The sequence below is a fragment of the Ovis canadensis genome, chromosome 24 (genome assembly GCF_042477335.2).
Source record: "Ovis canadensis isolate MfBH-ARS-UI-01 breed Bighorn chromosome 24, ARS-UI_OviCan_v2, whole genome shotgun sequence".
Classification (NCBI taxonomy): domain Eukaryota; kingdom Metazoa; phylum Chordata; class Mammalia; order Artiodactyla; family Bovidae; genus Ovis; species Ovis canadensis.
In genome coordinates, this window is record NC_091268.1 from 51,535,361 (window position 1) to 51,651,785 (window position 116,425).

At 48.2% G+C, this 116,425-nt stretch overlaps 8 protein-coding genes and 3 long non-coding RNA genes across 29 annotated transcripts; 5 read left to right on the top strand and 6 right to left on the bottom strand.

Annotated features, from left to right (window-relative positions):
• Nucleotides 1–11,012: 11,012 nt before the first annotated feature.
• Nucleotides 11,013–12,099, bottom strand: MBLAC1 (metallo-beta-lactamase domain containing 1). Its single transcript, XM_069571139.1, has one exon. It carries the CDS (start codon nucleotides 12,097–12,099, stop codon nucleotides 11,308–11,310), a length of 792 nt encoding a protein of 263 aa, XP_069427240.1. The 3' UTR covers nucleotides 11,013–11,307.
• Nucleotides 11,013–17,129, bottom strand: CNPY4 (canopy FGF signaling regulator 4). The gene is made up of 6 exons (XM_069571140.1): nucleotides 16,826–17,129; nucleotides 14,776–14,902; nucleotides 14,581–14,677; nucleotides 14,222–14,344; nucleotides 13,602–13,719; nucleotides 11,013–13,509 (listed from the first exon to the last, which is right to left on the bottom strand). The coding sequence occupies exons 1-6, from the start codon at nucleotides 16,938–16,940 to the stop codon at nucleotides 13,364–13,366; spliced, it is 726 nt and encodes a 241-aa protein (XP_069427241.1). The 5' UTR covers nucleotides 16,941–17,129; the 3' UTR covers nucleotides 11,013–13,363.
• Nucleotides 17,130–17,262: 133 nt separating this feature from the next.
• TAF6 (TATA-box binding protein associated factor 6) lies at nucleotides 17,263–24,721 on the top strand. 3 transcript variants are annotated; one of them, XM_069571148.1, is made up of 15 exons: nucleotides 17,263–17,379; nucleotides 19,952–20,167; nucleotides 20,265–20,351; nucleotides 20,472–20,625; nucleotides 20,819–20,875; nucleotides 20,953–21,072; nucleotides 21,292–21,437; nucleotides 21,523–21,600; nucleotides 21,710–21,811; nucleotides 21,892–22,074; nucleotides 22,564–22,638; nucleotides 22,766–22,891; nucleotides 23,490–23,663; nucleotides 23,884–24,081; nucleotides 24,196–24,721. In XM_069571148.1, the coding sequence occupies exons 2-15, from the start codon at nucleotides 20,012–20,014 to the stop codon at nucleotides 24,574–24,576; spliced, it is 2,037 nt and encodes a 678-aa protein (XP_069427249.1). In that variant the 5' UTR covers nucleotides 17,263–17,379; nucleotides 19,952–20,011; the 3' UTR covers nucleotides 24,577–24,721. The 3 variants fall into 3 exon arrangements, with proteins under 3 accessions (XP_069427249.1, XP_069427246.1, XP_069427248.1); XM_069571145.1 differs by having other exon boundaries at nucleotides 17,323–17,358; XM_069571147.1 differs by having other exon boundaries at nucleotides 17,333–17,821.
• AP4M1 (adaptor related protein complex 4 subunit mu 1) lies at nucleotides 24,697–29,281 on the bottom strand. Its single transcript, XM_069571149.1, has 15 exons — nucleotides 28,425–29,281; nucleotides 28,234–28,322; nucleotides 27,742–27,848; nucleotides 27,558–27,654; nucleotides 27,347–27,457; nucleotides 27,179–27,259; nucleotides 26,894–26,956; nucleotides 26,747–26,813; nucleotides 26,591–26,644; nucleotides 26,360–26,466; nucleotides 26,164–26,258; nucleotides 25,796–25,840; nucleotides 25,523–25,573; nucleotides 25,289–25,400; nucleotides 24,697–25,130 (listed from the first exon to the last, which is right to left on the bottom strand). The coding sequence occupies exons 1-15, from the start codon at nucleotides 28,480–28,482 to the stop codon at nucleotides 24,909–24,911; spliced, it is 1,359 nt and encodes a 452-aa protein (XP_069427250.1). The 5' UTR covers nucleotides 28,483–29,281; the 3' UTR covers nucleotides 24,697–24,908.
• MCM7 (minichromosome maintenance complex component 7) lies at nucleotides 28,318–36,247 on the top strand. 3 transcript variants are annotated; one of them, XM_069571142.1, is made up of 15 exons: nucleotides 28,318–28,930; nucleotides 30,115–30,194; nucleotides 30,723–30,887; nucleotides 31,058–31,182; nucleotides 31,257–31,437; nucleotides 31,728–31,865; nucleotides 32,168–32,317; nucleotides 32,517–32,631; nucleotides 32,719–32,850; nucleotides 33,043–33,126; nucleotides 33,399–33,792; nucleotides 34,040–34,123; nucleotides 34,701–34,869; nucleotides 35,620–35,729; nucleotides 35,871–36,247. In XM_069571142.1, exons 1-15 carry the CDS (start codon nucleotides 28,900–28,902, stop codon nucleotides 36,070–36,072), a joined length of 2,160 nt encoding a protein of 719 aa, XP_069427243.1. In that variant the 5' UTR covers nucleotides 28,318–28,899; the 3' UTR covers nucleotides 36,073–36,247. The 3 variants fall into 3 exon arrangements, with proteins under 3 accessions (XP_069427243.1, XP_069427245.1, XP_069427244.1); XM_069571144.1 differs by lacking the exon at nucleotides 28,318–28,930 and adding an exon at nucleotides 29,377–29,477; XM_069571143.1 differs by lacking the exon at nucleotides 28,318–28,930 and adding an exon at nucleotides 29,416–29,831.
• Nucleotides 36,248–36,543: 296 nt separating this feature from the next.
• On the bottom strand, nucleotides 36,544–39,441 carry COPS6 (COP9 signalosome subunit 6). The gene is made up of 10 exons (XM_069571150.1): nucleotides 39,306–39,441; nucleotides 38,966–39,091; nucleotides 38,426–38,557; nucleotides 38,010–38,098; nucleotides 37,849–37,911; nucleotides 37,503–37,550; nucleotides 37,312–37,426; nucleotides 37,133–37,225; nucleotides 36,937–37,037; nucleotides 36,544–36,797 (listed from the first exon to the last, which is right to left on the bottom strand). The coding sequence occupies exons 1-10, from the start codon at nucleotides 39,370–39,372 to the stop codon at nucleotides 36,657–36,659; spliced, it is 975 nt and encodes a 324-aa protein (XP_069427251.1). The 5' UTR covers nucleotides 39,373–39,441; the 3' UTR covers nucleotides 36,544–36,656.
• Nucleotides 39,442–47,995: 8,554 nt separating this feature from the next.
• On the top strand, nucleotides 47,996–57,224 carry ZNF3 (zinc finger protein 3). 4 transcript variants are annotated; one of them, XM_069571211.1, is made up of 7 exons: nucleotides 47,996–48,325; nucleotides 49,102–49,203; nucleotides 49,557–49,685; nucleotides 51,658–51,794; nucleotides 52,786–52,877; nucleotides 53,153–53,279; nucleotides 54,988–57,224. In XM_069571211.1, exons 4-7 carry the CDS (start codon nucleotides 51,740–51,742, stop codon nucleotides 56,055–56,057), a joined length of 1,344 nt encoding a protein of 447 aa, XP_069427312.1. In that variant the 5' UTR covers nucleotides 47,996–48,325; nucleotides 49,102–49,203; nucleotides 49,557–49,685; nucleotides 51,658–51,739; the 3' UTR covers nucleotides 56,058–57,224. The 4 variants fall into 4 exon arrangements, with proteins under 4 accessions (XP_069427312.1, XP_069427313.1, XP_069427311.1 ...); XM_069571212.1 differs by having other exon boundaries at nucleotides 48,037–48,325; nucleotides 49,105–49,203; XM_069571210.1 differs by lacking the exon at nucleotides 49,102–49,203 and having other exon boundaries at nucleotides 48,124–48,325.
• Nucleotides 57,225–57,242: 18 nt separating this feature from the next.
• LOC138429564 (uncharacterized) lies at nucleotides 57,243–59,894 on the bottom strand. The gene is made up of 3 exons (XR_011252840.1): nucleotides 59,663–59,894; nucleotides 59,043–59,148; nucleotides 57,243–58,413 (listed from the first exon to the last, which is right to left on the bottom strand). It is a non-coding gene; the product is annotated as an uncharacterized lncRNA (long non-coding RNA).
• Nucleotides 59,895–60,196: 302 nt separating this feature from the next.
• On the top strand, nucleotides 60,197–62,703 carry LOC138429563 (uncharacterized). Its single transcript, XR_011252839.1, has 2 exons — nucleotides 60,197–61,904; nucleotides 62,286–62,703. It is a non-coding gene; the product is annotated as an uncharacterized lncRNA (long non-coding RNA).
• A 4,325-nt stretch (nucleotides 62,704–67,028) lies between these two features.
• On the bottom strand, nucleotides 67,029–98,891 carry ZSCAN21 (zinc finger and SCAN domain containing 21). Of its 12 annotated transcripts, XM_069571198.1 has the most exons (7): nucleotides 98,744–98,891; nucleotides 90,561–91,083; nucleotides 90,158–90,311; nucleotides 88,067–88,158; nucleotides 87,667–87,793; nucleotides 84,882–85,700; nucleotides 67,337–68,034 (listed from the first exon to the last, which is right to left on the bottom strand). In XM_069571198.1, exons 2-7 carry the CDS (start codon nucleotides 90,984–90,986, stop codon nucleotides 67,427–67,429), a joined length of 2,226 nt encoding a protein of 741 aa, XP_069427299.1. In that variant the 5' UTR covers nucleotides 90,987–91,083; nucleotides 98,744–98,891; the 3' UTR covers nucleotides 67,337–67,426. The 12 variants fall into 12 exon arrangements, with proteins under 12 accessions (XP_069427289.1, XP_069427297.1, XP_069427298.1 ...); XM_069571188.1 differs by lacking the exons at nucleotides 84,882–85,700; nucleotides 87,667–87,793; nucleotides 88,067–88,158; ... (1 more) ...; nucleotides 90,561–91,083; nucleotides 98,744–98,891 and adding exons at nucleotides 69,307–69,499; nucleotides 69,790–70,278; nucleotides 74,892–75,077; nucleotides 77,121–77,367 and having other exon boundaries at nucleotides 67,029–68,262; XM_069571196.1 differs by lacking the exons at nucleotides 84,882–85,700; nucleotides 87,667–87,793; nucleotides 88,067–88,158; ... (1 more) ...; nucleotides 90,561–91,083; nucleotides 98,744–98,891 and adding exons at nucleotides 69,307–69,499; nucleotides 69,790–70,278; nucleotides 72,253–72,502; nucleotides 74,833–74,900 and having other exon boundaries at nucleotides 67,029–68,262.
• Nucleotides 98,892–102,637: 3,746 nt separating this feature from the next.
• Nucleotides 102,638–112,125, top strand: LOC138429562 (uncharacterized). The gene is made up of 2 exons (XR_011252838.1): nucleotides 102,638–102,957; nucleotides 110,139–112,125. It is a non-coding gene; the product is annotated as an uncharacterized lncRNA (long non-coding RNA).
• The last annotated feature ends 4,300 nt before the right edge of the window (nucleotides 112,126–116,425 follow it).

Below are 116,425 nucleotides of genomic sequence, written 5' to 3' on the forward strand. Positions count from 1 at the left end.
CAATGCTGAGGGCCTGGGTTTGATCCCTGATTAAGGAACTAGATCCCCCATGAAGCAACTGAGACTTCACATGCCACAACTTGTCAGGAGCCACGTTAGGCATTACTGACAAAATGGAGGCATGGCCCCCAACCCCCTCTCCTTGTCCCACAGGCACAGACCTGGGATGAAGGAGTTAGCTCTTGTGATTCTGACTTGTTTCTTCCTTTCTTTGGTTGAGTTGGCTGGAAAGAATGTTAAGGTGCTTATTGTTTTTGAGAGGAGCATGAGAAAGCACAAAGCCTTCTGTAGTTGTGCCCAGAAAATAATCCATAAAAGTTAACCACTGACATTTGTTCAAGGATCTTTACAAAGAATGTTCCAGGATGAGCATGTAGGCTGCAGCTTGAGGCCATGGGAAGGATTGTTATCTAAGATCTGTTTGTGAGGGGAATGTTTATGGCAAAACAAGTTTGCTGAGCTTAGGGTTTAGGAATAATTAAGAATAGCTAGAAGCCTTTTTAGGAGATAGTGATCTTAAGATGCTAGGGGCAAACAGGATTTTAGAAAGATAAGAAATAAACTGAGGAATGTAGCATGAGTTACAATGTAATCACAAGTTAAGTATAGGACACATAAGATAGTAAAGCCGATTCTGAGAGAACTGCTGAAGCAGGAACTCTGATTGTAGGGCAACAATGATTTCTGGAGACAATAAATCTGGGTAGGGGAAACTAAAAATGTCAAACATCTGACCTAATGCTTTTGTCACAGTATAAACGAAAACCTGAAGCTTGACATAAACATGTAGTCCCGTACTTTGAGTCAGAGGCTACATCACCCCCCACCGACACCGCTCACCCCTTCACGCTGATTCCCTGGCTGCTGGAGCTGGACTCCAGCAACAACTAAAGATCCCACAACCAGCAATGAAGATTAAAGATCCTGCATGCTGCAACTAAGACCCAGCACAGCCAAATAAATAAACATATATTCAAAATAAAAGATCAGTAAGGGAATTTCTTTGTGGTCCAGTGGTTAGAATTCTGAGCTTTCACCCCAGGGGACATGGATTGAGGAACTCAGAGCCCTGAAGCCACAGAGTGTGGCCAAAAAAAAAGATAAGATTGGTAAAATTTTTAAGTCTGATAAATAGCACTGTTTTTTTAAAAGATATTCTTAGTGGGTATTGAAGTATACACTACAAAGGCATAGTACTCTAAACACACAACGTTGTGGTATATATGTAAGTACATGCAGTATATATGTACTGAAACATGTCCAGATTAATAAAATGTTTGGAATTTTCTTCAAAATAACAAATGCTTCCAGACAAAATCTATGCTTCTCAATAAAATCTGATGTCTGGAATTTGCTTTAAAATATTATGAGGGGGAGGTATAAATCAGGAATTTGGGATTAACATATACATACTACTATGTATAAAACAGATGACCATCAAGGACTTCCTGTATAGCACAGGGAACTATACTCAATATTTTATAATAACTTATACGGAAAAAGAATCTGAAAAAGTGTTGGGAGCTGCATTAGGCATTACTGACAAAATGGAGGCATGGCCCCAGCCCCTTCTCCTCATTCCGTGGCACAGACCTGGGATGAAGGAGTTAGGCCTTATAATTCTACTTGTTTTTTCCTCTCCTCCGCTGAGTTGACTGAAAAGGAATATTCAATTCAGTTCAGTTCAGTCGCTCAGTCATGTCCAACTCTTTGCGACCCCATGAATCACAGCACACCAGGCCTCCCTGTTTATCACCAACTCCCAGAGTTCACTCAGACTCATGTCCATAGAGTCTGTGATGCCATCCAGCCATCTCATCCTCTGTTGTCCCCTTCTCCTCCTGCCCCCAATCCCTCCCAGCATCAGAGTCTTTTCCAATGAGTCAACTCTTCGCATGAGGTGGCCAAAGTACTGGATTTTCAGCTTCAGCATCATTCCTTCCAAAGAAATCCCAGGGCTGATCTTCAGAATGGTCTGGTTGGATCTCCTTGCAGTCCAAGGGACTCACAAGAGTCTTCTCCAACACCACAGTTCAAAAGCATCAATTCTTCAGCGCTCAGCCTTCTTCACAGTCCAACTCTCACATGACCACTGGAAAAACCATAGCTTTGACTGGATGGACCTTAGTCAGCAAAGTAATGTCTCTGCTTTTGAATATACTATCTAGGTTGGTCATAACTTTCCTTCCAAGGAGTAAGTGTCTTTTAATTTCATGGCTGCAGTCACCATCTGCAGTGATTTTGGAGCCCCCCAAAATAAAGTCTGACACTGTTTCCACTGTTTCCCCATCTATTTCCCATGAAGTGATGGGACTAGATGCCATGATCTTAGTTTTCTGAATGTTGAGCTTTCAGCCAACTTTTTCACTCTCCTCTTTCACTTTCATCAAGAGGCTTTTTAGTTCCTCTTCACTTTCTGCCATAAGGGTGGTGTCATCTACATATCTGAGATTATTGATATTTCTCCTGGCAATCTTGATTCCAGCTTGTGTTTCTTCCAGTCCAACGTTTCTCATGATGTGCTCTGCATATAAGTTAACTAAGCAGGGTGACAATATACAGCCTTGACGTACTCCTTTTCCTATTTGGAACCAGTCTGTTGTTCCATGTTCAGTTCTAACTGTTGCTTCCTGACCTGCATACAGATTTCTCAAGAGGCAGGTCAGGTGGTCTGGTATTCCTATCTCTTTCAGAATTTTCCACAGTTTATTGTATCCACACAGTCAAAGGAATATTAAGGTGCTTATTGTTCTTGAGAGGAGCATGAGAAGGCACAAAGCCTTCTGCAGCTGTGCTCAAAGAATAATTCATAAAGTTAATCATTGACATTTGTTCAAAGACTTTTACCAAAGAATGTGCCAGGATGAGCACATAGGCCGTAGCTTGAGGCCATAGGAGGGATTGCTATCTGAAGCCTATTTGTGAGGAAAATGTTTATGGCAAAGGAGTTTACTGAATTTAGGGCTTAGAAATAATTAAAATAGTTAGAAGTTGAAGATTTAAAGAATGTTGTAATGTTAGCACATTTTACTATAGCTTATAGATGTTAGGAATTTTAGAGATAGAGCTAGAAGCCTTTTTAAGAGATAGTGAGCCCAGGATGTTAGGGGCAAACAGGATTTAGAAAGATAAGAAATAAACTGAGGAATGTAGCATGAGTTACAATGTAATCACAAGTTAACTATAGGACACTAAGAGGAAGTAGATAATAGATGGTAAAGCTGATTCCAAGAGAATCGCTGAAGCAGGAACTCTGTTTGAAGAGCAACAGTGATTTATGGGGATAATAAATCTGGGTGAGTTGGGACTGAAAATGTCAAACCTCTGACCTAATGTTTTTGTAAAAGTATAAAAGAGAATCTTAAACTTGAAATAAGTAGGCAGTCCAAGAAAACTGAGAGGCTGCCTCATTTTTCTCACTGACACCATTCATCTCTTCAGGTTGAATCCCTGGTGGCTGGAGCTGGACTCCAGCAAAAAAGAACAGACATAGATATATGCATAACTGATCACTTTGCTGCACACCTGAAACTAACCCAATAATGTTTGGTTTACAAGAGACCCACATGAAGCATAGAATACAGAAAGCCTGGAGTGAAAGAAAGAAAAAATATGTCAGGCAAATTGTAACCAAAGAAATCTGGCTTAACTACAGATGTATAAGGAAAAAAACACAAAAAACAAAAAACAGACTTTAAGAAAAAGGAAATTTCTAGGAATCGTGAGTTTACCGTGTAACAGTAAAGATTAATTTACAGAAGATATATTAAAATTCTAAATGAGAATGCATTTAAGTGACTTCCCTGGGGGTCCAGTGGCTAAGACTCCATGCACCCAATGCAGGAGGCCCAGGCTCAATCCCTGGTGAGGGAACTAGATTCCACATGCTGCAACTAAGATTCCGCATGTCAAAACTAGAGATCAAAGATCCCAAGTGCCGCAACTAAGACTTGGCACAGCCAAATAAATATTTTTTTTTAAAGCTATTTTAAACAGAAATACATCAATGATTATCAGGGGGAGGGGAGTACAAAGGATCATGAGGCAAGTTCTGGGGATCATGTAAATGTTTTATATCTTGAGTGCATTTGTGGTTATGCAACTACATGTCTATCAAAATGTACAGTTATGATACTAAAGAGTAAATTTGATTGTATGTAAATTATGCCTCAATAAGTCCACATATTTAGACAAAAAATTAATATCTTTAAATGCACTGATTATTAAAGGAATTCTTAGAGAGCAAAACTAAATGAAACTAGAAACTCGGAGAGTGATACACTGGAGACCGCTTTCCTCTTGAGAGTATTTGCCAAGCTCAAGGAGTCTGAGAGTCGGTGTTCAGAAAACTAAAAGCAGGCAACAAACCCCCAAGGTCTTTGACAACGGGGTGAATCTAACAGGCAATTGTCCACTTGGCATAAAGCCAGAGTCTCAAAGTTCCACATCCTCATACTGTGTGAACTGGAGACCACCACCCCACACTCAAACAGAGGATTTAAAGAATTTTACTGTCTTGGACCATGATCCAGAGCGAATAGAGAAAATTCTGGATAATTTACACCCTCAAGATAGCCCTCAGGGAGATAGATGTGCAGCCAAAACTCACAAAACCAGAGTGGGCTGAAAAATCTCAAGCTGTGTTAATTTAACATGCTCTAGGATGTTACTAGCCTAAATTTTTGGCAAAAGCAAGAATTTTCTTTGGAGAAACCCATGATTGGGTGAGATTCTTCTACACTAATTTGGTAACCTCTGAATTCAACACTAAACTAATAGAAAATCCAATACCAGATTAATGAGCAAGGGATCTTATCTGAGTCATATTTAAGTCAACCATAAGATGCTGCTAGTAATAGGGCTAAAACCCAGAGCCACACATGCTTATGACTTAGATCTATTATCTGTTCTTCATATTCTTTGCGGCCTTCCAGCCCGCTTTCCCTTTTGTTACTTTTGGCTGCTTTCCAGTTTTGTCTTTTCATTTTTCCCTCTTGTTAGCAGCTTTGATTTGAATTTGCCATTCTAACATTAACTGCTTTAAAAAAAAATTTTCCCCAGGTTTACTGAGGTATAACTGACAAAAATTGTAAATATTTAGGTTGGACAGTGTGATTTTTTTAAGGTGCACAACACAATGGTTTAATATAGGTTGCTGCTGCTAAGTCGCTTTAGTCGTGTCCGACCCTGTGCGACCCCAGAGACAGCAGCCCACCAGGCTCCCCTGTTCCCGGGATTCTCCAGGCAAGAACACTGGAGTGGGTTGCCATTTCCTTCTCCAATGCATGAAAGGTGAAAGGTGAAAGTGAAGTCGCTCAGTCAAGTCCAACTCAGCGATCCCATGGACTGCAGCCTACCAGGCTCCTCCATCCACGGGATTTTCCAGGCAAGAGTACTGGAGTGGGGTGCCATTGTGAAATGATTACCACAGTTAAGCTAATTAACACATTCATCACCTCTCATAGTCACCTTTTCCCAATATCAGTACACACCGACTCTCTTTTCTCCACAATCTCACCGTCACCTGTTATCTCTTATCATTTTGATTACGGTCATCCTAACAGGTATAAAGTGATGTATCATTGTGGTCCTGATTTGCATTTCCCTGATGATTAGGAATATTAAACACATTTTCATATTCCTGTTGGCCATTTGCATGTCTTCTCTGGGAAAACATCTATTCATGTCCTTTGCCAATATTTAAATTGAGGTGTTTGTCATTGAGTCATATGAATTCCTTATATATTTTAGGTATTAACCGATTATCAGTATATAGTTTATAAATATTTTCTCCCATTCTGTAGGTTACCTTTTCATTTTGTTTCCTTTGCTGTGAAGACGCTTTTAGCTTGAGGTAGTCCCTTTGTTTTTGCTTTTCTTGCCTTGGCTTATGGTGAAATACCCAGAAAATCACAACCAAGACCAATGTCAAAGGAGTTTTCCCTGTTTTCTTCTATGAGTCTATTGTTTCAGATCTTACATTTAAGTCTGCAATCTGTTCCAAGTTAACTTTTCTGTATGCTATAAGGCAGGCGTCCTCAGCCTCTGGTATCTAATGCCTGATGACCTGAGGTAGAACCGATGTAATAATAATAGAAGTAAAACGCACAATAAATGTAATGCACTTGAATCATCCCCAAACCATCCCCTACTCCACACCGCCACCGGCCACAGAAAAATTGTCTTCCACAAAACTGGTCCCTGGTACCAAAAAAGGTTGGGGACCGCTGGTATAGGGGTCTAATTTTTTCACACGTGGATATCCAATTTTCCTAACACTATATGGTAATTCACAAAATTGAATACTACACATGTGAAAATGAGTGAATAATAGCTATCCACAATAAATAATAATTCTCAGGATAATAATGAGTGAATATGATTTCATTTTATATAAAGTTTAAAAACATGCAAAAACAACCCATGCAAATGCAAATATATATGGTAATATTACAAAAAAATATCATCTAAATGATAAACACTCATTTCAAGGTAGTGATTTCCTCTGAGGGGCCCGGAAAAGGACGGAATTAGAGAAAAACATAAAGAAGACTTTAGAGTAATTATAATGTATTTTTCTTAAACTGGGTGGTGAAGACAGGTGTTTGTTGCATTATTGTTCTCTGTTAACTTTTGAGATATTCTTGTAATTACTTTTTAACCAAGAAAAACCTTTTCTAGACTATTTAGGTACATGAGGAGAAAGAGGAGCCCACAAAGGAGGCTGACAAAGAGTGGGCAGTGAGGTAAGCGGAGAACACCGTGGGGTCCAGGAAGCCAAGGGCGCAGGTCCAGGAAGCCAAGGGCGCACGCAAGTTTCAAGAAGGAATGTCAAGTGCTGCCAGTGGTCAAGTAAAACAAGCACTAAGTGAACTCTGGATTTGGTAATTATGATGTCCATAAGTAGCACTATCCAGAGCCCTTTCAGTGGTGCGCTCAGGGTAGGAGCCAGTCTGAGCAGGGCAGTAAGCAAAAACTGATGAAGAGGAATCAGCAAGGATATGAAGTGTCTGGTGGGGTAGGGAGGGATCACTCCTCTTCTGGAGGTGAGCCTGGGTGCAGATGCAGTTTTCTGATAAGGTGGCTTGAAGCAGAGACAGCAGGGACAATGGTCTTTGCTTTCTCTGTGAAGCAAGTGCTGCCCCCTTCTGGAAGTGAGGACAGAATGATGCAGTGTGACTGACAGCTGCTTTGCACAATCAGTTCAGTTCAACTGTGGTGCAGTCGTGTCCAACTCTTTGCGACCCCATGAACCGCAGCACGCCAGGCCTCCCTGTCCATCACCAACTCCTGGAGTTTACTCAAGCTCATGTCCATTGAGTCGGTGATGCCATCCAACCATCTCATCCTCTGTTGTCCCCTTCTCCTCCCACCTTCAATCTTTCCCAGCATCAGGATCTTTTCAAATGAGTCAGTTCCTCCTATCAGGTGCCCAGAGTATTGGAGTTTCAGCTTCAGCATCAGTCCTGGGAGAAGGCATAAAGGATTGCCTTTATTAATAAGAAGAATGTATATAACAAAACACAGGGATCCTCTGGCGGTCCAGTGATTAAGATGGCAATTTCATTGTTGGAGCTCAGGTTTGATCCCTGGTTGGGGAATTAAGATCTCACAAGCCACATGACACAGCCAAAGGGGGGTGGGTGGGAAACAAACAAACAGAAACAGACTCACAGATATAGAGACCAAAGTAGTGGTTATCAGTGAGGGAGGTGAAGGGGGAAGGGAAAAATAGGGGTATGGGGTTAAGAGAACCAAACTACTAAATATAAAATAAATAAGCAACAAGGATATACTGCACGACACAGATGAATACAGCCATTCTAATAACCTTAAATGGAGTACAACTTATAAAAATATTGAATCATTATGTTGTATACCTGAAACTAATATATTATAAATTAACTATTCAATTTTAAAACTTAAAAAATAAAAATAGAACTAGAATAACCACACACACACACCCTCAAAAGGGGAACTTGCTATCACCAACTAACCTATTGTGATACGTTGTAACAGAAAAAAGGGCCACAAATTCCTTACAGCTGCTTCTATCAAGATGGAGCGACTATTTCCTCATGCCTGAATCTGGGCTGGCCTTATGACGTGCTTTGGTCAACAGAATGTGATGTAAGTGATGTACAATTTCTCAGCCTAGACCTCATGTGGCCTTGCAGCTTCTGCTCCCAAGGGACACAACAAGGAGAGGACATTTCCAGAAATAATGACCAACACCAGGTATTACCTAATGAGAAGGAGATGACAGAGGATGAGATGGCTGGATGGCATCACTGACTCAATGGACATGAGTTTGAGTGAACTTCGGGAGCTGGTGATGGAAAGGGAGGCCTAGCATGCTGCAATTCACGGGGTCGCAAAGAGTCAGACACGACTGTGCGACTAAACTGAACTGAACTGAACTGAACAATACAGAGAAAGCATTGCTAGAGTTTAAGATAAGGTTGGCAAATTCAGGGGAGATTTTCTGCAGGAGATGAAAAAGCTGAGCCTGGGTGTCTGCGATTGGTGGGTGTTTGAGATTGGCGCAAAAGAGCAAGCGGACTGGGGTGGGGGGTGGTGGGTGGGAAGAGAATCAAAGGCCTAGGAGAGGTGGATGTGGGTGTCTGGAAGGCAGCAGGCAGTCAGCCAAACTGGAGCGGAGAGTTGTTCTTGGAGAGAACCAGGCAAGAAAGTTTGGATTATTCTGCAGCCAATGTCTGCCACTGATTTGTGAGCAGAGGCAGTTAATCATATAGGTCAAGTTTTCCTAAGTTTTCACAAAAAAAGTTTGAAAAGAACAGTCACTCTGGGCCCAACCCCCTAATATCTTTAGCACTTTTTCCCTCTACCCTCAGCCCCCTCCCCACACGGTCCTCACTGCCTGTCTCTAAGGGTTCGTTTCCATCAGTGTTTGTATCAAGACTCATCTTGTAAACAACTGAAAACACAGGACAGCTTAGGCAGGAAAGGAGTTGATTAGCCCAGGTGACTGATGAGTTAAGCAGCAGATCTGGCTTCCACTGCTCTCTGTTCACCTAGTCTGTTTCTCTTCACTGCCCACTTCTGCCCCCTACCGTTCAGCTTCATTTTCAATCCCTCTTTGGGGAGCAGTGGGCTCCTCCAAGGAGGCAAGACGACTCATCCTCCCATGTTAGTCTTGCAGGAAAGAACAGGACTTTTCCCTCCTAGATCCAGCAAAACGACTAAGATTACTAAGATTTAGTAGGTGACCCGTCCATCCTGGAGACAATCGACGTGGCCAAAGGGATGTGTTGATCTGGGTGACCAGCCCTGAATCAAGGGCAGGATACCTATGCTCTAGAAAATAATTCAAGACTGGAACTTTTACCTGTAAAACTTGAGCACACAGCTCTAAAAAAAACCCATCCCCTCCTTTCTCATCCTCCCATGCAGCCCTGAAGCTAGTGGAATTACATACCGTGCATCAGATGGGTCCTCCAATAGCCATGGACACCACTCAGGGTATAGTGCTGCACTGGTGTGCACACAGCTGGCCCCTGAGTTCCCTCCACATACCAGCACAACTGGTGGCCCAGGAGACTGGGGATTCGGGCTGCTGTGGCTGCACTGCTGGCCCAGGAGCCCCGCACTCTGGTGGTCATCAGACTGGCCAACACAGAACACAAGTCAGTGTACGGCAGTGACTGGAAAGCCCTCCAGGTGAACTGGTCCTTCTGAGCTGCCTTTGCAGACCATGTGGCCTTTGCGGACACCTAAGAAATGACCTCCAGCCTAACCCTCCCCAACAGCATCCACCCAGGGAGGGTCATCATCCACAGTGAGGTGGACTTTGTCCTTTCCTTCCTCTCCCCAATCTAAACACTTCTGTCCATGTTGGGGCTGTGTGGACAGAGGGCCCTGGTACTGGGACACAGTTATGAGGAGGACCACAGCCACAACAGGGCTTCTGGAATAAGGGCAGGTACCATCAGGTTCAACCACAATGGCTTTCAACCTAGTTGTTGCCCCATTCCAACGCCTTCTCCACTCAGAACGAGTGATTATTTTAAAACATAAATGACACTAGGTCAACAACCTGGTCTTGTGTGTCAGTATAAAGCCAAAGCTTTCAATCTCGGTACAAAATCAAAACCTCTCACCATGGTCACCAAGGCCCTGCAAGATGGTGCTGGCCAACTCTGCAGCCTCATTTTTTTACTGCTCTTCCTCCATGCTCTGTAACACAACCCCAGGGTCTTCTTACTGCTCAAGTAAGTCAAGCTTGCCTGTGTCTGGCAATGTCATCTGTGGCTGGAATGCCCCTCTCCCACATGGCCAGCTTTTTCTCATTCAGTTCTCTCATTAGGCACCACCTCCCAGAGGCTTTTCCTGACTATTCTCCCACCCCAGCACTCTATCCCCTTCTCACCCCGCCATTTGTTCATATCACTAACCAGAACCTGGAATTATTTGGCTTACTACTCTTATTGTTTACCTGTCTCCTTGAGTTTGTCTGCTTGCTCACTGCTATATCCCCGAGCTGGAGCCATGCTTGAGATATTGCAGGTGTGTTAATAAGCATTCGTTGATCAAATGAATGACAACTTAAAGTCACATGACTCCAATGATCTCTCTCTGCCCTGCACCTTCTCACAGCAAACTGCCTCCTCTGAGAAACAGGCAAGGTATTGCCAAAGTGTCCCCTTGTTGCAGTTGTTTGATTATATCTGCATAATAATCACTATGGATGCTTCACTTTTACGTTATGTGTGTGTGTGTGCAGTTGTGTCCAACTTGTTGAGACCCATGGACTCTAGCCTGCCAGTCTGCTGTCCACAGAATTTTCCAGGCAATACTGGAGTGGGCTGCCATTTCCTACTCCAGGGGATCTTCCTGACCCAGGGATCCAATCCAAGTCTCCTGCATCCCCAGCACTGGCAGGTGGATTCTTTACCATTGTGCCACCTGAGGCACTCACATTTACATTAGAGCAGTATGATTTTCTTTCCTTTAAAAAAATCTTTTAATTGGAATATATTTGAAGGGCAGTATGGTTTTCAATGCAGTTTCTACCTTTATTTTGGAAGACTCCCAAGAACATTCTCCTATTTTATTAATGACGGCTTAGAGATGACACACAGCTGAGAAGTCCTTGGTCCTAGTTTGGTCAGAGAAACAATGATACTTGTGCCAGCTGAGGCAAAACACTCTGTCCTCACTGGAGAACTGGCCTCCTAGAAGAGGCTACCCATGACTACTTTGACACGTCATCTTGTCTCTTGGACGTTCAGTTCCTCGGTTGAGGGAAGATGGGATCACCAAAAAGGATCCAGTCAAGACTGGATTTTATCCGTGCACCGTGGGCTCCTCTCCGTCACGAGATCTGGCTGGCTCTGCCTCTGGCGCCAAGGCTTCCCTTATCACCCTAAAGGGGGCTCCGTGACCAGGCACGATCACGTCGGCGGTGCCCAGGACCCGCTTTCGGCTGTGCTTCTGAGCCACTGGGTCTTCGCTCAGTGCCTGCCACGAGCCCTCGTCCCCATCACGTTCAAACACATCGCCCACTACCATGACGGTTCCCAGGGCCGTGCCAGCCACCAGCACGCTCACGTCCCGCTGGCCACCGTGGCCGGGTGTGGCCCACACCTCGAGTCCCGGCCCCAACCGCAAAGGCCGCTCCTCACCCAGTCCGAGGGGTAGGTAACGGCCCCCGGGGAGGCAGAAGTCGTGCGAGACCAGCAGGGCCGCCCCGGGAAACAGCCCCAGGTTCCCGATGTGGTCGGAGTGTCCGTGGGTCCCCACCACCAGAGTCACGTCTCCGGGAGCCACGCCCTGCCCCGCCAGGGCCCCCAGGAGCGCCTCGCGAGCCCAGGGGCCCGCGGTGTCCACGAGGATGGGGCCCCGGGCCGCCTCCTCTAGGGCGGTCTTCGCCTCGTAAGGCTGGGGCTCTCGGTGGCTGGAGGCCGGGCCCCAGGCCCGGGGAAGGACAAGGGTCACGGAGCCGTCGGCTCGCACGGCGTCACCGACCCCCTCGGGCTCCGCGTAGCCTTGCAGCAGCACCACCACAGAGTAGGGGTCGCCGGGCACCAGCAGAGGGGTCTCCCCGGGCAGCGGCTCGGTGCGCACTAGACCGCTCATGGCCCGAGACGGATCAGCTGAGAAGTGGGGCTGTGGGCGACTCCCTTCAGGTTCCCACACTCGCCCGGCCTCCGCCGAATGGTACCTTCCATGTGTCAGTTCCTACCCCCCTCACACGCTTAAATTGGCATCGCCCAATTGAACTTCGGCGCGAACCCGCCAGTCCCTCAGCGACTTCGGCCACCGCCCCGCTCGCGTGTGAGGTTCTCAACTGCAACCCCGGGGGTGTCGTAGTTATTTCCTTCTCTCTAACCTGAGCCGCTCTCCATCTTGGACCGAGCTTTAGCGCCTCTCCTAGGACTTGCCTCACTTCGAGGGAAGAAGTGACAGTGGAAAAGCGAGAGGGAGTTTGTCTTTCTCGAGCTCCCGTAACCCAAATATGGCGGCGCGGGCGGCGCCGCGCACGGAATTTTATTCCTGCGCGTTTTCAGGCATGCGCAGACCAGCTCTAACGCAGCCGCCAGCCTGAAACCGGTCTCAGCCCGCCGATGCCTCCCAACCTCCTAGGCTGCAAAATTACAAAGCACCATTAACTTCTAACAGGCTGGAGGCAGACGGCCCTCTTCACCGGACGCTGCTGTTTATCGGGCAGCTATGATGCGTGCATGGCAGTTGTTTGGAATTTGGGATCCAACTGATATTTAAAAAAAAGTTTACTAGCGTTATAGAAAATTTGGCACCTTTGATGTTACATGGTCATCTCTCGGTGAAATTACTACGAAGTAGAGCAAAGTGTCTACCCCATCTAACTTCATCTAACTTGTCAGTATTGCCCTGTCCCCATCCAGTGCCCCCTTCCCGTTCACAGATTGTTGGCATGTAGCCTCCTAGATGCCAGCAGTGTGTATAGGTTGTTCAGAATGTCCATTCTGGCTTCTCTTTTAAGAATCTAAAAACAGACCTTCGAGGGGCAAAGTGACTCTGCCAAGGTCCACTGCTCCTATGCCCAGCTGACCTCTGGGTCCAGTGGGGAATAGTGGAGATATTCAAATAACTCAATACTGTCACTACACACACCTGAGAAGGGGCTGAATGGCATTTAGAGGACTCATCTGCTGGGGCCAGGCTTCTATCTACTGCTTCCACCTTTCTCTCCATAGCCAGGCCATGCTACACCACCAGGATCCTGCCTGAGACCAGATGGGAGAGAAGAGCTACAAGCTGTAGGGGTCACTCACACATACACACACTCTTAAAGCTGTGGGGCAAGGAGAGCTCAGACTCTCCATGACCCCTGTCCCTCCTGGGGGCTCAAAGGCAAGGGTCAAAGATCCTCTGGGTCACGCTGGGAGTGGACTGGTGTGTTAGTCACCTCCTCCTCCTCCTCCTCCTGATCCTGCTCCTCCTCTTCAGTCTTCTCTTGCCCATTTGTGATCTTCTCCTTTCCAGTCCAAGTTTCCTGTAGACATGCTAGGTTGGGTAATAGAAAATAATTTAGATATTAGTCCTGGGGGACAGAGAGGTTGTAGCCTGGCAAGAAACAGGCCAGCTCCCACACTTACCAGTTTCAGAGGCTGGAAGCACATGACCTTCACAGAGAAAATGCTGTAGGGGCTGCTCCTGATGGTGGAAGTACCAATCTCCCACGACGTCTTCAAACTCCTCCAGCATGGTCTCACACTGGTCAAGTGGAAGGGTCAGAAGGGTATCTGCTCTGCTGTTCTATGCAGACCCTCCTCCCTGCTCTTCATTCCCGGTCTCCCCACCCCACTTTGGAGAGGCAGGGAGCCAGGCAGTTAAACTTGGGTTATTAGATTTGTGGTCCTCTTTCATTCAACAGACATTTATTGGCACCTACCCTGCCAAGTAAGTTATTAAACTCCGAGTCTCAGTTCCTTGCCTGTAAATGGGAAGTGGTAATAATATCTACCACATCAGGTTGTTGTGAGAGTAAAATGAGGCAGCAGCTGGAAAGTATGTGGCCCAAAACCAGGCACACAGTAGGTACTCAATAAATGGCAATATATATTCTTAGCCTCCATTATTACTTCTTGATATGCTCCTGGGCCCACGTCAGTCAATGGCAGAATCCCTGCTTTGCTCAAAGATGGACCTCCCTAGGATTGAGCTCCCCTCTCAGGTTCCCCCTCACCTCCCTGGGCAATGCAGTATCCAGTCCTACCTGCTTCTTGAGGAATGTGACCTCCACACTGGGCTCGTCCCACAGCTCTAGAGGGATCCCCAGATCCACCTTCACCCCCTTCTGCACCAGGCCTTTCAGTGTCGCCATGGTCTGACTCTGCCCCTGAAAGATGGGAATTTGAGCTCAGTCTGGTCCCCTGCTCCACCTCCTCCCCTTTTTGCCAGATCCACTTTGTCATCTACTGGAGACTCTAGTGAGAGCCACAGGGATGAAGAGAGTCTACCATGGGGAGGGGACACTCCAGAGCTGGGAGAAGATGGGCAGACTTCATGAGGACCTCAGGGGAGACAGGTTGTAGCTTCTGAAAGGTGGGATCCTGCCCTAGAGAAGAGTCTGACCTTGGCGTATCTCAATGAACCCCTGCGCTCAGCGTGAACACTGTAATCCAGGATCCGCTCACATAAATTCTCCAAGGCCTCTTCCAGCCTTGTCTCTCTGTGGGAAGAGGGGAAACAAAGACTCCCTGGATGCTGTGGGTGCTCCCACGGCTCCTCAGAGGACTGGAAGGTGGAGGAACATCGAGAAGGACTCACGAAACACTGTAAGGGATGTGTCTCTTCCTCTTGCCTGTGTCCAGCACCTGCCCCAGCTCCAGCACCTCTCGAGATCGGCCAGTACGACTCAGCTCTTCCTGTAGCTCCAGGCTCAGGAGTTTACATACTAGATGTCCAAGGGGATGTGAAAAATAAACAAACATACCAGCACCTCATTCTGTAAATGGCAGCAGAGCCACAGTGGTTATGGGTGCAGGCCCTGGGGCCAGACTGGTAAGGCTGGAATCCTGACTCAGCCACTTAGTAGCTGGGTGACAATCCTGCTGGGTCTTGTTTCTTCACCTCTAAAATGAAGTGCCTCCATCACAGGGCTGTGGTGAGGATTAAATCAATCTATGTAAAGCCCCTAGAATAGTGCCTGGAAGATGGTGAGCACTGCATAACTGTTGGCTGTTTCCTGCAGTTATTTATTGAGCTCCTTCTGGATACACAATAGCAATACAGAGAGCAACAGACCCGTGACCCCTATCTACAGGACAGTGCCAGTGTCACTGGGGACAGATAAAAAGACGATGACAATATTTTGTAATGGACCCTACACTGGGGTGGGGAGGGGACGGAGATAAAACCAAGAGACTTAATCTCACTAGGAAATGCAAAATTCCCTCAATGGTCATTCACTGACTTCCTACTAGCCTGGGATCTCCTCAAGGATGAGCACTGTGTCTCTTCTACCACTGTCTTTCCAGTACCAGTGGGTCCCAAGAAAAGGAGTGGCCTACACAGAAGTGCCAAGCAAACTCACCACAGGGGCAAGTAACAAAAGTATCTCACATATGCCTATGGCACTATGCTAGGACCGGGGAGATATAGGTACTCTCCTTCGCTCCAATACAGTGAGAGGTGACAGATAAGGAAGGAGGCTTCCAAAGGTGGTGACTTAAATTGGATGTTGAAGAACCAAGTACAGAAGAGTGTGGATCATTCCAGGCAAAGGACAAAAACAAAGTGCAATGGCACAGAGGAGCAAGAGGACCAGGCAGGTTCAGTGACCACTGAGAAGTTCAGTGTGGCTGAAGCATGGGCACTTTGGGGATGGGAGATAGGGTATGGAAATGTAGGAAAGATGGAGGCTTGTAAGAAAGAAAGAGACTTGAATGATGTGCCAAAAACGTGGAGTCTAATCACAGCAGGAGGCCTGAAGAGGTGTTAAAGCAAGGAGGGACTCAACTGAGCCTGTGTTTAGAAAGACTTGACAGGTGTAGCAGGTTAAGAGTGAGAACACAAATGAAAGGAAAGGAGCGATTAGGACCATGTCATGAAGAACACTGATACTGAAATGCAGGGTGGAGTAAGGCAAAGGGGAATAGAATCCAGGAAGAAATTAAAGCCAAGAAGGCAACCAACTAGGGAACCAGGGCACTCCGCGGCTCAGCTCTGAAGTGCCCCTCCCAGCTGGTCCCACAGATGCAGCTACAGAAGATGCTGCTCGATGAAAAATCCACACAGTGCAGACGCTCTGCAAAGCCTCACAGTTATGCGGAACCTCTCCCAGTTGTTTGGCCACCTCTGTCTTTTATGAGCTTCAAAGCCTGATTTATTCACTCTCAAACCCCCGCAGGAGGGCGTAGGGCCTGTAATTTGGGAGCGTCTCTGCTGGGGTGGAGCAGAGGATATCTACAAGGTAATGAGCCTGACAGCTCACTCCTGCAGGATCTTCAGATTTAGCTCTGGTCCTTTGGGGGAAACACACGCACACACACAGAGAAGATGCTGACTGGAGTGGGCGATCGGGCCGATAGTCTGAACTACAATTCCCACAAGCCACTGGGGCCCAAACCAGCAAGAAAAAGCAGGCAACCCCCCCACCCCCCTTCTGGATGTCTCATGGGAATTGGAGTGCCATAGTTGGGGGGTAGCGCTATGCGTTCCCTCTGTTGGCCCCATTCGAATTCCACCAGGCTCCATCAGAACCTTCCTCAGGTCCTCAAGGAGGTCGAGTGACCCACCCATCACGTTCCATTTGGTCTGGCCCAGACGAAGGAGGTAGGGCAGAAGGATGCGAATAGGGGCTACTCCCTTTAGATACCTTCGCATTTGCTGGGCAAGCGTTCTGTGTCATCGTCCTCCTCCTTCGGCGTCCCAGCCCAAGCACCGTACACAGTCAAAATGAAAAGCAACGTTCCCAACCGCACAGGTCCCATGACCAAGTGCCGTCCACAGCTAACCACCCCTTGCTTTCAAACCAACTTCGAGCAGGCAGCGGGCCCTTTAAATCGCCAGGCGGTCGGCGGCAACTTTAATCCAGCCTGGCACGGGAGGCGCACGCGCAGTGCCGCCTCGAAAGAGGGCGGGGCCTCGCTGCGCTCTGGGCTTCCCCACCTGGTTTTGTGGCGCCTCCCGCAGGTCCTGGCCGCCGCATAGTGAAAGAATAAACTGAAGTAATTACAGCAAGGGAGTGTGCTCCTTATACGCAAGCATAGAGACACCGTTTTTATATCATTTCAGGCTCTGAGACTAGGGAGCTCACTCCGGCTCGGGGAAGGGGCAAGGGACCCGCTCTCGGTCTCTGCCAGGACCTGCTCCCGGAGGGGGCGGGGCCAATATGGCGCCGAGCGCCGGGTGAGCGGCGCTTTGGCGGCGGTGAGAGGCTTTTCCTGCGCTGGGCGTTCGGCTGGCGGGGGCGGGTCTGAGTGGTACCCGGGTCTAGACTCTGAAGGGCCCGTGTGGGGACCCAGAGGGGGACGGTTGGTTGAGTGTCCGTGTGCGTGGGGGCTCTGTGTGTTTGCACTGGAGGGATGTTGGGGGATGAGGTGGGCTCTGTACGCTTTCTTTCGCGCTGTACCCATTGCCTGGAGAACCTTCGACCCGCTTCCCTGCTGGGGAATGCTACACGGATCTAGATGAAGTTAATCTTCTGTGACGCCTCCTTGCCGCTCCAGTGACCTGAGGTTTCCTGAGGCCGTGGCGTGTTTTGTGAGCCTTTACACTGGCAGAGGGTACCGCGGGCTATCGAAGGATTAGTAGGAGCTCATCAGGGTACTGGGACACGACCGCCTCCTCTTTACTCGGCTCGAGGTCTAGAGTATGTGTTGAATAAATGTGTCCTCTGCAGATAAGATTTATAAAAGTGGGGGAGGAGACCTGGGATGGGTTGAGAAGAACGAAATTGTTTTTCCCTCCCCTCTTCTCGCCCCTCCATCAGGCCCACACCTGCCCCTCACCACCTTGCAGTCGCTCCTAAACACTTTTGACATTAGACTTCCTAATGCCAGGTTCAAGTGAACATTATGGCCAAGCTTGGGCCTATGTCTTGTTCGATAATAATGGTACCGAGTCCTTAGTGAGTTCCTAATCTCTAAGCCTTACAACTCATATATTCAGCAGGTATTTGTTGAGTATCTGTCTGGGGACTCTGCATACATAAGTGAACATAACAAAGCTCTCTGTCCACACATAGAAGGGAAGGGGCGATGTAGTGAGAAGCATAAGAAGTAATACAGTATGTATCAGCAGACGTTAAATTCCATGGGAATTAAAAAAAAAAAAGGCAGAGCCGGGGTGGGGTGCAGTATTAAACAGAGTAATGGGAATAGGCAGCCTGGGGACATCTAGGGAAGGGCATTCCAGGCAGAGGGAACAGAGCAAGACCACAAAGCAAAAACATGCCTGGCATCTTGGAACAGCAAGGAGGACCATGGGGCTGGATCATAGTGGAAGAAGGAAAGGAAAGGTCAGAGACTTGATGGGGAGATAGCAAATCATAAAGGACCCCGAAGACCGAAATAAGGATTTTGTATTCACGCTGTGGCACACTGGGAGCCAGTAGAGGGTTTCGAGCAGAGAAATGACCCAATCTGATTTATATTTTGACAGAATCATTCTGGCTGCTAGGTTGGGAATAGATGTAGGGAGCAAGGACGCAAGCAGGAAGACCTTGTCAGGAGGCTCTTAAGGTTCCCCAGCAGGTGGGTAATGGTGAGCTGGCCACGCAGTGGGAGCAGAGGGATCAAGTCGGATCACCTGATGGGTCTGCGGTGAGGGCTCACATGATGAATAAGCATCTGGGTTAATGGCATTGCTATGAAGATGAGGAAAGCTGAGGCTGGAGCAGGTGGGGAGGGGGATGTCAGGAGTTGAGTTCAGAAGAAATTTTAAGTAGCCAGTTAAATATACAAGTCTGGAGTTGGGAATAAAGTTCTGGGTGGGGGATATAAATTTACCATCCTTAGCCTGTATGCAATACTGAAAGCTGAGAATGGTTGAGGTCATCAAGAGAATATGTATACCTCATAGCTATATGAGGACCAAACGCAGGGCATTCCAGCATCAGGCAGATGAGGAGAAGAGGAAGAACCAGCAAAGGCAATGTAAAGGGGCTAGTGAAGGAGGAGGAAAGCCAAGAGCAGGAGTCAAAATCCTGACTGGGGTAGGTTCAAGAGAAGGAGAGGAGTTGGGGAGGGGCGAGACGAGAACCTCTATAGTAACAGGTAAGACAGAGCATGTGGGTGCCAGAGATGCTCAGCGGGTGGACATAGTGATGGGAGCCTGGGGAAGTCTCTTCTGATGGCCAAAAATCAGGGAGGAGGAGATGACAGGTGGTATGGAACCTGAGTGCACTGAGCTCTGTGACCATCAGCGCAGCATCAAGAGCCCATCTGAAGTTTGTGGCCATGAATTTAAAGTGCAGATTGGTCAACATGGCTGTGTATTTTCTCATCACATTCAATGGTAGGGGCACATAGGCTCAGACAGGGCAAGTTGTATTTAACCAACATTTTATATTTGTCAAGCATGAATAATGATGCAAGAAGGGGCAAGAGACATGAAGGTAGGCATGTCAACCACCTGAGGTAAAAAGGACACTTTGCACATTTTACAGAGAAGAAACCCAAAGCCAGGAGCATTTAAGTAGCTTGCCTAGACAACACTGCTAGGTAGTGCTGGGGCTGGGATTGAAACTAAGAACTGAGATCGTTCTGCTATACCTGACTTGTACTGTGCCTGGCACAGAACCAGAGCTCAATAAATTGCGTCCAGTTGGGTCCAAGTCCTACCTCCTGTTCAGTGAGTGCTGCTCATGTGAGGATGGACAGAAGACATCCCCCAACTCCATCCCCCTCATGCTCCACTGCTCTCCCCTTGTGGTGGCCTCTCCTGACTGGACAGCCCCTCTTTAGGTCTCACTCTCAAGTTTCCTCTCAACCCCTGCCAGGGTCTCCATCTCTCTGCCCTGGGGCATCATCCTTCCGGGGAGGGGAGGAGGGGCTCCAGAATGGCTGAGGAGAAGAAGCTGAAGCTGAGCAACACTGTGCTGCCATCGGAGTCCATGAAGGTGGTGGCCGAGTCCATGGGCATCGCTCAGATTCAGGAGGAGACCTGCCAGCTGCTGACGGATGAGGTCAGCTACCGCATCAAAGAGATCGCACAGGTACCTTGGTCTTCCTGCACTGCACAGAGACTGCTGCCCAGGCCGCCTTCTTCTCCAGGGTCTGTGGCTGACGTCTGTCCTCCTACCCCCCACCCAGGATGCCTTGAAGTTCATGCACATGGGGAAGCGGCAGAAACTCACCACCAGTGACATTGACTACGCACTGAAGCTAAAGAACGTTGAGGTGATGGGGACGCACAGGATGAAGGGGCAGGGTGCCGAAACCTCCCAGTCATTGCATTAACCTCAGCCCAGCCAACTCAGGCTCCCTTCTCATCCAGGGTCTCTCTCCCTCCTGTTGTAGCCACTGTATGGCTTCCATGCTCAGGAATTCATTCCTTTCCGTTTCGCCTCTGGTGGTGGCCGGGAGCTTTACTTCTACGAGGAGAAGGAGGTTGACCTGAGCGACATCATCAACACCCCTCTGCCCCGGGTGCCCCTGGACGTCTGCCTCAAAGGTCGGGGGAGGGGAGAACAGGGGCCAGGGAGGCGGGAAAGGGCCATGTGTGGGTGTGAGGAAGGGCACTGGTGAAGGAGCCCTCCGTGTGAGACCCCTAGTGGGGAACACGAAGGAAAACACATCCCTTCGTGTGGACTGACTTCCTGATGTCCCCGCCCGGTGGTTCACCTGGACACCTTTCTTCCTCGCAGCTCACTGGTTGAGCATCGAAGGCTGCCAGCCCGCGATTCCAGAGAACCCACCCCCAGGTAACCTCCACGCCCAGCATCCACCCCTTTCCCTCCTCCCTCTACATCTCCTCCCGACTGCTTTCCTTTCCCGCCAGCTCCCAAGGAGCAGCAGAAGGCCGAGGCCACAGAACCCCTGAAGTCAGCCAAGCCAGGCCAGGAGGAAGATGGCCCCTTGAAAGGCAAAGGTCAGGGGGCCGCTCCAGCTGACAGCAAAGGTCAGTACTGCTGGGCCAGGCCTCTTGCCCCAAAGCCAGATGGTCATGTGTGTGAGGTGGGTGAGGGCACGGCAGAGGCTGTGAGCTCTGGCCAGTGAGCCCTAGAAACAGCCAAGAAGCCGGTTTCCCTGGGTGTGGGAGGTGAGGCTAGAGGTTTGCCTGGTATCCAGGCCTCCTCAGGAGCTTTCCTGCCTAAACCTGGCTTCCTGACTCACACAGGGAAAGAGAAAAAGGCGCCACCCCTGCTGGAGGGGGCACCTCTGCGACTGAAGCCCCGAAGCATCCACGAGTTGTCAGTGGAGCAGCAGCTGTACTACAAAGAGATCACCGAGGCCTGTGTGGGCTCCTGTGAGGCCAAGAGAGCGGTGAGGCCCCGCCCCGCGTCCTGCCTTCGCCCCTCCTTGGCCCCCCGGGCGGTGCCCCGCTTCACTCGCCCCCCTCCCCCCACAGGAGGCTCTGCAGAGCATCGCCACGGACCCAGGTCTCTACCAAATGCTGCCACGCTTCAGCACCTTCATCTCGGAGGGGGTGAGAGGCCACGGGAGGCTGGAATGGGGTTCCGGGGGGCCGGCGGGCAGGAGAGGAGGCTCACGGAGGGCCCCCCTGCTGCCCCATCCCTGCTCCCTCCCCACCCTAGGTGCGTGTGAATGTGGTGCAGAACAACCTGGCCCTGCTTATCTACCTGATGCGCATGGTCAAGGCGCTGATGGACAACCCTACCCTGTACCTCGAGAAATACGTGAGTGGACCGCCGGCCCGCCTCGCGTCCGGGCTCGGGGACCGGCTGTCACAGCGGGCTGATGCGGGGCTTCTCCCCAGGTGCACGAGTTGATCCCAGCTGTGATGACCTGCATCGTGAGCCGGCAGCTGTGCCTGCGGCCAGATGTGGACAACCACTGGGCGCTGCGGGACTTCGCCGCCCGCCTGGTGGCCCAGATCTGCAAGCACTTCAGCACGACCACGAACAACATCCAGTCCCGCATCACTAAGACCTTCACCAAGGTGAGCCCTTTCCGTCACTGGCTGGCTTGTCACCCGAACAGTGAGTGCCACGCCCACGCCAGTGTGGCTTCAGGAAGTGATGCTGAAAACCAGCGGCAGAGAGGTATGGGCTGGACTTGGGCCAGATCCGCAATGTCTTTTTTTTCCAATTGTAGGATTCCACTTTAAAGTTCAGAAACAAAACCTAATCTCTGCGGGACTTCCCTGGTGGCCCAGTGGTTAAGACTCTGTGCTTCCAATGCAGAGGGCGAGGGTTCAATCCCTGGTCAGGGAACTAAGATCCCACATGCTCCACAGTGCTGCCAAAGAATTAAACTAATCTTTGACAGTAGAGGTCAGAATAGCAGCTACTTTGGGGAGGAGGGAGTGGTCGGGAAGGAGCTGTTGTGTCTTAAATGACTTATAAGGAAGTGAGTATATGAGACTTGAGTCCTTACCAGTTAGCTTTTCACACCCCTTCATTTGGGTTTATTTTCCATCCCCTTACAGAGTTGGGTGGATGAGAAGACCCCATGGACAACGCGCTACGGCTCCATCGCAGGCCTGGCGGAGCTGGGACACGATGTTAGGCCCTGACAGGGGAGCCCTGGGGAGGGGAGGGATTGGGAGGTCAGAGTGGGCAACAGCCTCCCGACCTGGGAGACCCTGTGGTGACCCCCAGACCCCAGCTTTTCCCTTCCTTTTCTAACAGGTGATTAAGACACTGATTCTGCCGCGGCTGCAGCAGGAGGGGGAGCGGATCCGCGGGGTTCTAGATGGCCCGGTGCTGAGCAACATTGACCGCATCGGGGCTGACCATGTGCAGAGCCTCCTCCTGGTGACAGAGCCGCACCCTCCCCCTTCTTCCCACTGATGCCCCCTCTGCCCCCGCCACCCACCCACCCACACACACACACACACACACACACACACACACACGACAGTGTTTAGCAAGCACAGAGCGTTTTCCATTCACTTATCCCCTCTTCATCTCACACACACACACACACACACACACACGACAATGTTTAGCAAGCACAGAGCGTTTTCCATTCACTTATCCCCTCTTCATCTCATATGCAGAGCACAGCTGAGTCCAGTACTGTTAACAGCTGGTGCTGTGTAAGACACTGAGTGAGAAGTAAGGAGTCTGAACTCAGCCTGTGACTTTCAAGCCTGACCTGCCCCGATGCTTCTGCAAGGCACACACCTTGTGGACTGGCTGGCCCTTAGGTGTGACCATGTAATCACTCAGCGAGCTGTCCACTCAGCCAACTGCTGCCTGTGTTCTCTACGAGGAAAAACCTCCGCATTCCTTACACACTGATAAGCCAGCAAGTGCAGCCTGGCCTTCGGCAGGCACGCGCTGAAATAATTGATGACCACCTTTGTCACCCCTTCCTGGTCCGGATCTCATCTTTGCCTTCTCTCTACAGAAACACTGTGCCCCTGTCCTGGCAAAGCTGCGCCCGCCGCCCGACAATCAGGACGCCTATCGGGCAGAATTCGGGTCCCTTGGGCCCCTCCTCTGCTCTCACGTGGTCAAGGCCCGGGCTCAGGCTGCACTGCAGGCTCAGCAGGTCAACAGGACCACCCTGACCATCACTCAGGTCAGTGCAGGCTTGGAGGAAGGGGGAGCAAGTGGAGAAGGAGGGGAGGGTGAAAGGAAGGAAAGCTCGGGGGGTGGTTCCCATCCCAGTGAGGCTCTCAGACACTACACGCTGGGGTGTGCACCCTGACTTCTGTGAAACATGGGGCCCCCCAAGTCAGCCATCTTGGGGGAGCTGGTGAACACAGATAGTGATGTTTTCTTCCTGCTTCTTTCTACAGCCCCGGCCCACGCTGACCCTCTCACAGGCCCCCCAGCCTGGCCCTCGGACCCCCGGCTTGCTGAAGGTCCCTGGCTCCATTGCATTGCCTGTCCAGACGCTGGTGTCTGCGCGAGCTGCTGCCCCCCCACAGCCGTCCCCGCCGCCAACCAAGTTCATCGTCATGTCCTCGTCCTCCAGCGCCTCATCCACCCAGCAGGTACCCCGTGTGGGACCAGGGATGCTGGGGCCCGGGTTGGAGCACGGGAGGCGACCCCTGGCCTGGGGTGTGGGGTGGGTGCAGGCCAGCGGCACTGCCTTCCTTCTGGCCCAGGTCCTGTCCCTCAGCACCTCAGCCCCGGGCTCCGGTTCCACCACGACCTCTCCCGTCACCACCACCGTCCCCAGTGTGCAGCCCATCGTCAAGCTGGTCTCCACCGCCACCACCGCGCCCCCCAGCACTGCCCCCGCTGGTCCTGGCAGTGTCCAGAAGTACATCGTGGTGTCTCTGCCGCCCACGGGGGAGGGCAAAGGAGGCCCCGCCTCCCATCCTTCTCCCGTCCCTACCCCATCCTCAGCCCCCTCCCCACTTGGGGGCAGTGCCCTCTGTGGGGGGAAACCGGAAGCTGGGGAGAGCCCCCCTCCTGCCCCAGGGACTCCAAAGGCTAATGGCTCGCAGCCCCCAGGGACCGGCTCCCCTCCTCCCGCACCCTGATGCTGACCTTCTCCCTGGATTCTCTCTCCCACACACAGACACACACATGCTGGGTGGAAGGAGGTAGTAGCCAGCTTCCCTCCATGTGACTTTCTCTTTAGATATTGTACAGCCAGTTGCTCAGAATAAAAGTTTGATTTTTAAATTGTGATCCACTTCAGTCGCCCCTGGGTCAGGTCCCACAGGAGAGTCTAACTTGTCAAGCTCCCTGGTCTCGAGGACTCAGGACTCTTCCAGCCCCAGCCCCAGGCCAGGACACTAGGAGAGAAAACATCATCCTTCTCCGATGCCCTGACCACCACCTCTGCCTCCCGGGTCCTTGTTTGGGAGCCTCAGATCCGAATGACGTAGGCGTCGCTGTGGCTTAGGTGTCGCACCCATTTGTGGGGGTTGGCGTTGCCGCAGGGTCTGAATGCCAGCCTGAGGAAGCGGACCTGGAGGCCGGAGCACGTGTGCCGGGGCAGTTCAAAGGACAGGCTGGCGGGGCCCAGCCCCAGAGGAGCCGAGGCGGAGGGGCCTTGGCCAGGAGGCCCAGGGAGGCCCGGGACGTCCATCTGTGATGGGGAGAGGCAGGGAGGGGTGCTGAAGGCCCCGAGAGGAGGGAGGGCAAGAGAGCCAAGGGGCCAGGAAGCTGACCACCTTCGTGAGAAGGCATGGGTCAGGGCTGGAGGTGGAGGTGGGAGCAGGGCCTTCGAGAATCAGCAGCTGGTACCTGGAAAAGGCCTGAAAGCTGAGAGCCTCCTTGCACTCGAGGCAGGTCCCAGTGAAGGGCTCCCTCCCCCAGTTCTGCCTTCTGCTCTGGGCTGCTCAGCTCCTGAGACAGGCTGGAATCAGGAGAGGAAAGGCTTGGGCTCAACCCCTGCCCACAGCTCCCACCCCAGTGCTATCTGTTTTCCCGAGAAGCTAGTTCGACTGCCCATGGGCCCTGCAGTGCACATGCGCTTACCTGACCACCCCTCGAGGCAGGGGAAGATGCAGCCTGACGTTCAGAGCCTGGCTGCAAGGGAGAAGGGAGCAGTCAGTCCCAGGAAAGCCGCATCCCATCTTCATTAACGTCACCGCTGGACTTGCGCACAAGCGCCCCCCAACCCCTTCCCAAACTCCAGGCTCTCCCCTGGATTCTGAAGCTGCCGGCCGCACCTAGGGGTGGAAGGAGCAGCTATCTGGGCCTTGCCTCCTACCCTCCATAGCTGGACTGGGCTGGACTACCCCCACTCACCTCTTTGGGGGCAGGTCACAACGTAACTTCAGATAAACCTGGAGCCTGTGTGAGGGGGCAGAAACTGTTACGCAGGCCCTATCCCACTGGCAGGGCCCCCATGTGTGGCTGTGGCTTTTGCCCCAAGAAGGAAAGAGAAGAGCTGAGATCCACCCAGCTCCACGAGCCATTACATGCACGGAGCTGGGTCCGCTTGTCGGGGAGGGTGCACATTCTAACTGGGAGCCAATGTCACCACCACCACCACACTCCTCCAAAATCAACCTGGGAGTTATATACATGCATACAAATATACACGTACACACACACGGACATACATACAGTGGCTTGGGCTCCAGAGAAGTTCTAGAACGGGGAAATGGTCTCACCTGCCTGAGCCTCGGTCCCACTGCACAGAGGGAAAGAGCCGGAAGGGGAGCGGGGAAGGGAGGTCATCTGAGAGTTGGTACCTCATCACAGTCAGCTGAGACCAGAGAGGAACAGAGGTGAGCTTGGTCTCCTTACACCTGAACGGCCTCCCTCCCCCTCAGTAGATGGAATGTGCTAGGCCAGCCCGGTCCTGACCTCACCCTGAGGGGGCTGTAGACGGAGGATCCGATGAGATTCAAACTCATCCAGGTATACCGAACTGTGAAAGGAGACCTCATCCACCCGAATTCCCGGCCCATAGCCTGGAAAGAGAGAAAGACCCCCTCTGCTGACCTGTGTTTTGGGAGGGGGTGGGGATCCGTCTAATTTCCCCAGGTGAAACCTAGGACAGTGACCTCAGAAGAAAAAGACCCGCTTTCTCCTCACCTCTCAGTTCGGACTTCCCCACACAAAACTCCTCGGTCAAGCCGATGCGCATCTCTGTCAGACAAAAGAGTATCAGAAGAAGCCACCGTACCACCATGCCCGCCACCAAGGAGCCAATCCCACACCTCAACCTGGTCCAGCTCGTGTGCTGCTCACCTGAGCCGCTGGGCAGAAAGCTCTTGAGCCGGATCTCTCCCTGCACATCCACCTTAAGCAGCGAGCCCTGAGAGCAGCGGGACGTCAATGCCCAGCGATTCCCAGGTGCCACCATCCTCAGCCGCAGGGCTGGGGGCCCAAACTTACGTTAGAGGCTATCAGTACAGATAATCTCTCGACAACGTCCAAAAACACTTCATTCTTTTGGCTCTAAGGAAAGAAAGGGGGTCTGGTGGTTGGAGGTTGGTCGGTCTGTCTTCTAATGTGGACAGGCAGAAAGGAGAGAACAGTGGAGGCTGGGGCCCCAGGATGGGGGCACAGGGCTAAGGAAAGGGATCCTCCATATCTAGAGAAGGGGGAAAGATATGCCAGGATCTTGCACTCTGGGGACTCAAAAACCAGAGGGTGTGAACCCAACGGCCCCTCCCTCACCTGGTCAGAGCGGCTGGACAGGACTGGCCGGCTGGCTGCACTGCTGGGGGCCACTTTGCTCTGTTGTGTCTCGGCCCCAAACTGAAAGCACCCAAATCAATCAGTCCTCATGGCTGATGCTTCCCACTAACCCTCCTCAATCCTGGCCTCCTCTGTCCCCGGACTGACCAAGCCAACGCTGCTGAGATCAAAGAGGCTGAAGGGTTTGCTGACCACAGCCTCTGTCTGGATGAAGTTCCTCAGCACCTCCGTGGATGTGGTCTGTACGTAGCCATAGTCCTAGGGGACAGCGGAAAGACACTTTTTGGGTAGTCGGTGGGGGAAGGGGTGAAAACGAATACTGTATCTTCAGGGAAGCGGGGACAGGGAGGAACCTCACCAGCACTTCATCCAGGAGTTCGTAGACCAGAGCCACGTTGCGAGAGATGGTCGCCTCCCCTAGGGAGCCACAGTAATCACCCAGAAGAGTGGCCAGCCTGCGAAAACCCAGACAGAGGGTGCATAACTCCTCCTCTCTGACTCCCTGACCCCTGCACCCGGGTGCCCAGCCCTGCCCTCCTCACCGGGAGAGCAGCTCCAGGAGGCTGAAGGGAGAAATGTTTTCTGAAGTAGTGGCCACCAAATAGAGACCGCTGTGTCTGATGTGAATAAAGTGACGATCATCGTGGTGCTGAGGCATAGGCACGGAGAAAAACGTTAGGAAGAAAGCTGCAGTGATTCCTGGCCATGAGACTGAGGCTGGTATCCTGATTTCCCTACTTACTAGCAGCGTGACTTTAGGCCACATACGAAACCTCCCCAAGGCCCAGCTTCCTAATGTGTAAATGAAGTTAGTAATAGTACCTACTCCAAAGTGGCTGAGGATTGAAACGTGTGAAGAGCTGCGCCTGGTGCAGTTAGCGATCAGTAAACCGCCATTAATATTATTTAGAAGAATGTACCCCCTTCCACCCCGCGTATGAGCTCTTAGAGAACGTTCCTGGAGGAGGCGCCTCCCAACCCCAGACCACCAACCGCATACCCACCACCCCACCCCCACTCCCGCCAGTGGTTACCATGACAACCGGAGACTCGTCTCCAGGCAGTCCCGTCAGCTTCCGGTAGAAGAGCTCGGCCACATCCCGGCCGCCGCTGTCTCCGCGGACTGACCGAGTAGAAGGAAAGCTAAGGAGCTGGCGACACTCGCTGGCACTGGGGCCCTAGTCCCACGCAGCCCTTCTCCCCCCGCCCCGCTGGCCAAGGATACAGTCCTTGTAGATGAGCGGGTCCCCCTTGGAGGACAGAATGAAGAACTGGGAAATCATGGCCGTTCTGGAGAATAGACTAGGAGACAGCAAACGTTGGGCCTGCCCCGCCCTGCGGCCCCGGAACAAAAGGACGCGAGTAGCCTGGCCCTTTAAGAGCGATTCTCCTCCGACCGCGGGAAACCCGGCGCGCGCCCCGCCTCGCCCAGGCCTTCCCTCCAAACACCCGCGCCTCTTCCCCGTCACTCAGCCCAGGTTCGCCCGTTGATTGGCCCAGGCTGGGGCCCGCGGCCAGCGGGAGGGACGAAGGGCATCCTCTCCGATTGGCCCGCAAGCGGCGGCGCTGGTCACGTGGGGGGCGACGTTTCGCGCCAATTTCGGTTGGTCGGCCGCAGTCCGCCGCGCGGGCGTTTTTTTGCTGGCCGGGGAGTGAGAGCTCAGAGCCCGCCAATTGCTGCCTTTCGGTCCTCGGCAGCAATGGCACTTAAGGACTACGTGCTCGAGAAAGGTGAGAGTCTGCGAGTGTAGGAGGGGCGTTCTGCGCGGGAAACTTCCTGGGCGACACCTGTTGGTGTGGGCTGGAGTCCCGGGGGGCCGGGCTCTCGGCGCGCGAGGCCGGAGGCAGGGTAGGGAGGTGGCGGAGTAGAGGCGCATGGTGCCTGAGGTGCGCACGGGCCGCCGAGGCCGGGAGAGAGCTGGTGATCGTGTCGAGGAAAAGAGAGAGTCATGGGGAGGGGATGCGGACACCCGAGCTGGAAGCTCCAGAGGGAAGGGTCGCGTCTAGGAAAGAGCAGGCCCTCAGGGGCCTATCTAACCAGCACCCCCCGGTCCCGCTTTTCTCCGCGCGCTTAGGCACTCCCAGCGCCCACGACGCGCCGAAGCCCGGGGTAGGGTGGGGCGGGCGGTCCCGGGCCGCTGCGCGCGGGGATTGGGTCGCATTAGGTCCACCTCCTAGCGGAAGTGGAGGCGGGCGGAAGTTGCGCGACGCTGCTGGAGGGAGTGTCGTGTGTAAACAGTGTCCTTCCGCGCGGTGGCCTCGGAGAGAGCGACCGAGGGTGGGGGCGTGCCTGGAATTGGAGGGGTTTCTGCGGAGGCCGAGGGATGAAGTGGTCGGGTGGGGCAGGGTGGCCCTCGACGAGCCGGCCAATCGCCGGACGGGCTCCCTCCTCGGGCGGAGGAATCCCGGGCTGTGAGGCGGCGGCATCTGGGCCCATGTGCTTCTTTGTTTACTAAGAGCGGAAGCAGTGGCGGGAGAGGGGGTGGGGCGGAGGACGGGCCTGGTGGCGGAGATCCCCGGGAGAGCAACAATTTAAGGGACCGAAAGAAAGGGGGAATAAAGCACGTAAAAGGAAAGCTGAGAACCGTGAGACTTGAGTGTGTTGCCGTGTGTGGAAGGCCCTTAGAAAAGGGTACTGAGATTTCTAATTAAGGCAGAGAGTGGAATTCCCCTGGGGGGAGCGTATTGGGTAATACTCTAAACTGCTAGGGGCCACTTATTCTTCCTTAAGTCAACACAGACTTGGGAAAAGGAGTTTTGCTCTGTTGGGGAGAATTACGTAGGTCTATTTGAATGTTCATTTAATTTGTTTAAAGATTTCACTTTAAACAAAAGTAAGTTTTTTAGATCTCTATCAAGGGTTTGCAGTAAGGTATATGAAAAAAAGTCCGTCCTGACTTTATTTTTCTTTACAGAAAAAGTGAAGAAGTTCCTACAAGAGTTTTACCAGGATGACGAATCTGGCAAGAAGCAGTTCAAGTATGGGAACCAGTTGGTGAGTCTAAGGTTAGGTAGAGGGAAGGGGTGGTGACGAGCTATAAGGCCTGGCTTGTTTTAGCAGGTATGTCTTTCTGGAAGTGGTGAGTTTAGCACCATACCTGATACTTGTGTATCACTGTGCTGCGTCTGTGCTCAGTGTAATTCTTGGCGACCCTATGACTAGCCTACCAGGCTTTTCTGTCCATGGAATTTTCCAGGCAAGAATACTGGAGCAGGTTGCCATATCCTTCCCCAGGGAATCTTCCCGACCCAGGGATTAAAGCCATATCTCTTGTGTCTCCTGCGCTGGTGGGCGAATTCTTGGCCACTGTGCCACCTGGGAGAAAGCAAAGTGAGACTCGACAGGACTCAGTTTCAGCTCCCTCAATCCCTGAAAACACCTTAATTATCGCAAACGTAGTGATACACACCTTTCTCCCTTGTGGAGCCTGGATCCTGTGTGCTGAGCTCGTAATGACCAATTTTTGCTTGTGAACACTGGTAAGATAAACTTGGCTCCGCTGCTTTCTCTTCCCCACCCCAGGTTCAACTGGCTCATCGGGAGCAAGTGGCCATGTACGTAGACCTAGATGACATTGCTGAGGATGACCCTGAGCTGGTGGACTCAATTTGTGAGAACACCAAGCGCTATGCCAGGCTCTTTGCTGATGCTGTTCAAGAGCTGCTGCCTCAATACAAGGAGAGGGAGGTGAGAAAAATGCAGGGCACACAACTTGGGTTTGTGTTGAGAAACTTCCTGGGTACTGATGCTGTCCGAGCTGACCCAAAGGAGTCAGTGGTTTCTGCCTGGCACTCTTACGTTCTTTCCTTTCACCATTCTGCCGCTCACTTTTCCTGTTTTCCTTTCTTTTCCTTTAGGTAGTAAATAAAGACGTCCTGGATGTTTACATTGAGCACCGGCTAATGATGGAGCAGCGGAGCCGCGACCCGGGGGCAGCCCGAAGCCCTCAAAACCAGTACCCTCCTGAGCTCATGCGCAGATTGTGAGTGACCACGGTAGGGACGGGCATGGGGTTCAGGTCCCCAGACCCTTGCTAATGACCACTTTCTCCATTAGTGAGCTGTATTTTCAAGGCCCCAGCAGTAACAAGCCTCGTGTGATCCGGGAAGTACGGGCGGACTCTGTGGGGAAGCTAGTAACAGTGCGTGGAATTGTCACTCGTGTCTCTGAGGTCAAACCAAGAATGGTGGTGGCCACTTACACTTGCGACCAGTGCGGGGCGGAAACCTACCAGCCGGTATGTGTGGAGCAGAGAACGGGAACACACTAAATTCTGTGAGAATGAGTTTTGCCTCCTGGTGTTTATCTGGTGCCTTTTCTGTTTCCTGTGTGGTCACTGTTCGGTTTCTCTCTACGGTGGAGTGGTCTTTCCACCCAGTCTGTTTTCTTTGTGTCTGTTGATGTGTACCTTGCATGGCTTAAGACAGTCCCAAAGGTTTCATCGTCTCTGCCGGAGGAGGGGCGTGGCTCCTGTGACTGAGGGCTCCTTCCTCGTGACTTTCTCTGGTGCTTCCCTTTCCACTCTAGATCCAATCTCCTACCTTCATGCCTCTGATCATGTGCCCGAGCCAGGAGTGCCAGACCAACCGCTCAGGAGGCCGACTGTACCTCCAGACTCGTGGCTCCAAATTCATCAAATTCCAGGAGATGAAGATGCAGGAACACGTGAGTTTAGAGTATGAGTTCCAGGGCCCAGGGAAGTTTGAGGTTGGGAGTTCACTCAACTCCAGTAGAAACTCGTGAAGTAGAGGGAAGAAAGTAGAACAGAGAGAGGAGCTGAGGCAGAGAAGTTGCAGAGAGTAGGAGGCAGGCTTCTCTGGAACTTTCTGACTGAGCTGGGATGTGGTAAAGGAGAGCTCAGCTTCCCTCTGTTGGTTTGTGTGGGGCCAAATAGGCCAGGGAGTGGCAGATGGGTGTGCGCAGGAGGGGAGGTTAGTCCTCCGGCCTCAAGCGCCCTTCTTCCCCAGAGCGACCAAGTGCCCGTGGGAAATATCCCTCGCAGTATCACGGTGCTGGTAGAAGGGGAGAACACAAGGATCGCCCACCCCGGGGACCACGTCAGCGTTACCGGCATCTTCCTGCCAATCCTGCGCACTGGGTTCCGACAGATGTTCCAGGTGAGGAAGGGAGTTTAAGAGGAGGAAGTGGTGGTCTCCTTCCTCCTTACCCCTCCCTTTTACCAGCCCCACAGAAGAAAGTTTCAATAGCAAAACACCAGGCAGAATGGAACAAAAGGGTTTGTCAGGAACTCCAGAGGGCATCGTGTGGTGGGCAAGCAGAGAACTTCATTCATGCCCTGGCGTTTTCCTGCCCAAGGGTTTACTCTCGGAAACTTATCTGGAAGCTCATCGGATTGTGAAGATGAGTAAGAGTGAGGAGGATGAGTCTGGGGCCGGAGAGCTGAGCAGGGAGGAGCTGAGGCAAATCGCAGGTGAGGGGTCTGCAGGAAGATAAATGTGAGTTTATCCCAAGCGCTTCTTTCCCCTGGAAAAACTCTTGAGTCTTGGCTTTCCCGTAGAGGAGGATTTCTATGAGAAGCTGGCGGCCTCCATCGCCCCAGAGATATATGGGCACGAAGACGTGAAGAAGGCACTGCTGCTCCTACTGGTGGGAGGCGTGGACCAGTCTCCTCGAGGCATGAAAATCAGGGGTGAGTGGAGACATCAGGGAAGGGTGCCAGACCAGGGTCGCATCGGTCACAGAATAAAAGCCGGCATCTTGATTTCATGGGCGCAAGGTGGGATTAGAAACAGGGCAGGCAGACCTCAATATCCTTTTCTCTGTGTGCAGACAACCTGCATCGAGGGAACAGTCACTCAGGGGCTTCCTTCCCTTCCTCCAGGCAACATCAATATCTGCCTGATGGGGGACCCTGGTGTGGCAAAGTCACAGCTCCTGTCTTACATTGACCGCCTCGCCCCCCGCAGTGAGTATCAGACCCTAGGAGAGGCAAACTTAGGAGGAGGACCACCAGGCTTCCGTCGTGGGAGGGCCAGGGGATGGAGATGGGTGTTGGTGTCATCACCGCCAGACCTGCCACTGCCACTGCCTCGGGACGGCCCGGCTGGGTCGGTAGAGCAGTTCAGCCCAGGCCTCGCCTCACGGCCCCGTTCCCTCTGCCCTGCCGTTGCTCCCTTACTCTCCTCCATTTTCCTAAACAGGCCTGTGCGTGTCTGCCTTCCTGACCCTTCTGTGCAGGCCAGTACACGACAGGCCGAGGCTCCTCCGGGGTGGGCCTCACGGCGGCTGTGCTGAGAGACTCGGTGAGTGGCGAGCTGACCTTGGAGGGCGGGGCCCTGGTGCTGGCCGACCAGGGAGTGTGCTGCATTGACGAGTTCGACAAGATGGCGGAGGCCGACCGCACAGCCATCCACGAGGTCATGGAGCAGCAGACCATCTCCATTGCCAAGGCGGGCATTCTCACGACGCTCAACGCCCGCTGCTCCATCCTGGCTGCCGCCAACCCTGCCTACGGACGCTACAACCCTCGCCGCAGCCTGGAACAAAATATACAGCTTCCTGCGGCATTGCTTTCCCGATTTGACCTTCTCTGGCTGATCCAGGACCGGCCCGACCGAGACAATGACCTGAGGTGACTGCAGTTCTGCGCTTGGGAGACACCCCCTGTAGCCATCTCTGTGCAGGGAGGAGAAACTGGAAAACCTGTTATTGTCTTAGGGAAACAGCAGGAACCTTCCCCTTAAACAGCAGGGGTTGCTCCACAGTTCTCAGAGGGGGTCAGGGTTGAAGCGCTGACAATCCTTGGCTGACCAGGCTGTGGGGTGGAGCGCTGAGGGGGCACCAAGACACAGCGCTCCTGTTGCCTCCCCTCCTCCCAGGTTGGCCCAGCACATCACCTACGTGCATCAGCACAGCCGGCAGCCCCCTGCCCAGTTTGAGCCTTTGGACATGAAACTGATGAGGTAGGAGAGCCGGACAGGGCTGGTCCACTCCCTGGCGTCTTGGCCTCTGTCTCTCTCTTTTGAAAAGCTTTCCCCCCTTCCCCTCCTCCTGGTGTCCTGGGTCTGAGAACAGGGAGTCTTGGTTCCCCCGGGCTGGCCGTAGAAGACCACGGCAGAGAACCTGCCTTCACACACCTCTACCTGCAGTCTCAGGGTTACTAACCCAGGTGCAGGTTTTGGCAAAGCTGGCTTTTGCTGCCTGGGTGCCTGACAGCACTGCTCTGAGGAGTCCGTCCAGGGACTCCCAGGGGCTCCTAATGTAGTTTTTCCCTTTTAGCTGTTCTCGTGAATTAACAAAATCATCTCTTAAGGCAGGTGGATTTGTCTCAATCACGCAAAGGCCATTTTCGTTTAAAAAAAGAGTTGGGGATAACTTGAAATGTTGATGGACTTTCTAAATGCAGCATATTTAAGCCTAATCATCCACCAATTGCTGTTTCCTACTTTAAAGCGCCCTCCCCTCCAGTTTCTTTACTCCCAGTTTTCCAACTCTTAGTGCAGAGCACACACGCTCTCCACCTCTTCTGCTTTCCCACAGGCGGTACATAGCTATGTGCCGGGAGAAGCAGCCTGCGGTGCCAGAGTCTCTGGCCGACTACATCACAGCGGCGTATGTGGAGATGAGGCGAGAGGCTTGGGCCAGTAAGGACGCCACCTACACTTCGGCCCGGACTCTGCTGGCTATCCTGCGACTGTCCACCGCCCTGGTGAGTGCCATTCTGTGTGCTGGAGGCTGGTCCGTTTGGGCTCTGCTGGGCGGCCTGCCCGCCTGTCCGCGCGCTGCCGCCTCCCTCCTGCTCCGGCCCTGCCGGGGCTAAAGTGCTGACAGTGCAGATAGTGGTCCTGTGTGCTACCGCACTGTGGGTACTTGCTGCTCCAGCAGGGCATACCCAGCGTCCCAGGAGAGAGGCTTCTCCCTGTTTCTCAGATCTTGCTGAGGGGCGGGTGGGTTAACCTCGCTCCGGTGTTGGGAACCTTCATTTCTGTCCTCACGCCTTGGACCATCGTCCTGGGGGCTCCAAAGTGCTGTTCGTGCAGGTAGTGTGATCACCCGACCTACTGCTGAGCCAGCACTTCCCGAGCCCCAGGGACACTACCGCCTGCCAGTCGCCTTCTCGGCCGAGTGCCCCAGGCTCCATCTCTGGTGGTGGGGAGCTCAGTGGAATTCAGAAGGGCCTGGTCTCCCTCACAGGACAGCTGCACACCGGGACTGGCCAGTGTTGAGAGGCGGAGACTTGGGCAATTGCTGGACGCTGCCCCGGGCATTGCACTTGTCTCGGTCTGACAGTGCCGGCCCCACACTGCGGATGCCTGGTGGGTGGGGAGGGGGCCACTACTCCTTTGTGAGTAGGAACACTCAGGTGCCCAGCCTTAAGGCTGGAGCAGGGTGGGGGGGGCCTCCCTGACTTTGTTCCACCCCCTCCTTCTGTGCCCATCTCTCCCTACCTTCCCCTTAGGCACGTCTGCGAATGGTGGACACCGTGGAGAAGGAAGATGTGAATGAAGCCATACGGCTGATGGAGATGTCCAAGGACTCGCTGCTGGGTGACAAGGGGCAGACAGCTAGGTGAGTGGCTTAGCAGAGGGTGGCAGGAGGCACCTTGACCATCTTGAGCAGGAAACTCATCCTGCGGCTTCTGCACCCCTGGGTCTGTGGTGCTGACCTCAAAGTTCTAACCCTGACCACACACCATGCTCGTCTGTCCAGGACCCAGAGACCAGCAGATGTGATATTTGCCACCATCCGTGAGTTGGTCTCTGAGGGCCAAAGCGTCCGGTTTTCCGAGGCGGAGCAGCGCTGCATCTCTCGTGGCTTCACACCTGCTCAGTTCCAGGAGGCCCTGGACGAGTATGAGGAGCTCAACGTCTGGCAGGTCAACACTGCCCGGACACGGATCACTTTTGTGTGAGTCCAGTCACTTGCACACTGACTCTGCTCTGCATATTGTCCTACCCTGCTTCCTTTGATGGTTTGACAGTGCTCTTGAGGGGAAAGGAAGGTCCCCTTTTTTGCCCAAGCTGCACTTGTTTTACTTATTTTTTTTTCCTAATAAAGTGTGTGTCCATTTGCTGCTTCCGTTAAAACAGGATTTTGAGTTTTCTGGATTCTTGTCTTTTCCCTTTATGCTTAGCTTATTCCAGCCATTCAGTAAATCTGAGGGGACTTCCTGCTCTGCCTGCCTAGACACCCATACCCGACCCCACTGGTCTCCTCTCCCACCCGCCTCCAGTTAGTCTCAAAAATATGGACACCAGTACTACTGCCTCCTGAGCTTCGGGCAGGTATTTCATCTTTGTGAGCGCTGGATGCTGCAGTAACAAACCCCTCCCCCTCAGCCATCCACGGTGCCCACAGGAGAGAACAGAGCCACTAGAAGGGGTGCTGGGGGCTGCTCCCCTTTTATTAGTGACAGGTTTCTCTCAAGGGAGTGTAGCACCCCTCCCCTTGACAGCTGTCTGACCCCTGTACGTCAGCCCTTCAAGTACCCTTTCGTCAGAAAAAGAGCCCCCGCATCCGCCTGCCGATGCCTTGTCGGTCATAGAGGACGTTGAACTTGTTCACGAACTGGTTCATGGTGTTGCACGTCTTGGTGATAGTGCCAAGGTAGGCCATGAGCCCCACATCATTGCATTGCTGTGAGGGGACAGAAAAAAAACAAGTTTCCCAGGAGCTCTGGGTCCCCCACCATGTGACCAGGGAACAGGAGCCGGTCATATCCTGCATGCAGAAGACAGCGGGAGCCCCACCTCCCCATCCTGAGCCTTGCACTCACATCGTAGAAGTCTGTCTTGAACTTGTCTGTGCTGAGTACCGGGAGGCAGTGACACAGAGCGTAGGCCTCCCGCAGGATCTCATGGTTAAAGGGGACCTCGCCTGAAGGCACAAGAAGCTGCATCAATGCGGATGCTGTCACTTCCCCAGGAGGGAGAGCAAACGTGCTTCAGGGACCAGGGAGATAACTGTCCTACCTGCCTCAGAGGCCTTGACGTACTCCAAGATGAGCTTGACGCGGCTGTGCAGCATCTTGATGGCGCTGTGCTGTGCGATGAGGTGTTCAGCCACTGGGGGGGTGGTCAGGCTGAAGTTGAGAAGGTGTGTGGCCACACCTTCCCCCCACTTCTAAGGAAGCCCCTGCAGCCACCCTTACCAGTGGAGTTCTCTCCACTGCCTGTTGCTGTCATTCGGGCCACGTGGTCCACCCCAATGCGTTCTGCTTCCTCTGTGGCCAGAGTGTAGGTCAGCTCAGCAAACAGCATGGTGGCCTATGGGGCACACAGAGTCAAAAGCAGCAGACCCCAGGGGCAGGCTGCGTGGGTTGAAGGGTAGGGCATTACCTACCTCTCCATTGATTATATCTATGACTGACTCAAAAACGCTGACCGGAAGCTGTGAAGAAGAGAGAGCACAGCTCTTAACTAAACATCAGACACCTGAACCTACACTAAGCACCAAAACCGGACTGGGCCCTTTTCACATTACATTTCCTCAGCTAATCTTCCCAAGCACCTACTGAAGTGGAACTCATTCCCATTTTCACATGCAGGGAAAATGCAGTTTAAAGGTTAAATGACAAGTCTCACAGATGGTAAACTGCAAAAAGATTCAACAGAGATGTCATACAATAAAAGCAGGGGCAGAGCGACAGGCAGGCAGGACAAAGTGGGCACGGGGTCACTGTACTCACATCTGTGTGCTTGGTCATAGGGTTCAACTTAAGAAACAGAGGGCTCTCAATTATCTCGCACACCTGGAAGAAGGGAGGATGCACATGTGTGTCAGGGTCCATCTTCCTTCCCCTCATTCTCTCGTCTCCACCCCAATATGTACCTGTGTGAACGTGTATACCTGCTTATGGACGTGGATGTCGGAGGGGTCAGGTGGCCCACCTGTGGTGTACCAACCCAGAAACTCCAGCTCCTTGAATACCTGTTTAACTGGAGAGAAAGGGGCCAGGACACACAGTATATCTTTAAATCATCCTTTAATTTGAAACTCCTGGTGTGTTTTTACCAGCTTCTCCCCTTCCCATCCTGGCTCCACGTAGAACAACTAATCTATTCTGTCTTTTCTCACTCCTTGCTTTCTTTGCGAGGAATAACCCATATGTGTTCTTTTTCTAAGGTCTCTTCAGCTACTCTCTCTTCATTATTCCTCTACTCTGGTCCTATTTCTCTGTTTATTTTTTCCCCAACCCTCTCCATCTTCCCCATTCTTTTCTCCCCCACTCCCACTCTTCTCCCCCACGTCTATTCCCCTCTCACACTGCTCCTCCTTGGTGTAATAATATTCCTTGTCAATGATAATCTTCTCTTCCACGGTGTGGGACAGCAGTTCAAAGGAGTTCATCACCTCAATATTTCGGCCCTCCTGCTTCCCGATCAGAGCCCCAATAACTGGAGGAGAAAAGGACACAGAAGAGGTGAGGGTGAGGACTCCTCCAGGACTTCCCTGGTGGCTCAGATGGTACAGAATCCGCCTGCAATGCAGGAGACCTGGGTTCAATCCCTGGGTAAGGAAGATTCCCCTGGAGAAGGGAATGGCAACCCACTCCAGCATTCTTGCCTGGAGAATTCCAAGGACAGAGGAGCCTGGTGGGCTACAGTCCATGGAGTCACAAAGACTGAGCGACTAACACTAAAGGAATCCTCAAACTTCTCTAATAATAGCCTGAGGGTCTGAGGTCACGTGAACCAAGTACTAGAGAAATGATGATTTGCGGAGGAGGAACTGGCTTCAGCAAAGGAAGGAGAAAGGACCACTATTTGAGGGGAGGAGGCTGGAGAATGACGCCGAACACTCACCCTGCATAGGCCGCCCCTCCTGCGAGCGCATGCGAATCCAATGGTCTGAGATGTTGAGAATGACGAGGGGATGAAGAGCGACTGAGACGCTGCCAGTCACTCCGGAGGCCATCACGCTGGGGACGACTAAGGAGGGGAAAGAGGGGGTGAGAGTCCAGGCCCCACGTTCCTCCCGGGAGCCGGGAACGGGAGACGGCAAAGTCGGGCCATCCATCCCTCCCGCAAGTTAACCCAGGGAGCTCGCTGCCGGCTCGCCATCCCGACTGCTCCCGGGACTCTAGGAAGGCCTCGACAGGCCCGCCAGGAAGTCTCCAGAAGCCGCCCCCGCACGGCCCGTTACCTGCAGCATCCACCTCCATCCCGCTGCTCCCTCCAGTCCCGTTCGCCGCTGCCGCCGTCGCCGCCATTTCCCCCGCGCCCGCCAGCGTCGGCCCCGCCCCCTCCCTCCCGGCTTCCGTAGGCAGCGGCGCATGCGCGTTGTCGCCGAGGCGCACGCCTGCCCGGACCCTGGGCCACTCCGGGCCGTTCCTACTTGGCCTTGCGGGGAAGACTCGGGCCTTGCGGGGAAGGCCCGGGGCAGGGAGATCCGGCAGGTGTTTGTAGCCCCTTTTCGCCTGCAACTGACCGTGAACAAATTACCTAACCCCACCCTGATCGTCCTCGTCAGTAAAACTGGGATAAGGCCGCCTAGTTCCTAAGACTGTTGCAGAATGAATGAAACGTCATTTTGCCGCGCTCGGAATAAAACCGAAATCCCTAATCACGGCCTGCAGAGCCCTGCAAGATTCGGGCCCTGCCTGACCAGCTGGCCATGGGCTCTACTTTGCTGCTCCTTGGTTCCCCTGCTTCAGCCACGCTGGCCCTCACGTCTGCTCCTTTCACACGCCTCACTCACGCCCACCTGAGGGCCCTCTGTCACCTTCATCACTGTAACACCGATGACCAAATCCGTGCCTGACACAGGGGCACCTAAGTGACGTTTGAGTGAATGCTTTGCAGTGGAGCCTGGTCTTGAGTGACTCTGTCTACACGGCTTATCTTTCCTCTTTCTGTTAACACCCCCAGGGTTTTCTAACCCCTCCCAACTTCCCTCTACCTTCCATCTCCATCAATCTTACCAAACTTAACTTTGGCAAACCTGGCCAACTCCAGCCCTCTCCCCACCCCTGCACCCAAGCAAGTTGGGTACACTGCCTTTACCCCATCTCCCATCTCATTGCCCCTACAACCTAGCTGGCTCTTTCACTGTGTGTCTGCACCGTACCCAAAGTGTTACCTCACACAGGGCAGGTGTGAATTTGCTTCAGTCGTGTCCTACTCTTTGTGACCCCATGGATTATAGCCAACCAGGCTTCTCTGTCCATGGGATTTCCCAGGCAAGAATACTGGAGTGGGTTGTCATTTCCTTCTCCAAGTCATCTTCCCGACCCAGGGATTGAACCTGGGTCTTCTGCATTGCAGGCAGATTCTTTACCATCTGAAGCACAAGTGAAGCCCAGAGAACAGGTAGAGACCTCGATCTTGACCATATGAAGCGTACTGGTGCCCAGAACCAGCAGATCCCCGGAAATGTTTTTTGATGATAAGGGTGACTTCTGTTAAAGTCAGTCCCTCTTAAAGCGCTCCTAACCACTGTTTTTAGTTTTATAGTTATCTGAACAATGTTTTGAAAGCATTTGAAACAACAAAAAGACAGGAATTCTGTAAAGATTGAAATAGCAATGCAAACTAGCAAATTTAACAGCAGAATAACCTTTCTTTCCCCCCTCAGCCTTCAGTCCAGCTAAGAAGCCTTATACTCCAGAGCAACTGCCTACTATTTAAAAGAGGTATATATTTCTGACCTAATTTTTCCTAAGAGCCAATCAATCGTGTCCAACTCTTTGAGATACCATGGACTGTAGCCTGCCAGGCTCCTCTGTTCATGTAATTCTTTAGGCAAGAATACTGGAGTGGATTGCCATTTCTTTCTCCAAGGGATATTCCCAACCCAGGGATCAAACCTGGGTCTCCCTCATTGCAGGCAGAGTCTTTACCATCTGAGCCACAAGGAAAGCCCAGAGAACAGGTAGAGACCTGTGTCTTGACCTTGCGGAGCCTACTGGTGCCCAGAACCAGCAGATCCCAGGAGATTTTTTGTGATAAGGGTGTCTTCTGTGAATTAAGCAATCGCTCCTAAATGGAGCCTGGATGAAGAGAAGTTAAAAGGCCAGCAGCCCTCAGAGGAAGGGACCTGAGAAATCCTGCAGGGAGAGAGGTCTTCTGGCCAAAGGGAAGATAAGACAGAGTCTCTCTCATTCTGATCCCCAGTGAGTGACAAATCTCCCAGTCAAGTGAGAGGGTTATGGAAGAACTTCACTTCTCTATACATGCCTCATTTAGGAAAAATGAGGTCAGAAATATGTATCTCTTTTAAATAGTAGGAAGCTACTCAGGAGTATAAGGCTTCTCAGATGGACTGAAGGCCGAAAAAAAAAAAAGATCATACTGATGTTAAAGTTGCTAGTTTGCATTGCTATTTCAATCTTTACAGAATTCCTGTCTTTTTGTTGTTTCAAATGCTTTAGAAACATTTTTCAGATAACTATAAAACTAAAAACAGTGGTTATTGTGAAACTTAAAGATGACTTTGAAATTGAATCAGTTGCTTATACATGCTTTGGGAAAGTGTATGCTAACGAAGTAGGGTGAGGAGTAGGGACTCCCCTTGTGATGCATTGGTTGTGTCTCTGCACTCCCAATGCAGGGGGCCTGGGTTTGATCCCTGGTCAGGGAACTAGATCCCGCATGCCACAACTAAGACCCACAGCAGCGAAATAAACAAAAAGAGGCAAGCAGCCTCCCCAAGAGAGCAGCTTATCACAAGCTTGCCTTTTTTTTTTTTTTTTTTAAAGAGCCTCCCTGATGGTCCAGTGGTTAAGAATCTGCCTTGCAATGCAAGGGACATTGGTTCGGTCCCTGATCCAGGAAGATCTCACATGCTGCGGAGCAACTAAGCCATGGCTACTGAGTCAGTGTGCTGCAACCACTGACACTCGCGCACCTAGAGCCTGTGTAAGAGAGCCCACTGCAGTGAGAAGCTGCGCACTGCAGTGGAGAGTAGCCCCTACTGGCAGCAACTCGGTTCAGTTCAGTTCAGTCGCTCAGTCGTGCCCGACTCTTTGCGACCCCATGAATCGCAGCACACCAGGCCTCCCTGTCCATCACCAACTCCCAGAATTCACTCAGACTCACGTCCCTCGAGTCAGTGATGCCATCCAGCCATCTCATCCTCGATCGTCCCCTTCTCAGCCTGCCCCCAATCCCTCCCAACATCAGAGTCTTTTCCAATGAGTCAGCTCTTCGCATGAGGTGGCCAAAGTACTGGAGCTTCAGCTTTAACATCATTCCTTCCAAAGAACACCCAGGGCTGATCTCCTTTAGAATGGACTGGTTGGATCTCCTTGCAGTGCAAGGGACTCTCAAGAGTCTTCTCCAACACCACAGTTCAAAAGCATCAGTTCTTTGGTGCTCAGCTTTCTTCACAGTCCAACTCTCACATCCATATATGACTACTGGAAAAACCATAGCCTTGACTAGACAGACCTTTGTTGGCAAAGTAATGTCTCTGCTTTTTAATATGCTATCTAGGTTGGTCATAACTTTCCTTCCAAGGAGTGTCTTTTAATTTCATGGCTGCAATCACTAGAGAAAGCCCAAGTGCAGCAACAAATAACCACCATGACCAAAAAATTACATAAATAAATCTTTGTTAAAAAAATTTTTTTTAAGTGCATTGTATTAGAGAAAAAAAATAAAACACCTCAAAACCTCAGGGTAAAGCAAACATCCCATGGTTCTTTTTTCTCCCAACAAAACTAAACATAATGTATTATTTAGTTGTTTTGTTAACTTTTCCTTCCACAGAGTGGAGGTGACTGGGCTGGCTGGAAAGACAGCAGAGGGTCTGCTCGGACAGCCTGCAAAGAAGAGATTCTGAGGGACAGCTTGGGGACCTGGGGACCACAGTTAATATTGTATTGCATATATGAAAGCTACTAAGAGAGTACATCTTAAAAGTTCTCATCACAAGAAAAAGTAACTACAGATGGTGATGGATGTCACACTTCAGTAACTGTGACTACTCCTTTTCTCCAATTATCCCTTATTTCCAGACCTTCTGTTCAGAAGAGTCAGGTGTGAGCAACGAGGCATTTTTAAAAACTTACAAAGACCCATAACGCCCTCCACCTTGGCACATGTCTTTGTTCCCTATTCTTGCTATAATAAATGACCACAGACTTCATGACTTAAAACATCACACACTGATTCTGGCGGTCAGAGGTCTGAAATAGTTTCCACTGATCTGATACTAAAGTGTCTGTAGGGCCACATTCCTTCTAGGGGAGAATCCCTTTTGATGTCTTTTCCAGGTTCTAGAACTGCATTCCTTGCATTTCTTGTTTCACGGCCTCTTCCTCAGCTTCAAATCCAGTATTTTAGCGGTGTCTTCAAACGTCTCTCTTTGTCTCGTTACCGCTTTGCCCTCTACAGTACTCTCTCTGCCTCCCTCTTATAAGGACACTTGGGATGACCTTCAGGGCCCACTGGGATAATCTCCCCATCTGAAGATTCTTGATCATATCTGCAAAACCCCTTTTGCCATATTCACAGGTGCTAAGCATTAGGACCCAGAAATCTTGGGGGCCACTGTTCAGCCTGCCACAGCATGTATGAGCCACTGGAGGGGAGCTGGAGAGAGCAGCATCCTCAATCAAGTGACCAGGAACCACATCAACCCAACAAGAGATCTTGACGGCTGGGCCAGAATGAAGCTGGAATTCCCTAGGCTTCCTTTTGACTGGGCTGCACTCAGAGAGTCTACTGGCCAGGCTAGCCTGGGGTAGTGATTAAGGGAAAGAAAAGAAGTGTCAGGCCAACAAATGCTCAGGGCAGAAACTTTAATTTTTCAAAATAAGTCTAGAGAGCTCTCCATCCCTTCCATCCTGATCATTACCCAAGAGAAGGCTGACCAAGGGGCGATGGCCACAGTCAGTGGCCAGGCTGCTTACTAAGCTAAGCGTGTGTGGACCAGCAGGAGGTGAACCGAAGCCAGGCATTTAGGGTGCACTCTGACCCTAAGGGCCCCATCGATCCTTGACTTTGCTTCAGGTGGTTTCCCCCGAGGCGGTTGCTGCCACTTTTTCATGTAAAACCGTTCTTGAGCCAGGCTGACTACACTTTTAAATATATCATTTCTATTTGACTGGTGAGGCCGTTTAGGCTCTTCCTGTCTAGTTAACTCAGGTTCGAGTTGCATTACCCCAGCATGGGGGTTTCAGCAGGTGGCGCTGTTGCGGGGAGTGGCTGCTTCCCTCACGGTCCCGGCTCTGAGCTGGATCCCGCCTTCGGAGTCTGCGCACGGTCTGGGGCCCTTCATCACTCTCCTTCCCCTACTTCACACGAGTTAGTCTGAGTGAGCAAGAGTGCTCAGTCGTGTCTGACTCTTTGCGACCCCATAGGATGGTTAACTCACCAGGCTCCTCTGTCCATGGGATTTCCCAAGGCAAGAACACTGGAGTGGGTTGCCATCCCCTCCTCCAGGGGGTCTACCCAACCCAGGAATTGAACCCTCATCTCCTGTGTCTCCTGCATTGCAGGAGGATTCTTTCACCACTGAGCCACCTGCGAGTGAGTCTGAAGAGGCTGAGTCACTTGTGTGATGAAGCGCTGGATCTTAGCACTGACACCTCCCTAAGGCCAGGAACTTCCAATCACTGAGCAGGAGGCGCTCACAGCTGGGATGCCCCAGAGCCGCTGCTGCTGCGGGCTATGTGGTATAAAGGGGTGACCCAGAGGGATCAGCACTGAGGTATCGACCAAAAGACAAGGAGTAAGGGGCCTCTCTGATTTCAGGGGTGCAGAGAATGCGATCACCCTGCAAAAATCTTAGGGCATTGGGTAGAAAGGTGAATAAAGAACCACAGAATTACACATCAATTTCCAATAACTGCTAAAAACTAACTGGGATGCCCTTCGCATTCAGCCTGGGGTTCAAGTGGATCCCCTAAGAACGCTCACACCCAGAGAGCTGGAATAGAGGACATCCAGATGTCCTGTCTGTCCCTCTCCATAGCTCCAAGCCTGCTTCCTCCCGCTGTCCAGAATTCCCGAGTACTTAGAGGCCTGTCTCAGTCCTCTGGGGTCCTATATTGAGATGTTGGACAAGAGGGGCCAAGTGATGGGAAGAAACTGGCCTGGTGGCGATGGTCATCCAGAACCAGGGTGGAGTGGTGGTCCTTACTCCTGGGCTGGCGTTGGGGCTGGCGAAAGGTCTTGCCCTCAAAGCAGCAGCTTTTGCAGGCCAGCTCTTTCCACAGTGTGTCACTTCATAAAGGCAGCTCCCAGACAAATAAGCTAAGAATTTTTTCTGCATTCTGGGAGATAAGATGCCCTGGAGCAGTAAAGATGGGGCAGCTTCCTTGTTAATTGTTCCTTAGCAGGGACTTCCCTAGTGGTCCAGTGGCTAAGACTGAACACTCTCAACCTGGGCCCAGGTTCAACCCCTGGTCAAGAAACTAGATTCCACATGCCACAACTAAAGATCCCATATGCCCCATCTAAGACCTGGCACAGCCAAGTAAGTAAATAAATAAAAATAAAATATTTAAAAAAAAGAGAGAACTGGCTCTCTTTACACACTTTTCGAGAAGATTTCTGTTTTTACCCCCCACCCCCACCCTTCCACGCTAAACCAAGTCCTGACATCCTTCTCTGAAGACGGCTATTGTCTGATGTGAGACCCACATAAGGCCACCAGTACCCTTCCTTCTATTGACCTCTGATAAGGCTTACTATTTTTAAAATGAAATTAATATTTTTACTGCTTCATCAAGGACATTCTTAAGTGAAACCAGATTTTTTTTTGAAACTGGATTTTTAAAAAAGCTATGAGCATATAGCAATGAAGAATATAACAGTTCAGTTTTGGGGCCACTACCTGAATTTATGCTAAGGCGTTAGCATTTTCACACTTTCATATCATTTCAAATGTCAATACCGTGAAAACAACAACAACAACAATCTGTCTTATGAAAACAGTTTTGACCTCCCAGACCACCTGGTCTCAGGGATCCACACAGGTTCACAGAACATTGTTTGAAAACTGCTCAAAATCAGCTATTTCAATAATAAGATAATAGTACCAACATCACACAAGAAGATTAGAGATTTTAGGTGAAACAGATAAATTCATTGAAAGAACTTAACAAACCCAATATGATTCAAGAAGAAATAAAAATATGAATAGTCTTGTAGGGACTTCCCTGGCAGCCCAATGGTTAGGACTCTGAGCTTCCACGGCAAGGGGCACCGGTTCAATCCCTGGTTGAGGAACTAAGATCTTACATGCTGCCTGCTGTGGCCAAAAAAGAAAGAAAGAAAAAGGGGGGGAAAATAGTCTTACAATCTTAAAAAATTCAATCAAGAATTTAAAAAGTCTTTCCATAAAGAAATTTTAGGCCCAGATGACTTCAAAGATGAATTCTTATGAAAGTCTCTTCTGAGATAGAGAACAAAACAGTTACAATTCTGCTCTAATCTGTTTGAAAAGCCACAGCTGCATCTTTAGGACAAATTGACTGTTTCATCACGTTTGCATCTGGCATCCACTCTTAACGGTCATTCTCTTGGCCCCGGGTGACAGGAGGGGACAGGGGAGGGCTGGAGAGGGGAGAGGGGCCTGAGCTCCAGCCAGATCAGGAGCCCCCTACTCAGAGCCAGAGCCGAGGCAGGGAAAAGAGCCTCTGGCAGCTGTGCTTACCAAGGCCTACATTTTTTTACTCTATTTTTTAAAAATTTTCTTTTAGATAAAAGTTATATAGAAGTTTAAATGTTTTCTTCTCCACCTTGATGGACTACCTTGGGAATCCTCTCTGTGATTCAAGGCATTTCAGAGTCCACAGACTCAAGAAAAATTAATAGTAGGGCTTTTGAGAATTTGCTGGGAATTAACCAGATGGCTGGATTCTGGGGCAAACACCAAAAAAGTGAACTGCAAATTGACTTCTAGGCTCCACAGTAATAGGTTTGATTGTGTCGAGGGTACTGGGAATCTAAGAGCTGTTTCCTGAGGACTGTCAGTAGGTGAGGGCTTCCCAGGTGGCCCTAGTGGTAAAGAACCTGCCTGTCGATGCAGGAGACATCAGAGACGCTGGTTCAATCCCTGGGTTGGGAAGATCCAACCTACTTCAGTATTCTTGGGTGGAGAATCACATGGATAGAGGAGCCTGACAGGCTACAATTGCAAAGAGTCAGATGTCACTTAGCAACTGAGCACCACCACCATATTTTACTGGAATTGGTTAGATTACTGTCCTTAGACTGAAGTTGCCAGAGAGTAAGTTCGGTTGTGCTGCAGAGCTGAATGGGTGCGCTACAAATATTGAAGGCAGTGAAAATTGAGATCAAATGCGAGGCAGGGCCATAGGGGAATCAAGAAGATCACAAGATTTCATTTTGTTTATAATCTGAAGGATTTGATTCCGACACTTCCAGGATTCCTCCTGGAAGGGAATAAGCGTGAGTGAACCACGAAGCGTTGCCCCTCCTTCCCTCAAGCGTTTCGCGTATTTCACTTTCTTCTCAGAATACTGGCCTCACCAGTTTTCTTCGGATCTGGGTGGATCTGGATCGGTAACTTTCTCAAGTCTTTTCTGCTCGCATCACTTGTGCAGGTTTTTGTCCTCACATGAACTCTGATGGGCCAGAAGGTTTTCTTCAGATTTTAGTCATTTAAAGGAGGCACTTTTACATGAACTTGGTCTGTTTGGAAGCATAAGCATAAACTTCAAATATGGGTGAGTTTTCTATATCGAAGCCTTCAGGCGTCCTCCTGTTGGCCGCGGGTCAGCTGGGGACTCGGATCGCTTGGACCCAGGGCGTTTGGCTTGGCCCTCGGCAGCCCCAGGGGAGACCACACGGGCACACAGCCGGCACCCTCTGGGCTCCCTGCGCCCCGCCTTCCGCTCCCCAGCCGGGCAGGCGCGCCGCAGACCAGGTGCGCGGTGGCGCCCTCCCTGCCTGGCCAGCAGGGGGCGCGAAGGGCGGAGACGGCAGGCCCGCCGTGTCGCTTCAGCGCTGGGGCCCCGCGCCCAGTCAGCAAACCACCGAGAGGCGAAGACCTCCCATCTTCCTAGAGGGAACAAGTGGACATGGAGGGGGGACATCCAGGATGGTGGAGGGGGTGACTAAGGCCGACCCGGAAGCGAAACGGAGGGAACTTCCGTTCTTTGTTCTGTCCCCGGTGTGTGGGTCCGTGACAGTGTCCAACAGGGCCTGTTTGGTGTCCGGTCCCCTAAATCTACCGTCCCTGCCCCCAGGGTGAGTCCGGCCGCCCCCAGGGCTCGAGGTGGGACGGAGGCAGTGATCGCCGGAGAAGGGGTGGTGTCCCTGCCGCCGCGGCCCGCGGGGTCCCCAGGACCACCTGGAGCAGGGTGCCGGGGGGGCGCCGGTGCCAACTCTGCGCACCCCGGCACCCCGCCCCTCACGGCCGGCCCTGCGTCGGGGGAGGAAAGGGGCTGTGGTTCTGGTTCTGCGACAGCGCCCGGCTCCAGCCTTTCAAAGTTCCAGTATGGCTGGAGAGGCATCCCTCTCTTTAAACGGCCGATGACAGCGACCCTAACTAACTTGGTCCTTCCCGGAGACGTAACCATATGATGTTAACAGTTATCCGCGCTCCCGGCGGGAGGGAGGGTTTAATCAGCTGGGACCGGACCAGAGAATGAGGGGTTCTAGGAAGCGCAGTTCTTGCGTGGAGAATCCCAGGGACGGGAGAGCCTGGTGGGCTGCCGTCTCTGGGGTCGCACAGAGTCGGACATGACTGAGGCGACTTAGCAGCAGCAGCAGGAAGCGCAGTTAGAACCATTCAGATGACAGAAGAATCCCCCTGGCGCCCAGTAAATCGAGTCTTTTTCGGAGAGGTGTACAACTCGGTCCCATTTCAGCTGTATTAGGTCCCTGATTTGATTCGCTTTTCAACTGGGATTGAACACAGACCGGGTGTTTCCTTTCTGAAACTCATGGAGAGGAGAAGCAGGACCCTGAACTTGAAATCTGTGGGGCACTTAGAGGAACTAAACCTATTTATTATCCCCAAGAAGAGAAGTTGTGGAGAGTGGGCATCATCTGGTCTCACCTGTTTGTGGAAAGCCCTGCGGAAGGAGAAGGTTCTATCACACCGGACACTAGGACTCTGAGAGGTGAAAGTCCAAGGGGTAGATTTTTTTTCAGTTAAGCATCCAAAGCCCTTTCTAATGGCTTACCTGTACGGCAGTGGGAGAGACTCCCTGAAGTAGCTGGGAGTGTCTAGTAGCAAGTTAGCGGCCAGAACCTTAGGAACTTGAGAAGGTGTTTCTTGTCTTGGGTGGGAGGCTGACCTGGAGAACCGTGATTTCCTTCCAGTTCTAAAGGTGCAACACAAATATCAGCTGTGGTCTTAATCAGTATTTATTAGCATAGGTCCTTTGTCTTTTCCTCTTAACTCCAAATATCTAGATTAGAAGTGAAGTTTACATAAACATTTGAAATTCCTTTTTCTTTTTCTTTTCCTTAGTCCTACAGCACTGATAACAACTAAAGTCTGAACTCCCAGGGATTTGAACAGAGGCTGCCAATTTCCCAATAATTGCTACTCTGGCCTTCTAGAGACTGACTCCAGAGAAGGAAGGAAAGAGTCCAGCAGGTAAAGACTTCTCACTGCCCGGTCATCTTTCCTAGTCCCCAGGAGCACTGCAGGGGGTCACATGGGCAGTGGAGCAGGGGAAGGGCCCTGCCTGGACCTGAAACTCTAAGGCACAATGGAGGTTTTTCTTTCTGTGAGAAACATTGTTCAGTGATCCAGACACTGGGGACTTGTTCTCAACAGCATGCCTTTGAGCTCCAGCTTTGGTTAACCCAGCTGCGAGGAGGGAGTGCTACTTCTTTCTCTGGAGTCTGAGCCTCTGACTTTCTAAGGAGAGTTTAGACTGAGAGTGGATTTATTGGGAGTGTCTGCTTATAACCAGTCCTGGAGATTGTTAAGTTGGGCAGTAGGAAGAATAAGATGGCTGACTCTGAGAAAAAGCCGAGGGCCCCAGCTAGGAGGGTGATGATAGCAAGAGGGTGTGTCACCTTGATTGGGTGACACCTGGCTCATGCCTGATGCATTGCTTTCCATCATATCCTGGCACTGTGATGGGCCTTCTATAGCCCCTTGCTGCCCAAAGACTAGAGTTCTCTAAACTCTGAGTGACTCTAGGGGGCCCTTCTCCTTGTATATCTTACGTGAATGCGACAGTCACTCTTGATTTTTCACTCCTTTCAGGAGTACCCTGCAATGTACTTGGCACTCAACAGATGTTTGTTATATGAGTAGATGAATAAAGAGAGGGAGGTGGCCAAAATCCAGGGGTTTTCCCTTAGGTTCTTGCCTAAGTGTCAGGCTGCTCTGGGGACTGCTGCACTCTTCTCAACCTGTTGATTCTTGAAGACAGACTTGTACTTGAGATTCAAATCTTAGTCTAGGTACTAATTTGACATTCACTGTTATTCACTGGAGCAACAGAGAACAGACCTCTTTTGATTGCCATGGCAACCAGGGAGCAGGGAACTTAGTAGGGATAAAAACGCAGCAATAAGTGATATTCGGCTTTTTTAAAAGCATTGGTTCTTGCTTCAGGGACTTATATTCTGATCCAAGGAAATCTGTTATGAGAGAAGGGAGATTAAAAAGGCAGGCTGGCTGCTGCTTCTCCGGGCAAGGAGACACAGCACCTAGGACGAGTCTCCCAGAACCTGGCGAATATGCCCACCCACACCCTGTGATGAGACTATACAAGGACCACAGAAAGGCCCAGACCCGTCAGTAACATCCCACCATTGACTGAGACTAAAAACGGAAAACTGTCTCAGGGAGAAATGGAGGAAGAATTTATCTTTTTTTTTTTTTCTGGCCGTGCTGCATGGTTTACAGGATCTCTGTTCCCTGACCAGGAATTGAAACCTGGGCCACTGCAGTGAAAGCACTGAATCCTAACCACTGGACCACTGGGGAACTCCCGAATTTATCTTAATAGATCTGAGCTATCTGTCCTTGTTCTGTGAGACAGGGTTTGTAAAATGAGACAGAGAACTTCTGGAAGTTCTGGAAGTATTCTGTAATATCTGTTATTTGGGGGCTCTTTCTTGGCCCCTTTTCTTCTAAAGAGAGCATCTACATTTACTATAACAGCTAGAAATGTACCACAGTAAAAAAATTTTTTTTTCTTTTTGGTAGAAGAAAAATGTTTATGAGGATTAAAAAAAAAATCTGTATACGTTAGTTTATCCATTATTCCAAGTATATTTAAAACTTGATACTTATACATTTTGCAGCCTGTAACACTCTTTTTTCACTGTCCTTCATTTGAGTAATTGCTTAGTATTTAACTTCGTTAATGGCATCATTTGGCACCTGTGTTCTCCATTTTTGTTGTTAGAAATTCCACCCAGTGTGAGTTGGGGAGCCTAAAGTGGGATGTTGTCCAGGAACTTGGGCCTTTGACCCAAAAGACTGGTCCCAGTTACTACATTTCCTCTTGCTGTTTTGGCACTACTAAAATGCTAGGTCCCCTCTTTCTGTATGCAGGAGGGTTTTTAAAAAATTATCTTTGAACCTTGAACTTTTGCTTCTGCAGTGCTTCCACCTTCTCATAGAAAACCTGCTTCCTGCTGACTCTGAAAATAGGAGACCAGAGATCCGAGCTTCTAGCACGACCCATGGAAACTCAGGCTGATCGAGTATCTCAGGAACCTCAGGCTTTGCTTGAGAGCAGTAAGGAATTTATTCTTTTATTCACTTATTCAGCAGACGCCCATTGAAATCGCTCATTCACCAGGGGCTGGGCTAACTGCTGGAATCCTGACTGGAGAGAACATAGTCCTTGCCTTTCACTAACTCCCAGCCTAGTGGGGGATGCTGACTGAAGCCATTCATTAAGTACAGCTTGATAGGTTTTATAGCTGAGATATTTTTAAGGGCTGTGGGTTCCTCATGCAGCATTTAGAAAACTGTGACAATCACCAAACTCCCATTTTCCAGGCGCTTTGTAAGAGCCCTGGTTTGTGCTCTTCTGGAGCATGTGCTTAGGGGAGCTCTGGGGAGTTATTTTGCAGATCACAGGCAAAAAGGGTAGAAGGAAGAGGAAGGGCATGTAAAGTATTTATATTTTGTTCTCATAGACTGCCACTAACTTTGGAGCCAGTTTGCGTCCAAGGAAGTATTATTCCCATGCTTATCAGGAAAACGCATTTAAAAACATTTTTATCTGCATGATTCTGCAGAATCTAGTATCTCCAGAGAGTTAGTCTTCCAGGGACCAATATGTTAACTTAAGAATTACAGGAAAAGATACATAATCAAGCACAGAAATGGGAAACACTTACGGTGTGTAGATTTGATCTGGGGATCGAGAAAATAAGAATCGTGGGCATTATGATTTGCTTCAGAGTTCGAGTGAAACTAGCTTTCCTCTGGGTAAGAAGTCCAGGAGATTGACTTGAAATGTGGAGAACGATGGAAGAGACACTAACGGGATAGCTGGTGCCTCCTGGGACAGACCAGAGAGCCAGGGTCAGCAGGGCTGTGGGCGTCTCTGCTCAGGCCACGAGGCCCACGCTGGCCGTGAGCACCTCTTCCAGTGGCAGAGGGAGTGAACCTAGAGGTGTAGGAGTGGGGGCACTACGTGGGCCTGGACCCAGCAGTTTCCATAACAGGTGGAGCGGCTCAAGTGCAGAGCGGCTCTCACGGACCCTCTCGTCCTCAGCTCTTCCTTCCTCAAAAGGCCCCGCGTTTTCTGACAAGGGCGGTCTGGGGGATGAGATGCTGGCAGCTGCGCTCCTGAAGGCCAAGGCCCAGGTGAGCCGTGCTTTACCCTTCTTTCCCTTCCCGCTGTGCAGAAATCTCTTGTGCAACATCCCGTTCTGTGCTTCCCCTGTCAGGACCTCAGGACTGCCCTGTGGAATCATGGACTCCACTTAGTCTCAGCCTCTCCTCTGTCTTCCTCCACCCTGACCGCCATTCCCACTTCCCAAATATTAGGAAGTGTTATTCAACCCCATCCCGAATTAGCTTTTGGCTCTACCAGCCTCATCCCTGAACCAGAAATTGCACACGAGAATGTGTCGTTTCAGGAGCTGGTGACCTTTGAGGATGTGGCTGTGTACTTCATCCGGAAGGAGTGGAAGCGTTTGGAGCCTGCCCAGAGGGACCTCTACAGGGACGTGATGCTGGAGAATTACGGCAACGTGTTCTCGCTGGGTAGGAAGGATGCTTCCTCAGTGAAACTCCCTTTTGGCCTTCCTTGGCTTCCTCCTTTGCTAGTAACAGTTGAGTCACTGAAAATCATTATCTAAGGGCTGACTTCGTCTCAGAAAGTTCTGACAACAATGATAGTGACTCCCATTTGCAGTTTGTAGCTCCTTAAGAGTGTTTACAGATGGTCTTTCCTTCGGTCCTCACAATGTTGCAGCTGTTGAGGCAGCCAGAATTATCCTCATTTTATAGGTGAGGAAAGAGAGCTCAGGAGTCTTAAATGCTTTGCATACATTCATATTGCTAGTGACTGGTTGGACCCGAGCCCTGGCCTTTAAACTCTCAAATCTGTTACTTTTTCTCATGTTATTCTTAGGACTTAACATTAATGTATAACCTAGAGATTTTCTCAAAAGATTCACACATTGGGATCCCTGAACATGTGAGGCACTGCTCTGTGCCCAAGTGAAGATTCTGGAACTCTGTCAGGCTCTTCCCCTTCTCTGTTGGACTTCCTCTAGGGACCTGTTGCTTTGTGGATGGACCTCGGGTAACTGCTGCCCTTGTAGAAATTTCACCTTGTGTCAGGGAGCAGTCAGCTTCTTAACCTTTAAACCTGTGGACTGTTCCTTCCTTCCCCGTCACCCACTGTCAGGACGTTTTCCTGGGCAAGGCCAGGGTCTTCCCTGCTCCCACGTGAGGCCTCCCCCTGTGTGTCTTCTCTGTCCCCTGCAGGTCCTGGGTCTGGGATTGAGCTCTGGGCCGTTTGGTATGAACAGGATAAACCTTGTCCTGTCTTTCCCCATGAGCAGGATTCCCTTTTCTGAATTTTGACGTGATCTCTGGGCTGGAGTGAGAGGAATTGCTGAGGGGCCTGGATTGGAAGGGAACTGAGAGCAGAGAGGTCCTGAGAGGCACCTGTTCGGGTGAGGGAGGAACAGCTCTTTCTGTCCCTAACGCTCACTGCCCTGCCTTGACTCCTTCAGTTACTGACAGACTAAACATGCTAACCATCTGGACCCCTTCCACTTGTCCTCTATGCCTGAAGTTCCCTTAGAAACCCTAGAGCGCTGAGAATGGCAAAGTCAAACATAGAAACTGTTTACAAATCCGCTCAGTTAGCACAGCGTTCTAGGCCCAGGGCTGGAGGTGGACTGACCTTTGTCTCTTGCCTGTTCCCATGGACATGGTGAAGGTGACATGACTGCAGACCAGAGTGTCCTGTTTCCCTGGGGCTGCAGGGCTGCACCCTTGTTGTGGCTTCCTGATCTGCTGCTGCTTCTCCACACCCAGCTGTGTCTTCCTGTGGGAGACAGACTGGTCCGTGTTGTGTTTCTTGTACCCACTCCCCTTCATCCTCTCACTGGCCCGGCTGTCACTGTCTCCCAGTTTATCTTGAGCCTCTGACCTCTAGGACTTTGTCTCTTCATTAAACAGTTTGTCCTGCCTCTCCTATTTTTTGGTTCCCTACCTCTGCCTGATCCAGTTTTCTCTTCACTTCCAGCTTATTTCTTGATTTTCCTTCTTTTCTCCTTCCATTTTTTTGGCCCAGTTCTCTTATTCTGCATCAGCTGCATACAGCCTGGGCAGGCCTTTTTGCACATTGATAAGTGGCATGTGCTTTTAGCCTGTGAACATGATGTGATGAGCCTGTCTCTGGTTTTGCCTTTTTTCCACAAGGAACAAGTGATATTTGTGTTCTATATTGTGCCAGATGGTGAGACCAGAACTGAGCCTGATTCTGAAATCTCTGAAGATAGAGGATCACACGGGGTGCTGTTGGGAAGATTCCAGAAGGATATTTCTCAGGGTCTTAAGTTTGAAGAAGCCTATGAACAAGAAGTCAGTCTGAAGAGGCAGCTGGGGAGCTCCTCTGGAGAGAGACTGAATAGGAAGATGCAGGAGTTTGGTCAGGTGGCAGCTGAGGAGCAGAGAGCCCCCACAGGAGGGAGAAGTGAGAAGTGCGGCGATCTGAGGGACAGCTTCACGGTGGGCGCCAACCTCATTTCCCATCAGAGACTCCCTGTGGGGGACAGGCCCCATAAATGTGATGAATGTAGCAAGAGCTTTAATCGAACTTCAGACCTTATTCAGCATCAGAGAATCCACACCGGGGAGAAACCCTATGAATGTAGCGAGTGTGGGAAGGCCTTCAGCCAGAGCTCACACCTTATTCAGCATCAGAGGATCCACACCGGGGAGAAACCTTACGAGTGCAATGACTGCGGGAAGACCTTCAGCTGCAGCTCAGCTCTCATTCTCCACCGGAGGATCCACACGGGAGAGAAGCCCTATGAATGTAACGAGTGCGGGAAAACCTTCAGCTGGAGCTCCACCCTCACTCACCACCAGAGGATCCACACTGGAGAGAAACCATACGCTTGTAACGAATGTGGGAAAGCCTTCAGCAGGAGCTCCACCCTCATTCACCACCAGAGGATCCACACTGGAGAGAAGCCCTATGAATGTAACGAGTGTGGGAAGGCCTTCAGCCAGAGCTCACACCTCTATCAGCACCAGAGGATCCACACTGGAGAGAAGCCCTATGAATGTATGGAATGTGGAGGGAAGTTTACCTATAGCTCAGGCCTTATTCAGCATCAAAGAATCCACACTGGGGAGAATCCCTATGAATGTAGTGAGTGTGGGAAAGCCTTTAGGTACAGCTCCGCTCTGGTTCGCCACCAGAGAATTCACACTGGAGAGAAGCCTTTGAATGTAATGGGAGTGAGTAAAAGTTCCCTCCAAGTTACTGCTGAAGTAAATATCAGAGAATCTACGTGAAAGAGAGCCACACGCCGGTTTTCCTCACTTTCTGAGTCTCCAGAGCTCCTGCCTTACTACCTGAGTATGAACTTAGGATGTGTCCCTTCCAACTCCAGCCTTTCACCTTAGAGAACGGGGCCTGTTGGGCAAATCATCCTGGCCCAGTGATTAGCAACCTAGTCATTTTTCCCAGGAATGATTCCAGCCTTGAAGAATTAGGCTGCCAGCAACAGACAGAGCGCTGGGAGCAGAGGAATCTCTGGGACCAGTCTCCTTCCATTTGGGAGGGGAGTTTGCACTAGATCATTTTTCTCACACCAGAAGAGCCTTTCCACAGTGGGGATGGAAGCACAGTAGGAATAAAATTCCAGGGGTTCCTCTAGTTGGAGTTGGCATAGTCAGCACAGAAGAAAGTGGAAAGAACGTCCTCGGTTGCGTTTCGTGCCAGAAAGGGGAAATGGAGGCTGCATTTCAAAGCCATTGCTTCTAATCCAGCTTTAAACTTTGATGAGGAATTTCTTCCTTTTGATAAGGAATGTGCTATTTTGTTTCCTGACTTCATTAGTTATGGAAATCTGGTGCTGAGGGATTTGTTATTTCGTTGGGCAGGTGTGGGGGAACACCGAGAGAGGTTTTCTGTAGTGACCGTGTATCCTCCAAGGCTCTTGGAGCAGCAAGACCAAACCTCCACGCGTTTGGTGGAGAACTCGCTCATCCCTTTTATGACAGGACCAGTTGCAAAGCCCAGCTCCTCCTTGAGCATAACCTGAGGGGAATGATCCAAAGCCCTTAGCACTGGCCTCCATTTTCCTTCCCTCCTCTCCTCCTCTTCCTCCAGCCACTCCTGTGATGGAAAGTGATTTAAGCTAAGCCCCTAGCTACCAAGGATGCTTTTAAGGAGCTCGCTCAGCCAGCTTGCCCTGCTTTCTGAGACATATGACCTCTGGCCCCAGCCGCTAGACCTCTCCCGACCTCACCTCTGACTTCAGCAGCCAAGTGTGAATGCAGAGAGCAAAGCCCCAAGGAGGAAGCTCGGGCCTGAGCATAGCAGAGGGCTCCTTGCTGGGTTAGGATGGAGCTCCCCAAGTTTTCCAGCAGAAGGGATGACCTTTCATTCTGTTTTCCCAGTCCTGCTCATCTGTAGCATAAATGAAATGCACTATTAAACAGAATAGTTTTTCAGAAGGATGGCTTGAGTGTGTCTTTGTGCAGGGGCCAAATTTATTTCAGTTTAAGCAAACATTAGTGACTATGAATGGAATCTTTAAAAATTAATCTTTAAAAATTAATCTTTAAAACTTTTTATAAACGACCATTTATTTCTCCTCTAATCTCAGACCTGGAACCTCCCTCCCTTGACCCCAGCCTGTCCTCTGCACACGGCATACTTCACGCCACACACGGGCAGTCTTATTCACATGGCCACTTACACGCTCAACGCCTGCCTTTAGAGTTTTATGTGCTGCATGTCCTTTTCTGTGGTGCAGTACTTAGCACCAGCAACCAGGACTAGAAAGGCGCTTCTGAATGTGGGGTCCTTGACAGGAGCCTCATTAGATGCTGGGTCACAATGGACATAGTGAGGAAGTTCCCTGGAGGTCCAGTGTTGGGACTCGGTTCTCTCACTGTCTGGGTGCAAGGTTCAATCCGTGGTTGGGGAACTAAGATCCTGCAAGCCATACCACACAGCCCAAAACAAAACGATAGGCACATTGAGATTTCTTGGTTTGGCTCTTGGCAGGGGGTGGGGGGTTATAGTCATGAAGAAGGCTGAGATGGAGAAGATGAGGAAATGTCTGGAACTCTAGCCTCTGAAAAATTCTGGATCATATACTGTGATTGGCCATCTAATATGTTTTAAATTGTTTAAACTCACCATTTTTGGCTCTTTGACGCCCGCCACAGACTTGAGGCTGACTGTTTCTCCAAGTGCAGACCGTGAACCATCACAGCAGGGTCACTAGGCTGCTTGCTAGTCACACAGGTGTTGGAGTTCGAGTCAGATCCATGAAGTATAATTCCTGAGGGTAGAGCTCCTAAACATTTACACAGAAGAACTGGTCGTGAAATGGAGAACATTTCTAGGAGCTAAACGTTGAGTGGGGCCTCACTAGGCTCTGTGTGGTAAAGGAGAGGAAGCGGCAGGCAGGAGGTGCCTGGCTCCTCCCGTGCAGCTGCAGTTGTGAAGCTCTGGGAGAGACTGAGCACGTGGAGCTGCTGAGTGATGGCCCATCACTGCACGGCGGGGGGGTGGGGGTGGGTGGTGGCTCAGTCCCTTCTCTGCCCCAGCGCTGACCGCCTCCACTCCAAAAAGACCATGACCGTCACTCCTCAGAACTTCTCAGGGGGACCTGAGACTCAGCAGGGCCACTGCCTGAAAAATACATTAAAAAAAAAAACCTTTGAAATAGCTATAACATCTGATTCACCTGAGTGTTGTGATGATGCATCCCTTTCTCTCCTGATTACTATTTTCCGTCCCTAACTGTGCATTCCTCACTGTTCAGTCACGGTATCAGTGGTCTCTTTCTATGCCTATGCCGTTACCCTGGGAACCCATTTACTCCAATGAGCTCAATTATTAACTTCAATTAATTTTTACATCTGCACACGTGGTCCTGATCTCTCCCAACCTCCAGTGTCTGGTCTCATCAGACTGGGGGGCATTTACATTTGGGCCTTTTGAAAGTTTCCAATTGTTTCTTTCAAACCAGATACATTCCCCCCCCCCCCCCGCCCCCCATAAACTGGCCCCTCTCAGAATTTCTATAAACCGCTCAAGGTCAAAATGTCTGAGGTGGTGGTCCAGTGGTTAAGAATCCATCTGCCAATGCAGGGGACACAGGTTCAATCCCTGGGAACTAAGATACCACATGCCACAGGGAAACAGCCTGTGCTCTCCAACTACTGAGCCCTCTCCCTACAGCTCGTGCTCTGCAACAAGAGAAACCACCTCCCTGAGAAGCCTGTGCACCAGGAAGCTAGAGAGCAGCCCATGCTCACCTCAATGAAAGCCTCGGAGCAGCAACAGAGACCCAGTACAGCCAAAAAATAAATAATTTAGAAGATTAATTATTCTCATCCTCCTACATCTGACGAGCATCAAGTCCTGAGGGGGAAAGATGGATTGCTGTCACAGGGAAGGTTTCAGAATTGAGGTCATGGAGCCGGGGGGATTTCCAAGCGAAGGTCATAATAGAAACAGACCCATGGCACATACTCTTCCTGACCCTTTCCCAGGTGGTTTTTGTATGGCCACGTGGGGATTTATAGTGAAGGAGCAGGGAGGGGGTCAGTGGACGGGAACTTTCTAAGGGGAAGCTTTAGGGGTCAGAGGGGTTTGGCTAAACTGACTCAGGATTCTTCTGGAGAAAGGGCAGGGTGGTTGGACATCTCCCTAGGGGGTTGGTGCAGGATGACAAGATATTAAGGGGGTTCAGATGTGAAGGGCCGGGGACTCACTAAAACTAGATTTTACAAGGAAGAGCACAGAGGGGCCTAAGAAAAGGTTTGGAAGCCGAAGGTTTGCTCAAGCAAAAAGTCTGTCGCATCGAGTAGCAGGATGAATGAGTCCCAAACACACCCCATGTTCACTCCCCCTGCATCCTGCTCCAGCTCCCTACCTCCAGCCAATGAGAATTAGAATCCAGGAGGGCCTTGGAAAGCATCTTCAACCTCCGCTCAGTGCAGACACTTGGGGCAGTATCCCTCGGCAGATGGCTCTCCTCTCCACGGTGCTGTGTGCAGGGATGGGAGGCCGGTTGTTGCCCCAGGCAAAATCGCTGGACGTTAAGTTGTGCTGAGTGCCAGCCCTTTGTGCGCTCCTGCCTCCCACCCTTAGCTCTGCCTTCTCACCTGTGAGTGATTCACAGGGACATTATCAGTCATAAAAATAGCAAAGCATATTTATCCCTGATGCCTCCTGCCCACCCTAAGTTACACCTGTCTTTTGAGCTCCAACTGAAATAACTCTGAGAGAGAATATTCTGTCTTCAGTTTCCAAGTAGGGGAAAAGCCTGGTTTTACCCGAACATGGCAGTTGCCAGCAGTGTGAACAACAGGGTGGTGATGGAAAAGAACAGCTTAGCAAACTGTTCCTCTCTGATTAAAAGATTGTCTTTAAAAGCTCCCCAAAGATTTCTTTTTTCTTCTTCAAGGAAATCAAACCAGTCCATCCTAAAGGAAATCAACCCTGAACATTCACTGCAAGGACTGATGCTAAAGCTGAAGCTCCAATACTTTGGCCACCCGATGTGAAGAACTGACTCATTGGAAAAGACCCTGATGCTGGGGAAGACTGAAAGCAAAAGAAGAGGGCAGCAAAGGATGAGATAGTTAGATAGTATCACTGACTGGATGGACATGAATTTGAGCACACTCTGGGTGACAGTGAAGGACAGGGAAGCCTGGTGTGCTGCAGTCCACGGGGTCACAGTCAGATATGATTTAGCGACTGAACAACAAATTGTTTATAGAGTTTAAGGGCTTTTTCCACTTAAATAAAAGCAGTCAGGTGCATTATTTAAAATATATCAATAATGAAAAACTGAAGGGTTTTTTTAGTGAATAAAAATTCCCATGGACTACCATCTACACACACAGATAAATATGGTCACCAGTGTGGTTTCTTGGGAATGACAGAGGGTTCTCAGCACCTTCCTCCACAAACATGGCTTCCCTCGTGGATCCCTTGCTTTGGCTGCTGACGACAACCTCCCTGTCAAGCCCCGGACCTGGGCGTCGTTCTGGCTGCGCTACTTTTCCTCCCCACATCCTCTCCCTCCACATTTCCAGCCCATCCTATATGGCCCATTCCGGAGGCTTCCGCAGCGGCTGTCTTTAACTTGTTCCGGACTTTGGCACCAGCCTTAGCAGCAGGTCTCTTTGCTCCCAAAGTCTCCTCCAGCCCATTGGTCCTGCCTGTGCCGGAGTCATCTCTCCTAAATGCTGATTGGATGATGGCACCTCCAAGCCGTCCAGGGCCCCCTTCTCATCCCCCAGGTCATAGTCTAAATTCTTCTTGTCGACACAGGACTTCTCACTTCCTGGCCCTAACCCACTCTCCCGACCCTCCTCCCCTCCAGCACACGGGGGCAATGCAGAACGGCAGTGACAGCGCCTGGATGTCACTTAATGCCTTGTGCCTTTGGACATGCTAATTGCCCTCCCCTTCATCCACCTAACAAGCGTCTCTGTTCCATCCACCTAATTCGTCTCTGCAAACCTCCTCCTCCGTAACCTTCCCCTAGTCTGTGGAGCCTTCCCAGGGCCTGGGGGACGCCACCTTCCGGCCCCACCAGGTCCACCTTTTCCTCCAGCTGCCTCTGCACCTTGTACCCACGCTCGATTTTGCTCTTCCTCCTCTTCATTTGTTCATACCTCTGTCTCCTTCACTCTGGGGGAGGGGGGGTTTCCCTACATTTTCACACATTTCTACCACAAATAAGTATGGCATTCATAATCAGAAGAAAAACATACATCTAGAAAAAGGGAAAATAAAGGTAGTAAGGAGTACCAGCGTGGCGCACATGCTGTGTATCAGGAATTGTTCTAAGCGCTTTACCTGATAACTCATTTAATCTTTGTAGCCAGCCTGCGAGGTGGGTACTATTATTGCCCTGTTTTTATTCCCTTTTCTTCAGGAAAGAAGAAAGGAAGCAGAGGAGGGAGGGGAGTTCTCCAGGCACAATAGACTGCACGGAGCAAGGAGACTCAGAGGCACTCATCAGCCTCCCCAGATCTCTTGCCACTGATCCTTGAAGCTCTTCGCCAGCAGCTCAGTGAGTGCCGTGGGGGATATGGTGATGAACTACCCACTGCACGAAGGGGACGCCAGCCTAATGGGAGCCAGAGACCCCAGGAGAGGTCGGTAACCATAATGACAGGGTATCTTTACTGACCATCTATGCGCCAGCATGAACAGGAAAGTCAGCATTATCTTCACACAATCATATGTGCTGTTAGTCATAGTAACACCCCTCTTTTTATGGATGAGAACCCGATACACAATAGAGACAGTAAGCAGTGGAACAAGGGTTCAAACCCAGGCAGTCTGGCTCTGGAGGTTGGGCTCTTAATTACACCGCGGTGTTGACTCTGCAAATGAAATGGGGAGTCACAGGAGGCCAGCTGGTGTTGCCCGTGGACAGAGCATGTGGTCGACACAAAAAAGCTTCAGTGAGCAAATGGCATTAAAGCTGAATTGAGAACAGGGACCAGTAATACAGGCAACTGTTCCTTTTCTAGAAACAAGGGTGTGACTTCTCCTTCCCTCAAGACTCCATCATGTCCTCCTGGATACCACCCCAGACCATCTCAACATCACAGTCACCGTCGCCATCATGCCCACGTGCAGGACCTTCTGTGCTGTGTGTCGTTCTGTGTGGCACAACACTTAGGCTGGGGGCAGGAGGACATCAAGACAAAACCGTCCAGAACTGTGAAATACCACTGCCACCCTCTTCCCTCCTGGTCTGCCTTATCACCGTGTGGACTCCAGACGAAAAGGTCCAATGAAAAGGAAGTCCAGATGGTCTCTTTTGCAGGAAGAGGCTGATGCAGACTCATGGAGTAGCAAGTGACCAAAAAAAAAAAAAAAATTGCTCATAAAGCTACTTATGTTACGTGTCTTGTATCCTGAATTAAACATAGAAGTTCTCAGTAATTCCTATCTGCTCTAATTACACCATAGATACACCGAACTTCACCAGCTGAATGATCCTCTGGGGTAACCCCACCCCCTTTTCTTTACGTCTCACACCTGTTCGGGAACTGTCACTCTGTCCTGTCAGATTTCACCACTGACTCCACAACCCACCATCAGAGGCCTCTCCGCTCACCAGTCTCCCCAGGACCCCCAGCCCCTCCCTCATGCGCTTGCCACTTACTTCTACCACTGTGTCTTTGCTGGTACCATTCTGTTTGCAGAGTCCTGCCCTTCTTTCCAGGTTGCTGAATTCTCAGTATGTTCACAACTGGGGGAAAGCACTCCAAGCCCAAGGACAGCAGATGCAAAGGGCTCTTGCAGAGGGCTGTGTTTGCTACATTCTCAGACTAGTGAGGGGCACTGCCATCTAGGAAGGGTTGTGCTCTGAAAGTCGACCCTCAGATGGAAGGGGGTTTTCTCACAGAATTCTTGATCCTCGATTCCAGTTGAAATGGACAGAAAATTTCCCTAGATATTACATGCAAGGATTAACTGCTCGTGTGAATCTTGTCTTTTCACATCTGAGTCCCTGGCCCAGTGCATCTTCCAAGCAGCAGCCTACACGGGCATCGACTGGTCTCCACAGCATGAATCCTTCATTGTTCCATCAAGGCTGGCCACTTGGCAAAGCCTTTGCTTGAGCTTGTGTTGTTTTAAAAGCAACTTTATTGAGATGTAATTCATCACCATATCCAGCGGTCTTTAGTATCCAGAGTGTGTAACCAGTCATCACAATTTGACATATCATCCTAAGAAGAAACCCCGCACCCTTTAACAGTCACTCCTCACTTTCCAACTCCCCCAGCCCTAGACGACTACCAGTGTACTTTCTGTCTCCATGGATTTGCCTCTTCTAGACGTTTCATGTTAACTGGTATCACAGTCATACAATATGTGGCTTTTCTTTTCTAAGCTTCTTAGTATAATGATGTCATTTCACCTATGGATGTTGTAGTGTGGAATCTATACATCATCTTTTTATGGCTAAATAATATTCTATTCTATGGATAATCCCATTTTGTTTATTCTTTCACCCACTGATGGAAACATTTGGGATTTTTCTTCTTTTTGGCTATTATGAATAATGTTGCTTTGAACATTTGGGTACAAGTTTTTGTGTGGATATGTCTTCATTTCTCTTGGGTACGTGTATAGGGTAGGAATTTCAGTCAAATGCTGTATTTAATGAGGAAATGCCAGACTGGCTTCCAAAGTGGTTGTCACATTTTACACTCTCACTGCCAGGGTATGAGCTTCTGACTTCTCTACATCCTCAACACTTGACGTTATCTTTTTTATTACAGCCATCCTAGTGGGTATGATGTGGTTTCACTGTGGTTTTGATTTGCTTTTTTCTCATGGCTATCTTGAGCACCTTTCCTTTCCATAAACTTATTGTCCACAGGTTTATCTTTTTCCTTTGCCTGTCTTCAACTGGTTGTCTTTTTATTACTCAGATGTTAATATATTCAATATAAAGGTGCCTTATCACGTATACATGATTTGCAAAAGTGTTCTATCATTCTGTGGGTGGTCCTTTCACTTTCTTGACAGCGTCCTTTAAAGCACTTTGATGATGTCCTGTTTTTCTTTCTCCTTTGCTCCCTTATGCTCTTGGAGTAGGTTGGACAGAGAGATGGAGGCTTTGCTGCTCACACATACTGGGGGTAGGACTGCCAGATAAAATGCCCAGATACTCTAACCCTAATTTCAGACATTGAATAGTATTTCCAGTATAAGAAGTATGTTCCAAGTATACTGTTTACCTGGAATCCAAATGTGCTTTTATTTGCTAAACCTGGCAGCCTGGCCAGGGGTCCTGTGTATGTGTGCATATGTATGTGTGCCTGCGTGACATACGAGGTGACGCTCACAAGCATCTTCAAACCAAGCTGGCTTCACAGTCCCCGGGATAGTGACCTTCCCAGCCCACCAGGGGTCCTCAGCCGCTCTGCTCTGGGGCTGAGCAGAGCTCCGGTAAACCAGTGGTCTTTCCCCATTTCTGAAGGTCCCCAGCAGACCTGAGCACTCGTTGCCAACATTAGCACCAGCTCAATACTGCATTCGGTACTGACTTTCCTTCCTCTCTCTCCTTGCTTCCTTACGTCTGCTTCCTCTAATCCCCTAAATAAACTCTCTGCCCCCAGGTTCTTGTCCTAGGCTCTGTTTTAGGGGAAATCCAAACTCTGACAGTTGGTACTGGAAGTGGCCCTAAGAGTGAGTCCTCAGAATGGGATTCTGGAACAGGTGGTTTTTGTGTTTTGTTTTGTTTTGTTTTTTTTAAAGGAGACTGGTGATAAACTCAATGGTGGTTGGTTCTGTGACCTGCACGTTACTGGGACAGGAGCAGTTATAAGGGCTGCAGAGTTTCCTTCTCTCAAGCTTTGCAGAAAGAAAACAACAGACTCAGGTCAGTCAACTATTTATTGAGGGCACAAAGCCCTCCAGGTAGAGTTTAAGGGTGCACCTCCTGCAGTGAAGGCAGGCTGCTCTGAAAATCAGGTGCAGGATTTAGTTGTAAGGGTGGCAGAGCTGCAAAGGGGGCTAAATGAAAAGCCTCACCTAGTTACTGAGGCCAAGATTCCAGGCCCTGATTGGGGTCCTGGTATCTGAGACATTTCAGTAGCAATGCTTTACCACCTGGAATCCTAAATTCCCGAGCCCTCTGGCCTAACAAAAGCACCTCTCTTCCCCCTTGATGCAGGAGAAGAGCCTCATTTTGCCTGAAGACCATGCAAAGATCCCACCTGACTCAGGTGCCTCTCAAGATTAAAGCCCGTTCTCCTTAAAATCTGTCCCCACCTTCCCCAATACACAGACTGCAATACTGTGACTTATGACAAAAGAGTGTAGTCACTAGACAATCTGAGCAGGCCTGTAAGTCATAAGGCATGTAAGCAGGAGACCCACACACCCCCATCTTTTACCTTTGTTGAACTGATGTCTCTCTGCTCACACCTATGGCTTCATCTCCCTTTGATGTGGTGGAAGAAACAAGCAGGGTTTCTGTCTCACAGAGGGTTCAGCTCAGTACTTTGATGTGTGAACCAAAAATGTGATGATTCACAAGGCCCTGCTCAGGAGTGGCCCTAAAGGCCAGAGAGGGAAAACTGGTGGGCAGAGCTGTGAGCCGTGTACTGAGCATCAGCTTTTCGTGGAAGGAGAAAGGGTCTCCTGGGTTGTGGCTTGGCTAAACAACGGGTCTGCGAAGAATAAGGCTGAAAGTCTGGGACAAAGAGATCAGAAGATTTCAGCTGATGGACTCATGGGAGCTGAAGAAGTGTTTGGACCTTTGTCTCACTTCAACGTCCATCAGAAAGTACCACTGCAGAGTCAGGACGATAAGGGACAGGACAGACCTGGGGTCCAGGCCCTTCTCACCAGAGGACGAGACGCAGGTCTCTGGGCTTAGCAGGTTCCTACCGTTCCTGATCTGGACCAGCAGCTCCAGTGGGGGCTGGAAAGACACCCAGCTGCCGCCTAATCACTTAATTCTGTGGGCCTCCGTGAGGATCTGTTCATATCCAAGCACTGCTCAATCTTTCTCAATGATGACTCCTTTACCTCCCACCCTAACGTATTTGGCTGGTGCAGGGACTCATTACCTGTAGTTTAATCTGACTCCAGGATGGCACATGAGGCAGTTTCCTGCGATCAGAACTGGTACCAGACATGACACTTTCTTGCTGTCCTCAATCCTGGCATGTCAGGTTTGCATGACCACTAGAGCTGCAGCAGCAGAGAGATATTTCAGTGACTACCAACAAGGGACTGGAAAAAAACTCACAAAGATAAGCAACCAACAGGAGCAAAGAGTGAAGTTGGATTTCCAAGTAACAGGAGGACCAACTGGCAAAAAGCCACACCTGAAACCAGAGTCTGCGGTCAGAGGGAAAAAACAAGGTCGACTGATTTAAGGTAAAATCATACTCTATATTACTGGCTTCTGGAACTTAGAAGGATGTGTCTCAAGGAGTCAAGATTTTCAGACTTTGGCAGAGACAGAGTACACAAGACCAAAAAGCATGTGAGGCTGACAGAATGTTCCCGAAGACAAAAAAAAAAAACCAAACAAAAAAAACGTGTTCAGTATGTAGGAAAAGCACAACGAAGACCAAGCTGCAGATGCTCTACATACCTGGCCGCAACTTCCTAACACACATTCCAAGTCCTCAAAGCTCTAGTTACCTCAAATCCAAATTTTCCAAAAGCAAAACCAATAGGAAGCTTCCTCTTTCTAGAATAGGGTTAACAATTTTTTTTAAAGTAACAGTCCTGAGGCATTACAAGAACTTTTAAGTTTATTCTGAATCAGATTAAACTGCGTTCAACATGGCTCATTTTTTTACAAGTCATAATCTTGAGTATATGTTAAAACAGCTAAACAGTTTTAATGCTTCTTCTTTAATTATACTGGATACACAGCAGTGTCACTATACAAAAGGCAATGCCGGCATGGTGTATGGGACGTGAAGTGTGGTGAGGGGACCCTGCCCCAGTGAGTTGGTGGGCAGGTGAGTAACCCACCCTGTCCCTGCCTGAGCTCTCACTCCATCCCCTTGACATTTAGTCAAACAAACAAAATCTACTCCATAGTTAACTTTGCAATTACTGGGCTGTCTCTAGCATTCACGTTCTAAAGAAAGAAAAACAAAAACCACCAAAAGATGGCACCTGACAGTTAAGACCCTTCTCCCTCTGCAGTGTGGACTTTCTGATGTTTGGAAAGATTGGACTTACTACAAAAGGTTTTCCCACAATCGCTACACCAATAGGGCTTTTCCCCAGTGTGGGTTCTATGGTGCTTATTAAAATTGGAGCTGTGGTTAAAGGCTTTCCCACACTCCTTACATTTATACGGCTTCTCTCCAGTATGGAGTCTCTGGTGAGAACTAAGACCCGCGTGCTGACTAAAGCTCTTCCCACACTCGTTACACTGATACGGCTTCTCCCCGGTGTGTATTCGGTAGTGTCGAATGAGGCTGCCTTTGCCACTGAAGGCTTTGCCACAATCTTTACACTGGTAGGGGGCCTCTTCAGTGTGCATTCGCTGGTGCTTAAGGAGGTCTGAGCTCTGACCGAAGGCTTTCCCGCACTTACAGTCATAGGGCCGGTCCACCAGGTGTGTCCGGTAGTGAAGGGTCAGGTTGGAGCTGTGGCTGAAAGCCTTCCCACATTTGGTGCACACATATGGCTTCTCCCCAGTGTGTGTTCTCCGGTGTTTAGTGAGGTTGGAGCTATTACTAAAGGCCTTCCCACACTCAGCACAGATGTAACGTCTCTCTCCTGGGGCAGGTTTAGTCACTACTTCTCTACCTTTAGCAGAACCTTTGTCTTGGAGAGGGGTTTTTGTTCCTCTCTCCTTTTCTGGATTTACCCACTGCCTTTCTAACCTGGCCTCACATTTATCAGCGACAATCATGGGAAGTGTATCCCTTCTGAATCCTTCCGCATGAGATTCTTCAGAACTTCCCTCCTTATCTGTTGATTCCTCATTCTGGGTCTTCGACTTACGATCTGAAACGGTAAGCAGGATAAGGACATGTCAGTTGCTTCCTGTCATGAGAAAAAAACTGGTAAATGAGAAACAGAACCATCAGGTGACACTGATGGATTGTAAGGGGTAACCAAATACAACTCTATAAAGTCACAGTATCACGTTTAAGACAAACAGGTCATTATCAGATCTAGTTTACAATGCCAGACTTTCACGCAAGCCCCTATCAGAAGCTATCATGGTATGAGGAATACACAGCACTGTCTGCCAGGAGAACTTCAGATATAGAGGGAAATTAGGCAAAACTTCAGGCAAAACTAAGCATACTGAGACAGCAGCAAAGAAGCTGGGTCATGTTCAGGCAGGAAGGAACAAGAAAGATTGTGGAAGGGTCAAAGTTGGTAACAGAAAATAAACAGGATAATTAAGGGCGAAGAGGCTGGTGGCAAACTCACAAAATCCAGATTCTCACAGAAGTTGAATGTATTTAATAGCAATAAAAGAGAATGTTTGGTCCATTGATAATTATTCTAATCCCAGATCCTGGGTAATTTGAATGACAGTACGTAACTCCTATGAGGGTCTAACTCTCATCATTTAAACTATCAATACATGTTTCCTGTCATTCTCTCAGTTATAAAGCAACTGTTGAAATCTGACTGAAGTTGTTGAGTTTTTTTAGACCATTTCACTAGGCAGTCATACTTCTTAAAAGTCCACCTAACCATCCACACACAAAAAAGGAGAGAAAGAGAAAACCACACTGAAAACTGATGATAGCAGGGCCACTAAGTCATGAACAAATGAACCAGCACCATCTCTTATCAGTTCATTCAACCTGCCCTCACCGCCGTGAACAGTCCCCTTACCAAACTGCAGCTCTCCCCTCAACAGTGTGCCATTTGTTCCCATGCCAAGACTGACTGAGACACACCTGAAGGAAGAAAGGAACTCATTCTGCCTCGTCCGCCCAGGGGACCTCCTGACAATCAGGAATGAGGATGACTGCTTCTTCCACCACAAAGGCCTGGGGCACCAAGCAGGGGCCTGAGAGATGGTCCTACCTCGAACCTTCCTCAGCACGGGGGTGAACTTCTCCTCTTCACCAGTCTCTTGGATGTAGAGGGGCCCCCAGGACTCGTATCTGTGACTGGTCTCCATAGACTCTAGCTGCGGGCTGCTCAGGGACTCCTCCGCCATTCCTGAGGGTGACATCTTCTCCCACGACCGTTTCTGCTCACGGGGAGGTGGGGATGCCTAGAGACAATTATGAAAGGCTGGGTCTGTGCACAGCTCACTTTAAGAACCAGAATGAAAGAAAATCTCGGAACAGCTATGTAGAACCTCTAGGAAAGAGACCCTCTATTCCATTCAACTCCCAAGGGTAATCCCTCAATTCCACACAGGATAACAGAAGAAAACCAGGAGGAAAGACGGTCTAGCTCGGCGGAAGGTCCTGTGAGGTGCTCTCAGCGTGTGGACACACCCGCCCCTGCCTGGTCCACTGGGCTCTCAATCTTGCGGAGAAGGAGGGCGTCCCGGCCTACCTGCGGCGCTGGCTCATCCAGCTCCCGTTCCAGATCCTCCAGGAGAGTGACAGCCTCTTCGGCACTCTCCGGGCAGTGCTCCTGCACCCAGGCCTGGAGCTCCTGGGGCAGGATGGTCAGGAACTGCTCGAGCACCAGCAGCTCCAGGATCTGCTCCTTGGTGTGGATCTCGGGCCGCAGCCACTCGCAGCAGAGCACCCGGAGCTGGCTGAGGGCCTCCCTGGGGCCAGGGGTGTCGTGGTACCCAAACTGCCTGAAGCGCTGGCGGAATATCTCCATGGGAAGGCGCTTCCCTTTCTCTTCCTCCTCCTCAATCTTCACAATCACAGGCCCCTGCTCCTGTGGAGGCCTAGGGCCCAGAACTGTGGCCATGCCCAGCACTTTCATCTCGGAGGTACTCTAGAAACAGCTGTCACAACAGACAGGATTCCGTGGAGCAGGAATATTGGTTCCTGTGGGTTTCTGGTTCTTTAGGACTACACGTTAAACCTATGAAAATATGATTACCATAAAATTATCTAAAGAAAAAGTATGCTTTTGGTCTTTAAGAAATTGTGGAACTTATAGCCACTATAAAAATACCATATAACAATGACTATCAAAAATCTTGCTAGCATCAGCTCAGGATATCCTGTTTTGATCTGATTTTGTCTTCATTCTCTGAAAGAGTGCTCTGTGGCTCAATTCTACTTTTGCATAGCTGGCTGAAGAAAATGAAAACACTCATTCAAAAATATACACGGGCCTTCCCTGGTGGCTCAGTTGGTAAAGACTCTCTCTGCAATGCAGGGGACCCAGGTTCAATCCCTGGGTGGGGAAGACCCCCTGGAGAAGTGGCAACCCACTCTAGTCTTCTTGCCTGGGAAATCCCACGGATAGAGGAGCCTGTGGGTGGGCTACAGTCCATGAAGTCACAAAGAGTTGGACACGACTTAGCGACTAAACCACTCAATATTCACACCAGCATTATTTACAACTGCCAAGATATGGAAGCATCCTAAGTGACCACCAACAGATGAACAGCTAGAAAGGGGTGTGCACGCATGCACATGCACCCACACCCACAAGTGCGCGAATACTATTCAGCCAGAAAAAAGGGAACTAGCTGCAACAACATGGATGGATGGACGTGGCGGGCACTATGCTTAGTGCAACAAGTCAGAGAGAGAAAAACACATACTGTACATTGTCACTTACATGTAAACTGAACAATAAAACCAGTGAATGTAACAAAAAAGAAACAGACTCAGAGATACAGAGAGCAAACTAGCGATTACCAGTACGGGACAGAGAAAGGGGGAGATGGAAAAGTAGAAAGTGAACCGACAACAGAATCACCCTATTATTAAATATTCTCTGAAAGAAAACTCCGTAAGTTAGTTCATCTTACATGCTTATGACTGGCCTTCCTCATGAGCATGTTTTCAAACTCTAAGCAGCATCTTTCCTGTCACATAGGTGTTCCTATACTGGATCTGAGTAAGGAAAATTCCAGCAGTCTCAATAAGGAGCCAAAGACATAAAAATCTATGTGGGTGTTCATTACATGACATTACACTGACAACAGCAGAGACCATAGAAAGAATGTACGAACGGCTTACAAAAGCTGAAGATGAGGGAACAGGAGTTGCCGATAACCTAGATCTAAGGCATTTAATAAACCGAGTATGGGCATTTCTTTTTTTTTTTTTAACCTCAACATGAATCAGCCATAGGTATACATATATCCCCTCCCTTTGGAACCTCCCTCCCTGCCCCACCCCTCTAGGTTGACACAGAGCCCCTGTTTGAGTTTCCTGAGCCATACAGCAAAGTATGCTCATTTCTAACGTGCATGTCAGCTTCCATGGATCTGGTCTGACTGCACCTGAAATATCTTGCACACACACAAAATATACACATAATCACCATGAAGGAAAAAGGGAAAAACACTAACAGTGATATTTCTGGATTAGAGAATGATGTATGATTTCAATTTTTAAAAGTCTTTTTCATTTTCTAAATTTTCTTTAGTGGATATTACTTTTGTAACTAGAAAAATCATAAAATCTTTAAAGGATCATAAGCAGTTTTTAACAAACCAAGACAGATTTTACTTCTAATGCTCAAATTCTATGGCCTTCAAAAAAAAAAAAACAGGAAAACAAAAAAGCACCAATTCCAGCCCATGCAGAACCTTCCAACAAAGGTACTCGTTTGTTACAGCTTTTATATCATGTATTTAGTTTCACATATTTGGTAAATATGTATTTAAAACATGTATTTTATATGACTCTTCCCCTTTATTTTTGTGATCAATTTGGGTAATTAAAAATACAGGAAATGGGGTTCTAAGAATGAAACCTCAATACGCAACCTCGCTTTTACGAGAAAGTTGGTAATCATCAGCTGCTAATTCGTGCAGAATTCTAGGGAGGATAGCTGAACTCCCCTCTATGGAACCCCAACTCTGAAGCGTCCTACCAGGCACCACTGCTCCCGCACAGGAGCAGAGTCAGCACTGGATACTCCTTTATGCCGCCCTCTGCTCTGGGCATGCCGCTGAAGCCCCAGGGTGAGGGCTGCTTGAAGACCGAGCAGGGAACCACTGCCGTCTCGTCTCCAACACAGGAACAACTCTGTAACTATTACAGGATTCCCTACTCTGGCCAGAGGAGGGCACCCCAAGAACAGGGGGACTCTCCATTGGGCGGCTCAGCCTCTGGGATTCAGCCTGGAAAATTCAGACACTAGGGGTTATAACTCGGCACAGGAGGCATTAAACAGGGCGTGTCCTGCGTCACGTTCACATGGGATCTGTTACCCAGAACTTAGCAAATCCAAACACAGATGCCACTACATCAAACCATTGCCTTTGCAAAACACTTTAGGAAGAAAGTTTCCCTAAATGTTACTGCTGAGTACCGTCAGTAGTAACTGAGCCAAGTAGCTGTGATTTATTCTAGCACATCAGTTTTGCAGCGCCCGCAATTCAAATTCATGCCTCAGTAAGGCCACCAACATGTGGCAGGCTGGGCGCCTGGAGCCTTCTTCCTAATTGCACTCACTCTCCTTGATATCATCCGGTGGCATGGCTTTAGTTACCGTCTATTTATTCACACTCTCGAATTCACACTCTCCAGCCTGGACCTCTCTTCTGAGCGCCAAACTCTTACAAACAACTACCCACTTGACCTTGCCACCAGCATGTCCAGCGGCTTCCCAAACTTAACGTGTCCAAAACTGCACTTCCCATCATTCCTCCAAAGCTACTCATCTCAGTGAACGGCAATTCTACTGTTCTGTTTTCCGGAGCAAAAAAACCCTGGTCACTCCTGACTCCTCCTTCACATTCTACACACAATTCAGGACTAAATCTTGTTATCTCTACACCCAAGGGATTCAGAATTCAACCACATCTCACTTCCTCCAACACTGCTGTCCCAGCCCATCATCTGTGCCTTTTTTTCTTTTTTCTGCCCCATCACACAGCATGCAGGCTCTTAGTTCCCTCACCAGGGACCAAACTCAAGCCCCCTGCAGTGGAAGCACAGAGTCTTAACTGCTGGACCACCAAGGAAGTCTCGGTTGTCTATAAAATATTATACGTCAGATCACATGACTCCTCTGTTCACACCTTTCAAGGCTTCGTGTCTCATACGGAGTAAAAGCCAAAATCATCACAAGACCAAAAACAAGGCCTCAAGGATTTCAGTCTCTGTTGCCTCTTGGATTTCCTTGTCCTTTGTCTCTCCTCTTTCTTCCACCTGTCAGACTGGTAAATAATTTTTTTTTAAATCTGATAATGGTTTATTCCCACCCCTACCCTGTCAAAGCCAGTATTTGGTCTTGACCAAACATCTGGTCATGCTGAGTTTGTCTAAAGGTTCATTTAGGGATACCCTCCAGATCTTGGCTTCTCAATTTTTCTCAATAAATAGTTAATACAATAAAAAAGCACGTGAATAGAAAACAGAGGTTTCATTACTCACATTGTCTTCAACCACAATGAACTATCTTCTTTAAGCTATCTAGACTGTTTAGCACAAAAGGGCCAAAGAGCAAAAGTTCATAGTCTACAAGCAGAGGTGTTTGTTCTGTTCCGAGTTTTTCCTCCTCCTTTAGGCCAATTTCCCAAAGCCCCCCAAAAGGGCCCCAAATCCCATTCTAGACGATCAGGCATAAATGAACCAAGTTATTATTATAAATTCTAAAATTAAATGGGATTTACCTATTGCTGCTAGAATGCTTTTTTTTCCCCCCTAGAACTTGAAAAATGTTACCCTTTTGTAACTGAAAACTCCTACGCAGGCAAATCTGGTAATTTCAAGGCACAGATTTCTACTGTTGGATAGTTTTCTGCGTTTCTTCCTTCTTTAGACTGCACCAAATTCTGCATCACTTTTTCTCTTCTTTCTTCACTGATCCTAGTTCGCTCCTAGTCCAAAATTTACTTTCTCCGTAGTAGCCTTCCAACACCTGAAATCAGTTGTCTTGCTTAACTCTTTTCTTCAAAACTCTTCCAACTGTTCCTTTAATAACAGGAGTTTCTAAGTACCTCACTCACAAGATCACCTTTCTCTAGACAAACTGTAAGTAAACGGCCCTCTAAAATGGGTTTCTAAACTTGAGCAGATTCCTGTTACCTACTTTCAAACCTGAACAATGCCCAACGGACTAGGTCCCTCCCCTATCTCAGACAATACACAAGACTTCCGAGGCTCAGTTTCTCACACGAGGCTCCCAACCCTTGGGCGAATTCTTAAATCAATTAGCCTTGAATTTGGACCGCCTACTTAGGGCCCGGAAAACATCCCTGTTCTAGCTGACCAGCGACTGGGCTCACCGAAGGCAGAAAAAAACTGCTTTGTAACGCGAAAAAGACCAACTTTCAATTGTTAAACCCGGGGGTGGGGGCAGGGGCGGAAATGCTTTCAGGAGAGCAAAGGCCTCCGCCATCTGGGCCTGGGTAGGGACAGAGGCCTCCTCCCACGTCCCTCCCCGGACCGGTCTGGGGAGTCCCCAGAGGCCACAGCTGCCTAATCCACTCGTCCCTCCCCGCACCCTTTCGGCGGAAACTCCCTCTTCCGCCCGCCACGCGAACCGTGGACCAGGAGGCTCACCGTGAGTCAGAGCCGCTCGGGCCGCTGGGACACCTCAACGCGCACCGCGGCCGGCGCAGCCGGAAGTACGTCATAGCTCCGCCCGCGGAGAGCTGCGAGGGGCCGCAGCGGCCCCTCTAGGAACTCGGGAGGTCCTCTCTGCATCTCGGTGTCTCGGGTGCGCCGGAGGTTCCTGCCCGGCAGGGACTAGTGGAGAGAAGCCCCCGCAACATGAACAGCCGGGGACCTAGTCCGCACCTTTTTTTTTTTTTTCCCGCACTCTTTTTTTTTTTTTTTTAAACTAAGAAAGGGCCGACTAGACGAAGTCTTGGCAGTGTTCGCACCCCGCCGCTTCCCGACGGGCCAGGGAGAGGCGTGGGCTCCGCGCGGTGACCTCGGTCCCTCCTCCTGGACTTGAGGCCGGTTCTCCTGTGATCCTCAGGCTGGTCACCGCTTGGGAACTCGGTCCCCGTTTATGAACATGGAGTTCCACACTTAGCCCTCTAAGCCGGAGATTCAGTTATCTCTCTCCTGGCGGCATCCAGCTAAAGTAGCTGTGCCCTTGGGCCTTTGTGGGTTCTGAGCTTCCTGGACAGAGATCTCTGATGTCACCTTCTAGGCGCACCTGATGTTGCAGCACTTGGCACAGAGGTCCTTGCCTACCTTGTCAACCCCCTCCCCCACCCCTGCTCTTGCTCTTGCTCAATTGCAGTTAGGGACTAATTGTAAGTAAGGGATTGATCCCTCAAAAGGCACACACGTTGGGACTTCCTTGGTGGCTTAGTGGTAAAGAATCCGCCTGCCAATGTAGGAGACACAGGTTCTGTCCCTAATTAGGACAATCCCGCATACTGCGGAGCAACTCAGCCGATGCACAACTATTGAGGCTGTGCTCCATAATAAGAGAAGCAACTGCAATGAAAACGGTGCACAACTAGGGAGGAGCCCCTGCTCTCAGCAACTAGAGAAAAGACCACACAGCAAATAAAGTTAACCAGTGTGGTTGGTGGCTTGCTGGGATGTGGCATCTGCATTTCAGAATTGTTTTGGCTTCCAAGAACCCCATACTCTTCCCAATGAATTCATTCAACAATCACATAGGAAGAAACTTATGGAGAGTTCTACTTGCAAAAAGTTCAATTAAACATTTGCTTTCCTGTAATTTCAACTCATTGATCCTAGCCTTTTTTGTTTCTTTTAAACTGTGCCACAAGTCTTGTGGACTCTTAGTTCCCCAATCACGGATGGAACCCAGGCCCTCAGCAGTGAAACCACCAAATCTTGACCACCGAACCATCAGGGAATTCCCGTGTTGATCCTAGTCTTGCCTGAGCTTTTCCTCTCACAAAGTGCATGTAGTAGTTCTTCTTGTCAGCCCCTTCAAAATATTTGGAAATTGCCACGATTGTCCCAAAGATCAGCTCCAACAGTTTCACAATCTTGTCTGCAAGTTGTTTCTGAATATTGCAATGTGAAGTGTAACATGACCCTCTGATGGCCCTTGGTTTCTTATTTAAACAAATCTCCATATTTTCCCCCTTCACTCTCTACATTACTGTTTTGTTTTGGAAGATTATTTGGTTTGAAAAGAAAAAGGGGGGGTCCCCTTCCCTTTGTAGCAGAAATCTGGAAAGCGAAATGCTACGCTGGTTACTGTTAGTCCCGGCTCCCTCCTCTGTTTTGGACAGGGTGGTTGTGGTTCTCTCCAAAAGAGCTGCTTTCAGGATCTTTGTCCCTTAAGTTTCACTCACTTATTTTTGCTGCTATAACTATGCTTTGCCAGTAGAGGGTGATCAAACCTTGATTTCTCTTAAAACAAGGCAAGCTCCTTGCCTATCACAGCTCTAAAACTAACCCCCACCCCCAGGAGTCCACCTGTACAGCCTGTTGGGAAGTTGCAAAGACATCATTCAGCTAAAGAAAATGAAAAGAGAATCAAGGTGATGTAGTTAGACAACCCCATAGCTTAGACCTGGAACTCTGTACTAATCAGCCTTGGGAGACTTGAAGATGCAATTTAATTACCTGGAAAAGGGGCGTAATAACAACCTCCTCTGACAACTTTAAAGTGCCTGGATCACAGGAGAGTGAGCTAGCTTTGTAATTAGCTATACCAATACTAAAGACATTTTAATTTTTGAAACTCTGGGCTACAATATTTTTCTCATCTCTTGTGTTTTAATGTCGGCCTTCCCACGCCCCACCGCCATGGATGTGGCTCTGCCCATCGCAGATCCTTTGTTATCCTACCTTCTCTGGAGAAGGCCACCTGTCTTCTTAACAAGAGAAGATAAAGTTTCCTGCCAAGACTTTTACAAGAGAGCAGGTTGCCAGCTCTTTGCCGGTTGTCGTGGAAGAACCCAGAAAAAACTGCATTCTCTCTGAGTAGATGGAGATCACAAGGGGCATGTGGCCCAACCCTCCCACTTGCAAAATCCCTTCCTGCCCAGGACCCCAGGTGTCACAGCTGACCTGATTCGATGCAGCAACCTGCTCTGGCTGACTTGGCAACAAGGTTCCTTCTCCCAGCGACTTCCACTGGGGTCACTCCTCCTGGTTATGCAACTTGGGCCCTACAAAACCCTGGGGGGCCACCATTCATCTCATCAGGGAGTTGTACAGTTTAATATTTATCTCGCTGTGCTGGCTCTCAGTTGCAGCCTGTGGGATCTAGTTCCCTGACCAGGGATGGAAGCCTTGCCCCCTGCATTGGGAGGGTGGAGTCTCAGCCACTGGACCCCCAGGGAAGTCCCTGGAGTTGTGCGGTTATCACAACTCACCAGCACAAGGCAGCCAAGTGTCTTGAGGAAGAGGTGCCTTTTTCTAATTTGCCTCTGCCAGGACAATTAGAGGCTGAGGTTGGGCAGAGCTGGTTTTATGTGTCTGCCTTACTCATTGCAGAACCTATTATTCCTGACACCCAGGACATGGTCTGACACTGTTTACTGAAAGGGATTTAAATCTATTTCCTGGAGTTGTGCAGAACAGACAAAATCTCTCTTCTGACATGACAAGCCTTTAGATACTTGAGGGTAGAGACCAAGTTCTTATGCCTTTTTTCCTTACCAAACAAAAGCCTTCGTTGCACACCAGAGGTGGTTTTGTTTTTCCCTATGGTTGATGTCTTTTAAAATGCGAGTCCAGAACCAAATGCAGGGTGCAGTGACCGATAACTCGGGTAGAGGAAGACTCAGACCAGCACCTCCCGTGTTCAGGCATCTGGAGTGGAGTCTGTGCTGAAGACACCTGGGACTTGGGAGGCGGTGGTGGCAACTACTGATGGACACAACAGTTTGGAAAGGCCTCTTAAACCTGTATCAGCAATGTCCATTATTCCAGGGCAAATACTGTTCCTTTAGGACCCCTTTAGGATATGGAAACTGAAGCTCAGGGGAAAACAGAACACTCTGCACTTCACTCTCGTTTCTAAACAGAGTGAAAAAAAATTTAAATGAGACAAAGCAAAAAAAAAGTTTCTAATAAGGTTATTAGAAGTCATAAAGATCTAAACTATCAGTTTTACATGCTGTTCTTACCATTAGGATGTTCTGTTTTCTAAGATTCATAAAGTGGTCAAAGATTATTTTAATGGTTTCATTTTATGAGAAAATTATGCTTTAGGAGATCGTTAAAAAGCATCTTTATTCCATGGCTTTCGATTCTGTTGCCCTCTTAGAAGCTACCTAAGCTCCTGAGAAATTACTTATGTCATTTGGATGAGGGTTGTTTGTGGGTCACAGTATGTTTTTGACTTTGAAATTATACTTCTATTTCTTTATGCAAAATGTACATTTTATGCAACCAAGGACAAAAAAACACAAACATCACAACTATTGCCACCTAGAGATGATAATTTATTGTTTTACCAAGATTTGGAAGAAAACATAAAGAGAATATTTATTACAAATCCCCACCATCTCCTTCTCCGGCCTCACCACTCTAACATTTCTCTGTCAGACAGCACCGGCCTCCTGAAATGGACCATTGACTGTAAGTGCATATCAGTTTCAGTTTGCTGCCATTTTTCATGATTGAAACTTTTAGCTCTCGAGCAAGTTTCAAAAGCCTTTTCAGTGGAGGAGTTTCTTAGCTTTAACAGCAACAACAGAAAAACCATTTTCCCTCTAAGATCCCATTACTTACCGGAAGAAATCTTTCCAGAAATGTTAATGAGGATTTAAAATAGACAAGTTCACTTAAAAAATCATTTACTGAACATCTATCAAACACCTGGACTCTTCAAAGACCAGTGAAATGAAAAGGCCAGGCTTGAACTGCAATAACTTAACTCTGGGGGGTGTACAAAGACAAGTGAGTTTCTTCTTTTGGTCTAATTTATTCTAAACGAAGAAACCAGGAACTGACAAAACAGGAAAGGTTTATTTTATCCAGCCTACAGATAAACAAGACAATGCCTGAGTTAGTTCTCTATACAGATTTAGGCTTATCGTGTTGACCTGGGTGTAATAATCTCTATTTAACTAAAAGCTAATAAAAATACATATGTTCATTTTAAAATAATTGCTGATTTTGCCTGCATATCCCACCCCTTGCCCCTAAACTCAGATTTTCCTGTATCATCACAACCTGTTTCCTCCCACCCACCCCCCTCACATATCTGTTTTCACATAAGAACCCCTACAACCAGCAGAAGCGTTTCTAATATGCTCTGTCCTTGCTCGGGCAGGGCAGGGGCCAGGTGGAAAGGCGGGCGAGTACTGGTCCACAGCTCATGGCCAGTCTCTCCTCTCCCTCCCTCAGGCTCCCCTGTCACTCTTAAGCAGCTAGTCTGTCTTCTACCACCCTCCTCCCCACTCTCCTGCATGGTGCATCTGACCTTGTTGGGAGACTAACCGAAAGCAACTTGGGGGCACCTGCGGCTGCCCAGTTCCCTCCCTGGACCAAAGGAACTTGAAACCCACATCTGATACTGGAATGAAATCCCAGTTTCAGCATCACCTTTCAATACCTCACAAACTTACTCTTTGCATCTTAACACACTCAGCCTGACTGTTTAATGAGTGCTTGCTGAAGGGAGAAAATTTAATTTAGGACCAATTAACTTTGCTGACTGCTGTGCAATTTGAAGTGAGTCATGATTCTTTAGTAAATGGAGGTGAAAAACTCAACAATTAGAAGAAAAACCTGTTAAACAGACCATTGTTTAGAAGTCAATCTAATGTTCACTCTTTACCTTCCACGGTTTCAGGATAAGAGAAAAACACGAGGTTTGTGGTATTCACTATTAAACAGAACCAGACAATATGAAATTAAGTTCTCATGTTAAGACATTCTTATGTGATGTCTAAAATATTTCCCAAACTTCTGTTTGACCTGCAGAACCGGAGATGGCTTACCTCCCTATAACTTCAAGTTTGTTTTTACAAAGCTCTGAAAAGTAAAACAGATAATTTCAGTTTTAGATATAATAAAAAATTAATTTGAATAGCAAAATAAGTGACTACTTTTCAATGTACAGTAGTGTCCATCCCAGGAATGAAACCCAAATGTTAGAGAAGTTTTTTAAACAATGCTATTATATTCTCCAGCAGTAGCTGAAATAAAAATCTACTCTAACTTCTACAAAAACATCTATTTATACCACTTACTTTCCTTTTCTCTGATTCTGCATTTTGCTTTGCAATCTGCAGACCTGCATCTGGTTTCCCAGTTCAGGCACCATGGTCCCCTCACCGCTATTTCTGAGCAGTTGCACAGAGCAGGACCACAAACACATGGCTTCTCTGGCAGGTATTGCTGTCACTGTCTGACTACAGGTTAATTCTGTTACACCAATTTACACGACGATTCTTCCGTGAGGGTGGTAGGATGAACCTGGTTAGCTAGCTTTAGATGAGTACATCAGGATAACTGGACCCTGCAATAAAAGGTGATCAACTCTAGGATAAAGAACAGAAAAAAATTTTCTCAGCTGTGAATCTTCTCAAGCCCTCTTTTAATAATCACAGGCCAGGGGAGGTGAGTGCGATCAGGGGAGGTATACAGGGGACCCCTGTACACAGGAGGTATACAGAGGGAACACTGCAATGCCGAGGCCTAGGTGCATCTGTGTCTATTTTCCAGGGAAAAGTCCATCTTGGTGTTTTCCTACCCCACGTTTTCTCAACACAGAGGTAAGAGTTAGTGGGGGGAGCAGGATGATGCTTCACACCATTGGTCCAGGTCAAGATAGCAAGTGGTCGCCCTGGCCTCCCCAGCCCACTCCCTTCTCTCAATTCATGGAGCAGACTTTCTTCCACCCCCGACAAGCTCAGATAACCCATTCTCCTTGCTTGAAACGGTGATGTGGCAGCTAAGCATCGAGTTTCTGGCTGTGGAAACTGCAGGCGTCTATAGCAAACGGTTCCATTTTAGTTCCCTATTCACCTGTCCCTCCTAACGGATCTACTCATTCCTAAGTTCTTGACTTGATAAGCACCAAACTATGAAGTCTTTTTTTTTTTTTCCCCCTCATTTTTCCCTCTCCTCAGTTCTGTGAATTGACTTGTCTATGTCAATTTCACTACTCACTCCAAAACATTGCTCTTTTGGAGTGATGTGTTCTGTCAAATAGATTAAAATAAAAATACATTATCTGGTACAGGGAGTATACAGAACAACAGGGGCTGAAGGTACAAAACAGACACTGACATTATGATCATACAAAATATACAGAAGTACCCAACATCAACAATTTTTGTCAGAAATTGTACATTTTGCTGTTTCTTTAGCATTTCCCCACATTTTCTTCTTCTTCTGTGGATCCACTGCAGTGAAGATAAAGCTTTCTCCACAGTGTTTCTGAAATTTGTTACATGACTGGAACATACTGAAGGAATTCCTTTTCTGTCCAAAGCAATGAGTGCTATACCTGGAAAGTTTTCCCTCACATAACAATGTTTATTTACAGTGAGCTTTCTGATGCTAAGCTGAAATGTGATTAAAGGCTTTGCCATATTTATCACATTTAAGAGGTTCCTTCCTGGAATGAATTTTCTGATGCCAGGTAAGATGCAAATTCTTACCTATCAAAAGGGTCAACCTGTTTGTGTATCTTTAGCAGTTTCACTTTTATGCCTTTAATAAAATACTAAGTGCCCTACATATCAAGATGCCTCATACATCTGCAGTCCTAGGCTTTAGCCTTGCCTGCCAGGATGAAGCAGAAACAAATGCCCAGCAACCTGAAGAATTTTACTTCTCTTCCTGGCAAGGTTAAGGTATATTTTTTAAAAACCTCTCGAAAATTTCCACTGGGTCAGCTAGCATGCCAACAGTTAACTAGAGTTCTTGAACTGTTAACAGATTTCAGCCAGTCGAGGACTTTCAAATGACGATTCCAAGCACTAATTTAGATGTTGTGAGCCTTTCGGACCATGACCCAATTATACTTTGTGCTGAGCAGCTGATAAATGAATGCAATGTGAATAGTTTTAATAAACAGTGGTAGCCCCTGTTTTCTTCAGAAAAGATGTCTTCAAATAGCTATTTTAAGGAGTCCATCTGCTGAAGACCTGGAGCAATCCCCATAGCCGTCCCAGTCAGTACAATATCCCAGGAAGATGGGAATTACATAATGGGGGAATGTTATAATTTCCATAAGAAGAAATGATGGCAGCATTATGTTGGCATGGAGTTGTGGCTCAAAAAGGCCAACGTGGACCCAACCAACGTCCTTTCCCTCTTCAGAACAGGTGGTACTTTGATCAGTGTCTGGAGTTAAGCACCTCACTGCTTTCAGTAGTTCCCTGGCAGTAGAAGTCTTTGCTCAAACGCACCAAGTTTTCTACTTGACCATCCTTGTATTACTCTGAAGAAAATTCCTCAAAGCAGTTTCTTCTACCTTCCCTTTTCTATCAAAAGTTAGTCAGGTTTGCCCTTCTGGAGTATTGCTCCTTTTCTTCACCTGGTTGGATAGACTACTCAGGTCACCAGCTGACCTCGGTGAAACTCCCCCGGGCAACACACGGACCCAACTGCTCAGGAGCTGCAGGGAAGCTGGGGCGGGTCCAAGTTACAGAGGCCAGAGGATTAGTGCTGTCTGGCCTGGAGTGGAGGGTACAGCTGCCCCCACCTCCACGGCTCCCCATGAAGCTGACACTGTTTCACAAGCGTGGGTTGTTGGCTGACGAACAAGTGACGAAGGACAGTTTTAGTTCTTGACGGAAAATCTCAAGCTCTACGTGGCAGGGGGGTGGGGAGTCTCCCATCATGAGGCTAGTCTTCAGGTGAGCTCTTAGTCTGTTTCTAAGTTCCTGCGTGAGCAGTCACCCCTACCTGAAGCCCTGATGACTTCCTATGTAGCCCACGCTGCTTGGGGCTTGCGTGTGCGTGTGTATCCAAAAATGGTCTATTACGAGCTTCTAAAGAAGGGAGTGCAACCTCCTGCACAGACGGTGGGAAAGATCCAAGGTTCACAGCCTCATCGCAGCCTTCAGCGACGAGAAGCAGGAAAGAAAGACCCTGTGCAGAATGACTGCGACACAACCACCTACATTTCAGTAGACTGGTGAGCTTCTTGGAGCAACAGACCTGTTTAGTAACTGCCAGATAATGGTGTCATATGTTTTTTCAAAGTTTCTGGAAGGGGTGGGGGAAAAAAATGTTCCTTTTTCTGAAAAGCAACAGAAATCACATCTTCTGAACTTTATTCTTTAACATTCCACAAGATTCAGAAAGTGCTCCAATCATCACGGCGTCCAGCAGATTCTGGGGAACATCTCTGCCATAAACGGACGTCCAGCAACAGCCTAAGTGTCTTTTTTTTTTTTAAGATGACAACAAAGTCACTTCTGACATTCCCTGGTACTCTCTCTCCGATCTGGGTCCAGATAGTCTATGCCGGTGGTGGACTGACATGTTTATCTTCAAGACAAAAACAGGCATGAGACTCTGGAGCTCTAGCAACGCCCTTGGCCCTGAAGGTCTCACAAGCTGGCCCGGGCTACCGTATTTCACGTACTCCTGACTCACGGGCCCTGTGGTGAATGTGAAAGTCCTGCTGGAAGTCAGGCCTCAGGAGTACTTCTTATATGCTCAGCACGAGGTCCGGGGCTGTCCAGGATACAAATATAAATATACCTGACAGGAGAAGTGTCTCTTCTGGGGAGTGATGAAAACTTTCACCCGTGGAACAATGAAGGATTACAGACAGTATGCAATCAAGTGCTAACTCATGGAGAGATGCACTGAGGAGCGCGACAGCGCTTTAGGGATTCAGGGATCTCACAAAGGGAGAGAAGAGTTTTCAATCACAGTTGCCATTTCAGCAGGATCTCTCTCAGTGAGGAGGACAGAACCAGCTACCTTTGGAACTGCTGCCTGGTGCACGTGGACTCTCCCTTTCAGGAAGAGATGGGAATCTTTGGTTTGATATGGATGAGCGCAGTCCTAGATTTCTACAGCTTTGGTAGGCTACCAGTACCTGGTCAGAACTTACCATATCTATGTAATTAGTTTGAGCAGCAGGTCTCCATGTAGTTTGTTCGAACTGTCCCTCTTTTTTGAGAAGTAAGGTTCAGCAAGATGCTGGCCAAGTAGGGTTTGCTTGTGCCAAGCAGGTTTTGGACATTGGTGTTATTTTCACAGACACGATCTCAGTCTTTCAATTATATGGTGTGGTTGTGGAGAGTCCAAGAGTGCCTTAGAGGTACCCTCATTACTGAAAGCCTTGACGTTTTCCTGTGTGTGTGCTTCTGTCCTGTGTGGAAGTAGCATGTGGATTACATCCCGAGTTGAGTATTTCCCTACAGGGGCTTTGGGAGAACTACCGGCCCACAGACTAGACAAAGGCAGAACACTGCTGATGTAGCTGTAAGGATCCTTGAGTGTGATTTTCTTTATAACCTATTTAGGCTTTTTTTTTTTTTCCCCTCCATGGGCACAAATCTCTGAAATCATTCTAGAAATGAAAGGGGGAAATGGCTTGACAAACACTTTACACACAGCTTTTCAGGAATGCTCCAAACGCGTCAAGGGAGGCCGGGCTATACTCAGAGGCTCGCTCCCTGGTGTGAATTCTGTGATGCAGGGTGAGGGTTGAGCTCCGGGTGAAGGCCTTGCCACACTTTGTGCACTTATAGGGCTTTTCTCGGGTGTGAATTCTCCGGTGCAAAATAAGGTATGAGTTTCGGTTGAAAGCTTTTCCACACTCACTACATTCGTAGGGTTTTTCCCCCGTGTGGATTCTCTGATGCTTAGTGAGGTCTGAGCTCTGGCTGAAGGCCTTCCCACACTCGTTACATTCATAGGGTTTCTCCCCAGAGTGGATTCGCTGATGCAGAATGAGATTTGAACTGTGACTGAAGGCTTTGCCACACTCGTTACATTCATGAGGCTTCTCTCCTGTGTGGATGCGCTGATGCAGGACGAGGTTTGAGTTAAGACTGAAGGCTTTCCCACACTCACTACATTCATAGGGCTTCTCTCCAGTGTGGATTATTTTATGGCGAATAAGGCTTGAACTCCGTGTGAAGCATTTTCCACATTCGTCACATCTGTGGGACTTGGTTCCTGTGGGAACCTCCTCGGTGGTGGTGAAGTTGGAGCTCAGGCTGAAGCTTCTCCCCAGACCCTTCCCCTTTTCCCTCGGGCCTCGCTCTCCTGTGCTGGGTTTTTTCTCCTTGACTGTAGCTGGCCCTGAGTCTCTCTTTTCTTTTCCAGCTTTCTCCTCAGGGTTTCTCTGCTGCCTTTCTACCACTCTGCTCTGCTGTTCACGCTTTTCTCCGACATCTTTCTGGAATTTTCCTGCAGTCTCCCCATGTGATGCTGAGTCTTCTGCACTTTCAGCCTTTGAGGTGGACTCCTCATTCTCATTCCTGTTTTCACAACCTGACAAAATAGACAGAAAATACAAATAGCACCTTCTTCTCTTGAATATATAGGTTACTCAAGTGACATTTTCCCAGGAAGCCTCTACATACCTGTAAAATGACCTCACAGTACCAATTGTAGACAGAATAGTAGAAAAATGGAAAAAAACATAGGGACAACAGGGAGAAGTGGGAAATGTGAGGGCAGGCAGAGTGGGAAGGACAATGCAGGGAGTGTGCAGAAGCTGGGAACAAGCAAAAGGAACAGACCAGGCGAGAAAGGAAGGGAAAGGGTGAGGCATTAAGGAACAGAAGGGGCCACAAAGCATCATTCTATAATTGGCCACCCAATAATTAATTTGAAAGAATCAATACCATTAAAAAAAGTTTCAGTTTTAACTTGGTATTTATGAAATTAAAAAGAATCTGGCAGGTGATGTGGACCTTCGGACACATGAAACAGTTTTTCTCTACCAGGGAGAAGAAAGGTGATGTGCTCAGGTAACAGGGCTGAGGGAGAGAAGCTGGTTGGGGCATCAGTAAATGTAGCGGAAACTTTCACTGACAGATGATTGAGAATCCCTAAGAACAAAGAAAGTGAAAAGATGTCTGGAGATGGCTCACAAAGGATGTAATATAAGAAAACAAGATTTTACAAATACAGAGCTGATCTCTGATTTTGGCAACCTACAAAAACTGGAATATATTTTTATTGCGGACTGCTGTATTCTGTGTGGCACTGTTTTTAAGCAGAGACTAAAAACTGTTCAGCACAGAAACACTATTTTATATGTTTATATTTGAGTGGGGAAAAAAACCAAACTAATCTAAATCTTCTTCATTTATTTGGCATTAAGAAACCTTTCCAAGTGGGTGTGCACTACCTCAACACAACCACCGAAGGAGCTGAGTATCTAGCCCCTGACTTTAGTGACGAAACTGCCATAAATACTGACCCAATCATAAGGAAAATGAAATTAGTCTATTCTTTTGAATTCCAAGCCTGGGTCCTTGATGATCTGGATGGTTCCCTATGTTTTAAGTTAGCAACAGGTGGGTACTACCCAGCTCACAAACACAGATCAGTATTTTGGCTTAATTTTCACCTTGTCCAAAGAGCAAGTATTAAGAAATAAACCCCAGCTAACCCTATGGTTCAAAACAAAACTTGAAGTTTCTCTAGTAACATCCTCTCTTCCTAGTTTCCCTTCATTCACACTCCCCTTGCTCTCCCCAGGCAGAAGTCTCAGGAAGTGGGCTTTCCCTGTGACAGGACTGATTTGACAGTTTCCTACAGTGAAGTCTCCCAGGGGTTGAGACCTAACAGAGACAAATGAGATTGTCAGCTGCGTCACCTTGTCTTATCCGGTTGATGCCTCTGAGACCTTCATTGTTCTTACTACACACTCAGGAGCCAGAGCTCTTCACAGAAGATCACCATTAGGTTTGGAACCTAGGAAACCTGACCCTGAGGGAGGGACAGGCATAAGGTCATGGAATTACACATACAGAGTTTTGGTGGAGCAGTGCTCATAGGATGCAAGACCAAAAACCCGTGGAAGGATGCCTGGTGGGTTCAGGAACAGGTCCCAGGTTAGGATGAAACTGATGGTCAGTGTTCACCTGGCCCTCTACACTAAAAAATATAGACACTCCCCAACCCCAACAAAAGCACCTCAATTTTAACTACAGGAAATGAAGCAGAATCCTCACTGGTGACTGAGTAGTTGAAGAGGTAGGGAATCAGAACACAAGAGTTACTTCTGTTTTCAAAAGACTCCCTAGAGGTAAAACTACCTAGACCTAAGGAATCCACATGGCGTCAGGAAGTCCCAGCGCCAGGCTTTGGGATGAACTAAACAGTGTTCTCCTTCTCCATCTGGTCTGAACAAAGGAGCTCGGTAGTCTAACACATCAGAGATCCCACAGCTACTGGAAAAAGAAGCAGTACACTCTTATCACAAGTAATCCTGCACCCATCTTACCCTGGGAAATCACGTTCCCATAATTCTCCTGCCTGGCGTCCCTATTGAGATTCCTCCGAGCCAGGTTCTGACATCCCCATTCCTCCAGGATGAGGGACACGGCCATGTCCTCGATCTTCACCATTGCCTGAAATAACACGAGATCCCCACACTCAGTCCCCCCAAAGCCCAGGGACAGTCCCACTGCCCGAACCTGCAGTCAGGGACGGAGGTGACTGTAAACCTACAGGATGCTGGGAAGAAAAGGCAGCCGCGCCAGGCTTCAGTGGACCCTTGGGGAGTGGGGCTATTCTGTGGGCCCAGGCTTCAACAGCCAATGTCTTGGGAGAAGAATGCCAGAAGAGCCCCAGCAAGAGGCAGATGGCAGGGACTCAGGAGGGCAGAGGGGCCCACAGCTCACCTGGGAATCTGCCGAGAACAATGCAGATGCCATCGCCTGGTCTCTGGGAGCCCCCTCGGGATGAGGGGCAGGAACATGGGTGGCAGGGAGAGCTGAAGGAGGAGAAAGGAGCTGTGAGTGAAGCCAGCTCTGCTCTGGGTCCCCCTCGAAGAAGGGCCCAGGGCACCCTCTTTCCTGCACTACTGTGCCTGATGTTCAACGAGGAACTACAGAACAGATAATTACAGGGACTGTAAGAAGGCCAGCATAAGCTGTGTCTTCCCAAGACCTCTATTCTTGAGCAGGAGGAACAAGGAGTCACAGAAAGTGAAATAGAGGCCCCAAGAGTGTAAGCGACTTGCCTAACGTCCCCTGCTGAGAGGGCAGAGCCAGAACCAGAACCAGAGCCAGGCTCTTGTTCCCAGCCACAGAAGCGGGCGACACTCAGCTCTTGAGTCAGGTCTGGCTCATAATTGAACCTTCTCCAGTCCAAGGAACGTGTACTAGGACTTCAGATTCCCATCCAGTTGTGAAAAATTAAGTTTGAAAAATCTTTAGCAGTAACGTCTTGAAACAGAGAAGGAATGGGCTCTTCTTAGTTTCAAGTTTCTGCTGACTTTTGTCCCTCTACTTTTCTCCCTCACCTGACCAGTTTTTGGATAAAACGTACACAGGGTCTGAATGCTGATGAGATATTTCCAAGTGTATAAAGGCATGGGTTGATGATACTCTTCTAATAAAAGACATATTCAATATAGGATCACACTAACTGTAATGTATAAGAAAAACTGGAAAATTCTTAGGAGACTGCAAAATCAAAACCTTCCCTTGCCAAGTAATGTTAGATTTGGAAATGTTACTGTTAAACAGATGATGCTACTGTATTGCAAAGATATTAGAAAAACCATTCTGAAACAAAATTACTAAAAGCTAGAGCAAAGTGTGCAAAAAGATCAAGTACCTAGCACTCCAACCTTACAAGAGTGAGGAAACACCCGTGGAAGATGATCAGCACAGAGAGGAAACTAAAAATAAACACATATTTACTATGTAACAACTACACATTCCAGGATTTCTAAAGCTGTTACTCTGGTGATCTGAAGCCCTAATCTGGCATTTAAAACCATGAATATCCTTTTCCATTTCCTGATTTCAACCCCTAGGAGGAAATAATGGGCTGGGGTGGACAGTGATGGACTAAACATCACAGCGTACTGGCTGGTTCGCGGGGGTTTCTCCAGCTTATGAGCTGGCTGTCCTCCAGAGCAGGCCGAAGAGAATGCTCCCTCAGCATTATACGCCCACCCTGCACGTCACCACAGACAGACACGCTGGGTAAGGATTATGCATTTATCAGCTCTTGAACAATCATTCTTTTAGCATGATATTATTATTTACTGATAGTCTATGTACCTACTTTGGTTTTAAAAGTGGATAAAATACATTAATATTTCCCTCAAGGGAAAAAAACTAATTTTTATTTATATGACTCTGAAATGATTTTTTTTGCCTCATGTTCCTCAACCAAAACATTTTTTCCATCCTTTTCCCATTCTTTGGAATTTCTGAAAATAACCTAGAAAAAGAGTGATATTATACAGTATTCATACATTTTAAAGAAAATGAATGCATTTATTCTTGGGCTGTGCTGTGCGGCATGGAGGGTCCAGCTTCCCTCAGCACGCACTGAGCAGTACAGTGGAAGCACTGCGGTAGAAACACGGAGTCTCAACCCCTGGACCACCAGGGAGTCCCAAATAAAATCAATTTTAAAATGATACTTTTACAGATAATTTATGACATACCAGAGTGCTGGATATATATCATCTCTTCTGAGGACTTTCCTGTTAAAAAAAAGTCTGCTAGATATCCAGAATGCTAACAATTCAATAAATAATATAATGTCCACTCAAGTTTATTATGCACATTCCACTTAACTCCTCAGTAACATTATTTAACTCATGAAATTGGTCTGTAGGTTATGTTTCCTCTGAATTGTAGTAGTAATGGCAACAGAAACAAACACGCTTCTCTACTACAGGCATCAACAACACAGACACATCTGACTGGTGTGTCCCCGCTTCACACCCCCTGTGAAACCTGGCTTCTTACCTCGAGGTTGTAACAGACGGGGTTTCCGAGATGAATGTTTGAAATGGGACTGGGTGGGCTCATGAGGAAGGTCAAAGCTCGAGGACTCCTGCACTGGATCCAGAGGTACCATCCCCCTTGCGAGCATCTCAGGCCCATGAACTTGACCTGGGACCTGAGGACAAACAGGTTGGGCTTGTGGGTAAATTACTTTTTAAACAGGAATTTAGACAAACAAAAAGACAGTAAGTATGCCAGTGGCTGGGAGAGGGCCAGGGCCAGAATACTTTTTTAACAGCCAAGGGGAGTGGGATCAAAGTACCACAAAGACTATAAATACGAGCTTTAAATCAGTAACTCTCTCTTTGCTCCAGTCTCAAAGTCCACGTGCTGGTCACACATCACAGGCGTCACCTCGCCTCACCTGCTGTCCTGACAAATCCAGCTCCAGATCCTCCAGCAGGGTCACGGCCTCCTCCCCGCTGTCGGGACGGTACTCCTGCAGCCAGGCCTGGAGCTCCCGGGGCAGGATGGAGAGGAACTGCTCGAGCACCAGCAGCTCCAGGATCTGCTCCTTGGTGTGGATCTCTGGCCGCAGCCACTGGTGGCAAAGTTCCTTCAGTCGACTCAGGGCCTCTCGAGGCCCAAAAGTGTTCTGGTAACAGAAGTGCCTGAAGCGCTGGCGGAAGACCTCCGGGTCGGGCGGGGGAGACTCCTGCAGGCTGGCGTCCTGCCCCCACATGTGCTCCTCCTCATCCTCCTCTTCCACTTTCACTATCACGATACCGTCCTTCTCCTGGGCAGCCTGCGGGGACAGACCTGTGGCTTCCCTCGACTCAGCAGTCATCATTCAGGCTCAGGGACCTGACTCAATCCGAACAGGGTTTGTGCTCTTGTGCTCTCCTTTCTGTCTTGTGAGATGTCTGGTATTTGTTTCTGTACTATTTCTGAAGAGTTAAAAAAAATTACTGGTACCTTTATGGAAAGTGATACTTTGCCGTTAATACTTCATACAAGGCTACACAACCAAGCATTAAAAACGCCTCTGAATAGTAAAGGAAAAAAAAGCCCCCAGTACCAACTGTTTTCACTGTAACTTTGTAGATATTAAGGTTTTGCAAGCAAACCCCCAAATGGCGCATTCTACCCTCAGGGTGTCTGCTGGAGTCCAAGCACTTTCCTTCCAGGGGGAAGGCAGGTTATGACGTCATGTGTTTACACACTCAGCCTGGTGAGAGCTGGGAGAGGGGTGCCAGGCGGTGGCTTGCAGCGGCACACGTACAAGCTCCCAGGACAACTCGGGCACCCTCTTACAGATGACGTGACTGCGGCGTGGGTGACTTCCACTGTGCGCTCAGGAGCAACCTACCTAGTGGAGCCAACACTCAAGCCAGATCTGAAGGCCTGGACTTGTAACCCACCATTCAGATATTTTTATGTCTTTCATGGGTGCCTAGGTCAGTACAAAATGATCCACTTTGAATAAGGAAAATATCAGAACATCTATTTATATTTTAAAAGAGAGAGAAAATAGACTACATTTAATGTACAAATGGATACTAACAAGCTCACTCAGTCTAAATGCTGAACATGTTCACAAGAGACAGCATGGGGGGCGGTGCAGGGGCAAAATGGGTCAAATGACCCAAACTTCCTGTTATAAAATAAGTAAGTCCTGGGGATGGAGTCACAGCGTGGTGACTCTAGTTAACACTGTGCTGCATATTTGAAAGCTGCTGAAAGAAGTTCTTAAAAATGTTCTTCAAATGAAAAAAATGTAACTATGGTGACAGATGTTATCCGGACTTATTGGGATCACTTGGCAATATACAGAAACACTGAATCATTATGTATCTTGAAACTAACCTTATGCTATATATCAACTACATCTTAGAAAAGAACAAGCAGCTTTAGAGATTCTTGCAGAGAAACTACGAGAAGGGGAGACCCTAAGAAGGCAAACACATACAAACAAGAAAATGGAGCGGCTGAAGCTTCTATCCAGAGCAATTTCTAACTCAGCCAGGCCAGAAGGTGAGAACCAATGTGGATCTAAATCTAACAAGAAGTCAACCGACAAGTGAAAAAGTAAAAAAAAAAAGAGTATGAGGAAGGAATTGTTAGTGGGTTGTTACATAATTTTAACCACTAAAACTGATACTCAGCATCCTTGAAACTCCTTATTGTCTACACATGTTAAAAACTTGGAAATACTCCCTAATTTGTTTAAGAACTTCCAAATGAGGATTTTTAGTGGGTCTTGAGCCTGTTTGTTAAAATCATAAAAGATCTTTTGATTAGTTTGTAAGAACAGGTGATATAAGAGCATGGAAAAATGGAGATGTAGAAGCTGAATTTCAAGAACAAAAACTGAAGAGGGTTGGTGGACAGGAGCAATCACGAGTTACTAAGCAGACGCAAAAATGTATTTCTTTCATCTGAATTGACAAACCTTTGTGAGGCATCGTTTTCACCTCTTACAGCCATCAAAATTAAGCACCAACTTCAAGTTTTAGAGACAGCATCTGACTGTATCAAAATGAGATAAGCCAATAGTTTTAAACTAACAAAACATTTTTAATTACATGACTTTCACTAAAAAATTATTAGTAATTTTGGTGGAAAACAGATCACGTACATTTAAAGCAGAAGATTATTTGAGAAAAGCACAACTTACTGTATTTTTTTAAATTATATAAAACGCTGGTATAATAATTAATGTATGTAGCTTTTGTAAACAGTTTTTACTGACAGGATCGTGTGACTGGAAAAGTTTGGAGAAGACTGTACTAAACCTCAGATTATGATTTTAATCTGAGGTTTATAACAGGATTCATTTTTCCTTCTTTGGTCCCTAATAAAAAACAGAAATCGTTATTAAAATAGCAGCTTATAATTACAATAAAGAACATTACATTCAAAAAGGCCTGCTGCATAAATATTAAAAGAATGTGGGAATTAAGTCATTTCTCCAATACTTTAAACTGGTATAAGTCCTGTTGTAAACCATCTTCTAAAAAGCAAGAGAATTCCAAAAGAACAGCTACTTCTGCTTCACTGACTGTGCTAAAGCCTTTGACTGTGTGGATCACAACAAACTGTGGAAAATTTTTAAAGAGATGGGAATACCAGACCATCTTACCTGCCTTCTGAGAAATCTGAACGCAGGCCAAGAAGCAACAGTTAGAACTGGACATGAACAACAAACTGGTTCCAAACTGGGAAAGGAGTACATCAAGGCTTTATACTGTCACCCTGCTTATTTAACTTCTATGCAGAGTACATCATGAGAAACATTGGGCTGGATGAAGCACAAGCTGGAATCAAGATTGCCGGGAGAAATATCAACAACCTCAGATATGCAGATGACATCACCCTTATGGCAGAAAGTGAAGAGGAACTAAAGAGCCTCTTGATGAAAGTGAAAGAGAGTGAAAAAGCTGGTTTAAAACTCAACATTCAGAAAACTAAGATCATGGAATCCAGTCCCATCACTTGGGAACAATGGAAGCAGTGAGAGACGTTATTTTCTTGGGCTCCAAAATCACTGCAGATGGTGATTGCAGCCATGAAATTAAAAGACACTTGCTCCCTGGAAGGAAGTGAAGTGTAAGTCGCTCAGTCATGTCTGACTGTTTGTGACCCCATGGACTGTACAGTCCATGGGATTCTCTAGGCTAGAATACTGGTGTGGTTAGACTTTCCCTTCTCCAGGGGATCCTCCCAACCCAGGTCTCCCGCATTGCAGGCGGATTCTTTACCAGCTGAGCCACAAGGGAAGTCCTTGGAAGGAAAGCCATCACCAACTTAGACAGTATATTAAAAAGCAGAGACATTACTTTACTGACAAAATCCATCTAGTCAAAGATACAGTTTTTCCAGTAGTCATGTATGGATGTGAGAGTTGGACTGTGAAGAAAGCTGAGTGCTGAAGAATTGATGCTTTTGAACTGTGGTGTTGGAGAAGATTCTTGAGAATCCCTTGGACAGCAAGGAGATCCAACCAGTCCATCTAAAGGAGATCAGTTTTGAATATTCACTGGAAGGACTGATGCTGAAGCTGGAACTCCAATACCCTGGCCACCTGATGCGAAGAACTGACTCATTTGAAAAGACCCTGATGCTGGGAAAGATTGAAGGCAGGAGCAGAAGGGGACAACAGAGGATGAGATGGCTGGATGGCATCACCGACTCAATGGACACGAGTCTGAGCAAGCTCCGGGAGTTGCTGATGGACAGGGAAGCCTGGCATGCTGCAGTCCATGGGGTCACAAAAGTCAGACACAATTGAGAGACTGAACTGAACTGATCCATTCCTTCCGACTTGTTTTGCACTCCACCCCCTTGCTGGGGAAATAAAAAATTTTGTTTTTGAACTTCAGAGCAACTTTACCTAGAAAAATCCTTCATTACAAGTATTCAATTTCTTAAGCATTTCTGAAGATTTATACGCAAGGGCTTCCCAGGTGGCATTGTGGTAGAGAATCCACCTGTTAATGCAGGAGATTCAGGTTTGATCCCTGGGTCAGGAAGATCCCTCGGAAAAGAACTGGCAACCCACTCCAAAATTCTTGCCTGGGAAATCCTATGGACAGAGGAGCCTGGAGGGCTACAGTCCACAAGGTCGCAAAAGAGTCAGACATGACTTAGTGGCTAAACAACACAAATACACATGGTGTCACCCTAGACTGAGGGGAATAAAAACATGAGAAGTGGGATTCCAGTTTTTACACAAATCATTACAGTACAGAACAGATGTTCCAACAGCTCTAAGGAGGTTCCACGTGCTGGGGCAGCCCCGAGGGGTACCTGACAGCTGACAAGGCAGCTTCCAGGAAAATGGCCCCGTGGAACTGGAACATCGGAAGAGCCAGGACCTGAACAGGAAGAGGCAGCAGGCAGGGACTCCAAGAGACCACTCTTTTGGCTGGCTTTCTCTCAGCTGGGAGGCTAACTAACTCCTGTAAGGCTGGGTCTCCTTCATTTCATTCGGAAAAGTGGGAAAAAAAAGAGTATCTTTTCCAGCCACGCCTCCCAGAACCGTCTTCCACCATCCCAATATCCAGGCTCCACATCTCGTGCAGACACTAGGGCCTCAGCCCCACCCAGTCTGTCTTGCTTCCATTTCTCCCTGTTCCAACATGAACAACATACCAAGGTCAACTTAGTATTGCCAAAGTCTGCTGCTGGTCATTCCCTCCTTCCCCAGTTACTCTCAGGGAATCCTTGAATCTACTGACTTAGCATTCAAACAACACACTCCACTGGACTCTCCACTTTCATCACTTTTCTCGTAGTAGTAGTGATCCCCTCTTTCAGCCTATTCGGCCCATTAATGTAATACCCATTAACTTGGGGTGTGACTTTGCATCTTTACTCCTTTGCTAGGACAAATCTCCCACCTTTATCCACCTCAACTGGTCAAATTTTCACTTACCTTCAAGATGTACACCGTTTCCTGACATTCCAGATGAAAGAAGATCTCTTCCTCCTCTGAATACTCTTGGGACTTTGTCAGGCATGTCTACTCTCCTTGTCTTACCATTACCTGAGTTTCTATCACCACGACCCAACTAAACATTAGGCCCCTCGAGGACAAGGACTTTTGTTCCCTTTTCTTCTAAAGAATTGGGCAGACCTTAATTCTGTTTAATTGAAGAGAAGAAATAAGAACAACTTAAACTATTTCAGCTCCCTTTGTCATCTTACTGCCTTCAGTGGCAACTAGGGATCAGCTTTCATCTCTGATTCCTCTCCCCTTATGTAAGTACACTCATCTCCAAGCCCAGGGACATGCAATTCTTTGCTCATACTTATTTTTCTATCTAGTTCTGTGAAGAATGGCTGCTTCTCTTTGGTGCCCTGCCTTCATTTTCTGCCTCCCCTTCACAATTCATCTCCCACCTTGCTCTCAGATTCTTCTTCCTAAAACTCCATAGAGCCGTGCAATCCAATAGCCCCCAGCACCTGGTCCCAGCTTCCCCATCAAGCTTCATTTCCCATCAGTTTCTTCCCCTTCCCTGCATGAACCTTTTCCATCCAGCAAAATGACTTTACTCAGTATTTCTTAACTGTCTTATATTTTGACTGTCGTCCTTTTCTCACATCATAATGCCTGGGATTTCCCTCCCAGTCTTCCCTGCCTTTTCAAATCCTCCTTATCCTTTAGAGCTAAGCTGAAATGCCACTTGCCCCTCATCTGTTCAATTCAAGAAACCTCTAGCAGACATAATAGTAAGAACCAATGTTAACTGGTCTATGGACCAGGCATTTCACAGGACACTTTTAGGAGGTAGGTACAATTGTGGTCACAATGTATAACAATGAAACTAAGGTTGACAGATGTTAAGTAATACCCAAGGTCACAGAGCAATTAAATGGTTAAGTCAGGATTTGAAATGAGTTCTCTGAGACTCAGTTCAGGTTCCACCAATCACACCAAACACTTAAGCAATGGGACTAACCCTGTTACAGTGAAAGCAGCACAAGCTGGAACACCTGAACCCTAGTCTCCTGTGATGAGTAAGTTACGTGTCCCTGGGTGAGTTATTTAACCTCTCTGACACCCAGTATCTTTATCTGTCAAACGGGGGGCAGGGTAGGATCAGAGGAGCAGAAACCTACCTCTGGGGTCCCTTTGAGTTGCAAACCATTCTGGCACACTATCCGATATAGATAAGATTACCCCCAGTAACTGGGTCTCACTGAAGGTAAATACAAAAGATTTTCTTACAAAAAAGGCCTGGAGTTACAAGCTCAGTTTATTTCAGAGGCTATTTTCTAAACAGGCCAGTATCTTTTCCAGGGTATAGTTTTGACATTTTAAACAAACTGGCCCCCCTCCTCTCATTTTTGAGAAGCACTATGAAATGTTTAAAAACATGAAAAAACCTTTAAAAGATAACTAGGTATCCTGAGAATTCCAAAAGAATACTGATACTCAGAATAAAAAGGAAAGATTTAACATAACACTCATCTGTATTCAGATACAGTATAAAGTTAGCAAAAATTTAAATGCTTAGATCAAGCGGAGAATCAGCAAAAGCCTAAGGTATTAATTAGTGAGCCTCCCCGTTTGTATTTTAAGATTGGTGAAAACAGCCTGAAATAATGAACAAGAATTGTGCATATTAATTCAGAGACAATACAAACTTGGAGACACATTCTGGGGCAAATTATCATGGTTCCCTAAGTAATAAAGCTATTTCTCCACATGTGGCTGGCAAATACAGTAACAGGGCTTTGTTGACTGGTTACAATGAATCCTCCACAATTAAATTCAACAAGTATTTATTGACCACCTCCAATCCGCCTAGCAATGGCCTGTACAATAAATGCTTTCTTTGGTCCCAGGCCATGTAACTGCCACTCTCTATAGTGAAAGTATCTTATTGTGTACTGGAGGCACTGTAGGAAGGGGAGGGCAGGGGGCAGTGTCAGGCTGAACTGTAGCTGAATTTTTCAATTACACTGACTAAAGCAAATAATCTCAAAGTTGGAGGGGCCTTTGGAGAAAACCTAATCTGATGGATGACAGCACTGAGAGTTGGCAGAAGTGTCCTGTCTTATCCAAGGTCACTCAGTTAATCAGTCTGCTAATGGTCCCGTGCAATTTGCACAAATTCCTTTCACTCTTCACCCTTCCAAGTCAGGCAGAGTAACTACTCAGTTCACTTCAGTTCAGTCGCTCAGTCGTGTCCGACTCTTTGCGACCCCATGAATCGCAGCACGCCAGGCCTCCCTGTCCATCACCAACTCCCGGAGTTCACTCAGACTCGCGCCCATTGAGTCCGTGATGCCATCCAGCCATCGCATCCTCGGTCGTCCCCTTCTTCTCCTGCCCCCAATCCCTCCCAGCATCAAAGTCTTTTCCAATGAGTCAACTCTTCGCATGAGGTGGCCAAAGTACTACCCAGAAATAAAAAATGCACCTAATCTTCCGGACAGCTCGTTTTCAAAAGCCTTCGAAATATGCCCTAAAGCTGAGAGTGGGACGTACGTATCATCTCTATTAGACTAGAATCACTTCATCCACTCAGACTAGGCTTCAGACGCTCTTTAATCACCACTCGAGGAACGGGGTGGGGAGAAGCAGGTGATCTGGAAACACGTACTCGGCATCTTGAAACGTGTCCGTTTCTCAGCCTTCCGCATTTTTCACCTGGAGGTACTTCAAGGACCCCGAAAATTTAAAAAACCTCTCACTGGAATCAAAGCAAATGGCGACTAAGGCAGAGAAGAAAAAAAACCCAACAGGGATCGGTTCGCTCGCGACCCGGTTTTCAAAAACGTCAAGCGAAGACGACGACATTGCAGTTGAGGGCCCGGAAGGGGCCCGCAGACAGCCATTCCCCCGGGTCTCCCAGGTCCTCCTGCCAAGGACAGAGGCCCCCTCCCTGCCTGGGCCCCCGATGGGGCGGGGTCGGCTGCCCCGGGGGACGGCGCTGCCTACGGCCCGGCCTGAGGAGGGGACAGGGGCAGGGACTCGCTGCTCGCGGCGCCCCGGCCGCCAGGAGAGGACCCCGGGTTCGCAGCTGCAGAGCCCACCCCCACGCACACACCCCTGCGGCCCCGCCCGCTCCCTCAGAGGCCGGCCCCAAATCTCACCGTGAGCCCCGGGAGCGGCTGGGGGCGCTGGGCGAGCAAAGGGAGTTGACTCTGGGGCTCAGGCCGGCCGAAGGGCGCCGCGCTCAGCTCCGGGCCCTCCTGACGCCTCGACACAGACACAATGAGTCACAAAGGCCGGAAGTGTGTCAGCACCTCGCCTTCCGGGACTGCGCCGCGCTTCCGGGTCCTCTCTAGGAGGGCGGGAGGATTCGACATCTCGGTTTCCCCAATGCTGGACGTGTCCAGAGCCCTGCACAGGTGCAGCCTCCCGCTTTGGGGGTCCCCTCCCACAGCCTGTGCGCCCCCAAGTTAGGGCTGGGGACGAAAGCATAAACAGACTGTCTAACTTTGACACCAGTCCATCTGATAATTCGATTTCTCCTTTTTCACCTCAGGCAGTCCTTGTAGTAATTAGAGTTATTATCAAGCAATAATACTTAGTAACTGTATGTTTGTGGCAGAGGAGCTGAAAGAACGATGTACACAGAGGAGATCAAAGTTAAGCCATGGGTGGCTCAGTTTCACAAAACTATGGTGGTAGTTCCTCTCCAGCCCTGAAGGTGTCTGCCAATTGAGTGGGTGGTATTTTCAAATACTTGGCTTGTGGATAAAGAACGTCTTTCTATGCCCAAGCTAGTCATAAGGTTTTATGTTCTGCTCATGTGACATATGCTATTATAGCAATTTAAAAGAAGTTTTCAGAATAATAACAGGTACTTTTGCCTTCAAGGTGCTTTCACAACCTACAACAATTATGGCCTTCACCTGGCAAGATAAGACAGAAGTAATACTCTACCTGCTGAGCAAGAGCACCCACAGACTTTAATGATTGTGACTTTGCTCTATATTCCAAGGCAAGTTCTGGGGAGAGACTGAACTTAGTAGGTTGGCTGCATGACTCCTATAGTTTGAAGAGTACTTTGAAAAACTATTTGAAAACTCAAAGTCAATTACAGTATCATTAAATGAAAAGTGCAAAATGGAGAAAAGTAATCACCTATAATCCTTCCACCCTAACCCAACTATGATGGATTTATCTCTTTCCTATCTGTTTTCATATGTCTCTGTGTGTGTATGTGCTAAGTCACTCCAGTCATATCCAACTCTTTTTGACCCTATGGACTGTAGCCCACCAGGCTCTTCTGTCCATGAGATTCTCCAGGCAAGAATACTAGAGTGGATTGCCATGCCCTCCTTCAGGGGATCTTCCCAACCCAGGAATAGAACCAGTGTCTCTTACATCTCCTGCATTAGCATATGAGTTCCTTACCCCTAACACCACTTGGGAAGCCCTTTCATATGTATATGCTTTTATTTATTGTTTTAAACATGGTTCAAAAATATAGATTGTATTGGATAGGTGGCTGATATGTTTGAAGTACCTGCCACATTCATACTGTGTGACCACTTTTTGGACCGAATAGATGGAATCAGGTTTAGGCACTTTTTGGAAGCACAGCTTATATGCTGACCACTGGAATCACAGAGGTGGTCTGGTGTGAGAGCTCTGAAGAATGGAACAGTAGGGAACTAAAGCATCTAGATCTCCTTTCTTGGGGGTTTCAAATGTGAGACAAACAGAAAACCAGGGCCAAGCAGAAATTGATCAGCAGAAGGCACTAGGTGACAGAAGCCGGGAAGTTGTGGGTGTCAGGGCTAGCAGTGGCTTCAGGGCCGAGGCACTGCACGGCAGGGTACACGAGGGGAGCCCAGCCACCCACTACTGAGAACCCACAGCGTGGGGAGGCGGCCGTCTGAGTAACCTTCAGGCCCCTATTCTGTGCACTTCTTGGCTTTGCTGCAGATGTTATTGTTTCCTGTCTCCCTATTTCCCTGTGTGTCCTTACAATAAATTCCTTGCCAATAAAAGAGTCTTACTTGGTTGCTTGTCACCTAGAAAAGCCGGATGTGGTTGATGTGAAATTATGTGTACTACTTTAAAAAGCTTGATTATCATAGCACTGGCATTTAAAATTTTGCTACACAGAATGGATAAGCATCATTTTAATAGCTATATAGTATTCCATCAAGCAGTGTACCATTAATTATTTAGTAATTCCTATATTTCTAGACATGCTGAATACTTTGAAAGTTTTGCTAGGTTAAGAAATAGTTAAATGAAGATTCTTGTGCAAATGTCTTTTGGATTGTTTAATTAGGACAGATTCTGACAAGTGAATTAATATGTATATATATATATATATATACGTGCCTGACTCCTAGCAACCCCATGGACTGCAGCCCACCAGGCTCCTTTGTCCATGGAATTTTCCAGGCAAGAGTACTGGAGTGGGTTGCCATTGCCTTCTCCGATATACATACATACATATATTAAAAAAACATCACTTATAATTGCCAAGATATGGAAGCAATCTAAGTGTACGTTAACAGGTGAATGGGTTAAGAAGATGTGGTGTGTGTGTGTTTGTAGATATACAGGATGGGAAACTACTCAGCCATAAAAAAGAATAGAATTTTGCCATCTGCAACCACATGCATGGACTTGGAGAGCATTATGCTAAGTAAAATAAATTGGACAGAGAAATACAAATACTGTATGATATTTGTATATGGAATTTAAAAAATGCAACATTTATATGTGGAATCTAAAAACTACAACAAACTGGTGAACGTAACATGAAAGAAACAAACTCACGGATACAAAGAACAAACTGTTACAGTGGGGAGAGGGAAGGAAAGAGGGAATACAGTGGTGGGGAGTAAAAGGTACAAACGATTATGTATGAAATAAGCTACAAAGTTACATTGCAGAACCCAGGGAATATAGCCAATATTTCATAACTATAAATGGAGTAGAACCTTTAAAAATTGTGAATCACTATAGATCTGTAACTTAAATTGTATATCAACTATATACTTCAATAAAAAATAAATGTACAACCATATTTCTTCTCCAAAGAGGCTTAATTCTTATCTTTGTGCTGTAGCAAAGTTATTTACACCAGAAGGGTAACAAATGTCCTTCCATTGACCTTGCTTAATTTATTGAGTCACATCAGTATTATGGCAGAACTTATTTATTCATAGCCATTGATCATGATATATTATGTATCAGGGATTATGCTTGTTTTGGAGGATATGATAGTGACATTGCACTGGTATTCTAGAAGTTTACAATCTGGTGGGGACATTAAACCAATGTATGCTGCTAAGTCACTTCAGTTGTGTCCGACTCTGTGCGACCCCATAGACGGCAGCCCACCAGTCTCCCCCATCCCTGGGATTCTCCAGGCAAGAACACTGGAGTGGGTTGCCATTTCCTTCTCCAATGCATGAAAGTGAAAAGTGAAAGTCAAGTTGCTCAGTCGTGTCCACCAGGCTCCCCTGTCCCTGGGATTTTCCAGGCAAGAGTACTGGAGTGGGGTGCCATTGCCTTCTCCGAAACCAATGTATGAGTCACCAAAATACCCAGGACAGAATTAAGGGTTCTGTGGGGTGCCTCTTTCCAAGGTAACTCTCTGGTAGTAGAAAAAAGGATTGTCTCTGTCAGGCACAGGGAACTCTACTCAATATTCTGTTATGACCTATAACGGAATAGAACCTAAAAAAAGATGTATGTACATGTATAACTGATTCATTTTGCTATACAGCAGAAACTAACAACTATACTCAAATAAAAAATTACTTAGAAAAAAAGGAAACAGGGGCTGTGTAAGCCTGCCCCACAGTCAGCTGTGATGCATGCAGGTTTTCTTCTTGTTGCCCCTAAGTCCCAACTTTTATTCTACTGAACACCGATTTTTCTTTATGCATGTCCAGCCATCCCACCCACAAGTGCCCACAGGGGCCAGGCTAGCCAATGGCTGGGGTAAATGTAACTGTTACCTGAGCTCGAAGTGAGGCTGTGGGGAGTTGCCCATCTGTTGAGCACACACTCTGGCCAAGGAAAGCATTCACCCTTCAGGCTGTTGCTGCCAAGCCGGGTGTGGATTCAGAATTTCCGGAGAGGCTAATTCTTCCAAGGAGAAATGAGAAATGGGATATTCAGCTGAAGATTCTCAATTTTTACACAGTGCCTCCTCCCCCACACCCTGCAAACTGCCTTTGATGTAACTCCAAACCTACAGGTTAACAGGGCACAGGATACAGGACACGTCTGAGTTGGGCTAGAAACTGGAAAGCACCCAAAAGAATCCAGAGCTTCCTCTAAACAAAGGAAAAGGATCTCTTCGCTGCCGCAAGGAGCTTGCAGGGTAAGGAGACAAAGTGTGGATGTGTAGACACACCCAGGCGGCACGGGGTGACTGGTCATGGGGAGAACTGTCCTTCATGGCCGGCCGATCCTTAGAGCTGCTGGTTCCAGGAGTCACTTCCTTTAACATTTATCTTTCTTCCTTCCTTTACTTACTTGTTTGGAGCTGTGCTGGGTCATCATGGCTACAATATGGGCCTTCTCCAGCTGCAGCGAGCAGGGGCTGCTCTTTGCTGCAGTGCACCAGCTCCAGGCACGGGCTTCATTAGTCATGGTGTGGGGCTCACTAGTTGTGCCTCACAGCCTCAGCAGTTGGGGTGCGTGGGCTTAGTTGCTCTGAAGCATGTGGGATCTTCCCCAGCCAGAGACTGAACCCATGTTCCCTGCATTGGCAGGTGGATTCTTAACCACTGCACCACCAGGGAAGCCCATCCAGGAGTCACATTCTAATGATTGTTGACAGGCTCTGAATGTTGAGAAAGAAGAGACTGGAGAGGGTTAATTAGGATTTTTGGAGGAAAGGAAGTGAGGTCTTCATGTTAGGAAGAATACTTGAAAGCTTATAAAGAGCAGTTTGTCAGGAAGGCAGGGAAAGATCTTAATGTACGTTGGTTAAAGGAACAATGGCAGGGGACTTCCTGGCAATCCAGTGGTTAAGACTCCATGCTTCCACTGCAGAGGGCCAGGGTCCGATCCCTGATTGGGGAACTAAGATACTGCATGCCACACAGTGTGGCCAATTTTTTTTTTTTAAGGCAGGCAGAACTCAGGCGTACTGAAGGCAAAGACAAACAAGGAAAAAAAACTCAAAACATAGAAGCAAAACTCCCACATCCACTCCCCCCAACACCATCCCAAACCAGTAGTAGTTTAGGCAGGAGATGAAGAGATATCCAGCAGGGAGGAAAAACTAACTTCTAAATGAGACTTGGTAAGAATGTTTGTATATGCACAAAGGCAACTGTACTTTGCAAGCTGTAAAAACAGAGTTGCACATTAGTTGGCAGAAAAGTAGTCACTGAAGGATGGATTGGTGAGAAGAGGGGGAGACAGGATTTGACAGGGAGGGGAAAGACCAGGAGGTGAGGCTGGTCAGGTGCAGAGTCAGGTGCTGGGGCTGGGCTAACGGGGGCGGAAGGAGAGCTGAGAAGTTCCAATCGACTTCACAGGTCAAAGCAATTTGGATGGAGCAGGGCAGCTGGGCTTAAGGGACAGAGGTGGAGAAAGAAAGGGGAGGCAGCTGGGAGTGATGCCTATTGGGTGGTTTGGTGTTTGGGGTTAAAAAGGGAAGATAAAGAACTGGGAAGAAGGAGCTGGGACTGTTCTTGGAACTTAGGTCATGGCTTCAGGTAGAAACCCACAGTTTTAATGCAGGCAGAGAAGGCAGAGAGGAAGCAGGGGCAAATGAACTTGGAGGAAACTTTAGTGGTCCCATAACATGTTCCCTCACCACCATTTCGCTGGTGGTACAAGACTGTGTGATCCACACAGTCAAAGGTTTTGGCGTAGTCAATAAAAAAGAAACAGATGTTTTTCTGGAACTCTCTTGCTTTTTCAACGATCTGACAGATGTCGGCAATTTGATCTCTGGTTCCTCGGCCTTCTCTAAATTCAGCTTGAACATCTGGAAATTCACGGTTCACAAACTATTGAAGCCTGCCTTGGAGAATTGTGAGCATTACTTTGCTAGCATGTGAGATGAGTGCAATTGTGTGGTAGTCTGAACATCCTTTGGCATTGCCTTTCTTTGAAATTGGAATGAAAACTGACCTTTTCCAGTCCTGTGGTAACTGCTGAGTTTTCCAAATTTGCTGGCATATTGACTGCAGCACTTTCACAGCATCATCTTTTAGGATTCGAAATAGCTTGACTGGAATTCCATTACCTCCACTAGCTTTGTTCATAGTGATGATTCCTAAGGCCCACTTGACTTTGCATTTATTGACTATGCCAAAGCCTTTGTGTGGATTACAATAAACTGTGGAAACCTCTTCAAGAGATGGGAATACCAGATCATCTGACTCGCCTCCTGAGAAATCTGTGTGCAGGTCAAGAAGCAACAGTTAGAACTGGACATGGAACAACAGACTAGTTCCAAATCAGGAAAGGAGTATGTCAAGGCTGTATAGTGTCACCCTGCTTATTTAATTTATATGCCAAGTATGTCATGTGAAATGCCGGGCTGGATGAAGCACTAACTGGAATCAAGATTGTCGGGAGAAATATCAATAACCTCAGATATGCAGATGACACCACCCTTATGGCAGAAAGCGAAGAAGAACTGAAGAGTCTCTTGATGAGAGTGAAAGAGGAGAGTGCAAAGTTTGGCTTAAAATTCAACATTCAGAAAACTAAGATCATGGCATCCGGTCCCATCACTTCATGGCAAATAGATGGGGAAACAGTGGAAACAGTGGCTGATTTTATTTTGGGGGGTTCCAGAATCACTGCAGATGGTGACTGCAGCCATGAAATTAAGACGCTTGCTCCTTGGAAGAAAAGCTATGACCAACCTAGACAGCATATTCAAAAGCAGAGACATTACTTTGCCAACAAAGGTCCGTCTAGTCAAGGCTATGATTTTTCCAGTAGTCATGTATGGATGTGAGAGTTGGACTATAAAGAAAGCTGAGCGCCAAAGAATTGATGCTTTTGAACTGTGTGTTGGAGAAGATTCTTGAGAGTCCCTTGGACTGCAAGAAGATCCAACCAGTCCATCCTAAAGGAAATTAGTCCTAAATATTAATTGAAGGACTGATGTTGAAGCTGAAACTCCAATACTTTGGCCACCTGATACGAAGAGATGACTCATTAGAAAAGACCCTGATGCTAGGAATGATTGAAGGCGAGAGGAGAAGGGGACAGCAGAGGATGAGATGGTTGGATGACATCACCAACTCAATGGACATGAGTTTGAGTAAGCTCCGGTAGGTGGTAATAGACAGGGAGGCCTGGTGTGCTGCACTTCATGGAGTCAAAGAGTTGGACATAACTGAGCAACTGAACTGAACTGAACAAGAGTGTGCATGTTACATGTGGCTTCATGTGACTGGTCCACATAAAGCTTCATCTGGTGCCCAGGGAACACCCCCTGGTGGTACTCATGGACAGAGCCCATGGTCTGGACACAGTGCCCTGCAGCTCTCCTGGGAGCCACCTGCAAGGCTGTTACATATAGGAACAAGCTCTCTGCACACCTTGCTTAACAGCCAAGTGGGAGGCAGAGACAGTAGAAAAGGAGTATCACCTGTACATGCTGTTGCCTGCGTGCTTTCATGGCAGTAACTTGACTCTTCTTGTCAGCTCCTCATCTGTGAAACAGGATGACGTTGATCACTGCTTCCCACCTCCGTGCTGTCTTGAAGGTCATGTCAAATGGGGGAAATGACAATACCTTGCTGACTGCAAAGTACCTTATGGTGCTAAACATCACCATTCCTTGAGTGCTGAAAACTGCATTTCTTCCCACCTTGAAAAGTCCAAGATGATTTATTTGGTGTGGGTATGAACTACAGGGGAAAAAGTTAGCCCTATTTTGAGAATTTTCCCCACATTTCCCGTATTTGCTCTCAAAGGAATGACAAGCTTCAGGGGTTAATAGTCAGCCACATGTTGCTCTGGCTAAGCCATGAGAAAATCACAATGGGAAAAGAATAAAAGCAAAATATAGCAATACAGCATAACCCAAATAAAAGTACATCGGGTTGATCAGTTGGGGTTGTCATGCCCTGCTAAGCTAAGGAAAATCAGTGCAGACCTTGGAACGCCAGGTCAGCGCAAGTTCAGAACGTTGCTTGTGCACACGCCAAGATGTTTTCCAAGGCATATGTGGGTCTATGACCTCCAGCTAGGCGATAGCCTTTGTACAAGCAAAGGCTTGTACAAGCAAAGGTAGTTTAAAGTAATCAATAGAATGGGAGAGGTGTCCAGAGACACAGGAGGCTGACTTCATGATAGCACAACAGATCCTTTCTGCTTGCCAAGACACTAAATAGAAGTGATGTGGCCCCAACGAACAGGGCTGTTGACCCAAGAGGTCTTGAGTCCCCCGGTCCCATCTTTAAAACTTTAATTCTGTCCCTTTTTCTTTTTCCCAAACTGTGTGTCGACCACTTTCGATCCCTACCTGCTGTGCTGGCTGCAGCAAGTGGCCCCCAATGTGGGGCTTGAAAGCGAAGGATCACCGAGAGCGAAACTGCACCTTTGTTTCAGTTCGGTTCAGTCACTCAGTCGTGTCTGACTCTTTGTGACCCCATGGACTGCAGCACGCCAGACCTCCCTGTCCATCGCCAATTCCCAGAGTTTATTCAAACTCATGTCCATTAAGTCAGTGATGCCACCCAACCATCTCATCCTCTGTTGTCCCCTTCTCCTCCCGCCTTCAATCTTTCCCAGCATCAGGGTCTTTTCCAATGAGTCAGTTATTCGCATCAGGTGGCCAAAGTATTGGAGTTTCAGCTTCAGCATCAGCCCTTCCAATGAATATTCAGGACTGATTTCCTTTAGGATGGACTGGTTGGATCTTCTTGCAGTCCAAGGGACTCTCAAGAATCTTCTCCAACAGCACAGTTCAAAAGCATCAATTCTTTGGCGCTCAGCTTTCTTTATAGTCCAACTCTCACATCCATACATGACCACTGGAAAAACCATAGCTTTGACTAGACGGACCTTTGTTGGCAAAGTAATGTCTCTGCTTTTGAATATGCTGTCTAGGTTGGTCATAGCTTTTCTTCCAAGGAGCAAGCGTCTTAATTTCATGGCTGCAGTCACCATCTGCAGTGATTTTGGAGCCGAAAAAAATCGCTGAGAGCGAAACTGCACCTTTGTTTGGGGAGGACAAATTTCCTTTACTTCCTCTTCCTCTTTGTCAAGTGACTCAAGCTTTTCCTTCCTTGCCACAGGCCGCAGTTCTGCCACCCCTCCAGAAAAGTATTTGGTGGGCTCAACAGGAGGGTGACTTGGAAGCTATGACCATGACATTTCCAATGACAGCGCAGGAACGAGTAGCTCCTGGAAAGATCCTAATAATCCTAACGGGGTGTCTGAGGCTGTGTCCAAACAGATTCCCTCCAAAATACTAATGGAACTTAAGCAAGCTGTTGAAAATTATGAAGTCAATTCTCCTTTTACCTGGGAAATAGTGCAGGGACTAGCTGAGGGTTCCCATTTGATTATGGTGGCTCACGACCAAGCCAGACAGATCCCCATCTCTTTAGATCAATTGATAGGCAGTGGAAACTGGGGGAGAAGTGAAGATCAAGAGCTTATGGAAGATCAGGCTATAGAACAGGTGAGGCAATATTGCATAAGAGCCTGGGAGAAAATAGAGGTTAAAGGACAGGCTTTCTTTACTTTAAGAGAAGACCTCACCTCCCCAGAGAGACAATCCTTGCTGGGACAGCACCTTATCAGTCTACCCCTGTCATCAGAGCCAACTAGAACACTTTCTGGTTTAAAATTTAGCTATGAAACTATGACTACAAAAAAGAGAGATGACATTTTTGACACCGAATGGCCATGATATTCTTTAGACTTTGGGAAAAAATGGTTAAAATAAACTCTTTTTTTGAAGTTGAAAAAGCAGTTCTTCTTGCATGAGCAAGTAAAAAAAAACAAACAAAGTTGGCTTGTTAAAATACTTTTTTGGAGCTCCTATTCTGCCTGAGAAACAAAACAGACCTGGGAAAATACCTAAAGTTAATTCTTATCATATCCTTGGGATACACAACCCACTCTATCTGGGATTCCAGCCATAAACAAATTGGTAGAACTCAAACCAAGAAACAAAGAAGGGGCAAAGAGACATTTGAAATATCAAGCAAAAAAAAAAGAGAGAGACGTTTTAAATATCAAACAGAAAAGTATGAGATCTCTGTCTAAATTTATGTGTGTCTCAGTGTGTGTCTTCATCTTTGGACAAAATTGCTAAAGGCTGATTGGTCAATGAGCTCTATTTAATTGGCCTAAAGAGAAGTAAGCGCTTCCAAATCAAACAATTCTAAATTCAAAAAATCAAACTAAAATGAATTTCAGGCGTTTGTGAACTGGGAAATATTCACTATTGAATTGATACCTGGTATTAATGTTTATTTATTGACTTTGTGAAGATACTTTTGCAAATGACATAGCTTTGGGTGAGTTATATTTACCAATCTACAAAATGATGATATGAAGTACAGTTCATGGTTGCTGAAAGAAAGTAGGATGTGTGTTTTTAATAAAAAGCTATAAGGAATGGAATTACATTCTATTAAAGAAAAGGGGAGTACATCTGAACTTACAGGTGGCAAATAGAGTGGTGAATACAGAAGTATAAAAAAGGTTTGCGGCAAGTGCAAGAGAGTTTTGTGCATGAGACACATTTCTTAAGACATTAAACTGCCTTTGAAATCTTTTATTGTTACTTTGACTAAGTGAATAACTATGGTTTCACAATGAATATAAGCTGGTACCAGTCTGGAATTTGATTTTCTCTTCCTGTTAAAAAACTAAGTTTTCTTGAAATATGGCTTTTGATAACAGACTATGTAAATTTATCTTTAAGTGATTCATACTTGCTTTTAAAATCTTTTGTTACTTTGATAAAATCAATGAGTGTTATTTCGCAATGATCTAGGGAAACTATGGCACACATAGACAAAGCTCATTCTGCTTCTATAAAATTAACCCCTCATCAGAAAATTTGAAATGGGTAAACAATGGCTATAAACCAGTCAGGGCTATGGGAAGTCCAAGACGGCCACTTGGCTTTTCCTGGCCCCCTGACAAACCTCACTTTTATTTGGTAGGATAAAGCCTTTCCTGGCTGTAGGGTTAATATCTCACAATGGAAAAAACATGGCTAGAATACATTTTCTGCAGTCTCCAGTGGTCAGGGTACCCACTTTGCTGGACAGGTTACACAGACACTGGCAAAACTTTCATGAGCTTCTTAGAGACTATCGCCTTCGTGGATGTCCTCTGCCATCAGGCAAGGACCTCTTGGTTATATGAGATTGAACAGACTGCTAAATATGACTACAATTTTCATGACTTTTTGTCTGACATGTTACTGGCTTCTAATCTTTGTTTTCAGATATTAAAAAACTCTTCGACTCAAGTCACTGATGGTTTAAAACAATTTTGTGATCTATACCTGAGGGTAAAATTAAAACATTTTTCTTTTCTGTCTCGTCCCTCCAGGAATTGGAGACATTTGGGTTCTGAACAGCCTCACCAAGGTCCAAAAAAGACTGTCTCCAGACATACACAAAAATCTCAGAGTATACTGGGCAGCCCAAACTCATACAGATGAGGAGACTAACAACAGTTCTCAGATGCATGCAAAAAACGCTCCAAAAACTAATGAAGAAAGAAGTTGCAAGAACATATCTTCTGCTATAAAAACAAAAAGGGGGATATGCAGGGGTTAACAGTCAGCCACCTGTTGCTCTGGCTAAGCCATGAGAAAATCACCATGGGAAAAGAATAAAAACAAAATACAGCAATACAGCATAACCCAAATAAAAGTACATCGGGTTGATCAGTTGGGGTTGTCATGCCCTGCTAAGCTAAGGAAAAACAGTGCGGACCTTGGAACGCCGGGTCTGCGCAAGTTCAGAACGCTGCTTGTGCACACACCAAGATGTTTTCCCAAGGCATATGAGGGTCTATGACCTCCAGCTATGCGATAGCCCTTGTACAAGAAAATAACAGATAGTTTAAAGTAATCAATGAAACGGGAGAGGTGTCCAGGGACGCAGGAGGCTGACTTCATGGTAGCACAACAGATCTTTCTACTTGCCAAGACACTGAACAGAAGTGATGTGGCTCTGAGGAACAGGGCTCTTGACCCCAAGAGGTCTTGAGTCCCCTGGTCCCATCTTTAAAACTTTAATTCTGTCTCTAGTTTCTTTTTCCTAAACAGTGTGTCGACCACTTTCAATCCCTACCCGCTGTGCTGGCCACAGCAACAAGCATCTCCAAAAGACTGGTCAGGGGGCTGCCTGCTCAGAGGCCCTGGAACGCAGATGGGGCCTGACCTGCAAAGGACCCCAGCCCCCACTCAGCCAGAGAACAACCAGATGGCACTATGACTCCCTCCTTGTGCAAACAGCTCTCACCCAGCAGAGTAAACAGGCCTCCCTGGGTAAGGGCGCGGAGGCGCTGCTCCTGTGGGACGTAGCCCAGAAACCAGGAGCCCGAGCCTCGGGGTCTGGACTTGGGTTCAGTTTTCAGTTGCCTGCCCTCTCTCCCGGCCCCCCCCCCCAGGGCAACGGGGTCACCTGTCTTGGCTTCTGTCTTTATGTAAACAGGGCTGGGGGCCCCGGTGGTTTGAGTGCAGCCAGGCCCCGGCTCTCACTCCTTCACTCCTCCGTGTGTAAATAGGTTACAAAGAATCGTTGTAGCTGTTCAGGGGAAAGGAGCCTGCCTCAGGAAGGCAGTAGGGATGAGATGCTGGGAGAGCGGAGGTGGCAGAGAGGTGAGGCCCATCCATACTGAGCTGTGTGGTGCAGAGAGGCGCCTTGCCCACTGTCTGACAGAGGGCAGAGAGGGTCTGTCCCCTGCAGCAGAAACAAGGTGGGTGGGTAGGGGGGCTGGGAGAAAGGGGGGTGGAGCGGACCTGATGTCCTCAGCCCTGATGCCTTCCCTACTGTAGAATTTCAGGTGTGGTAAGAAAAAGGACTAAGGCCTCCTCTTCCCGCAGTGCAGGGTTGAAGAAAGAATATCAGTGGAGAGTTGAGAAAATAAATTGTATTCCTGCCTCTACCCTTTAGTGAGCTGTGTGCCTTTGGGATGGTGCCTTAACCTCTCTGAGTTTCCTTGTCTAGATAAATTGGAACTATACTCTCTACCACTGAGCTCCCTTGATGTGATGGGAATTTTAGGAAGTAAACCACAGGACAACCCAATGAGGTAGGGAATGCTTATCTTCATTTTAGAGACAGAGGAATTGAGGCTCAGCAAATAGACCTGATTTACCCCCGACATGCACATTAAGAATCAGGAGATTGGGACTGACGTATACACAAGCCTATAAATAAAATAGATAACTAATAAGAACCCACTGTATAGCACAAGGAACTCTGTAATACTCTGTGATGTAAAAGTGGATGCATGTATAACTGATTCATTTTGCTGTACAGCAGAAATTAACATGACGTTGTAAATCAACATATTCCAATAAAAATTAATTTTTAAAAAAGGAGTGGCAGAAGCAGCTCTTTTCTCTGCCAAACCCCCATTCTGCCCCTTCAATGGAGGATTCCTTGCTGATTTGAAAACTGAGATTAGAAAGTTCTGGCCTACTGAAAACCACCTTTCTTGCTGGAGACAGAGGTTCTGACTCATAAGCTCTGCCTCAGGGCCCCCACCTCCCCCAGCCATCTCCTCTCCTCTCGCTGCACTCCTATATCACCTTGGGTAAAATCCAGGGACAGAGAACAATCAACAACTTGTTCCACTCAGGGTAGAACTTGGCAGGAACTCCTGGAATTGCTGTCACCACCTTTTCCACTCCAGGGCAATTCAGAAGTGTCTACATTTCCATGGCATGTCTTAGATGCTGCAAGAGGGAGAGGAGAGGGAGAGAGAACGGTAACTCTTCTCTAGACGAAAGTCAGCCCTGGGAGCATTCTAGGGGGAGGAGGAAGAAAGGTTCCGAGGCCTTTGACAGTAAACTCTTGACCACGATGTTCTAGGACAGGGATGGAAAGCTTCTGCCACTGGGCCAAGTGCGGCTTGCCACTTTTTGGTAGAGTTAGCAATCTAAGAATTTTATGGCTTTTATTTTATTTTGGGGGTTTTATTTTTAAAAATTTTGTTGTTGTATAGTTGCTCTGCAATGTTGTGTTAGTTTCAAGTGTACAGGAAAGTGATTCAGTTATACATATATTCATTCTTTTTCAGATTCTTTTCCCATATAGGTTATTACAGAATTTTGAGTAGAGTTCCTTGTGCTATATAGTAGGTTCTTGTTGGTTGTCTATTTTATGTATTGAAGAATTTTACGTTTCTAAATGGCTGGGGAAAAAAATCAAAAGAAAGATTATTGTTCATGATGTGAAATTATATTAAATTCAAATTTTGGTGTCCATAAATCAAGTGATTTTGGAAAGAAACCACGCTTCTCGGTTTACAGAGTTGCTTTTGCTCTATGATGACAGAGCTGAATAGTTGTGACATCAACCACGCGGGCTGCAAAGCCTCAAATATTTGCTGTCTGGCCCTTTAGAGAAGTTCGTGATCTCCTGTCCTATGAAAAACCCGTGTGTCTGTGACACAGGCTTGTGGGGAGGGTCTCATCATTGGGGAAGTAGATATTTGTTTAACCCCTTGGTTTCTGTACAGTACCCACGCCTCAGCTGTGCCTGGTGGCCTCAGTTCGGCTCGGTCTAGTTGGTAGCTGAGAGGTGCGGGCTCTCAGACCCACCGGTGGATGAGAGTGGCCTTGCCCTTCACCCTCCACCCTTCAAGGGTCAAGTCCTTTCCTCCCCTGGCATGCGGAGTACTGGCAGCCAGGCTTGGACTCCTCAGAGGGGAGGCCGGAGGAGTTTTCCCTGGAGAAACTGACCAAGAGGTGTGATCTCGATGCTGACCGTGGGAGTCTAGCTCCCCCCAGATCTTCTAAGGGACGCTCAAGGTGGACGAGGCCTGCCCACACCCAGAGCCCACGAGGCCTGTGAGTGGACCGCTGGGATGTGTGAGGAAAGCCCCATCTTTAGGTCTGGTGAGGCCGAGAACTTCGGGGCTGATCAAGGAAGAGACAGGACCAAGATGAGACAGGATCACAGAACAGGCTTTACTGGGAAGGGCTTGGTCACGACTGCTTGAAAAGGACCTTACAGACAGCTGAAGGCCTAGCAGGAGACCTTGCAGGGACAGCTGCAGCACGCAGAGAGGGAACAGGGCGGGGGAGCTTCCAGGAGAGAGGGACTGGTGTGTATCGGTGATGTCACTCAGGAGTCCAGTGGGGAGTTTCGGGGTCAGAGAACCCTTAAGGGCAGCGGCAGGCTTGGGGTTTTTATTGCCCTGGGCTTTGTCTTATCTACTGGGAGCTGATGTCGAGTGCTCTTTTGCAAAGCAGGCAGGCTCAGGTGGCTAAATATATCCTTCTTGGGGCTATATTTAAAGCAATGGGATTTGTGAGGATTTGTGTTAAGGGCTGGTGGGCTTGGAGCCGCCTGTGAAGAAGTAAATCACACCGAGGTCATCTCTAGCTCATGAAATGACTGTGGCTACAACAAGAGAAACCATGATAATGCAGGGAGCGGAAGGAAACAGTGACCAGAAGTCTCTGCTGGTAACAGCCTCAGCGACAGAAGGAACTGCAGGGCGCCCTACAAATGGAACGCTCAGGAGACACGAGGAGTATCTTTGGAATGGGAAGTACTGGAGCAAAAATGAGACACTCAATAGCAGGGAAGGTTAAGGAAGTATGATAGCAAACAGAGCAGAAAAGACAAACACATTTTCAAAAATGAGTAAAAACCACGAAAATTAGAATATCAACCCAGGAGGTCCCACATCTGAATTTTAAGAGTTTGGGGAGGCAAGAACAGAGGAAATGAAGGGGGGAGGGAATTATGAGTAAGACAATTTAAGGTAGTTTCTCAGAAATGTAGGACATTCACAGCCCACTGAATGCTTAGCAAAACGAATGTGAAAGAAACAAAATCGACACATGGATGAGAAAATTTTGAGCCTAAAGATTTCCAGAAACCAGAAATCAAAAAGCGGTCTCATATAAAGGATGAAGAATCAGAATGCTCCTGGGTGGCTTAATAGCAATATTGGAAGCCAGGAAACAAAATTCCAAAGGAATATAGTTTCCAAACTAGAATTTTACACCCAAACTATAAAAAGTTATTTTTAAAGGGGAGCTGCTGCTAAGTCGCTTCAGTCGTGTCCGACTCTGTGTGACCCCATAGATGGCAGCCCACCAGGCTCCCCCATCCCTGGGATTCTCCAGGCAAGAACACTGGAGTGTGTTGCCATTTCCTTTTCCAATGCATGAAAGTGAAAAGTGAAAGTGAAGTCGCTCAGTCGTGCCTGACTTTTAGCGACCCCATGGACTACAGCCCACCAGGCTCCTCCATCCATGGGATTTGCCAGGCAAGAGTACTAGAGTGGTGTGCAAGACATTTTTAGATAAGCAAGGTCTCAAAATATTTACTCCAACATGCATGTTATCTCAGGATGCTTACAGAAGTATATGCATCACCCAAAGGAGGAGCTTTGTCAATCTTAAAGGAAATCAGTCCTGAATATTCATTGGAAGGACTGATGCTGAAGCTGAAACTCCAATACTCTGGCCACTTGACGTGAAGAACTGACTCTTTGGTAAAGGCCCTGATGCTGGGAAAGATTTAAGGCAGGAGGAAGAGGGGACGATGGAGGATGAGATGGCTGGTTGGCATCACCGACTCAATGGACACAAGTTTGAGCAAGCTTCGGGGGAGTTGGGGATGGACAGGGAAGCCTGGTGTGCTGCAGTCCATGGGGTCACAAAGAGTCAGACAGGACTGAAGCAACTTAGTACGTACGCAAAGGAGGAGTAATCAAGATAGAACTAGGACCCAGAAGCAGGAAACCCAACAGATGGGAGGGGACGGGATTAAGGGCTCCCCAGGGGGCTGCAGAAAGGAGATCCCAGGATGACTGCAGTGCGAGAGCTGAGAAGCAGCCGGACCTTTCTTGGGCAGGAAGCAAGAGTTTCAGAATTTTTCTAAAGAGTCAGACACATGACTGTACTCAGGTGATAAATAGAACTGTTTTCAAAATCTAAAGAAAACTTTTTAGCCCCAATGGAAAAAAGAATTCTTTGCATTTCTTACATTTTTTTTTCTTCTGTTGCTGTTTAGCAGTTTTCAACAAACAATCAAGTCCTATTTTTCCACATTGTTTGTCATTTGTGCATTTATGCAATAATATGAAGACAGAATTTTAGGTAAAGAATATTGCAGCATCTCTGGCTGTGTCCGGAATGTGAGATACTGCTCTGTCGTCTTAAACGCTTCCGTCTTCCTCTTTTATATTATGTAGCAACATTCCTCCTAATGAAGGGGCCCGTGGATTTTCCAGGCAGCTTGGGGCCTGTTCTAAAATGGAGCACAGAGCCTTGTGCTTCTCAGCCAGCTGTTCTGAAGTTGTGGTTAGTCACTGTAGTCCCATCTGCCGTTGTTAAGAACTTTAAACAGCTCTTCATCGTGGGTATGGCTGAAAATACGAGCCTATATCTGGAGGATTTTAGTGAAGACAGCCTGAGCTTTGAACCTGAAATTACTTGCCTCCCCCACTCTATAGCTGATGAATTTTGGCAAAAGTTCTGAGTTTTAAAAATGATCCTATCGTGGCTGCAAAGCATCTGGTACCATGCATGTTTCCTTGGAGATGCTTAACGCCTAGGGGCTGTGACAGGTGTTAATGTTTGGCAGTTTCCACGGTGCTTTCATCTGTCTTTTCTCATTGAATCTTCAATGAGGTGGGAG

Coding starts and splice junctions, on each gene's coding strand:
- MBLAC1 (XM_069571139.1), bottom strand. CDS start 12,099: ATGAGCGGTCTAGTGCGCACCGAGCCGCTGCCCGGGGAGACCCCTCTG.
- CNPY4 (XM_069571140.1), bottom strand. CDS start 16,940: ATGGGACCTGTGCGGTTGGGAACGTTGCTTTTCATTTTGACTGTGTAC. Junction 14,345..14,580: donor GTTCATTGAGATACGCCAAG/GTCAGACTCTTC, acceptor CCCATCTTTCAG/GGGCAGAGTCAGACCATGGC. Junction 13,720..14,221: donor TCACATTCCTCAAGAAGCAG/GTAGGACTGGAT, acceptor CCACTTGACCAG/TGTGAGACCATGCTGGAGGA.
- TAF6 (XM_069571148.1), top strand. CDS start 20,012: ATGGCTGAGGAGAAGAAGCTGAAGCTGAGCAACACTGTGCTGCCATCG. Junction 21,601..21,709: donor GCACCTTCATCTCGGAGGGG/GTGAGAGGCCAC, acceptor TCCCCACCCTAG/GTGCGTGTGAATGTGGTGCA. Junction 21,812..21,891: donor CCCTGTACCTCGAGAAATAC/GTGAGTGGACCG, acceptor GCTTCTCCCCAG/GTGCACGAGTTGATCCCAGC.
- AP4M1 (XM_069571149.1), bottom strand. CDS start 28,482: ATGATTTCCCAGTTCTTCATTCTGTCCTCCAAGGGGGACCCGCTCATC. Junction 27,849..28,233: donor ACGAGTCTCCGGTTGTCATG/GTAACCACTGGC, acceptor CCTATGCCTCAG/CACCACGATGATCGTCACTT. Junction 26,467..26,590: donor GGGGAAGTCCGAACTGAGAG/GTGAGGAGAAAG, acceptor CTCTCTTTCCAG/GCTATGGGCCGGGAATTCGG.
- MCM7 (XM_069571142.1), top strand. CDS start 28,900: ATGGCACTTAAGGACTACGTGCTCGAGAAAG. Junction 31,183..31,256: donor CCTGAGCTCATGCGCAGATT/GTGAGTGACCAC, acceptor TTTCTCCATTAG/TGAGCTGTATTTTCAAGGCC. Junction 32,632..32,718: donor GGAGCTGAGGCAAATCGCAG/GTGAGGGGTCTG, acceptor GCTTTCCCGTAG/AGGAGGATTTCTATGAGAAG.
- COPS6 (XM_069571150.1), bottom strand. CDS start 39,372: ATGGCGGCGACGGCGGCAGCGGCGAACGGGACTGGAGGGAGCAGCGGG. Junction 37,551..37,848: donor CTATGACCAAGCACACAGAT/GTGAGTACAGTG, acceptor TCTTCTTCACAG/CTTCCGGTCAGCGTTTTTGA. Junction 37,038..37,132: donor CGTCAAGGCCTCTGAGGCAG/GTAGGACAGTTA, acceptor TTGTGCCTTCAG/GCGAGGTCCCCTTTAACCAT.
- ZNF3 (XM_069571211.1), top strand. CDS start 51,740: ATGGAAACTCAGGCTGATCGAGTATCTCAGGAACCTCAGGCTTTGCTT. Junction 51,795..52,785: donor TCAGGCTTTGCTTGAGAGCA/GTAAGGAATTTA, acceptor TCTCGTCCTCAG/CTCTTCCTTCCTCAAAAGGC. Junction 53,280..54,987: donor CGGCAACGTGTTCTCGCTGG/GTAGGAAGGATG, acceptor ATATTGTGCCAG/ATGGTGAGACCAGAACTGAG.
- ZSCAN21 (XM_069571198.1), bottom strand. CDS start 90,986: ATGATGACTGCTGAGTCGAGGGAAGCCACAGGTCTGTCCCCGCAGGCT. Junction 88,159..90,157: donor CCGTCTGTTACAACCTCGAG/GTAAGAAGCCAG, acceptor CTCCTCCTTCAG/CTCTCCCTGCCACCCATGTT. Junction 85,701..87,666: donor TGGGAACGTGATTTCCCAGG/GTAAGATGGGTG, acceptor CTATTTTGTCAG/GTTGTGAAAACAGGAATGAG.